At 38.8% G+C, this 121,896-nt stretch overlaps 2 long non-coding RNA genes and 1 pseudogene across 2 annotated transcripts; 2 read left to right on the top strand and 1 right to left on the bottom strand.

The window, feature by feature from the left end:
* Window positions 1-1,742: 1,742 nt before the first annotated feature.
* LOC129152150 (uncharacterized) lies at window positions 1,743-38,549 on the bottom strand. The gene is made up of 4 exons (XR_008558874.1): window positions 38,484-38,549; window positions 31,604-31,668; window positions 17,714-17,790; window positions 1,743-1,813 (listed from the first exon to the last, which is right to left on the bottom strand). It is a non-coding gene; the product is annotated as an uncharacterized LOC129152150 (long non-coding RNA).
* LOC114235153 (uncharacterized) lies at window positions 36,368-62,155 on the top strand. Its single transcript, XR_003621335.2, has 3 exons — window positions 36,368-36,500; window positions 45,189-45,335; window positions 61,532-62,155. It is a non-coding gene; the product is annotated as an uncharacterized LOC114235153 (long non-coding RNA).
* A 27,761-nt stretch (window positions 62,156-89,916) lies between these two features.
* On the top strand, window positions 89,917-90,431 carry LOC114235155 (ferritin light chain-like; annotated as a pseudogene).
* The last annotated feature ends 31,465 nt before the right edge of the window (window positions 90,432-121,896 follow it).

Here is a 121,896-nt window from a genome sequence, read left to right as displayed (position 1 = left end):
CTCAAGAATAGGAAATTTCTGGGGAAAAAAGACTAGTGTTAAGCATTGAAAATAAAGACAAAGTAATACATGAGTAAAGTGTAATGAAAACTGAAGTGAGTTAAGAATTGATGCTGACAGCTAGATATATTTTTACTAATGGAGCAATGTTTTCAATAAAGTTATCTTGAAAAGGAGGGTTTTAAATTTTTAAACGAAGAGTCTATAACTCATGTTCACAATGTCAAAAGAATATGTGGAGAAAACAAAAACATTACAAGTTGCTTTATTTTTAAATCATTAGATAAGAACACAGTTAAAGATAGTTGTGAACAATTTAATGTAGGTACTGGTTGAATTGGAAACAAAATATATATTTTATAAGTAATTGTAGAAGATAAAAGTAAACAAAACACAGTTCATGCAAAAGACCAAATAGAAAGGAAACATAAGGAACTATTGAAAAGAACAAAGTGTAAAATATTTCCAATTAAGCCTAAAAATTATGAAAACTATAAATGTCTTAAATTTCCCTATTCAAATGAAATATCTTCACATTAAATTAAGATAAAAACCTTATGATTTGGAGGTGCTTACAAGAGTCATACTTAAAGAAAAATAACATAGAAGTATGTTTTTAAATGCCAAAGATCTTTTTCTAACCTAATCTGCTCACATATCTAGATCAAATAAAGCAATATGAATATTAAACAAGGAGGAATTTTTGTCAAAAATAGTAAATAAGACACAAGGAATACTTTATAATCATTAATAGAATAATGTTAGTGAAGGAATAATGGTATTGAAAGATTATGCATGATATATTTTATACATGATATACTTTAAATGCATTAAAACTCATTACAGCAAAATAATTAAAATTATGTATGTTAAGCAAAGCAAAAGTTTATAAAATTAGGAATTATACTAATAAAATATGTGGTATTAGTAAGTTAAATAAGAAACAGTTGTTATTTTAATGGATTATTTTTAAAAGCATTGGATAAAATTTAATACCTGTTCTTGATAAAATGGTAAACAAGAAAAGGAGAAATAAAATATTTCCTCAACACGATAATAAATATTTTTAACCAATAGTCAACAATAAAATTAATGCAAAAATACTAGAAATGTACTTGTTTAAAACCAGGGGTAGGGAAAGAAGTTGGTATAATAGTTTGCAATAATAATGTCATTAAATGATTATTAATCATATATTAAAAGACCCGATGAATCTAATAAAACATATTAAAGAAAGAAGAGCTATAAAGAGTAAAAAAGATACAACATTATCATTATATACTGAAAAATGTGTTTATACCTTGAAAATCCAAAAAGGTCAATGAAAATTTGAACAGACTTAATAAATTATTAAAATGTTAGAAGTCAGATGAAAATTTATGTAAATTAGTAGTATTTCTATATATTAGAAACCACTAATTCAACATACATTTTTAAAAGAGATTCATTTTATAGGAGCAACAATATATATTAAGCTCTATGATTGATTTTAAACAAAAATATGTAACCTATCTAAACAAAAGTTATTGGGAGCCAAAAATTACTCAATTAAATAATCAAAAGACTGTGTGCTTTTTTACTTGGTTACTTTGATTATTTTAATGTAGCTGAAGTTCTCCTAAAACACTTTTTGGGAGCTACAAAAATATTAAGTTAAATAGTTAAAAGACTGACTTCTGCTTTAAAACGTAACATGTAATTTTAATTATTATTTCTTTCCAGTATACAGATTTAATGGAAGGCTAATATCAATTGCTTTTTTGTTTTCCACATTTTGAGGTTATGGTAAGGGGAACTTGATTTTGACATCAATCTGTAAAATAAAATAAATATGAGTAGTAAGCAAAAATCAGTTTTGAGAAAAAAAGAGTAATGAGGAGAGACTAGTCTTATCAAATATTAAAATACATTATAAAGTTATAATAATTAAAACCATGTGATACTGGCACCACATAGATTAACGAGGCAAATATGTGATCAAAATAAATTATATTTTATATAAGAATGAAATATTTGGTAATAGCAGAACATAAATCAATGGAAATGGAAAATCCTTGCAATACATAGACTGATTAAGTTTGGAAAAAATCAGTATGTAGTCATTGTACACATGTAATAAATAAGCAAAATTCAAACCATAGAGAGTGTAAAGGGACTTGTTTTTGTAGGCTTAGAATACTATAATTGCATGGTGAAAGATAAAATAGGCTTGATTATATTAAAACAATAATAAAATAAGCAAACAGTAGCCTAAGTATAATTATTTGGATATAGTAGCAGAAAGGGTTAATAGGATTATTACGTAAAGCTCATACAAGCTCATAACACTGCAACTGAAAACTAATACAGGAGATAAGAATAGAATAACATTTATCTGATATATGAGATAAGACTAAAATCACATTTTACAAAAGATGAAGCATAACACATTTGCAAACATATAAAAACATTTAGCCTTACTAATAATCAAGTGAATATACATTAACACAAAAATAAGTTATATTTAGGTTGAATTCATTATTTTTAAATTAGTGTCAATGACTTATACTCCAGCTGTTACAGATTATTTTCATTTAGATCAATTCATCCTCCAAGAGTGGGTAGAAAAGCTGGATAAAATACCTAACAAATACTGGTTCAAAGGAATTAGAGGGCTTCAAGGTGGAGAGGGCATGAGAAGCCAAGAACCCAGAGAGCAGAAAATTCAGGAGAGTTCTCACTTCCCAAACTCCTCACATGCCTGTCAGGAGTTAAAGTAAAACATCACTCGACAGGGATATGATCATCCAAAGACTCAAATTAGGTCTATGATTTTTTGTACGCACGTCTGGCATTCAGTAATTGCCCGGCATACCAGCAGACAAGATAAAATGACCAAACACAGACCCACAGGAGATCCAGGTATAGGAGTAAAAGACTTTAGATGAGAAGATAATTTCAGCAGATAACTGGAAACTATGATAAAAATCAAATGGAAATTCCAGAACTGGGAAATGAACTGATAGAAATTTTAAAAAAATAAACAAATGCAAAAACTCAATAGGTGGGTTTAAGAACAGATTAAAAAAAGTTGAAGAACAAATTAATGAAATGGAAGACAAAGCAAAAGAACATTTAATATTAATACCCAAGTCATCAAGGGTAGATAAAAAATGGTTTCTTCTTACATAAGTGGTGGCATATAAATCTATATAACACTTTTTGGAAATACTTTGGTAACATCAATAGAATATTAGACAAAAACTGGTTTATATCTTTTGACCCAATAATATTATCTCTGGGAATATATGATAAGAAAACACTTTTTAAAAAAATGTGAATTTCTTTATGTATAAAGATATTCACTACAGACTTATTTAAGATAGTAATAATTATTTGTAGACAATTTTAAGTGTTTTACTTCAATTATTGAAGTTAATCCTCTCAAAAACCCAAAAACATACGAGAAAACTAAAATATTGAGAGGTCAAATAAGTTACTCAAGATTCTATAGCTAGTGAGTAGAGGAGCATGAACCTGCTCTAGGCTGTTGGAGGTAATCTAACCAGCTAACAACTGGAGACTTGCTAAGTACTGTATACCGAGTCCATTTAATATTATGCAGGTATTAAAAGTGAGCATCATGAACACTTTTTGCAACATGGGAAATACTTCAGATACAAAGTGAAGAGAAAAAAAATCAAAATCATAGAACTATAGTAAATTTAAAAATATGCAAGTAAATATGATTGAAAGCAAATATCCTCAAAGGCTAACAACAATTATTTGAGGTTATAAGCAATATGGTATCATTTCTTCTCTTTTTCATTTTTGCAAACTTAATAAGATGTGTTTCTTATATTGAAAAAATATGTCATCCTAATAAAAGGGTAATATGCAAATTAACTGTCACTCCATCACAAATATGGCAGCACCCATTATGGTGTCACTCCGGTCACGAGCCCCAGAGTCCCGTGCACCCCTGCCCACAAAGGGAGGGCGGGCGGGGCGGGCGTTCCTCTGGCCAGAGGCCAACCGTGGCATGCAGGATGCTGGCGTCATTGCAGGCTGGGCTTAGGGACACCTCATCCCCGTGCACAAATTTTGTGCACCGAGCCTCTAGTTATCTATATATGAAAAAAACAGTAGAGTATATTGGGTAAGAGCATGGACTCCAGAACCAGAATGCTTGTATTTCCACTTATTAATGTGTGGCTTTGACCAAGGTGTTGAATGTCTATTCCTAAGTTTATTCTGTAAAATGAGGATAACATAAGACCTACTTCATAGGGTCATTGTGAGGATTAAATATGTTTAAAGTGTATTAGAACAGTGTCTGTAACTTAGAAAATATGTAAGCATGATTTAGTATTGTTATTGTTATTTTACAAACAAACCTCATTATTTTAGAGCCCCTTAGTGACTAGAGGAAAAAAAAAAAAAAAGACAATGTGCTCCAGCAGGTCCATCCATTACTAACATGTTTTGTTGCTATATATAGATCTTCCTTTGTTCTAACTATGAATTCCTCAATGCAGAGATTTCTAGGAGCCTACTTACCATTGGTTGTGGGCACTTCTGAACTCTTTCCAAGTAGCAATGACAAAAATCTTATTTTTAAGAAACTCAGTCTCTGTTTGTGTCACATCTCTGAGGACATGTCCATGAGTGATTGAAAATGCCCATAGAAGCCTTTGTCACGTTAACATCATCAGCACTAAATTAGAAAAAATACCTATCTACTTTCCCAATTTTCACGATTTTTTACTAGCTCCCTGATCTGGCAGGCTAGGAACAATAGAAAGCTGTTCAAGAAATAGGACCTTTGTTGTGACTCGATTTTTCTGAACTAAACACCTCAGGAGGCCTGAAAACGAACTTTCAGATATTTTTTTCCCCCACCTGGCCTATCCAAAGAGTTTGGAAGATTTTGGTAAAATTTTCTCATTACTTGAAACAGTTTCATTGAAATTGTAAACAACAACCACCACCACCACCACCACCACAAAAAATCTCTTAATATGCCAAGATTTATTGTTAGCTGTCTTAATTGCTAATGAAATGATAACGACCTTGTAAAAAACGCCTGCCAATTAAACTGACAGATGTTTACCAGGTAGAATATTGCAGTACCTGAAAGAGGAAAGGATGCAAATTGATATTTTATAAATGGGTGAGAACAGTCACCTTTGATGAATCTATCTGGTTTTCAGGATGCTGCAGGACCCTGCTCTGGTAAGACTTCAGGTGCAGAACCAATACATGAACCCTCCTACATGAGTTTGCCATTTCTTTAATGCTGTCTATCTTATATCTGTCTCTATGAAGATTGAGGGGGGAGTGGGTAAGAGATCAACCAAAGGACTTGTATGCATACATATAAGCATAATCAATGGACACACAGAGTAAGGGGGTGAGGGCATGTGCTGGGGGTGGGAGTGGCTGGGAAGAGGTCAATGGCGGGGGTGGTGGGGGAAGGAGACATATGTAATATGTTAAACAATAAAGAATTAAAATAAAAAATAATTCTACGACATTCATTTCCAATGTCCTTTGGTTAAACTCCCTAATAATTCTCAGCTCTGTAATAGGGTAGATGTCTAACTAATTGCTTTCATGCCTGAGTTTCCCATTTTTTCTAAAGTTTTTATTCCTTTTGAGGTTATTCATGAAAACATCTCTGGGTTTACCCACTCTCAACCCTCCTTCGTTCCAGGATTTAGCTCCAACCTTTCACACTTTCTTTTCTAATAGCCTTGTTCTAACACAATACCACTTGTTAAGACAAGACATAGTATCTATGTTACAGGCTAGCATTTCACAATTAGTGATGACTAGTCACACGAAGAACAAGGAAAGAGTATGGTAATAGTGAAATTCCTTTCTCCTTTTGGAAAAATGAGTCAAACAATTCAACCAGGAAATGGTGAATCAATGACAAATCAATAATAAAGTGAGAAACTATGTTACTAAAAGATAATTTCAATATTATTACTGTACAATGATGATCTCAAGATTATTACTATACAATTGACTAATTTTTATGTAGATAAATGCTGGACAATTACTTATTATAATAGTATAATTGGAGATGATTTTATGTGTTCGTGTTGCCACATGAAATTAAATGGAATTGGGTTTAGTCGCCTCTCTAACATGCCATCAATTTCTGAAGTTGGGCAAGTGTCTAAACAATTCTGGGCTTTAGTATCTCCACTTAAAAATGGGAGGAACAGTATTTTTCTATAACCTATGAAGGCAAAATGTCATAACATAAAATATCTGGTACCCAGCAATCACTTTAATTAATGTTAGTTCTCCCCACCCCTTTTTATGGATATCAAAAGCAAAGAGATAAAACACAACTCTGCTTTCATCTTCATTATATCCTTCATTGATTATCTTATGAATATTATCCTTGACTCAGATTATGTGAAATGTTCATTCCTCCATCTTTATTCAATTCTTGGTGCTTCGATGAGCATCTACTATGAGCTAAGTACTGAGTAGTATTGGGAGAAAAAAAGAGAGTGAAATATTGATCCTATTCTCAAAGAGATTGGAGTCTAAAAAGGGAAGTTATATATTTTTAAATGCCAGTAGACAGGCAAAATAAAGTACTACATTAGTTTATAAAGAAGGACAAATTATTTTAATTAGGATTATCAGGGAAGGCTTTATGGAGGAGGTATTATTAGATTGGGTTTTAAAGAAGGGATACAATTTGGACAGCAGAAAGAGAAGGGATATAATGAGCCAAGACTGAAGTAGTATGACTGGATGGACAAAACCATTGACCTGGAACTGAAAAGACCTGGGTCAGCATTTCCTTGGATGAACCACTTCCCTCTGGCCTTCAATCTCTTCTTTCAGGGCTCTGGAGAAGATCAAATAGGAGCTTGAATATGGAAGCCCTTTAAAAACCATGAAGGCAACCTGTAAATGAAAGTATATTTTTTACCTCCTCCCTCATATCATAAACTTCATGAGAACACTTGATAAGGCCAGTCCTGTTGGTCTTTAAAAAATGTTTGATGAAGTATATAAAAAATTACATTGTAAACCTTAAATATTTATCATTTTTATTTGTCATTTGTACCTCAATAAAGCTGAAAAAAAATGTTTGATGAAATAGTGAACCATTGAATGAATGAATCCTTGAGTGTTATGGATTGAATGTCTGTATCCTTCATATGTTGAAGACCCAGTCCTCAATGTGGTGGTATTAGGAGGTAATTAGGCCTTTGGGAGGTAGTTAGGTTTAGATAAAGTCATGAGGGTGGGGTCCCATGATGGAATTAGTGCCCGTACAAGGACAGGAAGAGATACCAGTACTTCCTCTCTCCACCATGTGAAGAAACAGTGAGAAGGTGGCCAAGAAGAGGACACTCACCGAGAACAGAAACTACTGGGACCTTGATCTTGAATTTCCCAGCCTCCAGAACTCTGAGAAATAAATGTCTGTTGTTTAAGCCACCCAGTCTATGGTGTTTTGTTAGAGAATTCTGAGCACAATAAGGCAATGAGTGAATAACTGAATGAAACAAAGCAAAGGCACAGAATAGGAAAGCAAACATTATGAACAAGGAATAAAGGGTTGTCTTTGAAAACAAGTTAACTTGTTAGTAATGCAAGACTTTGGGCCCTCAACCAGGCCCCCTCAGGGATGGGGCCAGCAATCTGTGTTTTAGCAGTCCTTCCCTAGGTCACTCTGATGCATGATAAAGTTTTGAGGTCCATGACTTTGTACTGACATGAGGTGTTTTGAAATTATTATCTGATACATTCAATGTTATTAAAGATTTTATCTATGGATGGACATAATCAAAACTATATTTCTAGGATGGTGAGGCATGAAATTATGCCCCCAAATTTTTATGACTTCAACATAGAAAGAACAATGGAAAGTATTGGAAAACACATTGTATTTGCCAAGCCCCCGAGTGGAATAGTTTGGTTTTTCCTAATCCCAGGTAATATCCTCATCAGTACCTAAGAGGCAAAGCAGAGCAGGCATTGCTCCCCGGTACTGGGGAGACTTGCTTTGTCTATAGTAATCAGATAGTGCAAAGATCGCATTGGCAGTGGTGATAGTGCAAGAAAAATGCTATTACTGCACAGGACTATGTCCACCAGGATGCAGGGGTCACACAGGATTTCATTTTGCTATTTGCCATGTTATTTATATTTTTTGCAAATTGGTTAATATATATCAGCAAGACAAGCAACATTGCTATTGAAATAAAGAAATAGTGAGTAAAGAGCTGATAAGTGATTAGCAAAGTTAGGACTACTCCGGTCAACTGTGTCACAATGTTTATAAATCACATACAAGATCATGAAAGACAAAGAAAGACCAATAACCGTCATAGTTTGGAGGAGATTAATGCACTAGATTCAATGTGGTATCATGGGATTGGACCCTGAAAAAGAAAGAAAATAATAGAGAAACTGGGGAAATCTAAATAAAGTCTGAGTATTATAGCAATGTTAATTCCTTAATTTTGATCATTATACCATGGCCACATAAAATATTAAGCTAGGTGAGGGGTATATAAAAGCTCTCTGAAATATAGTCACAGATTTCCTATAACTATACCATTATTTCAAAATAAAACTAATAAAGGAAAATAATTTGTGCGCTAGGAAATATATATATATATATATATATATATATAAATATATATATATATTTTATTCCATGGAGAAAACATGATCTGCATCCATCTGCTTCATGATATAATAGGAAGAATGATAAGAATGGTAGGAAATCATTTTCTTTTAACAGAACTTGACTTCCAAGTCTTTTATCTTTTGCAGAATAAAAACTTTTATTTTGGATATTTTAGCCTGAACATTAACTCTTTCTTTACCATCTTGTTTAACAAAATGAATTCCCTACCATGAGAGTGAATGTCTTCACTCATAAAAGAGGTTTACATAGAAAGTAGATTAACATAAATTTAAAATGTTACCTTTACTTCATGTCTATCTGAAAATGGGCTGTTCTGAGAGCTTCACCTTTTTCTAAATGGAAAAATAGCCAGGAAGTAGAATCCCTGAATGAGAAAGAGCAAATCTGCTCTAAGGCAATACTTCCTAACCTGCCATTTGTCTTGGCATCTCCTGGGGGAAGTTGTTCAAGTGCAGATTCCATGGTTGAACTTGGAGAGTATTATGCTAAGTGAAATAAGCCAGTCAGAGAAAGGCAAGTACCATACCATCTCACTTATAAATGGAATCTAATGAACAAAATAAACTGATGAACAAAATAGAAACAGAGGCATGGGTGCATGAAACAGACTGACAGATGTCAGAGGGAGGGGTTTGGGGGACTAAATGATAGCCAGAGGGAAAGAGGGGTAGGGGGAATAGAGGTGGGGGTAAGGGAGGGGGAGGGAATGGGGATGGAAAGAGACTTTGCTTGGGACTATGGGTGCAGGATGTGGTGTGTAAATTATGTTTTGTTGAGTGGTACACTTGAAACCTGCCTGGTTTCTACGAACCAATGTCAATATTTTCAATAATAAAATAAAAAAATAAAATAATAAAATAAAATAAGATGCAGATTCTGATTCAGTAGGTTTGGGGCGAGGACCCATATTCTGATTTTTCTAACAGGTTCCCCAATGTCGTCTTGCTGCTGTTCTTAGAGCGGAGGGCACTTTCTCTTCCCTGGACCAGGGGCTTAAAGACACATGGGAAATGCACAGTAGAAATCAAATAAACAAGTTAAACAAAGAAACACATTAATCAACATATGACATTATTCTACACATTGAGATGGAGTGAAAGATGGACTATCCAAGCATTCACTGGATATAAGTGAAGCTGCTTTTGGAATTTAATTTAAAGCCCCAAATAAGAGCCATTGTAACTAGTCACACCCTTTCACTTGAGAGGAGAACTTCAGCATTTTCTATTGAGGAGGAACTAAAGCTCTCGGAATTTCGGAGCTATACATGGCTCGTTTACACGAATCTCTCCCCTTCTTCTAAAGTTTCTAATGATTACGGTTTCTGAAAAACAATATATCATGTTTTCAATGCATACTCTTGGCCTAAAAATAAACACTTCCAAAATTTTAAACTAAGAAAACAGCTAATTTGCTTGTACCATAGAGACAATTCATGCCAGTGGGGAAAAAAACATAGATTTTTAGAATTTGGAACATTACAATGTGAATAAAGTGTCATGCATGGATATGTGCAATGTTCTCACACCCACATTTTTAGGAGCTTCCAAAATGTAACATGCAGAAGCACCTTCTTAGAATTTAAACCGTGAGGCCTTTTTCTAGCCTTGGCTCAGTAATCCCATAGGCACTCTGGCAATCTTATATGTGATTTATAAACACTGTGATATAATTGACCAAAGTAGACCCGACTTTGCTAATCTCTTAATTAGTTCTTTTACCCATGATTTCTTTGTTTCAGTAGCAAGGTTGCTTATCTTGCTGATATATATTATCCAATTTGCAAGAAATATATAAATAGTATGGCAACTAGCAAAATGAAATCCTCTGTGATCCCTGCATCCTGGCGGGCACAGTCCTGTGCAGTAATAGCATTTTTCTTGCACTATCACCACTGCCAACCAAACTGCTTATGCGATCTCTGGCTTTTTAAATATCTCTTTGGGGATCAATAGAGTGTTTCTTCTTTCCTAGATGCCAACTTCACCTCTTCATACTTTAAGAATACAGTATTAGTTTAAGAATATTTCAGTAATACAGTCTTAGCTTAAAGGACTATTTCGTTTAAAGCAACCTTGTAGAGATTTAGTCACCCCTGATTGATGTTAGGTGAGTAGAAAATAAAAAGTATGTTGATTTTATCCTCTGCCTTTCAGATCTTTGAAGGGGAAAGAAAAATGTATTTTAAAACTGTTTGAAAGTAATCTTAGCCTACATTGCTCCCCTGATGTTTATCTACAGAAATGGGAAAGTGTACATATCAGCTACTTTTTTAAGTACTTGTGTTCATTTTTGTCTCGAAATGAATATAATCATTAGAAATTATTGGATTGTCATTTTAATGTTTCACATGAAATAAATCTGATATGTGTATTGACAACAAAGATTTCTGAATCAAACAGGAAAGAACAAGTCATGAAACCAAGTTTGAAGTTTAAACAAGGCTGTTTCGTTCATGTATTTTCTTGGCCCTACTGGTCTGTTTTTAATTTTATTATTTGTTATTGTTGTCATTTAAAATATATGGTAAATACACTTGTCTCAAATTTTTGTGTGCAGAGGTGAATGTACAGGTAAGTCCATTTAAATAACTAATGATCATATTTCTACAGGGAAATTTCTTATTTTACATGTGGCAACTATTTCTCAATTGTTTATGCACATACAAATTTTGGCTCAATCTGAGTCTTTTTTATAAGAAAAACTGGTGAATCTGAATAAAGTGCAAAAATTATCGTTCATGCAGATATATTAATACTACTAAAGAAAGCAAGTAAATGTACTTAAAATATTTGTTTTTGATAAGAGATTTTTAAATAGGATCCTAATTAATAAACTTTGTTATTTATTACTATTATTTTTTTAGCTGCAGCTATGTTCTCTTGGACTTTTTCATTTTCAAATGTGCTTTTTGTTACAACTCACACTAAATAATGTGTGTTGTAGCCTAAATGCCCATCAGCAGATGAGTGGATTAGAAAACTATGGTACATCTACACAATGGAATACTACGCTGCTATAAAAAAGAAGGAATTCTTACCATTTGCAGCAGCATGGATAGACCTGGAGAGCATTATGTTAAGTGAAATAAGCAAGGCAATGAAAGAAAAATACCACATGATCTCACTCACTTATGGAAAATAAAGAACATAAAAAGGTAGATACAGAGGCAGTAAAGCAACGAACAGACTGTCAAATTACAGCAGGAAGGCTGGGGAGTGTTGGGGAGGGAGGGAAATAGCTCAACCAAAGGACTTGTATGCATGCATATAAGCACACCAATGGACACAGACACTGGTGGGGGTGGGATGAGGGCATGCGACAGGGGTTAGGGGAGGCTGGGGGAAGGTCAATGGGGGAAACAAAAAGGAGATATATGTACTAATATATGTAATACTTTAAACAAACAAAAAATATTAAAAAATAAAAAATAAATAAAATTAAAAAAAAGAAATTAAAAAAATGTGTGTTGTTTTGCATTTTTTATATCAGGAAGCACAATATTTAAAAATTGATCAATGTTGCAAAAAAAAAAGAGTACTAACAAAGAGAAAATGTAGCTTTATTTCATCATCTCTAAAGGTGAGCATGGTACTTTTAAAAACATAAAATGATTGTTTGAAAGTTGTTTTGATTACTATTAACTGAGATACTAAATTGACACAACAGTTGGGCAACGGATTTTGAGTTTTGAAACACAGAAACAAAACCCTTAAAATGTACATAGTGATTCATATAGAGATATTGACTTTTAGAAACTTATGCTGAGAAATTTTATGTTCACAATTAAATATAAGAATATTCATGGTGGCATGGCATTTATTGAGGGAAAATTAGAAATACCCTGATGTCCAAACACAGGCACTAATTTAATAAATTATAATACATTTGTCACAAAGAAATTAATTTACTGTCACAAAGAAATAATGCAGAAAATATCTAATGGTATGAGAAATAAGATACATTAAATGAAAAAAGTAAGTCCACATACCCCTGTGTGTGTGTGTGTGTGTGTGTGTGTGTGTATAATACATTATACAATAAAATGTTATATCTCAATAAAGCTGAAAACATGTTAACAACATCTATTTCTGTGTGTTGGGCTTATGGGATTATTTTCTTTTTTGTTTATCTATATTTTCTTTATTTAAAAAAATCAACAAATTCTATTAATACTCTCCCATTTAACTTTTGAAAATCTGATAACTTTATATAGTGATAATTCTGTAAAAGGTAGTTAATTTTTAAAATGGAAATAGATCAGATAGTTGCTCTAAAATAAAGCCCAAAAGGGTGGTATAAAATATTATAGTGACTTACTTTATTAATAGTTAAACCACAAATATTCTGATGAATTATTTCTGGGTGAGATATAAGATTACCCTGGCTCAGGGTTACATTTTCTTGGAATACCATCAAAGTCATAAGCAATTTGCACAGCTATCCTAACTTTGTATCTTAAGAAGTAGTTTTTTAACATTCCTGCTTAGATAAGATAGCTCCTGGAATCTTCCCAGTGCTCAACTATTTCTTTGATGACTCACTATAGTGGTTGATTTGTTGATATGACTGTTAAACTGGCATACATTTATTAAATGTCTATTAGGTATTTAGATATTACTAACTATTGAGCATACCAGAGTATGAGATATGGCCTCTGACCTAAAGGAGCTGCAGTATTGCTAGGGAATAAATAATATGAAAGAAACAGAAAAAAAATTTAAAGAATATAATCCAAACACTAAATTAACTGAAGGGATAAAAACCATGCATGGTATTGATAAAGACCAATACCATGAGAAATGTAGGCTGAGAGTTTGGGAAAAGGTGTAAGGAAAAGATGCGACTTGCCCTGTCTTGAGAAAGTTGAGTGGGATTTGGGCCTGAGAGGGGAGGGGGGGAATTTTTTCTTAAACTTATCTTTCTTATTGAGAGTATTACAGATGTCCCCATTTCCCCCCTTTGCTCCCCTCCACAGGGCTCCTGCTCACCCTAGGCCTTCACCGTACTATTGTCTGTGTGCATGGCTTATGCATGTATGCATATAAGTTCTTTGGTTAATCTCTTCCCGCCCCTGTTCCCCCTTCCCTCTGAGATCTGTCAGTTTCCCCCATGCTTCCATGTATCTAGACCTATTTTTTTAAAGCATATTTTTATTGATTTCAGAGAGGGAAAGGGAAAGAGAGATAGAAACATCAATAATGAGAGAGAACCATTGATTGGCTGCCCCCTGCATGCCCCACACTGGGGGGTCGAGCCTGCAACCCAGGCTTGTGTCCCAACTGGAATTGAACCATGACCTCCTGGTTCGTAGGTCGATGCTCAACCACTGAGCCATGCTGGCTGGGCTCTGGACCTATTTTGTTCATCAGTTTATTTTGTTCAGAGTGGGGGAACATTGCAGTCAGAGGAATGAAGGTCTCACATCCCTGGGGCTGACCTTGTTAGTTGTAGCTCTGTTCAGTGCAGTGTGGTCAGTCAGGGATTTGGGTGGACTAGGGCAGTGGTTGGCAAACTCATTAGTCAACAGAGCCAAATATCAACAGTACAACGATTGACATTTCTTTTGAGAGCCAAATTTTTTAAACGTAAACTTCTTCTAACGCCACTTCTTCAAAATAGACTCGCCCAGGCCGTGGTATTTTGTGGAAGAGCCACACTCAAGGGGCCAAAGAGCCGCATGTGGCTCGTGAGCTGCAGTTTGCCGACCACGGGACTAGGGCAATAAGGCTATCCGGCTGAAAGATTCCTGTGTTTCTGAAGAAGGACTATTGAGGTAAGGTGGCAGGGAACAGGTAGGATGCTTTATGGGGACCCTTCATTTAGAGCTGAGCGTTGTCTTTCCTTAGCTTCTCTGACACCATGCTGTAGTTTCCTCCCACTGCTCGATGGTTCCTTCCCTGTCTCTTTGGCTGGCTCCTGACCCCGCTCTACTTGAGCCTGGAGGATCTTAGTTTCAAGAAATAAGGAAATACATAGTAGACATCACCTTAACTAAGTGATCAAGGTTAATGTCACCGGTAATAAGACATGTACCTTTGATAACATGCACTGAGAAGGCACCTCCCCTTTGTGATATCATTCCCACTAATGCACAGCCTCAATCTGATCATGAGAAACCGCCAAACAAATGAACATTGAGGAACATTTTGCAGATTATCTGACCAGTACTCATTAAGAGTGTCAAGGTCAGGAGAGGCAATGATAAACTAAAGAACGGTTGGTTGCAGATTGGAGGAGACTAAAAAGACACAATCACTAAATACCATTTGGAATCCTGGTTCCAACCTTGGAACAGAAAAAAGGACATTAGAGGAAAAATTTAAAATCTGAATTCAGTTTGTAATTTAGTCCCACACCCAACTTACTGGTATCTCTCTTAAATTATGCATTGCTGAGTGAAAACATCTTCTTCCTTTTCTTCATCATCCAAATTATTTTACTACCTCCTAGGTTCAATTTGTTTTTGATTTTTCTATAAAGAAATCTCAATGATTCTCTCTCTTCCTTAAACTTCTACATCATTGGATTTGAACGACCCAACTAAGTAATCATTTATGCTCTACACCATGGGTTGGGAATCTATGACAGCTAAGTACATTTTGCCCACTGCCTGCTTTTGATAGTCTGAAAGCTAAGAATGGTTGGGGGGGAAATCAAAAGATGAATATTTCACAGAATATAGACAATGCACGTTTTAGTGCTCCCTTTAGTGTCCCAATAAATTTGTATTGGGACCCAGCCATGCCCTTTCATTTATGAATTGTCTGTAGCTGTTCCCATGATACAAAGACAGAGTAGTTGCCACAAAGAACACAGAGCCCACAATGAATGAACTGAATTGTTAACTTTCTGACCTTTAAAACAGATGAAGTTTGCCAATATCTGTTCTACAGGATTTCCTAATTCTATCATACATATAAATCTTGCCTCTCAAGTTTACCTGAAAACTACTTAAGTCAGGAACATTGTCATATATTCTTTTGTCTCCCCAACATCTGATTCCATCTAGGATAGTTATGGATTTTCTTTAGCAAATTTTGGCATGTCATGTGCAGGATTTTAAGCGATGAACGTGACTTCGTAGTGCAGAATAGATTAGAAAGAAAGAGGAATAATAATAGCGAATGTTTAGACTTGAAGGCAGATGTTGTCCTAGTTGGGGGTTGTGGTATTATGTGCCCTGGGTAAGTGCAGTGTTATGGAATAATTCGGTAGAGGCAGGGACCTGGAATAAGATCCTGCCAATTAGGTGGCACAGGCCAGGAGGGAGAAAATGAGAGGAGATTCAATTTGGCAGACAGAATATAGTTTCCAGAGGTTTTGACCTGAGAGCATTGGATAACAGAGGCCAAAGAGTACTGAAGATTAAAGGGGAAGGAGACAAAGCCACGAGGCATGTAGAAGCCCACAGGGCAAGCAGGGAGGGCACAGTTACCAGGGAAGTCAGCTGGCTGGACTGCATACCTGGGGTTAAGAAATAGAGACATTAGCCAAGCTGGGGCTTGGGGGAAGAAACCAGAAAATCATTTAAACTATCAAGTTTGAATGGGTCATATGGGTATAAGGGTCTTAGGATCAAGTTTTTTTTAGCAGAAGTAGGTATAGCAATATTTAAATGGCAAGTTCTAGAGTGTTACGTTAGATCTTAAGTTTTTTCTACCCCAAATCAGATTTACTTCTAGAAAGTAGAATAGGGACGGCCACATAAGCTCCCCAAACATGCAGCATCCACCTTCATGCCTGAATTACTGCACATAGGCTACAAATAAATTGCTGAAAACATGGCGAACTCTGCTAGGTAATGTAGGGCCTGTGACACACAGAACACCATCAATGGCAATGGAAGGAAAGAGTTGCCTGTGGGAGATATTTGAAACAAATAATTGATTTGTCACATTGGTCTAAGAAATCAAGAAGAAACTTGATACAAATGACAATCTATGACAACATGGGGGTTTGCTAGTGCAGCAGGCACCGTCAGGGCTCTGCCCACATCCCCTTGGCGTTCACCTCCACGTCCAGAAGGCATCCTACTGTGAACACCTGCACTTGGGCAAGAAGCTCTGCTCTGGTGGTAAGCGAGCTCAGTCATGAGCACAGCTGTCAACGGCCCAGAAGCAGCCATTAACCAATGATGGCCCACGAGGTGGGTAAAGGCCCCGCTTGTTTGCCCGTCAGGTAGACTAACTGTGAGGCTTGTTCAACATCTGTGCTGTCCAATACCGTAGCCACGAGCTATGTAGCTATTGAGCATATAGAATGTAGCATCGTGACCGAGGAACTAAATTTTCAGCTTGATTTTATTTTAATAATTAAAAATGATACTCTTCAGCCTCAGATCAATTGGTTGGAGCATTGTCCTGTACACCAAAAGGTTGGGGGTTCAATTCCCAGTCAGGGTGTATATGAGAGGCAACCAATCAATGTTTATCTCACATAGAAGTTTCTCTCTCTCTCTTGACTTCCTCTCTCTCTAAAAAAAAAAAAATCAATAGAAACATATCCTCTGGTGAGGATTTAAAAAATTATTTTTTAAAATGATACTCTTCAGTTATTGGAAAATCTTTAATCATATGTGGGAACGCTTGACTGTGCAAATCTACTTTTCCAACTGTAAATTTTACAAAATCTAAATACACATCTAAAGGTGACAGTTTAGTTCCCAAATTGAATTGTCCTGTAAGTGTGAAAAACCCACCTGATTTTGAAGACTCAGTAAAAATAATTTTTTAAGTATCTCATGAATAATTTTTACATATTGACATGTAATATTTTGGGTTTATTGGGTTGAATAAATTATTAAAGTTATAGCACCTGTTTCTTTTTACCTTTTTAAATGTGTATACTAGAAGATGTAAAGCCACGGGTTTGGCTTACATGGTACTTCTGGTGGACAGTGCTGGGCTGCGCGGCCCCCCTGGGTTCCGCAGAGGGATTGAACTCCTGTTGCCCACAGAGCTAACTGGCTTGATAACACACACTTTATCAGCTCCTGTCTCTGTCTCATTTTCCTGCTTCTAAGTTTCCTGGGATTACCTCCTAGGTTGCATTAGAATCCTTGTCTCGTGGTTTGTTTCCAGAGAACCCAAACCAAGACAAATAGCATTAAGAACCTAAAAAAAAAAAAAAAAAGTTGTTTAGAGATGAACTATTCTAACCACTTAAATTTAGAGATTAAACAATGAGATTCAGAGAGGTTACATGAACTTAGCCAAAGCCACTCAACTCTTAAGCTGTGAATTCAGAATTCAATTTCAGTTCTCTTGACTACAAATCCATTCATTTTTTTTTTTTTTTACTATATTACGTTACCTTTTAAATATCATTGGCAATTTTTTTTTAAGAAAATAGTCTCACAGAGCAATGGAGCATTTAGGATTCAGTGGATAAAAATGACAATAAACAATCTGTTTCTCAGGTGCCCTTTACACCTGCTCAGGTGTCAGCTTCCCTCGCTCCTGGTTGAAACCCTGGAGGGGCTCATTGACTCTTCTGGTTCTTCTATACCTGAGAGTCCCCTGGTCACTTTTAGTCCCAATCTCTTATCAGAAATCAGCGTGTGCAGTTCTGATATGGATCCAACCTGATTAAAATGCTTCCTTTCCCCTCTTCTTCCTCCCACTTGCTAATTGCAGCACAGGACCCACCAGGGGCCGGAGAACAGAGGCAGAGGAGGAAGAGAAGCAGAAACCCACTGGAAGGCACCAAAGTCTGTGTGCCTGGCAGACATGTATTTACAACGGACTCTCTCACAGACACTATGTTGGGTGCCTTAGAGTTTCCTCTGCTGGGCCTCTCTCACTGAAACTCCCTTGATGTGGCCAGGTTTCTTTTGGCAGCCACACCCCCTGCAGCCCTTGGTTCTCTGACAATCCGCTTCCCAGGCTCCCCACAGACTCTCTCTGGGGTCCTCTTGATTAGAATTTTACTCCAGTCTGGTTCTCCTCCTCTGGGATGTAGGCACCTTTTACCTGTTGTCAGAAGGAAGTGCCATTCCCTCCCTGAAGAGCAAGGCCCCCTCCCACTGTGCTGCCCGAGCTCCGTTAGCTTTCTCATATAGGAGTTAAGCAAGAGTCCTCCGCAAAGAACACATGTCAAGTAGCAGCTAAGGGTCTCATGGAAGCTCCTTCCTTTCATCAGGTTTGGGGACAGGGGTAGCAGTGGTGTCTCCCCTACTCCTTTGTGACCTCTTTAAAGTTATCCCCTGCCTGGCTGGTGTGGCTCAGTGGTTGAGCATTGACCTATGAACCAAGAGGACACAGTTTGATTCCTGGTCCAGCATGCGGAATCAATCCCCAGTGATTCTTTCTCTCCCTCTCCCTTCCTCTCTGAAATCAATAAAAACATATTTTTAAAAAATAAAGTTGTTCCCTTCGTGAATTCCTCCTTCATCTTCCAAACCTGACCCCCTTATAACCTTAGGATGGGTGAGGGGGTTCCAGGAAATGTGTAACCACGTTTCAGCACATCTTTTGTAAATTCTCATATGGTCTAGCACCTGCTTTGTCAAGGGGCCTTGCTCTACTGTGGTAACTCAACTGAAACTACTAACTTAATACTTTGATAGAGCTGATATATTACAAAAAGTTGGGCTGGCAATAAATGAAATAGACACAGTTCATGTGGATATTTATCATTGGAGCTTGGCAATGAAAGAAAGGTATAGGTCAGTGGCTAGGGAAGCAGTAGATAACTCCAAAGGTTAGTTTTAGGATTTGTAATTATTTTGTAAATAAGATATGCACGTCTTCACATGTTTGAAACGATCCTGGGTGAAACTACAGAGAACAATATTTTACTGTGGTATCTTTATTTTCTCTCTTTTGACTTCATCTGTATGCTTTTTAATGAAATAAATAAGTATTGGATGTCTTGAGGGCTGTGTGATTTCCTTTGATAACTGTTAAGACACCAGAGGTTTCAATTGTTTTTGATCTTCTTTGATCTCCCCCAACTACTCTTTTTTTTTTTTTTTAGCATGTAGCATTTTGGCAATTTTTATATGAGAATGAACAATAAAAGTTACTGTCATTACAATTAATTTGAAGAATATAGCTGTGTCTACACAATAAAACCATCTGCAACCATCATCTTGATCTTTTCCTCGGTAGATTACCATTTATTTGCATGTATACAGCAACTGGAGCAATAGCAAGCATCTTCTTTCCTTTCCCACATAAATCATTTTTTAAATTTGGGACCATTTCAGAGTGTTGAAGTTTAGTATTGAAGCATTGCAAGCAGCATTTCTGTGTGGGAACTTACCACTGTCTTTGATAAGAATAACAAATTGTTTAGTAACCAAACTCGGAATTTCTTGTTTGAAAATAAAAACACAAAATGCCTAAGTTGGCAATAGGTGATAGGACTTTGCCAGTACAGTTTCAAAAACAAAATAGCTAGGCTTTGTTAGATGGGTAATTCATCCAGATTTTCCAGTAGCAGTTGTGTCCAGTGATTTCAGTGGGAGCATACTCGATTTTGATGCCGCATCAATAGAGTAGAAGTCATGACTGTTTTCCACAATTTTAGCTTTCAGTCAGTATTAGCTTTGTTTTAAAATGAACAATGAGGAAAAGAAAAGAGAAAGATGTAATGTTAATAGGCTTCCTCTTGTGATCTCTCAGGGAGAGGTCTTTTCAAATAAGGGGCTTGAACTTGACCTTCTTCAAAGGCACAAAGGTCCAGGGCACCGTTTTTAAAGTTATATTTAAATTTTAATTTGACTCCTAGGAGGCGGTTAGAGCCAGACTCTCAAAACCTAATCCTTGATATTTCCGTGTAACTGATTGGTAAAGAAGCGAAGCTTAAGGAAAAAGCCAGTAAGAGGTGCATAAATATTGTCCTGATTTCTGTACCCCACAGAATCAAACCGCTTTCAGGTCATTAGCACTATGCGATTTGATTTTTAAAATGACAATTTAATAATATAGAGTTAGAATGAAAACATGTTTCATGATAAATCTAGTTTTAGAGACCTAATATTAAAAACTAGATTTAAGAAATCATAATCTCAGTGTTGGAAAAAAATGGCAGGAAAGGAGGCACTGTCATTGCTGTGGGTGAGAGTGTAAATTTTTGGAAGGTAGTATGGCCGTTTCTATTGAATGCCTCATAATTCTGCACGAAGTCTTTAAACCAGCATCTTTATTTTGGGGGATTCACGCTAAGAAAAGTCGTAGATGTTTGCAAAATTATAGCTACTAGGTTTTTATGGAAGTGTTTTTGGTAGAAAGAGAAGTGAATAAAACATAAATATTTAACAACAAGGCTTTATTTAGCCACTAAAAGTGATACTAGAGAAATATTTAATGCAGTAGAAAAGGTGGAAAAAGCTGATTAAAAACAGTATGCACGATGTGATTCCCCTTTGTAAAAAAAAAAGTTATTTCCATTAAAAAATTGGATGAAAACAAATAGAAATGTTAACAGCAGTGTCTCTACATGAAGAAGTTATGCACACCATTTTTTTTTTCCAGCATGGAAATTGCTTTATTTTAAAAATATTTTAAAAATTAAAATGTATATTAGGTGTAGATAACTTGAACCATAGGAAAGTGAAATAAAAATAAATAACTGTTTATAAGCCTTACTGTACTCTGTAATTGCATCATTTGGTAGAAAACACACACATACACACATGCATGCACACACACGCATACACACACACATTATTCAACATATCAACAGTATTTATAGAGGAGCTTTACATTTAATTTCCCATAGCTCTATTTCATTCTTTTTAATTGTTGCATAATATTCCATAATATCATATGTAATAATCTTCCTTATCAATTACTCTAAAACTCACCATTCTGTTCTAGCAGCAAGATCTCTAGATTATTGATTGATTTCCTCTGCTCTTCACTTTTCATTTTTTAAAACTTAAATAGGTATTATTTAAATTAGACTCTCTTTTTTGCCCATCTGTAAAACCACAGCTCTCAATGTCCTGTAACCAAGCAGAAACACTCTGCTAAAGAAACTTTTGCCAGAGGGCAACAATATCCCATCTTGAATAGAAGCTCAACATTACCTAGCAATCCTAATAACTTCTCTGGTTCAGCCACCCTCCCACTGTCTGTGACTAGACTGCCTCCATTCTCTTCAAATGTCAGATTCTCCCCATCCCCAGCTTTCTTCTCAGAGGTTGATGGGCCTCCTAACTTGAAACTTCAACTCCCATTTACCAATTTACAAACCTTCTCGACTGGGTATCTTTACTCTCCTTCCTTTTTGTACTCTAGAGAAAAGTTGTTTTGTCATTATTTCATTTAGTAATTTTGTACATATTTATAAGTAACACAGCTTTGATGGTTCTCTTGTGTACAAACACGTTTCTTAGTCTTGATATCAGTGTTATTTTACTTGACTTGTAAAATGAATCAGGGCACTTTCTTTTGTTTTTCCTTTTTCTAAGTGTTTAAGGATTTAAATTTTAAATTGATCCGCTCCTTGAAAGTTTGGGAGCAGCATTTTGGGCACAGGTCTTTAATAGTGGTAAGGGTGATGGGTTATGTGTGTGTAAATCTTTGATTACTCTTCAATTTTCTTATAATGATTGGTCTATTCCATTTTCCCCACTTCCTGGATTAGTTTCGGTAACTGTTATCTTAGAAACCATCTATTTGATCTAGATCAGGGATTCTCTACTTATTTAAAAAAAATTCTTGGACCATTTGGCAGCTGATAAAGTCTATGAACCACTTTTTAGAATCATTTTTTTTTAAATAAATGTTCTTCCTGGAATTTGACTCATTGTGAGTCAAAGCCACATGACTTTCCATGCCTTCCTACAAATAACATGTGTGTGTGTGTTTTGTTTTGCTGATTGTGTTTATGGTGTTCTCACAACGATACATTCAGTATGTTCAGTAGAATAAAAAGGCAAAAAACCTGCTTATGCAACATACTATGTGTTTGCCTTTACCTTATAACACAGTGTGCAAAACAAGAATTGAGGAGGAAACTAAGTAATGAACCTCTGCTACTCAGAACGTGTAACATGCATGGCCTGTATCACTGCACAATCTCTGAATACTAATAAGTTACTTTAAATAATACTTCAATAGTTATCTCAATCATGTGATTTGTTTGAACTTGCAAGGCTTATACTTGCAGCTCATTCAGTTATCTGTATTGCAAAACACCAGACTGACTTATGGAGAGTTAAGCATTCTCATTTCAATTGTCTAGTTTCACAATACTTGAATAAATAATGGGGGAAAGCTCAGCTCTTTTCAAGTATCGATGAGCAGAAGTAAATAAGAATATTAGAGACTAAAATGGGTGGTGGAGTTACACCACTGTGCAAATGAGATAAAAATAACCCTCTTGGAGGAACTTATATTTTTGTTTGCGGGGGTGGTGGTGGGGGAGAGGCAAACTAAGCAACAATAAGTTAAATAGAAAGAAGATCTCTGAAAAGAGTGGGGGCGGGGGGGCGTGGAAAGCCAAGGAAAGGGGATCAGGAATGTGGAATGTGGATGGAATATTCCCATTCTAAATATGTCTTCAGGGTTGGCCTCATTGATCAGGAAACATTTGAGTGAAGACATGCAGGAGGCGAAACAGTAGAATAGGATTATGAACTATTGTCCTACGTACCCTAATAAGGAAGTGTTATTTTCATAAGGATTTATCCTCGACTTGAATTGGCAAACCATTTTGATTTGTCAAAATCCCCAATTCATATCACCCCAGTATGTTCCCTAAAATATACTGAAGTTCTTTCCACATCAGTGGCTAACTTCCTTTTGGAATAACTAATATCAACATATTACTTCATGCCTATCTCAGAATCTTGTATGTAGGCATCCCTCTTTTAAAAAATTCTTACATATATCAACAAACCAGACATTATGCCTCTGAAAAGATTAAATGCATCTTCACTCATATCTCAAGGTAGAGTATATTTGAAATCATAAAGCTTGATGACTTCTAAGAATGATATAATGTGAGATAGGGATTTTCTTTTTTTTTTTTCTATTTTAAAGTATTGCATGTCTCCTTTTTCCCCGATTGACGACCCCCCCTCTGCTACTCCCACCCCCGAGGGCAAGCCTCCACCGCTCCAGTGTCTGTGTCCACTGGTTATGCTAATATGCATGCATACAAGTCCTTTGGTGAATCTCTAACCCCCTCTCCCCTGCCTTCTCTCTGAGCTTGGATGGTCTGTTCAGTACTACCTTGTCTCTGGTTCTATTTTTGTTCATTGGTTAATGTTGATCATTATATCCCATATATGAGTGAGATCATGTGATATTTATCCTTCTCTGACTGGCTTATTTTACTTAGCATAATGCTCTCCGGTTCCATCCATGCTGTTGCAAATGGTAAAAGTTCCTTCTTTTTTATAGCAGCATAGTATTCCATTGTGTCGATGTACCATAGTTTTTTAATCCACTCATCTGCTGATGGGCACTTAGGCTGCTTCCAAATCTTAGCTATTGTAAATTGTGCTGCTATGAACATAGGGGTGCATATATCCTTTCTGATTGGCGTTTCTGGTTTCTTGGGATATAGTCCTAGAAGTGGGGTTACTGGGTCAAATGGGAGTTCCATTTTTAACTTTTTGAGGAAACTCCATACTGTTTTTAACAGTGGCTGCACCAGTCTGCATTCCCACCAGCAGTGCACGAGGATTCCTTTTTCTCTGCATCCTTGCAAGCACTTGTCGTTTGCTGATTTGTTGATGATAGTCATTCTGACAGGTGTGAGATGGTACGTCATTGTTGTTTTGATTTGCATCTCTCAGATGATTAGTGACTTTGAGCATGTTTTCATATGTCTCTTGGCCTTCTGTACGTCTTCTTTTGAAAAGTGTCTATTTAGGTCCTCTGCCCATTTTTTGATTGGATTGTTTATCTTCCTTTTGTTTTAAGTTGTATGAGTTCCTTGTAAATTTTGAAGGTTAAACCCTTATCTGAAATAGCATTGGCAAATATATTCTCCCATGCAGTGGGCTTTCTTGTTGTTTTGTTGATGGTTTCTTTTGCTGTGCAGAAGCTTTTTATTTTGATGTAGTCCCGTTTGTTTATTTTCTCCTTAGTTTCCATTGCCGTAGAAGCTGTGTTGGTAAAGATATTGCTATGACATATGTCTGATATTTTTTTGCTTATGGAACCTTCTAAGATTTTTATGGTTTCCTGTCTTACATTTAAGGCATTTAACAATTTTGAGTTTGTTTTTGTGTATGGTGTAAGTTGGTGATCTAGTTTTATTTTTTTTGCATGTATCTGACCAAATTTCCCAGCACCATTTATTGAAGAGACTGTCTTGACTCCATTGTATGCTCTTGCCTCTTTTGTCAAATATTAATTGAGCATAATGGCTTGGGTCTATTTCTGGGTTCTCTGTTCTGTTCCATTGGTCTATATATCTGTTCTTATGCCAGTACCAGGCAGTTTTGAGAACCGTGGCTTTGTGATATAACTTGATATCAGGTATTGTGATCCCTCCAACTTGGGTCTTCTTTCTCAGGATTGCTGTGGCTATTCAGGGTCTTTTTAAATTCCAGATGAATTTTTGGAGAGTTTGTTCTAGGTCTGTGAAATATGCCATTGGTATTTTGATGGGGATTGCATTTAATCTATAAATTGCTTTGGGTAGTATGGATATTTAATGATGTTGATTCTACCAACCCATAAACACGGTATGTTCTTCCATCTGTTTATGTCTTCCTCTATCTCTTTTTTCAGTGTCCTGTAGTTTTCCAAGTATAGGTCTTTTACCTCCTTAGTTAAGTTTATTCCTAGGTATCTTAATTGTTTTGGTGCAATGGTAAACAGGATTGTTTTTTTTTTTTTTTTAGTTTCTATTTCTGTGAGTTCATTGTTGGTATACAAAAAAAGCCATAGATTTCTGGGTGTTAATTTTGTATCCTGCTACATTGCCGAATTCATTTATTAAGTCTAGTAGTTTTTTGATGGAGTCTTTGGGATTTTCTATGTACAGTATCATGTCATCTGTGAATAATGACAGTTTTACTTCTTCTTTTCAAATTTAGATGCCTTTTATTTCTTCTTCTTGTCTGATCACTATGGCTAGCACTTCCAGTACTATATCAAACAGGAGTGGTGAGAGTGGACATCCCTGTCTTGTTCCTGTTCTTAGGGGAAATGAATTTAGTTTTTGCCCATTGAGTATGATGTTGGCTGTAGGTTTGTCATATAAGGCTTTTATTATATTGAGGTATGATCCCTCTATTCCCACTTTTCTGAGAGTTTTTATCAAGAAAGGGTGTTGGATTTTGTCAAATGCTTTTTCTGCATCGATTGATATGATTATGTGATTTTTGTCTCTCAATTTGTTTATGTAATGTATCACATTTATTGATTTGCAGATATTGTACCATCCTTGTATCTCTGGAATAAATCCCACTTGGTCATGGTGTATGATCTTTTCTAATGTAATGCTAGATCTGATTTGCTAGACTTTTGTTGAGGATTTTAGCATCTATGTTCATCAAGGATATTGGCCTGTAAGGGACTGAATCCAAGAATACTATACCCAGCAAGGCTATCATTCAAAATTGAAGGTGAAATCAGCAGCTTCACAGACAAAAAAGGGCTAAGGGAGTTTATTACCACCAAACCAGCTATGCAAGAAATGCTAAAGGGACTGCTGTAAAAAGAAGAAATAGGAAGGGAAGAAGGAACACAGGCATAAATAATAAAAATGGTACAAACAAGTAACTATCAATAATAACCTTAAATGTAAATGAATTAAATGTGCCTATCAAAAGATATACGGTAGCTGAATGGATAAGAAAACATGACCCATATATCTGCTATCTATAAGAGACCCACCTCAGAACAAAGGACTCTCACAGACTGATAGTGAAGAGATTGAAAAAAAAAATCCTAAATGACTCACTAGATCATATGGACTTAATTTACATCTTCAGAACATTTCACCCCAAAGCTACAGAATATACATTCTTTTCAAGTGCCATGGGACATTTGCAAAGACAGCCCATATAGATACAGGAAAAGTCTCTTCAAATTCAAGAAGATAGAAATCATATCAAGCATCTTCTCAGATCACAATGGCATAAAATTATAAATCAACTACAATAAAAACAATGAAAAAAATCAAACGCTTGGAGGTTAAATAGCATGCTATTAAACAATGATTGGGTTATCAAAGAGATCAAAGAAGAAATAAAAAGCATCCTGGTAACAAACAACAATGAAAACACAACAATCCAAAATCTATGGGACACAGTGAAAGCAGTCTTGAGAGGGAAATTCATAGCTCTACAGGCCTAACTAAAAAAAAAAACAAGAAAAAATGGTAATAAATTATCTAACCCTACAGCTCAAAGAATTAGAAAGAGAGCAACAAGAAAAGCCCAGAGTAAGCAGAAGAAAGGAAATAATAAAGATCAGAGCTGAAATAAATGACATAGAGACAAAAAAAATACAAAAGATCAATAAAATCAAGAGCTGGTTCTTTGAGGGGATAAACAAGATTGATGAACCTCTTGCCAGGCTCACCAAGAAGCAAAGAGAGACGAACCAAATAAACAAATTTAGAAATGAAAGAGGTGAAGTAACAACCAACCCCACAGAAATACAAAGAATAATGAAAAAATACTATGAACAACTCTATTCCAACAAATTGGACAACCTAGATGAAATGAACATATTCTTAGGAAAATACAAGTTTCCAAACTCAATCAGGAAGAATCAGAAAACCTGAATAGGCCGATAAATACCGAAGAAATTGAAGCAGTAATGAAAAATCTTCCAGCAAAAAAAAGCCCTGGTCTGGACAGCTTTACAGGGGAGTTATACCAAGCATTCAGAGAAGAACTAAAGCCTATCCTTCTCAGAGTATTCCAAAAAATTCAAGAGCAAGGCACACTTCCAGGCTCTTTCTATGAAGCCAGCATTACCCTAATTCCAAAACCAGATAAAGACACCACAAAGAAAGAGATAGGGATTTTCAACAGACTCTAGGGCTCAACATATTTGAACTTTTTATTTTTTTGATTCAGTAAATAGTTTTTTCATTTGAAATATGGACATGTTTTCTCTTTCCATGTGTGTTCATCTTCATACCCAAATATTATTTGTTTGCTGAAGATATAAATACCTCTGCAATGAGAGCTTTCTAGTCACACGGAAGGTTCAATGTGGACACCGAGTAAGGCACAGGGATATGCACTCACACTTTCATGAGAGATTAACTTTGGAGGGTATTGGAATAAACCCTATTTATTATATAGGTTTGTCACTTTTATCTGTTTAAAGATGTCTGTTTTTATTACTTTCTGATTATTATCTCACTGTGCCAAATATTAAACTTCCTCTTCTTTATTTAGTCATTATTTTAAGGAGCTACAAGCTTGATTTGCCAACTTTTTAATGTAATTGATTACAAGCAAAACTCATTTTCTTAATCACAGTTTGCTTGGCGTTGCACAGCTCAACTTATGGTGGGGAAAAAAAGAATAGAAAACAAATAAGCAATCTGTACTTTTTTAGAAAAAAAGTTATGAACAATAAAACCACGTGTAAAATTGTACCCAAATAAGCATAATTAAGCGATGGACTTGCATTTTAAATCAATCAATTAATTAAAGGAAATAATTTTATGCCCTTTTCTTTGAAAATAAAGTACTTATTTGTGTTCTTATTGGTTAGGAGAATTTGTACACTCACCTCAAAGAATAGTACTAGATTGTTCCTATTAAATAAGACCAAAGGAAATAAAAGTTGAATGTTTGCTCAGTTCTCACTAGGTGCTGTGCCAGGTAAACAAATTGTCAGAAATCTTCATTGCCTTTGAGTGTGTGTGCATTTTGCAGTGTAAATGATAATCACATATAACTTTGTAGCATTCAAACATAGCATGTCATAGTATTCTTTAATTATATGTACCTGTTTGCTGCTGAGGGTGTCCAATATATTATGTTTGCTTTTGTTAATGTAGTTATACATCTTGAAACTAATGACCTTGGATTTTTTTTGTATATATGCAACTAACACTTAAGAGTTACCAATTCTATGTTTCACTAGGATTTACCATATCCTATATAATAAAAGCCTAATATGCTAAGTGTCCAACCGCTCGTTCAACCATTCGACCAGTCACTCTGATGTGCACTGACCACCAGGGGGTAGACGCTTGACTGGTAGGTTAGCTTGCTGCTGGGGTCCGGCCGATTGGGACTGGGCGAGATGGGCTGGACATGCCCTGGAGCCCTCCTGCAGTCCCTCCCCAGCCCTGATCATGCACTGGTGGGGTCCCTCGGCCTGGCCTGCGCCCACTTGCAATCCTGGATCCCTGGGGAGATATCAGAGAGCCAGTTTTGGCCCAATCCATGCAGGCCAGGCAGAGGGACCCCACCAGTGCACGAATTCATGTGCCAGACCTCTAGTAGTAAATAATTTTCAATTTTTAAAATCCACTTATTACACTGATAAATTTTAACTCTGACTGTCTGCTCAGCCTCAGAAATAGAAACAAGTAGGATGAGGCTTTTGATCTCACTGAACTCACAGGTTATTGGTGGAGGCAAAGGGGCTGCAGACATCAGAGTCACATGCCTTGATTGAGGGAAGGACTAGCTACTATGAGACCGTGTGGGAAGAAATGTCTCATTCAGCAGGGAAAGGTGATGGGGTGGGGGCATTTCAGGGGAAGCCATCTGGAGAGGTGGAGTCTAAGCTGAGTCTCAGGCAAAAGCAGGATTTAGTTAAGTGAAGAAGGTACAGGAAAGGCATTTCTGACAGAGGCAACAGTCCACCAAGCGAGGATGCATGAGAGAACATTGGAAACACTCGTCTTTGCTAAATGCAGTGACATTTACACTCACAGAAAAATTAGCAAAATAAAGATGCTGTTTGGATGATTGATATCCCATTTCACATCTGAATTATTGTGAAATCCTTACACACAGAATGTGTACTCTGCCATTCTTGAAAGCTGGACGTTTGCACATGTCCCCTTTTGCCCAAAATTAACTCTTCATGGTGAACTATAGTTTTCTTTCATTTTCTAAGTATACTCTGTTAGGAAGAAAATATAGATTTTTCCTTGCATCTATAAATTCACAGGAGTAAGTTTATGCATTTCTTTGGAATTAGCAATACACAATGGGAGAGAAAGTCTGCTTTGGTCCGGAGTCATCTTCCTGGGCCCGTTAGCAAGATTGGGACCCTCATGCTTCTACATCCGAGATAGAGATGCCAACAGCATCAGGAACATCAGGACAGGATGGTCACACACACACACACACACACACACACACACACACACACACACACACACACACCACACCACACCACACCACATCAATAATGAGTTTCCTGCATTTTCCTTGGAAACCCAGCAAATGGTATGTTTCCCTCAGCAAAGTGACATGCTGTGTTGGACATGCTATGGTTTAAAAATAACACAAACGTTTCACTTGGTATGCTAAGAACAGAGCCTGTGAACTCATTCTGTTGAGTCCAGATAGCCGTTTGCCAGGGTATGACCCTGGACTGCCTAGGTCAGAATCACCTGGAATATTTCAATAAAGTAGAAATTCCCTGATTTCCCGCAGGATCTGCAGAATCAGAATCTCTAGGTGTGGATCCAGGGGGGATATATTTAGCAAGCCCCAACACTCTCTATGGGAGCTTTGATGGCCCCTAGAGTTTGTGAACTCCTCATGTAGATCTCGCACCCACTTTGGCCCAGGGTCAACCATGTAGGGCCAAAAATAAGTGAGACCCAGTAGTATGAGTTTGACTTAATCCACTGAGCTTTAAAAAAATTATCTACAGTTCAGAATTGTAGTCTGGCAGTCTCATTTTTATAATTTCAAAACTCCTTCTAAACATTATGGAATACACTTTTTGCACATACGCCCGCTACTTTCAGAAATCTAAAGCTCAGTTTTATCAGGAGCTCGCTGCATTTATTTCTCCCTGACACATTTCAATTTGTCTTACAGAAAATTTTTATTCTTTACTGATTTATACCTCTCAAGGTTACATTTGCCTACAGATTTTCTTTTGGCATTTTGGTGTTTACGATAGGCACTATTTAAATTATTTCTGCGATACATTTCCTTTCAAATGCCATAAACATTGTATTGTGCCACCAAAATGTCTAGAGTTACTTATTTCTGATTTTAAAAAAAACACCATGATTACTGTTCCTCAATACAGTGTTTGCCCATGAGATCTTTACCTCTATAGACAGTATATTAATCCCTTTGCTATTATTAAAAATACATCCTGAGAACTCCTGGACTCATAACTGAACGACTAAGGGGCAGGAGTGATTTTTAATGTTTCTCCCAGCCAAAATGTCAATAGTGCTGAGTTTGATTCAATCTGCCCTGTATGGAATATGATTCTAGCAAGCTGCCAGAGTAGAACTGAGGTCAAGAATAATACCTAAGGTATTCTTTTTTACACAGTCTAAAATGATTTAAAATTTTGAAGCGATCATAAATTTCCTCTTCAAATGTAAAGGGATTTTAGGCATTCTGCCTTTCTAACATTCATTATTTATGAACAAACCATTTTAGATAGAATATGAACCACTCAACTCTTCTTTAAGATTCAAACTGAGAACAATACCTAGACTTTTGAGATTTTTGCCTATTAGTTTTAATTTTCAACTCTCATTCTGGCTTCTAACTCAAGCCTAAGGGATGTGTATATATTTGTGTATGTGTGGGTGTATACACACACACACACACACACACACACACACACACACACACACACACACACTATGTTTTAGCTATTTCTGTCAGAAATCCTTAAAGAACTTTCTCACCTTATTTTAAAGGCTAAGAAGTGTATATTAATTGGTCCAATACCTTTTCTCATTAACCCAGGAATAACAATGTACATAGAATGCTGAGATTTTTCAAACTGTAACTAGATATAGTCTGGTAGAAGTAACAAAACTTACCATGGATTCTCTATCCCATGGTCCTTGGCGGCGGGGGCGGGGTAGGTAAATTTTCAAGGTCTCCCCTTCAGAACAAAGCAGAGCACAATTTAAAACAAAATGAGAAAAATTGGTAATAACACAAAACAAGGTAGAACTGTATGCCACAATAAATTAAACTTCCTTAGAGCTGAGAGAAGTAACAACGCTATAAGGGAATGCCATGGACAGTTTCTCCATTAAGCTTTCAACTAAAAATTTAAAAATAAAAATGAGTGGAAGTCAGTTATGTACCTTAGCTCTGTCTGATTTTCCAAATCCAGCTCTTGAGCTCCCCTTGGCTTGGCCGGCCACCAAGTTTGCTTATTCACCTTTCTCACCCAAACACACCCCTTCCGCTCCCTTCTGAAGGTGTGTGATCCCAGGTATCTTACCTACCAAGAAGGATGTATTGACAGCCCCGCTCCACTGGCAGAGGGCGTTTGCTGTGCCTGCTCCCAAGCTTACTGAGGATGGCACAGCAGGTAGATATTTGAATGCCTTAAAAGACACTTACTATATCAGCTCTGGGCTGAGGATTTTTGTAAAATTGGGGTAGGAGGGTGAAAAGAGAGAGAGAGAGAAGGGAGAGGGGGAGGGAGAGAGAGAGGAAATTCTTGCAAATTCAAGAATCCATTCAGATCAACAAAATAAATTCCCCTAATCGATGTCTGAGACCAAATTCACAGCGATAATGTAAATCGTCTTAGTTGCCTCAACAACAGATTAATTCCATTTTCAGCTAAAAGATTGATGTCACAAAAGCGATATTTTACTGGAGAGAAATTGCTGAAATCTGTTTGCTTAACAAAGCAACTATTGATAACTTGCGACTGCTTATTTCTGCCTAAATTATCAACTTGTTAGCAAAAGCAAAAATAAGTGAAGTGTACTTCTTTTGCAGGGAAGTCTGAGAAATCATATTTTTTTTCATAGAGATATATCAGAAAATAATAACCCTTAAACTCTGAGATGTCATATCTGCATAGGATTGAGGAGTGTTACTGAAGGGCAGTCATGTGCTACTTAAGGATGGGACACACTCTGAGAATTGTGTCAATAGCTGATTTCATGGTTGTGTAAATACCAGATAGTGTACTTACCCAAACCTATTACTGTACTAGTAATTGTATATGCTATACTTTTACACAACTGGCTATGCAGGGTTACCACAAACACGTAAGGACTTGTGCTATGACATTAGAACATTACAACATCAGTAGGTGATAGGAATTTTTCAGCTCCATTATAATCTTACTAGAGGTACGATGCACAAAATTCGTGCAAGAGTAGGCCTTCCTTCCCCCGGCTGCTGGCACCGGCTTCCCTCTGGCCAACAGTAGGCACCCGGGACCCGGGCTTCCCTCCGGCCCTGGCTTTGTCTGGAAGATGTCCATCTAATTAGCATATTATGTTTTTACTATTATAGATGGGAGCACCGTGGTCTATGTGGTCCATCATTGACTGAGCCATCGTTATGCAGCGTATGACTGTTTTAAACACATTTATTTGAGGGGTTTTTTTTTTTGCTAAAGGAGTCCTGGCTTTTGACTTTCCACGGTTATCTCACTTTGAAATAACAAAATGGATAATGCAAAACGAAGTCTTTAACTGGTGGTGGCACAGAAACAAGCTCTCTTCCTTTAGACCTTCACACAAGTGTCTTCCAAACGGGAGGATAAATAAACTGAAGTGCTTTCTGGATGCAAAAGATTTCTCTGCAACCGCAGCAGAAAAATGTAAGCGTCCCAGGCAGGCTTTCATCAGCCTTGAAACACTTGTTTGGTTTGCTATTTTGTGTCAAGGCTTTTCCTTCTCCGTACTCAGTAGATAGCAGCAGCTTGGGAAGACACTGGCCCCTATCTTGAGTTCTTGAACTCGTAAAACATTGGATTTGAAGTAGTACCGCCCCTCGTCCCCAAGGTATAACTGCGCGTGCTTCAATGACTCCCAGGGAGAGCTGTGCCATTCAAACCACTTTCAGGCATTTCTTCCTTTAGAGCGTAGCAGGGAGAATAGTGCAGGATTAAGACGCCTTTGGAGCAGCCCCAGGAACACGGCCTGACATGGGTGGAGTGTCACAGCTTTTCAGAGTACACTTCAGTGCATTGCAGAGAGGCAGGACGGTGTAACGGTCAAGCGCTGAGGCTTTGGAGTCAAGAGGACATACATTTCTTTTTGGCTGTGTAAAGGCTCAGTCTCTTTATCTGGAACATAGAAATGAGAGCACCCATTTATAGCATTATGCTATAGATTAGATGTATGTAAATAGCTGCGCCCTGGTTAACACTGCATAACCGGTAAGCTGTTATCGGTGCTACCAGAATGCAGGTGTCCTGACCATTTATGTGTCATCTATTTAGATCTTTAAAAAAAACAGTCATTATCGATTTATTGCTAAAGCACAACATTAAAAAAAAAAAAACCACAACCCTACATAACAACAGGCCCCTAGAAACTGGGTCCACATTCGTGCAGGAGAGCACCAAAGAACAAGACGGGCGTTAGGATCATTGCTGGCCAAATAAACCGCCTTCTCATTAAAAGCTCCTCCCAGACCCCGGATTCCAGCTGACAGCCTCCACATCGCATCTTCCTCCAAACATTGCAAACCGAGGCTACAGACACCGACGTTATTCGTTTTAAACAGAGTCTAAAAGCCGGGGAGTGCTGACGGAGCACCCAATAGTGCTGAAGCAGGTGGACGGCATCCTATGTGCTCCCCAGCCCACCAGGAGCACCATTTTTACCGTCCTTTTCTGAGGTGCTAATTCACTGAGCAAACAGCGCACATCACCTCGGGCACCACATCCTTCAGGACGCTCCCAAGGGGCCCATAGTCCTTGGGAGAGTTTGGGGGCCACCGAAAGCCCAGGCACTGTTTCAGAGCCTGCTGCCCGGGGTGCCAAAGAATTATGCACAAAGAAAACCCTGGCGGGAAAGCGTAAAGATGCTAAACTAAGCATCTTAAAGAATAGATGCGAAAGAACTGAAAAGCTTTAAACCACCCAGCAAAATCCAAATTAGAAATGGATAGTTACGTAAAGGAACTGAATTAAAACACAAAAATAGCACGCTGAAGCCTGACATTCCGGTGGAGCGAACCCATTCACTGATTCTGAAACGGAATGCTAGTCTGATAGGCCGCGTTTGGTACAAGTCCCAAGTGCCAAATGGAAACTTAGACATACAGGAACTCGGGGAAATGCTTTAAATAATAGGCTCTCCTTGAACATGACAAAAATCTGACAGATCTAAATATATATATATATATATATATATATCTTTTATCAAAATGCATCAAATTTGTTGAAAAATCTAAGCCCGCGTTGCCCTGAGAGAGGTCCGTCCAGGAGAGCAGAGAGCATTGAGCAGGTACTGTCAGTCAGTTTATGTGCATGATATGAATGTAATAACTGGAATGAATCTGCCTTTACCTTGATATCATCCTAGAATTTTGAACTATTTATTTTTGATATTCTCCTAAATCTGTCCACAGCACTTTTTTAAAAAAGCTTTCCATTGAGAAAATGTAAGATATGAGTCTTCAAGAATGTGGTTTGAAGGCTATATGTCCACCCAACGTGTTTAAGAGTCCTCTGCAATTTGTCTGTTCTCACCTTCCCCTTCCTTTATGTCTATTACTGTGGCTTCAGGTCTGGTGTTCAAATGTGTTGTGTGTGTGTGTGTGTGTGTGTGTGTGTGTGTGTGGTAGATGTCTCGACTCACTTGGAGAATAATGCTTCTGAGGTGGCATCTCAGGAGAGCTCATATTATTTAAGGAGTTCTGCTAATTATCTGGATATGTTTTGCTTGAATAGAGATAAATATGTTTATTCTCCAGGCTTTCCTGACAAAACTGTAATTTTCACTTAAGGTTTTCTTTTCTCTCTCATACACTTCCCTCCACCTGCATGCATCTCTCTCTCTCTCTCTCTCTCTCTCTCTCTCTCTCTCTCTCTCTCTCTCTTTCTCTTCACACACACACACACACACACACACACACACACAGTTCTGAAATGTCATTTTTTAGGGTCTTCCAAATCCTTAACTCTGCTTTCTCTTTTTAAAAATTTCTGTTCCTTCTTCTTTTTCTAGGACCTATCTGAGCCCCACCCAGAGTGTCCCTCTAATTTTCTTATTCACTGCTCTAGTCATGAAATGTAATTTAATTTACTCATTGAGGTGCTTTTTTCCCCCCTCCTGAAATCTCCAAAAGGAAAAGTAACAATAATTGCTTCTTTGGGTCAATTTTTCCCCCTCATGTGTCAAAGCTCTGATCAGGAAAGAAATCTTTCTTTTTCTTGGAAATGGAATGACTTATGCAAATCAGTTTGAAATTTGGGACAGTGATACGTTCATTGGAATATATACAGAAATTCTTTCCCCTTGAAAACATCTGATTCTTGAGGTCATCATCTCGAACAGAGAGTACATTATTTGAAAATAATTACAAACATCGCTCAACTAAGTTCTAGAAAATTCCTTTCAGAGTTACTGTAAATATTGAAGTTGTTCATGAATCATAGAAGTGAGCCAGTGCCACACAAGTCATTCAACAAGGGCCTCCGTAAACAAGTTTTTTTGCAGAAAGGACATGCCCTCTAGGAGATAAATTGATGGGAATTCCAAGGTGCCCCCTGCTTCTGAAAACACTATTGTGATGCAGTAATGATGCCATCTGCATTTTCTGGGTCTATTGTTGACAAGGAACTTGAGTTTTCTGGCAAGCAGGATGCACATAAGAGTACACAAGAGGCACGTCTTGGTGACTTCCGGCTCAGAGCACATGCACAGCTTCCTGTTTTGGTCCGATAGCTTCCCCTGGGCTTTCACATGCAAAGCTACCCACACAGAGATGGGTTGCCCATGCAAAAGAGTAGGTGTCTTATTTTTGGAAAGCTTTGCTTCACATTATCTTCATCGTTTTATTCTGCTAACCCTATTTCCTCTTATATTTTACACTGACACTTAAAATGCCATTTCACCCGTCTGTGGGGAATACTTTATTTTCCCTCTGAAGCTTACTCCTCTTGTTACTGTTTCGGGTTTCTCTCTCTCTCTCTCTCTCTCTCTCTCTCTCTCCTCTCCTCCCTCCCTCCCTCTCGGCACTGCTCTGATATTACTGCTTCATTTGCTTACAATATTAATGGCTAACATGTCTTGAGATATACATTGTTAACTCATTTGGTCAACCATTTTGAAATAGTTGTGAGCTTATCCTGTCTCCACATCTATGCATACCCTGAGGGTACAAAGATGGCTCAGATGTTTATTCTGCTCTCTGGTTTACAACTTGGGCTACGAGTTATACATACACAAACTGTAGTACAAAATAGTAAAAGGTAGACTCCTAAAAAAAGGTGGAGGTGAAGTACTGTAATTTTCTTATGTACATTTGTTGCCATTGTGTTTCCTTCTTTGTGAAGTTCCTGTTCAAATCTTTTGCCCATAATTTTTCATTGGATTTTTAAAAATTGTTTTCATCTGAAACCGTTGTTTATATAGTTAAGCATAAGTACTTTGTATGTATATTTATTCCAGTATATGGCTTATTTATTTATTTTCTTAAGGTTTTAATTTTGGTATAGTACACTATATATGCATATTTTTTTTTCTTTTAAAGTTAGTGCTTCCTGGGTCTTGTCAAAGAAATTTTTGCCCACTCCAAGATCATAAAGATATACTCTTGATACTTCTATGCTTCTTTCACATCTAGGTCTACCTTATAATTCATCAGGGAAATGCAAACTAAAGCCAATGGTTATCACTAAATACTAGAATGGCTAAAATTAAAAAAAAACACCTGGCAATACTAAGTGTTGACAGGAATGTGGAGCAACTAGAATAATCATATACTGCTAGTTGGAATATAAAATAACAAAATCATTTTGGAAATCAGTCAGATGGTTTCTCATATAGGTAAACATACACCTAACCTATGGATGAGCACTTATACTTTTAGCTTTTACCCCAAAGAAATTAAGACATATGTCAACAAAAATACTTCTACAAGAATGATCAGAGCCTCCTTATTTATAATAGCCAATCATCCATATGTTCACCAATCAAAGGGTGGATAAACAAACATGGATTTATACATACAATAGAATATTACTCATACATAAAGTCACAAAATACTGGTACACACAAATAATAGAGATTATGCTCAAAATGCCAAGGTAAAGAAGCCTTCCACAAAAGAGTACATGTAAATATGAAGTTCTAGAACAGATAAAACCCATTTGTGATGAAATAAGTTAAAGCAGTGGTTACTCTCCAGGGGGTATTGACTGGAACAAAGAAGGAGGAAACTTTCTGTGGTGATGAAAATGGCCTATATTTTGCTAGGAGTGTGAGTTAACACAACTGTATATATTTGTCAACACAGTGAATATATATTTAAGATTTTTGCATTTCATTGTATGTAAACAATATTTTCATACAAGCAATGAAAAGCAGTCCTAACGGGCTGAATAGGCATATGGTTTTAAGAGTGGCTTTTGTACTTAGAGGGCCTGAATTCAAATCATAGTTCTGAAACTTATTCACTGTGGAAGTTTAGGTAAGCAATATAACTTCTCTGAACTTCAACTTTGCTTTGATGAACTGAAACAATACCCTCTTTTAAGAGATGTTGTGAGGATATTTAGAAAGAACTTCTCACAAGGGCTGACATAAGAAAACAAAGTGTTAAGAAAACAATACCACTCAAATAATTCTCCTCCTCCTTTATTTCCATTTTCCCCTTTCATGTTATATTATTGAGCAAAGTGTTAAATACAATCGTGAGGTTTTGAGTTTTGGTGTTTGTGAAGCTAGTAAGTTAACAGAAGTACAGATCACACTAGTAAGATCATACCTGGGAAACAATAGGATGAGGTCTCTTTGGAAGCGAATGGATTTGACGAGAGATGTTCTGATGTCGTTGGCAATAATGGGTCTGGAATTTGGGAAAGAAACAAGAAAAGTTGCTTTGAATTTGAGCTGTGATGAGTTGGTAAACCAGATCTCCAGGAAAAGAAAAACGAAAAGATTGATATGTAGCATTTGCTGATTTCCCTGCTGCAAATACTCTCATTGTGGCCAATTTCAAGTTACCAAACTGGTTTGCAAAATCCCTGTACATTTACCAATTGGCTCTCTCCAGCTGGTGTCTGCTGGCTCTAGTACACTACTAGATATGAGTCACTTAATGAGGCAGAGAATGAGAGAGATACAAATCTTTTCTCACCTTGCAACAGGTCCTCTTGCCTATAGAACATATTGAATTTAAATTTTTTTGATATGAATCCCCATTTCTGAGTGTCTATCCATAGCTCACACTTTTTCTTCCTGTGGAATAGACATGCCTTATCATCTCATGCCAACTGCTGTAACATTTTTAAATTTTATTTATTAATTTTAGACACAGAGGAAGGGAGAAAGAGAGAAACATTGATTTGTTGTTGCACTCATTTATGCATTCATTAGTTGCTTCTTTTTTTAAATTGATTTCAGAGAGGAAGGGAGAGGGAGAGGGAGATAGAAACATCAGCGATGAGAGAGAATCTCTGATTGGCTGCCTCCTGTGCACCCCATGCTGGGGACCGAGCCCATAACCCAGGCATGAGCCCTGATCAGGAATCGAACTGAGACTTCCTGGTTCCTAGGTCGATGCTCAACCACTGAACCACACTGGCCAGGCCTTTTAGTTGCTTCTTGTATGTGCCCTGCCCAGGGACTGAACCTACAACATGGGGATAACCTGCAACGAACTGAACTACCCAGCCAGGGCTCATGTCCACTGCTTTTTTTTTTTTAAAAAAATTATCTTTATTGTTGAAAGTATTACAGATGTCCATTTGTTTTTTTTTTCCCCCATTGACTCCCTCCTCCCCGCACCCACCCCTCCCAAGCATTTGCCACACTATTGTCTGTGTCCATGGGCTATGCATATGTGCATATAAGTTCCCCGGTTAATCTCACACTCCCCTAACCCCCCTACTCCCACATCCACCTTCCCTTTGAAATTCACCAGTATGTTCATGGTTCTATGTCTCTGGATCTATGTTGTTCATCAGTTTATTTTGTTCATTAGATTCCACATATGAGGGAGATCATGTGATGCTTGTCTTTCTCTGACTGGCTTATTCTACAGCTTTTAAAGAGGGTCTTTGCCAGTGGTTTATCAATTCCCCCGTTGACATGACAGTTTCTTTATCCTTTTATGATAAGAAGCTGCTCTTTCCAGGATCACCCACCGGGTGCCTCAGCCTGGGAGAGGTTTGAGCACAACCTCCTACTTGTGAGAAGAGCAACTCTGCACAGCTTCGCTCACCGGCTCCTGCATCTTCCAGAGCTAGGCTCCTGCCTCACTTCAGAGTATTTTCATTCCTCCCTTTTTGGGGAAGAAAGGAATGCTTTCAAACTTAGTTCATCACCCCCTATCTCCCAGCCCACCCCTGTCAGGTGCTTACGTCTGTGTTTGCATGAACTGCTGGTATACACAGGGTTCAGGTCTCTTCCCATGGGCTGCTGGAATGCTGACAAACCATGGGATGAGGTTAAACTTGTATTGAATATCATCTCATTGAGCTGTCTGTAGCAATAAAGACACTTTGTTGAGAGCCCGTGGGGACTATTTTAACCCATAGGCTAGCTACAATGCTCTCATAAATACACATTTCCAGAAATTATTTGTCCTCAAAATAATACTATGTAATGTATTTTTGCCTAGATGTTCCTTTTCAACATTATTATTATAGCAAAACAAAATTAAAACAACATATATGCCCACATTTCCATAGTAAAATATGACATATCCATTTAAAATAACATCATGTTGATCTTAACATTATTTATAAACATTTTTTTTCACATGAAACATATTTATACTATATGGAAATATTATATTTACCATTTTAACTCTGTTAAAAATGTGGACCAAAGAAATGATTAGAAATAAGTTTCTCAAACTATTAACAGTGATTTTCTTTTGGTGGTAGAATTATTATATAGTTTCTTCCCTCTTCACTGTGCACTTATAAGCTTTTCCAAATTTTTTGCACAACTAGCAAAAAATGGCTTTAACAAGTTCTCAGGGCTCCAGAGACCATACTTATATTCCAATATCCTTAGTTTATCCACTACAGTTTTGTTTTTTAAAATTAAAACTCCATCTGAAGTCTACAGTCGAATTATCTAAAACACATAAGACATATGTCTTGTGCCATAAAACTGGGGTCCTTTATTCATGCTGTGTAGTGGTGTTACATTCCTAGTTGTTTCCTTTTATTCTTCAAGAAAAGAGGGTAGTTTAAAAAATAAAAAACTAAGCTTTCCTCACTGCAAAGTACCTTTAATTTGTAGGGAATTCAAATCTTCAAACATTTAAAAAAATATGTATTAATGTATTCTTGAGTTGTACTTTTCCAACGTTTTATCATGAAAATTTTCAAACATACAGAAAAGTTAAAATAATATTACAGTGAACCCTCATAGATCTATCAGCTTGATTCTGTAATTAACATTTAATGTATTTGCTTGATCACATATCTATTTATGCAGCCATCAGTCCATCTCACTTTTGATGCATTTCAAGTAAATAGCAGACATGAAGACATTTTACTTCTAAATACTACATCATGCATAGCTTTAACTAGAATTCAATACCCTTTACACTTCTTTTAGAACTCTCAGGATAAAATTTATATGCAATGGAATATATACATCTTAAGTGATCATTGAATGAATTTTGACAATTGCATGTACCTGTGTCACCCAAACACCAATCAAGATATAGAACATCACCATCATCCAGGAAGTTCCCTCGAGTTCCTTCCCAGTAAACCCTGCACTGACCCTCCCAGAGCCAACCATGGTTTTGATTTGATTCCACTAAGTCATTGTTTCTCCAAGTCTAGAACTTCATATGAAAGGAGTCATACAGCATGTAGTTTTTTGTATTTGGTCATGTTCACTCAGCATGATGTTTTTGCGATTCATCTATGTTGTGTTTCTTGTACAAGCCTTTTTGTGGACATCTGTTTTAATTACTTTCAGGTAAACACCTAAGGATAGAATTGCTGAGTTATAGAGTAGTATATATTTAGTTTTATAAGAAACTGGTTGACCTTTTCCCAAAGAAGTCGTACCACTTTACATTCCCACCTACAATTTATAAGGGTTTCATTTGCTCCTTATTCTTGGCAACAATTGGCATTATTAGTATTGTCAGTCTTTCGTTTTTAATTTTAGTCATTCTCATGGTTGTATAGTAGTTAAATTGTATTTTTAAAATATGTAAATACTTGGTCAGTTTCTTTGCTCACTGAGTGGGAGGAAATGGCAAAAGTTAAGTTTTGCTCCAAGAGACAGACCTGGTCTTATTGAGTCTACATGGATTCAAGTGGAAAAATGCCAGCATTTCATAAGAATTGATTTTTCTCCCATGAGAAACTCTCTCTCTCTCTCTCTCTCTCTCTCTCTCTCTTTTTTTTTGACATTTGAATGGTATTTACTATAGACTTACTCTGTAATTATCCTCTTCATAATTGTTGGTCTCTTCCTCCTAAAGCCTTCTCTTTTCCTATGCCCCATTTTCTTTGAACCACCTGTAGGGATGATAAGGTTGCTTTATATATTCCAGGTGTCTGTTAGATAGCTTGTCACATGTTACCTTAGGATATAGGCATTTGTGTCCACATCTCATCTCTCTTCTTCATCTGTAGACACTTTGGGAAAAAGACAATTTTAATTTACTTTAGCATAGCTTCATATACCTGGTACTCACTGAACATTTATTGAATGTGTGATTGAATGAGAGATGGAGTAGTTATGAACACAGACTCTGGTGCCAGACTCTACCACCTATCAGCTGTGTGATGTCACGAAGGTTACTTATCCAGTCTGAGCCTCAGTTTCCATCTGAAAAATGAAGATATTAAGAATACTTACCTTGCCTGGCTAGTGTTGCTCAATGGTTGAACGGCGACCTATGAACCAGGAGGTCATGGTTCGATTCCCAGTCAGGGCATATGCCCAAGTTGTGGGCTTGATCCCAGTGTGGGGTGTGCAGGAGGCAACCAATCAATGATTCTCTCTCATCATTGATGCTTCTATCTCTATCTCTCTCTCCCTTCCTCTCTGAGGTATATATATATATATATATAAATATATATATATATCACTAAACTTTTGTGGGGATTAATGAGTTAACTTTTTTTTAAGTGCTTAGGACAGTGCCTTGAACAAAGTAAATAAATACAAACAAAATCTACCCACATTTTTTGGATCATATATATGACTTCATTTTTAAAAACTGGATTTCTAAATGAATATGGACTCTGTGAGGTGCAAAATGTACTGGAAAAAAAAATCCAACAACAAACAATGCAATAATGTAACTCTAAACTACTTTCAAATACTGTTATTCCATAATTTGGTAAACCAGTTTATATTTGCACATGGTGATTTTGTAACCTTTGAACATATGCCTTCTACCCTTTAGATTTTTAGACTAAACTGATCCTAGCATCTTTTCTTCTTATCTTGGGTCTTTTACTGTTTTTTTTTTTTAAGTGCCCTGATCAGACTTACAATACTTGAGGTGTAAATGCTACTCCTTTGCTTTTAAAGAAGACAATTAAATCCTTAATGGTTGTAAATATCAAACTTATCTGACATTCACTTACTTTTATATAACAAAGGAATGTATCTTTAATAATGAAGTAATCAGGAAACACTGACATTACCTTTCTTATATAATAAAAGGCTAATATGCAAATCGACCAAACACCAGAATAACTGGTCGCTATGATGCGCACTGACCACCAGGGGGCAGATGCTTAATGTAGGAGCTGTCCCCTGGTGATCAGTGCGCTCCCACAGGGGGAGCGCCACTCAGCCAGAAGTTGGGCTCACTGCTGGCGAGCGCAGCGGCGGTGGCGGGAGCCTCTCCTGCCTCAGCACTAAGGACCCCTCGGGGGATGTCCGACTGTGAGAGGGCACAGGCCGGGCTGAGGGACCCCCCACCCCAGTGCACAAATGTCATGCACTGAGCCTCTAGTTAATAACATTTATGGTCAATGGGACCCACATGTTCTGAAAGGTCATACTGTACATTCTTTAAAGAAAATTTAGGGATTTTCTACTGAAAGGATTTAAAGAGTAAGACTTGGGAAGGGCCTTGAGAGCAAATTTCTGAAGAGCAAAAGGCCAAATGCTCTCCCAGGATCTTCAGTATCTAGGATACTCCACTGGACTTGATTCCATAATGAAGCTTCTTTATTTCCTGGAGTCAGAATGCTTCTGTGTGTGTCCATACAACGAGGAGAAAACATGCTCATAAAAGCAAAGGAGAACATTGACCACTGTCACCTGTTTAACATGTTTTCTTGTTTGATTCAGATGGAAGATTTTTAAATCTCATCTTCATGTGGTGAAAAATATTGAATTGTAAAACACTAATATTGTCTTTCCATATCCACTCATTGCTTCATTTGTAAAGTCAGAACAAGAGGGAAGATATTCATGGTCACCTTGGCTATTTCCTTGTGACCTCCGATATGGCTCAGGTTTTGAATTGAATCTGCACTGGGGTGTCTGGGAGTGAGGAGTGGAAAGCTACAGGATGCAAAGTAAAGTAAAGGCCAGATGTGTCCACTTGGTATTAAAGGAATGCTTTTGCAAGCAAAAAAAGATGGTGTTTGGTAAAAATGAGTGTCGTTTTCTCCTGCTCCGGCATCTGCTTGCTTTCGCAATGGCCGCAGTGTTTTTCTTTACCTGGTAGGTGGCCTCTCCATGTATCGATGAGGCACTGCGTGAAAATGTGCCTCCTTATGTCGGAGGAAAATTTGCTTTTACTTCTTTCCTCGGCTCTTCTGTGCCTCCCTTTGTTCTAATCATACACGTGAGGGGAAAAGCCAGTGATACTAGCAACCATTTTCTTCTCTAGCCACTTTTTGGAGTTAATAATTCAAATGGATCTTTTACAAACTCTCATTTTATTCTTAGAAATGGCCTTATTGCTAACAGTCTGCTCTCCAGTTGTACTTTATCAAGCAGCAGATCTGTTGTAAAATGTGATGACTGGATTTCATCTGTTTTGCCACCCCCTAAGAATTCATTGCCCACAGTGCTTCAACTGCTGTTATAAGAGCCGGTTTAATTTTTGTGGTACATTGATTGATAACTGGGCTCCCTGGTAGCATGGCCTTCCTCGAGTAGGACTGCTGTTTTCGAGGTCTCAGATCCCCCGAAGATGCTACATAACTCCCTGTATGAAACCAATCTTCCACACCCTAATAGTAATATCCCAAATCCCCAAATGAACAAATAACACACACGCAAATGCCTATAGGTATTTTCATGCCTGCAGGTGATACAATATGGGAAGGGAAGGTGCCCCTGGCCTTAGGTATAATAGAATCAGAGACACAGAAAGATAAACAGACAGACAAACCAACAAACAAACAAAATTGAAAGTCTTGCCACAGTTCTGAAAAAGTTATCTCAATTGGTCTCATTGGTGTAATAAAATGGCAGGTATTTCTTTACTCCTTCACTAATTTTCTGTTGCTTTCAGGTGTAGAATCCATGCTATGTATCTTCAAATTTTAAAAAATAATAACAACAAAAAAGAAGGCAACAAAAGAGTTGGCAAAGAGGAGAACTGTAAAAATCAGTAAAACAAAGGACAGCAGCTCTTACTCTATCTTCTTTTTTATTTGGGGTAAGTGAGATGAGTTAGATAAAACTATCTCTGTATTTACTGACCATAATTCATTCATTCAACAGGTATCTATTGAGCACCTACTATGTTTCCAGCACTAGGAGCTGGGAATTTAGTAATGAACAAAATAGAAAAAATGTCTGCCTTCATAGATCAAAAAAGATAATACATTAAAAATATAAAGTAAATGACATTTTTGATAGTGATAAGGGTTAATAATGAACAAAGGAGGGGAGATTTTAGACAGAGTAGGGAAGATCAGCCTCACTGAGAAGATGATTTTAAGTAAAGACCTGAAGAAAATGGGAAAACTAGCCATGCAGATATCTGGGGGTGAATAATCGAGGCAGAGGGAACATCAAGTACAAAGGCCATGGGGCTGGGGATGCCTGACAATATTTTTCTTGATGAGAGAGAGAGAGAGAGAGAGAGAGAGAGAGAGAGAGAGAGAGAGAGATTTGTTGTTCCACTTGTTTATGCATTCATTGGTTGCTTCTTTTACGTGCCCTGACCAGAGATCAAACCCACAACCTTGGTGTATCGTGATGATGTCCTAACCAACTGAGCTACCTGGCCAGGTCCATGCTTCACATTTTTGTGGGGAAAAACAAAGCGGTTGTGATTACTAATAGGGAGTAAATGAAGAAGTTAGTTATAGGAGATGATACCACAGAGATAAGGAGGACCAGACCATGTAGATCCTTGTAAATCATAGAAAGGATATTGGCTTTTGCTTTTAAACCCATTAGAAGCCATTGGAGGGTTTTATGCTAAAGACAAAGATGGTCATATTTGCCTTTTGAAAGGATCACTCTGGATGTTATGTTGACTGAGAATAGATGGAAGAGGGGACAGGGAAGATGGAGATCAGTTAGGGAGTTACTGAAATTTAGACAGGACTGGATCAGGGTGGTGTTGTTCTGAATATATTTCAAAGGTAGAGACAACAGAATTCGATGATGGCTCTTAGGGTAAGAATAGAGTTATGGATTCCACCTGGATATTGACATGAATAACTGGTAGAATAGAGATTCAATTATTTAAGATGGGAAAATTTGGAGAAGGAAGGTGGTGTGTGTGTGTGTGTGTGTGTATGTGTGTATAAAGATCTTGATTTGGGACATGTTAAGAATGATATGTCTACTAGATATCTAAGTGAAGTTATCAAGTAAGCCCTTGGATATATGAATCTGGAGTTGTGAGAGAGAGGCCCAAGTTGGAGACATAAATTTGCAGATCATCAGCATGTAGATGATATTTAAAGCCATGAGACTGGATGAGATCATTAAGGTCACTTCTTAGAAAAGATGTCTGTGGGTTAATTCTTAGGGTTCAGAGAGATAAGGAGAAATAATCCAATGAAGCTGAGAAGGAATGGTCAAAAAGAGTACAATGTCCTGGAAGCCAAGTGAAAAACATGTTTCAAGACAGAGGTAGTGATTGATTGTGTCAAATGTTGCTGACACATAAGATGAGAATCTTTGGATGGGATTTAGCATTGCATTTAACTATATAGATTTCATCTTTGACTCTGGAAGAACTTAATTCTGATAGGCCAGTGATCGGCAAACTCATTAGTCAACAGAGCCAAATATCAACAGTAGAACGATTGAAATTTCTTTTGAGAGCTGAAAACTGACTTCTGCGCATGGGCCATGAAGTTTCAATCACACTGTACGTGCGCGCCAACACGTGGTATTTTGTGGAAGAGCCACACTCCAGGGGCCAAAGAACCGCATGTGGCTCGCGAGCCTCGGTTTGCCGACCATGGTGTTAGGCTCAAGGTCTAATAATCCAAGGCATCTCATCAATCTCTATGGATTAAGTAAGAAAATGGGTTCAGAAGTAAACAACTTTCTCAAAAGCAAACTGGAATGAGAGAACAGGAGATTAAGGAAGAGAGTTCTAAATTTCTTTTTTTAAAAATTTTTATCTATGTATTTTATATATAGGGAGGAAGGGAGAAAAACATCAATTTGCTTTTCCATCCATCCATGCATTCATTGGTTGACTCCTGCACATGCCCTGACCAAGGATCCAATTATATCCTAGTGCACCAGGTCAACTCTCTAACCAACTGAGCCATGGGGGCTCTATATTTCTTTAGAGCCCTACCCTATAAATTGAGGCAGGGAAATGCTGTTATTTTTAAAATAAATAAATAGGCAAAAAAACACAACAACACCCAAAAACACAACAAAACAAATAGAACATCATCCAAATAGGATTACCATAGGCATCAATAGAAACCATGACAACCTGGAAAAGAGGCCTTGTAGAAAACCTGTGTATGTGTGTGCACACTCTGCTTTTTCAATGTATTTATCATGCCATGGCCTTGGCAGGAGCAAGAGCTCCTCATCTTTTGGAAACAAACAAAACTGGTCTAATGTAAGTGGTTAGAAATCCTTTCTATAGTTATAGATTTAAATGTAAAAATCCAATTAAAAAATGGATGGGGTTGCAGTTGGGTGAGTCGACTTGGTAGGAAGTCTAATTATGCTACAGAGTGGAGGGTAATCTTGGCTGAAACAATAGCATATCATTTTGATTTTTAGAAAGCCTCAAAATCAGTCTGATTGGAGTGACAATTGGTAAAACAGAAGAGAGCTCGAAGGGAATGATCAGATTAGTGTTAAAATGGAAAACATGTACACTTCTGCCCCTTGCAACCCAGGAAGGGCAAATGCATATGAAAAATAGTGATGGTATTGCTTCACATACTTGGGTTTGCATTTTTGGCAGCTACAACTTACTGAAAGACAGCCTCTGAAAGCTCATGCAGTAGAGTGCAGGCATGGCACTGCCTGCCCTTCTTCCCTCCCCGGGCAGAGAGAAACATGAAACATGCTGATTCTTGTTGGTCATTTGATTTCCCCTTAAACTTGGGACAGCAGATTTACTAATTGTTGACTAATCCAGAAGTTGGGCACAATGAGGGGAGGAGAAACAAATGAGAGAGGGCCCATCTTTCATTACTTATGTCCTTTAAATTCCCCCTGAGGAGTGGTGGCTGGATAGTGAGATGAAGTGAACTCCCATCCTTGGTGGTCTTCAGCTCTAAAATCCGTGCATGTGGACTTCTAAGCCATCTTGACATATACCTACATTCCCTATGCAATGCCTCAAGGACCTGGCTGGCAATTACTCTGGATGCTTTTTGAGTGTTCTTCATTGTTTTTGCCCTGAATCTGTCTCTGTAAGAACTCAAACTCATGGCTTTCCTCTCCAATTCCAGTGTTTGTGTTTTTCCCTTAGGTGCTTAATTCTCATGTCTCCTTCTCCAGGGTGACTCAAGTTAAGAGGCCTTGTTCGGACTTTCCAAGACCCTGCCTCTAGACGTGGTCTCTTACAAGGGAAGAGGGGAGATTAGACAGAGCAGAATTTCGTCCATGGCTGGGAAGTGTTTTGTTCCTTGTGGGCTCCAGTAGGACAGAAACAAGTGAGGAATGGCAAAGCAACAATACTGAATTATTTCGGAAATGCCCATGCCATCTATTTAAAACTTCCTTTACTTCTGGTAATTACCTAAATTATTCACTGTGCGCTGTTACAGTTTATCTGTAGTGTGATGCGTTACAGAAGTTGCCCCGTTTGGAAATGTTTTTCCCCGAACATGTATCTACCTGAGCAAAATTCAGTATTATCTTCTTGAACTGAGGTATTCAAAAAACTTGAACTATGAGGAAGTGAGCATGATAATTATATTGGTAAATGTCTTAGGTCAGGTCCCCAGAGGCAGATCCTAAGATGAGCATTTGTGTACAAATGATTTATGAAGGAAGTGCTCCCAGGAGAACCGGGTGAGAAAGTGGAGGAATCAGGACAGGAAAAGCGAAGAATTCAAGCAACATGTGCTGTTTCAGGCCAAGACCCATAACAGGAGCTTTAGCCCCTTCTTACAAGGGAACTCTGGAGGTGAGGTTGAGTTGTCCACCACCACGCAGCAGGGAGGAGGCGAGGCTTCTTACTCTTGCACCATCGGTCACTGCTGAGGCCCAGCCCCGGGCGATGTAAACTCCCAGTTATTTCTGCTCCAACAGCCCTAAGGCAAACCTCTAAAGGACAGTCATTTGTGAGGGTCATTGGAAGCAGAAGCCAAGGAGCAAGAAAGAATGCACGGAAATGGTCAAAGGAATTCAAGAAGATTTGGGTGGGCTCCGCAGTGTCTGCCACATCCTTGTAAACATTTATTGAGCTGTTGCTAGTGCCAGGAAAGATTTTCTTCCACGCAGTATATATTATTTAGTTTTCACAATACCCCATGAATGATCTTCATTTTACATATGAAGGAACTGAAGTGTCAAGTAATTTTTAAGAGTGTTCAGAAAAGGTCAGTCACAGAGCCAGTGCTCAAATCCTGCTCCATCTGAATGCCATGCCTACAGTCACATTCGCTCCTCTTACTATATCCCTCCTGGTCACTTATTCTAGTCCTTGTTCTTTTCCTCTCATTACATTCTTAGCTTTTCTCTGCTCTGATTATATTCCAATGTTTCTTTTGGTTATATGCCATCATCAAAGTGAGGGTTCCATTCAGGAAAGCATTGGAATATTGGGATAGAGTAAATTAGAAAGACAAAGATGATAGTTTTTAAACCAAGAAATATTACAGCAAATGAGAGAGGATAATTCCATGGCCAGGAGAGAAGAGAAAACCTATTAATGATGTTCAGGTACCTGGAAGGTTTTATCATAGACTAGATTGGCCAGATGTGCTCAAATATCTACAGAGTAGGTTAGAAACCTTGCTACTATGGCAGAAGGATTTTAGGTTGAACGAAAGAAAGTGCTCCCTGGCTTTAAGGGCTATTGAGCACTGAAGTGAAATCCTGTAAACTCAGAAAGAAAAGAAAAGAAATGCTAGAAAGGTGCAAACCCAGCCTGCCACGCTATGCACATGTAGGAGGTTATCTTGAATACAGCTGCTTCACACCCACAACCTTGGACAGAGGGGGAGCTGTGAAAGGAAGGAAGGAAAGAAGAAAGGAAGGAAGAAAAGAAGGAAGGAAGAAAAGGAAGGAAGGAAGGAAGGAAGGAAGGAAGGAAGGAAGGAAGAAAGAAAAGAAGGAAGGAAGGAGAAAGGAAAGGGAAGGAATGGAAAGAAAAGAAAAAAGAAAAGAGGAAATTTAGGTTCATACTGACAACCATTGAACTCCTGGATCAAACCTCACCTGAAGTTTCTGGACTTAACTGCAAACTTATTTGCTCGAGTTACTATTTGTAACTTGAGCAACTTTATAGGTTTTGTGCCACTTTCACCATAAAGAGTTCCAAGTGACACAGGTACTCCCCATGGAATGTGCTTTCATTAAGAACCCTTCATCTTCCACACCCACTTCCAGAGTCACATCCCTGAAACAATTCAGCAACCTAGTTCATCTAATTCAATTACATTTAGGCTATTTCACTAAGTGAGAAAAGTTGTCCACTTACAATTTACAAAGATTCTGAACAATACAGAATGAAAAAAAAAAGTTTTGTTTTATTTTCAATTAGGCAAAAACAAAAACAAAAACATTAAATGATGCTATTCTCTGATAAGTCTAGTTAATTGAAATTTTTATTCCATAGAAATAATAAAGCCTGGGGTATGGATTTATGTTTGAGGAGCAAAATTATCAAATTATGTACATATACTTAATTAAACAAAAAGGTATGTACATGTTAGTTTCTCCTCTGAGGTAATATGTTAATTTATCTTAAGCAAAGTGTATTTCCCCTTATCATGATAATTCCTCATTTTGCAGAAATTACTTCAGTCCTTTTCCCTATATGTGATAAGAATATACAACTATAGTTCTCAAGGTGTTATATGGATCACATATAAAGCCAAATGCCTATCATCAACCCTAAATTAAGAAACTAAAAGAAGGTGCGAATGGCTGTGAAAGGAGAAAGAAATCAGTACAGAGAAAATGAGAAGGTGTAGGAAGAAGTAATCATGGCTCATTTCAAAGGTCATTTCACTGGAAAACTAATGAAGTTTAAGCATAATGATCCCTCACCTCTCTTTCTAAGGCTGTGAGAGAAACTCTAGCAATGGGTTCATACTGTTTTAAGATTTTCCAAAATTTTCAAAAGCTAGATATTTTTATTGTAATTGGTTCAGATGCCTGTCTATTCTCCCCTTTCATACTCATTGCCTCATTATATTCTACTTGGGTTGGGTAGCATTGCAGTGACTATAGAAATGTTAAAGATCGGGCTAAGGGGGCCTGGCCAGTGTGGCTTGTTTGGTTGGGCATCATCCTATGCACAGAGAGGTTGCTGGTTTGATTCCTGGTCAGGACATATGTCCTGGTTACGGGCTTGATTCCAGGTAGGGGGTGTGCAGGAGGCAGCTGATCGATGTTGCTCTCACATCAATGTTTCTCTCTCTTCTCTCTCCTCTCTTTCTCTCTCTCTTCTCTCTTATCTCTCTCTCCCTCTCTCTCTCAAAATAAAATCAATAAAAAGTATATAAAGAGAGATGGCTAAGGTGATACAGATCAACAGGGATGTAGTTATGTGGGTCATAGACACTTCAATATTTAGTTAAGGTATTGCTAGCCACCCCAGTGTAGTTTTGCCTTTCAGGAATATTCATTCTGTCAACTGTACCAACTCACCTGGGTTTGAGACAAGAACCTGGAGGATTAGAGGTTTTATTACAATACGAATGGTGCTAAGGTGTCCAGCATCAGAAATCTGTAAGTAGTGAGGAGATACCTGAGTTGAAATGTATAGATATATAAGCTAGTCTATGGAAATTCTTCCAATTATCAGAAATATAAAATAAGTAGTCTGGATAGATGAAATTAGCCATAACATTCCCAAGTCTCTTCAATTCTTTGGAGGCTGAGAGAGGTGAAAAGTTTGAAGCTAGCAAAAGTTGTTTCATGAGTTTTAAGGAAAGAAGCCATCTCCATAACATAAAAGTGCAAAGTGAAGCAAGTGCTGATGAAGACACTTCAGCAAGTTACCCAGAAAATCTAGCCAATATAATTAATGAAGGTGACTACACTAAACAACAGATTTTCAATGCAGATGAAACAGCCTTATATTGGAAAAAGATGCCATTTACGACTTTCATAGCTAAAGAGAAGTCAATGCTGGCCTCAAAGCTTCAAAGGACAGGCTGACTCTCTTGTTAGGGGCTAATATAGCTGGTGACTTTAAGGGTAAGCCAATATTTATTTGCCATTCAGAAAATCCTAGTGCCCTTAAGAATTATGCTAAATCCACTCTGCCTGTACTCTATAAATAGAAAAACAAAACCTGATGACAGCTCATCTGTTTACAATATTGTTTATTGGATATTTAAGCCCACTGCTGAGAATACTGCTCAGAAAAAAAGATTTCTTTCAAAATATTCCTGCTCATTGACAATGGGCCTGGTCACTACAAAGGATCTGATGGAGATGCACAGTGAGATTAATGTGTTGTTTTTTTTCATACCTATTAACACAGCATCCTTTTTGCAGCCTATGGATCAAAAATAATTTTGACTTCAAGTGTTATTATTGAAGAAATACATTTTTAAGGCTATATATGCCATAGCGATTCCTCTGATATATTTACTGGTCAAAGTAACTTGAAGATCTTCTGGAAAGAATTCACCATCTAGGTGCCACTAAGAACATTTATGATTCATGGGAAGAGGCCAAAATATCAACAGTAACAGGATTTTTAAAGTTGATTCCAACTCTCATGGATGAGTGTTCAAGACTTCAGTGGAGAAAATAATTGCAGATGTGGTGGAAATAGCAAAGGCAATAAAATTAGAAGTGAAGCCTGAAGATGTAACTTCATTGCTGAAATCTAATGAGAAAATTTAAATGGACGAAAGGTTGCTTCTTATGATGAGCAAAGAAATTGTTTTCTTGAGATGGAATCTACTCCCAGTGAAGATTCTATGAAAATTGTTGAAATCATAACAAGGATTTTTTTTGTTTATTTAAAAAAATTTTTTCCCCATTGCCATTTATCCCCCTTTTACCCTCTCCCACCGCGTTCCCCTCTCCCCTGCAATCATCACATTGTTGTCTGTGTCTATGAACTTAGTTGCTAAAACCATAGCAAAGTATGAGAAGATTGATTCCAATTTTGAAAGAAGTTCTATTATGGATAAAATGTTATCAAACAGCATCACATGCTACAGATAAATCATTAATGAAAGGAAGAGTCCATTGATTTGGCAAACTTCATTTTTGGCTTATTTTAAGAAATTGCATCAGCCACCCTCAACAGCTGCTGACTGATTGGGGTAATGGTTGCTGAAGGTTGGGGTAGTCTGTAGTAATGTCATCTCTCATTTCTGATGTTAACAGTTTGTATTTTCTCTTTTCCTTTATTAGCATAGAGATTTATCAATTTTTATGACCTTCTCAAAGAAGGTGATAAATTGTTTCAGCTTCCGTATGTTGCAATGTCTATTTTGTTTTCATGTTTGAAAGACTTCACTCAGGTATAGAATTCTAGAATGGCAGATTATTCTTTTCCTTTCAATACTTTAAAGATGTTGCTTTATTGTTTTTTTCTTTCTTGCATTGTTTGTAACAAAAAAAATGTTACTTTTTCTTTGTACATATCATTTTATCTGATTCCTTTTAAGGTTTTTCATTTAACACTGGTATTGATCAATTTGATTATACTGTGACTTGGTATCATTTTCTTTATGTTTCCTTAGCTTCTCATATATGTGTTTATAGTTTTTCAAATTTGAAAAATTTTTATCCATAATTTCTTCAAATACTTTTTCTTATCCCCCCATTGTGACTCCAATTACTCATATGTTAGACTGCTTGATCTTGTCCACACCTCTTTGATACTGTGTCAATTTTAAAGTTCTCTTTGTTTCAGTTGCTTCTATTGCTATGCCTTCAAGTTCACTAATATTTTCTTCCATAATGTCTAATTTACTGTTAACCTTAAAAAGTGTATTTCTTATCTCACACATTGTAGTTTTCATCACAAGAAGTTTACTTGAATTTTTTTATATCTTCCATGTTTTTGCTTAACTTTTTGAACATATGGAATACAATTATAATAACCATTTTAATGTCCTTCTCTGCTAACTAACATCTGTGGTTAGTTCTTAATCAGATTCAATTGATTGATTTATCTTCTCATTATGGATCATATTTTCCTGCTTCTTTGTGGGTCTGGAACTTTTTGATTGGATGCCAGGCATTGTAAATTATACCTTGTGGGATGCTGAATATTTTTGTGTTCCTATAAATACTCTTGAGCTTTATCCTGGGACAGAGTTCAGTTACTTGGAAATAGTTTGGTCCTATCTGATCTTGCTTTTAATTGCTAGGCAGAACCCATGTAGTGAATAGTCATGGGTTCATTATTTCCCACTACTGAGGAAGAGCCTTCTGAGTCCTGCACTCAATGCCCTGTCAATTTTAAAGTTTCCAGTCTGCCTGATGATGGGTACAGGTACTCTTCTTACCCATGATTGTTCGCTGGGCACTGGTATTCCCTCATCCTTTTGGGTGATTTTTTTTTTCCTCTGGCCTCAGGTAGTTACAGATCAGTGTACATGCATGCACTGGTCCGTACTCAGTTGAATACTCAAGAGGGACACTCAGTAGATATATGCAGTGATCTCTGGGCCACTCTTTCCTCTCTGGGACTTTGTACTATGAACTATAGCTGCCTGGGTCTCTTCAGATTCTCAGCTGTAGCTCCTCAACGTTAGGAGTTGGATACACCCCATCTGGGTGCTCTCTCTCTGGATGTGATCTGGACCCACCTTTAAAATAGTAAAGTGGGACAACATAGGGTTTACTTCATTTGTTTCTCATCTTTCAGGGATCAGTATCCTTCGTCATCCCACGATCCTATGTCTAGAAAACCATTGCTTCATATATTTTTGTCTAATTTCCCCTTGTTTCAAGGAGAGTACATTGTTTCCTTTTCTCCATTCTGGCCAGAAGCAGGAGTTCTCATTATTTGATTTTTATTTTTGGCTTACACTGGATTCCTTAAGATCAGAATAAAATAAAATAAAAAATAGAAGAGTCACAAAGAGGCTTCAGGTATGTAACGTAGGTGTTTGATAATTAAATAGAGCAGTGGGGCCAGTCTCGATTTCAGTTTCATTAATCTGCTAAGGAAAAAGAGGGATTTACATGAAATTCTCAACTCAGAGGGCCATGTTAGTCACTGTGTCAGGAGGCTTGAGAGCTGAGCTCTGGAGAAACAAAATCCCTGACAGTTGTTGATGTTTTTTTAATAGGAGACTTCTGTTATTTTAGCAAACAGAAAGACTGCATAAAAATGTCAAAAAGAAACTACTTTTGAGGAAAAAAATAGAAACTGACTCACTAAAGGGACCTTTTGGGGATAATTACCCAGAGCCTGTGGTAGATCGGGAGGGCTGATTTAAAGTTATTGTTTTTGCAAATTCTGCAAAAAAACAAGAAACAAAACAAAGGTTTTTCCCTGGCTTTGCCAGTAGTGGAAAAATTCCTCCCACATCCATAATCGCATGTAAAGTACAAAAGTGGATTTTTCTTCTTGAATTCTTCAAACCTCTTTTTCTCTAATATACAGCAATGTTGGCTTTTGGTAAAACCTTAAAACTATAATTTAAAATAGCATTTTGATTTTTGTTTTACAGTCTGGTAATAGATTATAGGGTCTGTAGTGTGTTGGTTTCCTGCTGCCTGAGGTCAGTAAAGCCTGAACTTTCTCATCTGACACCTGTTCAACTCCGAGGATGCTGATTAATTCATGGGGGAAAGGCATCAATTTCACAACCCAGTCCTCTACATTCTTGAAATGCCCGTCTCATGGGAGACATTAGATGACTTTTGAATTAATTGGTGTAAATAACTATTCAGTCTTTTGGATACTAGTACATTCTCTTTTATTTAAAAAAAAATTATTCTCACTTGAAATTTATCACCAATAAAATTATACTTAAAAGGTGAATTCAATTAATAGCACCACAAGCGCCACTATATTTCTTCTCAATTATATCCATGCCTTTCTGTTACCAATATGCTAGTTGTTCTTAATTGATATAAATACTAGAGGCCCAATGCATGAAGATTCATGCAAGAATGGGCCTTCCTTCCCCTGACTGTTGGCACCACCTTAGCTCTGGTTGGAGGCGCCTTTCTGCCTTTCCACCTTCCCATGCTGCCCAGGGGCCTGGAGAGGCTGGGATGGTGCGGAACACCTGTGTCGTCGCCATGGTGATGACGCAAGTGTCCTGCCCTGCTCCTGGCCGCTCTGTGCCTGTGTATGCAAATTAACCCACCATCTTTGTTGGATTAATTTGCATACTCACTCCTGATTGGCTGGTGGGTATCACAAAGGTATGGTCAATTATCATGTTACTCTTTTATTAGGTAGATACCTTTATTAAAGCCAACCATTCAGTTTAAAATTGTGAGAGCCTTGTTAGAAAAAAATTTTGATAGGATTTCAAATAGATTTAACAACAAAAATCATTAAATATAAACAAAAATGTGAATAAGCATGGGATCATTGACTGGCTTCTTACATATTTGGAAATAATTTCTATCTTCTGAGACTTAAAGGCTTCCTGGTATCAATTTACATTTAGCTCTAATGGCTGATGTCCCCTTTCCTCCTCCATTATCTCCTTTGGAATGCGGACATCCTGGGTTGTTGTGAGAATGGGGTTACCATGGAATTAGATAAATACTGAGCAAAATATTATGGCAACGTGCATGTCGTCAAGTGTCCTTCCTACCAGATAGTCAATACTTGAAATGAGAGAGGTTGACTAATTTGTTGACAGGAAGAACCAATGGTATAGTCCCTGGATAGTGGCAATGGTGACCTAAGTGGCCCCACCCTTCTCTTCTAGGAGACTCCTGGGCACCCACATAATGGAGAATTGCTAGAACTTGTTACACAGCTCCTCTTGGGCAAAGGGGCACTGGGCATTCTTGGCAACTTCTACATTCTAGAAGCTTCATCTGCTAATCCTCTGAATCATCCAGCCATTGCTTTTTAGAGGGTATTTAGAGGTGTTCTCCCTCTTCTCTAAGCTATTATCCTCTTGTTCTTCTCCAATAGACTGCGAGGGCTTATTAAACCCTAAGACCCAATCATTAACAACCCCAAAATTAGCTTCCATTTTCTTGAGAAATGAGACAGGTTAATCTTTACACCCTTCCCAGAGGTCAGGGAAAATATTTTCATATCATTTTTCTAGGAGTGCAAAGGAAAGGAAGGTGAACAGAGAGGAGGAAGGTGATTTCAGAGAGTAGAGGCAATAAGTATACACATAGCTGCTGAAGAATTTGGAATTGCAGAACTAGCTGAAGGTGTAGGAATGTTCTGCTTACCAATAAATCTTATACAAAATACAAATATTTGGAAGCCTAGAATTTTTGAGAGAGAAAAATTTCTAGGTATTCTTTTAGTCTTATCCTATCATTTTAGAGATGTAAAAACGGAGTCCCAAAGAGAAGTGACTTGGTTAAGACCACACCTAAGGCAGAGTCCAGTGTCTCTTGAGTTGTAGACAATGCTCTTACCATTATGTGCTGCCTTTTTAAGGTCAGTAATTTCCAGAGAGATGATTTCAGCTCCTTTATATATCACACTAAGGCATATTTATTTTCTTGAGTTTGTGCTTACTTATCATAATGAATAGATAATAGCCAGGTGCCTTTCAAGTTTTAAGTCATATTGTTTTTGAGTACGTGGTAAAGTTTTATTAATGATTCTATTCAGGAATAATGCTATCTATACTTTTCTAGTTGAAAGGTGAGATGACACTGGTTGCATGTCAGAAATGCAGAGCTACTATAGTCCAAGACTTGTCTAGTTTGATATTATCATTAAAGTGATTGAGTGACCAAAAAAAGTGTTTATCTCTTTTCTTTACTTTGCTGTATTTAATCGGAATACAACCTTCTCTTTCTGGTTTGTATAACAGAGATTTAAAAATTGTGAGAGATAAGATCAGAGAGTGAAGGAAAGGCTCAACATTATAACAGGCTAGGAATCCACAAACTTAAAAGCTTAAACACTTTATTATTCAAGATCTTTTATGATCTGGCCAATATATTTTCCCAGCTATGTCCCATGTTATTTTTCTTTGCATTTGGTTTAATCCAAACAAACCAGATGACTTACTATTCTTCAAATGGTTTGTTTTCCTACCTTTAAACCTATTCTCATGCCTTTTATCCACCTGACATTCTCTGTTTGAAAATTTGGGTTGTTTAAATTTGACTTAGTTTAGGTTCCCTGACAATCAGACACTGAGATACACTTTTAAGCTCAAGTAGTTTGTTAGGAGGTAAAGGCAGGAGGATGGGTAAGTGAAACTAGGCAGGAAGAGCATGTTATAAAGCCAGTTTTCAGTTCCAGGAAGCAACTGAAGCATCATTGTGCTAGGGAAACTCTGGCAGCCCGTACAAGTTATTCCACTTTAGAGTTATCCTACCCAAGGAGTAAGGGAGCTGCAATACTTCAACATTCCTGAGCTATTCCTTTAGAGTTGCTCCTGAAGACATGAAATGTAGAAACTTTCCACCTGTTGAACAGGTGGCAGAGTAAGTACTGTCAGTGAGAGGACATCCTCAACAAAGAACTGCTGGTGCTAGGAGTTGGACTTTGGGCCAAGTGCAAACAAGTGTAACAGGGAGGTAATATTGGAGAGGCACTGACACCATCTGCTACAAAATTGTGCCCAAGAGAAAAGATGACATTCAGGACAAATGAGTGTCTATTTAAAAAATTCAAAAATAATACTTGGTCTCTTGTGTCAGTTGGGATGGGGTTGGGGAAGTTATTCTGAATATAAGAACATTTTGTTTTGTTACTGAAGACTATTTTTTTCCACAGGGATGGTTAACCGATTAAATTAGGGTTTTGGGATAGTAACAACTTCAAAATTCCAGTGGCTTAAAACAGTAAAAATTTACTTCTTGTGCATGATAGATTTCCAAAGCAAATTATCAGTGGGGCTCTGTTCATTATAGTCACTCAGAAAGCTGGTAGATGAAGGCTGTATGTCAAAATATGAATCCACATCACAGTGGAAAGAATGGGTCATGGCAAATTGTGCAAGTAGTTCTTTAAGTTGCCACCTGCATGTGATGGCACATCCTTGTGTTTCATTGGCCCATGCAAGTCACATGAGCACCTCTCACTTCAAGGAGACAGGGAAGTGTAAGCTTACTACATGCATATTCTGACCGAATGGTGAATGGTGGATGGGATTCTTTAGTATATGTAAAATAACCAACATTTCCATACTTTTCAACATCCCAGTTTGTTCTCCCTTCTCTTCAGGACTATTTCTTATGCCTACGTCAAAACCCCTTGCCCATAAATGGCTTCCCAGAACACATTCTTTCTCTCATTCCATACCCACAATTGGGGGGGGGAGGGGGGAGTTACCCATAGTTAAGATTACTGTAGCAATTTTCTTACCCCTGTTGTTACCATATAAGCAAATTACTTTGGTACAAGTGAATTCTACTACTCTTAAGTGATCGTAGTTGAGGTTCTATTGATTTCTTCACCTTAGGGATAATAAGAGAGCACCTTTGACCAACTAGCAGTTAACAATTTCCTTTAAAATAACATTTCCCTTGATTTTTAAATTGTCATTTTCAACAAATACAAAGCAAATTGCTATATTACCATATTTCCTGAGGTGGGGGTGGGGAGGGCTAAATAAATATTAAGTGGTGAGAATAGTTACCATGATTAAAATTATAAAGTAAATGCTTTTTAAAATTATAAAGATTTACATTTGAAAAAAGTGAATCTTTTAATAAGCTCTATTAAGTGCTTTATTATTTTTTAGTTATCATGCTTGATGTAAAAGATGAAATTTAGCCTGGCTGGTTTGACTTAGTAGTTAGAGCTTCGGCCTGTGGACCCAAGGGTCGTGGGTTCGATTCCAAGTCAAGGGCACATACTTCGGTTCCAGGTTCCCCAGTCCTGGTAGGGGTCCATGCAGAGGCAACCAATTGATGTGTCTCTCTCTAACATTGATGATTTTCTCTCTTTCCCCTTCTTTCCTCCCTTCCATCTCTCTCTCCCCCTCCCCTCTTTCTTTGGAAATCAATGGACAAAATACGCTCAGGTGAAGATTAATACATATATAATATATCTACACTAATAAAAGAGCAACATGCTAATTGACCGTACCTTTGTGGCACCCACCAGCCAATCAATTTGAGTATGCAAATTAACCCAACAAAGATGGTGGGTTAATTTGCATACACAGGCACTGAGTGGCCGGAGGCGGTGCGGGACGCAGGCGTTCCGCACCACCCCAGCCACTCCAGGCCTCTGGGCAGTGTGGGAAGGCAGAAAGGCGGCTCTGGCCAGAGCGAAGGCAGTGCCGGCAGCCAGGGGAAGGAAGGCCCATTCTTGCATGAATCTTCATGCATCAGGCCTCTAGTATATATATATAATTTATTGTGAAATGGACTGCCTTAAGACTATGTTGTTATGTTACTGCCCATTTAAACCCTAGCATATATAAACTCCATGCTCATTTCTGGCATTATTTTTACATTCTTTATTTTAAAAATAATATTTTGTTTGTTTTGTTTATATAATATATATCCTTTTATATATTTTCTCTTCAAGTGTCACTTATTTATAATAAAGCCACTTAAAGTTCCATTGCTGAATTCACACCTTTAGTAGAAACATATTTCAAGTGACCTTGGTAAACACAAATGCAAGTCAAAAAACACAAAGGATTATGTTCTTCAACAGTAAATTTAACATTAGTATACAAATTAGAAATAACAGACCATTTTCAACCATGGCAAAAATGACAAAGACTTCACTTGGATAGCAAGCTAATTCTTGGCAATGTTATTTAGTAATTGCAAGGAATATATTTGACTAACAGCATAGGAATGATTAAATAAATTATGATGTTATTATAAAAGAGAATATTATATTTATAAATAATTTAAATTATGGCACAGTAGAGAATGCATAAATTGTCTTTTTGAACTACTTAAAACAATATGCACAGGCAAGAAATATGACAAATTATAAAGAAGTGCTGGGATTAGAGGTGATTTCTATTATTTTATATTATTCTCCTTCTTGTAACTTTACTATTTCAAATGTTTTGGGCCAAAACAGTCCTTTAGTTTTATAATTAGAAAATTTTTAACTTTCTATGTTTCAAATCCTAAGATTTTTGTTATTGTTGTTGGTTTTACCTGTACTAGGTCAGATATTTATTGGATTCAGTTCTGGGCTTTTGACCAAAAGAAGATTTTCAGAAAAATAAAGAAGATAATAGAAGAGACACATGAAAATGACTGAAAGCTTGGGAAATATGAATCAAGATTGTTAGACCTAGCAGAGAGCTGGCTAGATGACATTTCAGTAGATGATGGATTCCTTCACAGAGCATGATGCTAATCTAAGACATAATAGTCACTCACTCATCATTTTAAATAATGTTTTAGAACTAAGTGAATGAATGGCTGATTATTATACATCTGCCCTGAACTCATAAGAAAAAAATTAAAACTATAGAGAAAGTCATCTACATTTGGTATGAGGTGACATAATTTATTTAAAATATAGAAGATGCTGCATTGACTCCTTCTAGAAAAGGTTGGGAGGGGTTAAAAAGTGAGGAAAATTTGGGGTGCTGAGAAATATAATTACACAAACTCCTAAATTCTGAGGTTCCTTAAGAAATGGACACAAAGACCCAAACCAAAACAAATTTCTAAGCCTGGCATTGCAAAGAAAAGCAGAGACTACCAGAGAAGACAGATAGAACTGGTCTAGTTGATATTATTGAATCCCCTGGATACAGATGTGCATCAAATAAGCAAGATCCTGGACTTGTCAGTTATGTGACTGAATAAATTTGATTTTATTAAATTCATTCATTCATTCATTCATTTTGTGAAAGTCAATTTGAATAAAGTTTCTGTTACCAATAGCCAAGTAAGCCTGATGAATACAAGATTCTTATTAGTAAAATTGTCAGAACTATTAAGAAAATTAGAGGTACTTTATGATTTAATAGAGTTTTTGCTTATTTGTTTGTTTGTTTGTTTTCTTAAGCAAACTAAAGCTTGAATTTCCCAGAATCAGAACCCCAAGGAAATTTCTGGCCAATCACTCAATCCATCAACAAGTAGTAAATGAGCTTCCCATTTGGGTCCATTACTCTTCTAAGCATAATAGGAAAGTAAACTAAGTAGAAAGCTTTGTCCCTTTCTTCAGTAAACTTACAATCCACGCAGAGAGACAAAGCAAATACATTAGAAGTAACTTGGGAGAAAAAAAAGTACATAAGCTTTAGTGGAAAGAGGTGTTAACTAGCATGCCTTAAGGCTTTCTGTGAGCCTCATATCATAGGAAGCATTATAGAAGGACCCCAAGAAACCAATATACAACCACTGACCTCAAGGAGCACATAGTCAAGAACATAATACACAAATTCCAGAAATTAATTAAGTGCATTACAAAGCAGCATACCATAATTTAATAACAAAAATGATACCTTAGTATGAAGGCCTTCTGGAGTAGCTTTAGGAAGAGTAAATGGAGAACAATGTTAAATACTGGAGAAAGGTCTAATAATTAAGAGGTGTCCATTGGATTTGACACTGTCCCTGTCCACAGCTTTTGTTGATGGCATAAAGCATAGACCTTGGAAATGCACAAGGCATTTAAAAGCAGCATATCACAAACTGATATAAATGGTACCTGAGTTTGGAGGCATCAAGTGAGTGAGATTATGTTTTAACTTATTCCCAGCATAAAAGCTCAGAGGTTTACTCTGCTCTGGTCCTAAGCCTCCCACTCTTGGAACCAGGAAAATGGTGCTAATATTGAGCATCGTTTGAAATTATGTCTTCGGGACCTGTTGGCTTGCAAATACGTTAGCTATGTCTCTTATTTTCAAGAAGGTGAAGTGTGTCTGTTTCAGCTTTTGTTACTCTAAGGTTATGTGGTGACTATTGATCATAGTTGTCAGTTGTAAAGTTTTGATCAACTTCATTTTAGTAAGAGATCACTCACATAATTTTGTGATCATCAATATGAAAAGGCAGTTTTTGCATAAGAAAGTTATGTGAACATTATTATTCAGCTGGATAATGGGTTTTGATTGCTTAAATGTATCAGCTTTTTATAGAGCTTGATAAGTGTTCTATTAATTAATGTTAAAAACCTTGCATTATGGGTGGACAGGGATGGAGACAGGCAAAGTTTGGTCCTCAATGCCATTTACCCATATAGGCACTTTTGAAGACATTCATTGCCGTACCTGATTCTCAATGACCTCTGTCCACAATGGCGGTCACATTGTTTGTTTCATCTCATCCCCAGCTGTTAGTCCATGCAAGTCACCTTTGGAGACAGGCCTTCTTCCAGTAAGCATGGCCCCTGACCACTCCAGGCCCAGTAGTTCTCCTGCTCTCTCTGAGCCACACTTGACCCAAGTCAATCATCTTTCCTATTCTCTGCCACACTGCAGGATGGGAAATTCTGATATTATGTAAGGCTCTGCCTGCCTAAATGAATTCAGCAGTCACTTTTTCTCTTAGGTGTTGCCTTCTTTGGGTCAGTCTAGATTCCATAAACTTTGTAGGGGGTTTTGTCTCCTGGCTTGGGCTTAGCCTAGGAGCATAGGCAGTGACCGTCCCTTGGGAGGGCACTGAAGCCTATGCTTGCATTGCATTTCCTTTACTCCTACTTCTGTCAACATTCAGGGAGCATTGTTTTCTAAATTGGCTGTGGGGATCTAGAGAAACGCATGTACTTTGTCATGGTATTTTATCCTACACCTTTTGCTAGATTATGACTCCTTTCTACACTTCTATGGCCTTTAGCTTTTTGCATCCAAAAGCCCAGAAGCAACTACTTTCTTCTTCTTCTTCTTCTTCTTTTTTTGCTGTCAAATTCCTTCTCTGAAACAATTAGATGGGAACAGCCTAGCTGCCTGAACAGTGGGTAAGTCAATGACATGGTAAAAGACCACTTGGGGTGTGTGGGTGGGATCATGCTGGCTAATATTCTCACATTGTTATTCCATCACTCAATTAAATGTCAACTTTTATTTAAAAATAAGAGTTCTAAGTCGGCAAGTTGCGCAATTTCCATTTCAATGCTTCATGCTCTCCATGCATTAACAGAGAGGTTTGTAAGCATTCAAAGGGAAAATTAAGGCAGTAAGGTAGCAGAATAGTTACTAGAGAACCTTTAATACTTGGATTTTTCTCTGTTCTGCTACTGAAATGTTCTTTGTGTTCTTGGTATGTGAATATTTACAGTACTAATCTAATCTATCCCCCGCAGCCCCTGAAGAAATGATAAAGGAGTACATAAAATAAATAAGGATTCTTATTTGGTAAACTAGGGGCCTGGTACACGAAGATTCATGCAGGGGGGTGGGTCCCTCAGCCCAACCTGCACCCTCTCCAATCTGGGAGCCCTCAGGGGAGCCCTCTCCAATCTGGGAGTTTCTGTCTGTCTTTGTAATCATATGAGCGAAATATCTGAGATGCCAACCCAGTTTGGTTTGTTGCTCACAGAATAATAGAGGCATTTTTTTCTTTGCTTCATTGGTGGAGATTTCCTGGAAGTTTTAGGATATCTTCCTTTTAATTTTTCCTAGACACTCTGATTTTACTTATATCTCTCACCTTTGCTTTCCCTCCATCCCCCACCGCAGCAGTAACTTGCTCCAGACTCACTTTGCTCTAGTGTCTAGGTCTCTAGGAGATACGTCTGCCACCAAAACTCTGATTCCCAGCATTCCTGGTGCTCCCCACACTCTGGGCTTCCATTTCTGGTCCTGGGGCTGCCACCTGAACTACTATTCCCATAATTCCTGGTGCTCCCCGTGCTCCCTTCCTGCTCTGTCTCTGTCCCACGGCCTCCCGCTCTGCCAAGTCCTCCAAGCCGCAGCTCTCCTTCTCTGCTCTCCGTCTGGTGGCTTGGGGAGCCAAGTTCCCCAAGCTGCTCCACTCTCCACCAGCTCTCCCACTCTGCTCTCTGCCCTGCGCCTGTGTATGCATATTAATCCACCATCTTTGTAGGGTTAATTTGCACACTCACTCCTGATTGGCTGGTGAGTGTAGCAGAGGTATGGTCAATTTACATGTTTCTCTTTTATTATATAGAATTTCATTCTCAACATTCCCTTGACTCACCCTCTTCCAAAGCTCTTAAACATTCAACACACACACATACACACACACTGGAGAGTCATTTCAATGAACTAACTCTTCTTTTTGGAGTACAAAAGTGACTCTCTACTCAATAGTAGTTTGTTTCCAAAGGAGTCAGGATTTGGTTGAAGGGAAGAAGAAAACCAGAGGAAAAGAAGAAAAAAGGATATTTTTACCAACATGGACCCAAGTTTTGCTCTCCTGTGTCCATCCTTCCATCATCCCTTCTCTATCTTCAGTATGAAAACTAGATTAAGCTACATTTGGATAACTCTGTAAACAATTTGGAGAATTGAAGAGGTGGTGGAGAGGTATAGAATGATTTAGCGTTAAAGGGGAACGAGGAGTTGGAGAATAATGAAAAGTTGGAGAACGATGGAGAGTTAGGAAACTGAAAGTTTGTCTCATTTTTTAGAGAATGGCATGTCTCAACAGAGAAGTCATGGGATCTGTGGTAGCATTTAGAGAAGACCCCTAACCCTAGTGATCCAAAGGTTAGTGACATCCTTCTCTGAGGTGGAAGCTGGTGACTTCTGGGAGCCATAGGAGAAGAAGTCTCTGAGCTTTTAAGTAAAGTAATCACCATGCTACTTAATAAGGCCTTAGTACTAAGGTACCATTTTTGTTATTAAATGCTGCTTTGTCATACACTTAATTAAATTTCTGGAATTTGTGTTTTATGTTCTTGACTATGTGCTCCTTGAGGTCAGTGGTTGTACTATTTGCTTCTTAGGGTCCTTATGCAACACTTCCTATGATGTGTGTCTCACAGAAAGCCTTAAGGCATGCTGATTAACATCTCTTTCCACTGAAGCTTATGTGCTTTTTTTCTCCCAAGTTACTTCTAATGTAGTTGCTTTGTCTCTCTGCGTGGATTGTAAGTTTATTGAAGGAAGGGACAAGGCTTCTATTTAGTTTTACTTTCCTATTATGACTAGAAGAGTAATAGGCCCAGATAGGAAGCTCATTTACTACTTGTTGATGGATTAAGTGATTGACCAGAAATTTCCTTGAGGTTCTGATTCTGGGAAATTCAAGCTTTAGTTTGCCTAATAAAACAGAAAAACAAAAACTGTCTATAAAATAGTAAAGCATCTATAACTTTCTAAATAGTTCTGACAATATCACTAATAAGAATCTTGCATTCATCAGACTTACTTGGCTATCGGTAACAGAAACTTTATTCAAATTGGCTTTCACAAAATGAATGAATGGATTTGATAAAATTATATTTATTCAGTCACATAACTGATAAGTCCAGGATCTTGCTTATTTGATGCACATCTGTATCCAGGGGATCCAATAATGTCAACTGGACCAGTTCTATCTGTCTTCTCTGCTAGTTTCTGCTTTCCTTCGCAATGCCTTCACATGAACACAGGTTTCCTTCTTATCCCTCTAGAAAAGGCCCAGGGCTAGACTGACACTTGATCGCTCTAATAGCCTGACGAAGGCCATCTTCAAGGATCTGAGCCAATCCTTCTGGCTGAGGGATGTGAGATTGGAATTATCCAGGTCAGTGTCACATGCTCATTCCAGAACCAGTGGTGGGCGCAACTAAATTCAAACTGAGGCAAGGAGAGGGATCTTTTACCAATACAAAATTACAGCATTGTTTCCAAAAGAAAGAGAATGAATGCTGTATAGGCAAAAGCCATAGCTGTCTACCAGAGTTCCTATTTTTAGTTTTTTTCCAAATGGAGACCATAGTTGAAGATATTTATTAACTAAAAAATGCTTTCTCATGTAATAATTCATTTTTCATTTCCTATTCCTCAAACAAATCAATCTTTCTTTCATGACACACTATTGAGACAATATAATCTATCTATATAAAACCCTAATATGCAAATAGACCAAATGGCAGAACAACTGAACAACCAGAACAACCGGTCGCTATGAGGTGCGCTGACCACCAGGGGGCACATGTGGAACATGACAGGCCTCAGCAGCAGGTGGCAGAGCGCAGAACATGGTGAGTGTCGGCCGCAGTGGGATAGTGAAACAGGTGAGTGGGGGTGCCAGACTAAGGTGGGGCACCGGTCACTGTCATTGGGGCAAGCCTCCAGTGGTTACTGAAAATTCTTTGCTCCCGTATGCCACGGTCCTGCCCGGCGCTCGCACCTGCTGCTGGCGCTGGCCCCCGTTTGCAACTGCTGCTGGTGCTGGAGCTGCCTCTAGCACCTGCTGTCGGCACCCGGTACAAGCCCCATCACTCGGCACCGTCAGCGGGTGCGAGCAGCAGCTGCCGGCCCTTAGCACCCCCGAGGGCTTCTTCATCTCCCCCTGCTCCTGAGGGGTGATCAGGACAGCAGCTGCCGCTCGCAACCAATGATGGCTCCAGCCCTGCTCGTACCCACTGCCAGTGCTGGCCCCAATCACTCTGTGCCATCAGCAGGTAGGAGCAGGGCCTGCACCATCAGTGCGTGGGAGCAGTGGCAGCAGGAGTAGGGCTTCCGGCACACAGGGGAGCAGGGGCTGCGGTGGGAGGGGTCGGGCGGGGGCACGGAGGATGGGCCGAGACCCACCCCTGTGCCCACCACAGCCTCGCAGCCCACAGTTCCTTTTAAGGTGCACAAAATCGTGCCCTGAGCCCCTAGTTATAGATAAAAGAAAATAAAACATAAAATCCAATAAACCCAAAACCCATGATATAGGTTGCATGTATAGTTTTTCTTGGGCTTTTTGATCAATTAGAACTAGTTGTACAACCTTCAATCCTATCCCTAGCTCTCCTACCATCTTAGAAGACTTGGTTGGACATTGCTGCTAATGTTTGTTTTAATACAGAATTTTTAAGACCCAACTTTGCATCAGAATCATTGGGAGTTAATAAGGAATACTGATGTCCAGGTCCCATGGCTAGAGGTTCTTATTTAGTAAACCTGAAGACGAAATAAGGTGTTGGAGGGAATTTTTGCAAACACGTACAGTGAGTATAAAGTGCAGCCTGAATTGGGGACCTCTGCAAAATTTGCTCTTTTGAAGTGACTTTAAGGGACTCTGTACACCAGGAATCACAAACAGTGAACAAAATTGTACCTGAGATGGTCTCGGCCTGCAGCTGCAAACAGGGGCACCATTCATGCCAGCTGTACCTTTCCCTCTGTCCATCACACCGCTGCAAAAAACCAGCAAACGGAACTGTAATCACCACTGTTCACAGAAAGGTTGACACCAAAGATGTGTTTTTCCTTTTGTTCATATACAAATTTTCTTTTTACATTTACAAAGAGCGACTGGTTTACATTTTTGGCAGGGCCCTGCTTCTGAGTTAATATGTATTGTGTGTGCCAGTTAAACAAAGTTTTCCCAAGAACTTCAGCGTTGTTTGTGGTTTAGAGGTCACGCATAATAGCCAAAGGGTTTAGCTAGAGTTTTGATCTTGCATTTTTGCTTTTCCTGCTGAATGCTATTATTTTTTGTAATTAATTAAATATGGTTCTCCCAGAAGGTACAGGTTGTACCATGAACAATTCTGCCATGTGATTTAATCTGGATGTGTCTACATTTTAAAGAAATTTAGGAAGAAGTGAACAATGAAGCAGAACCCATCAAGACTTGTACTGAAAGGGGGAAATAAGTTGACATAGGGACTGCATCCACAGAAAATTTAGAAAACTATCAAATATCCATGACATTTAAACTTGGCGGACTCCATGGTGCATCATCAAGACATATTTCTGTTATGGTGTGATGAGAACATTTGGTATGGCTATATAGATCCAGTAAATGTATGATCTGAGGATCTAGGGGAAATTGGGTTTAAAATATCTGTTCCATTGTTTCCATAAATGATCAAAATATTGTGGAAATGTCATTATTCAGGCAAAGAAACAACATATCTCTGATTGTTTTCTTCTCAGCTGCCCCTAACGTATCTGATTTGGGGTTTGGAAAATCAGAATAACACAAATAAGGCTTGTAGGGAAGTGCAATTAGTAAAATTCAGGAGTGATCCTGTCTTCATGTCAGAGGGACCACAAATTGTTTTATCATAGATTGTGAAAGGAAATTAAAATCTAAAATAAATGAAACTATTTTTAATTTTCCCAATCTCACAGTTCAAATTCCACAACAGTTAACGTTTGAATCAATTCCATAAAGCTTGACTTGTGTTAAAGAGAAAATTTAGCTTTTGAAATGGACATATAAACTCAAAGATATCCAAGAAGTTGCTAATTGTTCCTGGTCTCAATTTTATTACTCTTGGCCAAAGACATTACAAGATTTAAATGGCATCAAGGATATATAGTGTGGTCTCCAAAATAATTCATGAATATTGAAATTGAACAAAGTTGGAATATCATATTAAATGTAAGAAGTGAGAGAACATTAGAGGTTATATCCTAAAATAACTTATCAGGTAAATAATAATTATTTCTTTCCTGATATGCAGAGTATTTTATATTTAGCTATTATATATATTATGACTCATCCATGGAAACTATCAAAGTCTGAAGTCATAATGAGACAGAGAACAAGTATGAACATTAATTAAATCTCTAACTCCTTTACTTATTTAAGATACCAATATGAGATGAATCATCCCACAAAAAAACTCAGTGTTTGAGAGTTCCAGTTGCTCCACATTCTTGCCAACATTTGGGATTGTCAATCTTTGTAATTTTAGACACTCTGGTAGAAGAGTAATGGCATCTCATTATGGTTTTCATTTGCATTTTTTGATGACTAATGATACTGAACATTTATTCATGTACATTTTTTTGCCATCTGTTTATCTTCTTTGTAGAAATGTCTGTTCAAATCTTTTGCCCATGTTTTTATTGAGTGTTTGTATTCTTATCTTTGAGTTGTAAAAGTTATATATTCAGATGCAAGTCCTTTTTTCACATATATGTATTGTAAATATTTTCTCTCAGTCTGTTGCTTGCCTTTTCATTTCCTTGGTGCTGCCTTCAGAAGGACAGAAAATTTTAACTTTGATGAAGTCCTATATATAAAAATTGTTTCTTTTGTTTGTGCTTTTTGTGTCCTAAGAATTTTTTGCCTACTCGAAGACGGAAAATATTTTCTCCTAGCAACTTTATGGTTAAAGCCACTTTAAAAAAACATGTAGAAGGTGGTCTAGCTTAAATATACACTTTCCATACCCAGAAATCCCACTAGTAGGTATTTGCCCAAGAGAAATGAAAATATATGTTCATAGAAATCTTTGAATACAAATGTGTATAACATCTTTATTCATAATATCCCCAAATGGGAACAACTCAAGTGACTACCATCAGGTGAATGGATAAAAATGTGTGGTATGCATACATGTGATCTACATAGGCACAGCAATAAAAACCGAATAGACAACTAATTCATGCAACAATATATTTAACCTTAAGACATTATGCTGAGCCCTAGCTGGTTTGGCTCAGTGGATAGACCATTGGCTTGCGGACCAAAGGGTCCTGGATTCGATTCCGGTCAAGGGCATGTACCTTGGTTGCAGGCTTCTCCCCAGCCCAGGCTCTGGCAACCAATCGATATGTTTCTTTCACATTGATGTTTCTGTCTTCCCCTCTCTCTTCCACTCTCCCTAAAAATCAATGGGAAAATATCCTCCAGTGAGGATTAAAAAACCAAAAAACAACAACATTATGCTGAGCGAAAGGAGACTGACACAAAAGAGAGCAAATTGTATTATTCCACTTCTGTGAAATCCTGGAACAGGAATAGTAATCGATAGTGATAGAAAACAGATCAGTGTTTTCCTGCTTTTGGAAACATGAGAAGATTTGACTGGGACAGAGCATCAGAACACTTTTTTGAAATAATGGACCTATTCTATATCTTGATCATGGTGTGGTCAATATGGGTGTATATGCTTGTCAAAATGTATGAACAAGCCACATTTTAATATACTTTAAAGCATGTAAAATGGGAGGAAAGTTTGATTAAAATTTGATTTAAAAATGATGTAAAAATACTACAAGGTAGCCCATAATGATGTACTTTTTGGGGACCCATATGGACTGATTTTTAAAATGTGATTATTGGTAGAACTTCCAGCTCTTAAACATCCAGATCATGAGACCATCATTTATATTTCAAAGCAGACATTTTTAAAAAATAATATATTTCTTTTTTTTTATTTATAGGGTATCCCAAAAAATATATACACACTATGTTTATAGATTCTTTTACATTTTGAAAATTATTCAAAGTGTGTATACATTTTTTGGACACCCTGTATATATTTATTGTTGATAGTATTACAGATGTTTTTGAATTCTTTCCCTATTTAATGCTATGATGATTGGCATACAACATTTTACCCACTTAGGATTATTTACTTAGTATAGATTCTCAAACACCTTGATTAAAGGATAATACAGACATTACTACTTATAACCAAAGATTAAACTTGCCCCTCCTGATGGCTTCTCTTTTAGGTTTTCATTCTAGAAAAATCTTTTATTCTTCTCACTTTCCAGTGAATTATTGTTTTCCAAGGCAGGGAGCTAAGGAGAAAGCGGATTTTCACCTACTCTTCAGAATGTACTGCGTTGCCTGAATTAGCCTCATCTATCTGTCAAAGTGCCCAGAAACCATGATGATAGGAGCTGTGGAAATAGATATCTAGCATATGGGAACCTGCTTGTAATTTCTTGCTCACAGCATTTATCCCACATACAGCATTTATCTTTAAAAGAGCAAGACTAATGAACCCGTATGTATTGTTTTCTACTTATAGCATAGCCTCATTTGAAATACATCCCATGGAAAATAAAGCTCTGCTAATGAGTAAGGAATTGCAATGTTTCATAGTGAGCAGTGTCATAATGCCTTGGTGTCATAATTCTTGCTTTTGCCACTGACCTTATTGGGTCCTTTTTTGTTTTAATCAGCGAGACAACTTATTGTCTCTAAAATGCTTTGTCTATTCTATTCTAGAGCACTCTGTAACTAGACCTTTCAATAAAAATTAACCTTGCTTCAACAAAGTTGGATTGACCAAACATTACTGAGGAGGTGTCCATTTGGGAAGTTCCTTTTTGCATTGACAAAGGATTCACAAGTATCTCCAGAAATGTTAAACTCCTTTAATGAGTTAGAACTATGGCTTGCTTTACAAAAATTCAGGTGATGATCAACTACTTTAGTAATACATCTGTGACTACATGATAGGCAACGTAGACTCACAGTTAAGCTCTGTCATTTAAAGGCTGGGTGTTGTTAGGCAAGTAACATGGCCTTTCTCAGTCCCAATTTCATCCTTTGAAAAATGGGCAATGAGGTAACTTGCTCCTTAATTGTCATGAAGTTTAATTACATGAGATAATGCATGTAAAATGTATATCCTACATTGTGGATACTCAATAATGCTCATGATTGTGGCTCTGTTGATAGAAAAAGCAGTACCCTGGAATAATTTCATCATGCCTCACAATTCTGCTTGTCCTTTTCTCATTTCCTATTCTTTGAACTCCCCTCATTTTCGAATTCTGCCACTCTTCCCTTTGGAGACTCAAACTCTTTTGGCAGAAATATGACTACCTTTTGGAAACCACACCAGTCAGATTTAAAAGGTGGGAGAGCAACACAGAATGACTAGCTTTCTATTTTACCAAATTCGGACACCAAAAAAGCAAGCACAATCTATTATTACAAGAGGGGACTATTTATGATAATAAGCAGAGGGAGAAAATAATCCCAGAATCAATAAAATAAGTATAATTCACTATATGATTACATGTAACATGAAAATTTCACTGGTTTTTGTTCTATTGCATTTTGCTATGCTGTACACCAATGAAAACTCCATCAGAAATTTTATCTGGCATATGGAAATCAATGTTCCATCAGACAGCTTTATAAAGATGTAATGTGTGAATCAGGTTACTAAATTGTATATTTCTTTTACTGACTTCTTTTTTATTTATTTTTTTCATCCCCGACTCCTTGGTAAAGTCTGATTTACATATTCACACCTCACCTCAGTTAAAAAAAAAAAAGAGAAAGAGAGAGAGAGAAATTTGAGTCCACATTTGGGGCCAACAGGCCCTTTGAAACCAGGATAATGGTAACTGTGATAATGTTTTGGCGGTCTCCAGGAAAATGTAAATTTCAGGAAGGAGAATTCAGGATACAGGTACAGATGCTTGTTGCAAGTAGAGGTGTTTTCTGTACTATCTATTGGAGGTTTGTGGTTCAGTTTCCTTAGGTGAGCTGGAAGTTTCTCTAGTAGAGCTTCCTCACATTTCTGGAGTTGCCTTTTTGGAATCCCGAAAAAGCAGAAAGGAATTCCTGACATATCTCAGCGTCATCCATCATCTTTTGGTGGAGAGACATTGAAAGATACGAGCTTCGGCAGGTAGAACGAAAAGCAGGCTTCACTGGTGGTAGTGAGGAGGGGGTGGGGCAGAGGGGTTCTCCTTGGCATTGACCTCACTGCACTGCTTGTCCCCTTTCCCCCACGTCCCCTGGGGACTCTCTTCCGGGGACTCTCTTCCATGGGGAGTCAACAGTTGGCACCCAATGAAGCAGTTGGCAAGCTGTCAGAAATGGCCCCGGGGGGAAGCACTGGCCTTGTTGGAGGGCAGTTGGCTAAAGAAGAAGGTCACAGGCAAGTGTGACTGAGTGAAGGACAGAGCTGAGAAGATCAGCTTCAGCCCCTCAGTGAGTATTCATCAGGCAGCCACCAAGTTCATGGGTCAAGGTGTATGTGTGTTCTTAGAGTCCGAAAGCTCAACTGCTTTCTAGACCTTTGACAATGTAGCTAAAAGGTGGAGTGTGGCTGTCAGCCAGGGTCTTTACTCTGTCGTGTTCATCAGATTCCCTAAATCAGGTTAGGTGGGACTGTGTTGAGGCTGCCCACAAGACCAATTGTCACTGGGTTTTTTTCCCCCCAGACAAGCTCAATGGGATATATTGGAAAAACCCTAAATACAGGTCTCTGTTCAGAGGCAGCACTTAAAAGTCTATGGGGATGAACGCTGTGAAATTAGCCAAACAAACAAAGACAGATAAAAATAAAAAGGAAGAAGGCGAGCGAGGCCCTGGGAATGACAGCTCATTCGTGGACCCGGAATCCTGTCCCTGCCTGCGCACGTTGCAGAGTGCTTTGACAAGGCTGAGTTAAACCTGGCTGTGGCTTTGTCTGCCGAGGCGTCTAACTGCATCACGCTGGGGTGGACTGAAACTCCAAGGGCATCCAGTGACATGTGTGTGTCGTCACCAATCTGCCCACTCCCGCATTTCTCCGCGAGCCAGTGCAATTCTTACATTTTTTAACTTCACACCATGGTGTCTGATTTATAATTTCCCGAGGGCAATATTTTTTTACAGCGACTGGCAGGATTTTTTGTTCTTCATTAGGCCCTTTATTAACCCACTGCCAGAGCTCTGTATCTAACCACTCCCAGTGTTTCAGTGATCATATTATCAGTAATAGCATATTTCCTCTGGGAGGTATGAATACAGGCTATTGCAGGTGGAAGCCGGAGGAGGCGGGGACAGAGTGCTGGAGCCTTTGCATCTCTGTTCCTGCTCTGCCTTCAGACTCTCCCCACTAAACGCGCAGATGTTGCTGACGAGAGACTTTGATGGTTCCTTAACTTCATTTTCATGCGGAGGAGCAGCAACTCTATTTGCTCAGAAAGTTTTATATACCTAGGACACCCTACTCCACAAAAAGCAGATTTCGCCATATGTTTGGGAGTAGAAACGGTCTTTGTATTGACCAGAAAAAAACAAAGTCTGGGTAGTTAATGGATGCAGACCAGCTTGAAAAGAGAACCATACCATGCAGGGGGTGTGGTTCCTTCCTGTCTGGCTAAGAAACTCAGATGAAAGGGTGCACGGAAGCCTATAGCTTAATGATTATCATCACCGCTCTTCCATTTGGAGAGAAAGCAACTGTCCCAATTACAGGGCTGGCAGGATCCTTATGAGAGGTCTTCTGGTGCCCTTCCTTACCATCAGTGGGGACCACATATCAAAACACTGTTATCAGATGAGAATATACTTCGTTGCTAAAAGATAGGCAGGGGAGGGAGGTCCATAAGTTCCCTCGGCACCCCTTTAAGTTCCCAACAATACCACCTTCTCATTTCAACACAAATATTTGCAAAGCAGAGGGCGCTTGAGCGAGTCACCTAATCTCTTAGAGCCTCATTTGTCCAATTTGAATTCTAGTAATGATCTGTGGAACTCATCTTGTTGTTGTGAAGATCAAACCAAACAACCCACTTTAAAGGGATTTTCAAAATGTGAAGTGTGGCACAATGAGAAGCTCCCATGATGTTAAACATAATTCCCATGTCTGTGGCACCTCTCAAAATAAAATGATAATCAACAAGATACATTGCACACCTTAGTAGAAATGGAAAACCAACTAGCCCCCACCCCCGCCCAATTGCTATACTTTATACTGAATAACATGATAGAAGACAGCCAAAGAAAATACGTTCTGTCACTAAGACATAAAAATTGATATTATATTTGGATATTTGTTTGATTCTTTGACTCCAGTTTTCATGCCACATGAATTATATTCCAAATGGATAAGGAAAATAATAGCCTTAATCCATTCCCTGGTACTGGATTTTTCAGTGCCTAAAATCCATTTCCCTAAGATCTCTCAGTGAGTTAGCCTGAGAAATGGAGTGAGAGATACCTCTCTGAGTATCTGATGCTTTCCACTAAGAATGTGAGATTTCATCCTCTACATAATTCTATTTTAATTAGGTTTTTCTTATTGAGATACTGCCCAGAAAAGAAATTACTCAAAAGTAAAGTCTATTGGGTTTGGATAGTATTTTTCTATAACCGCCCCTACCCCCACAACAGACTGTCTATTGTATTTTGGCAGAGGCAAAGGTTCTGTTGTCTGGGCAAAGCTCACAGATGTATCCCAGAAGATCAGTTCTTAAAAAGAAGTCACTTGCTGTTAAAATAAAAAAAAAAAGGAAGGAAGGAGGGAGATAGGGAGGAATAGGAAAGAAATTTCTCACTGGTTGGGGGTTATCTGATCTTTAGATGCACTCACTCTTCATAATGGGAATGGTCTGGTGAACATCACCAACAACCGTCAACCGACATCTGAATGAACATTGCATTAAGCTCCTAAAACTGGTCAATTGGTGTTTTCTCTGACTAACGTCTCCTAAGGCTTCAAAGCATCTAGTTTGGTCAAATACTGCACAATTAAGACAAAGAGAAAAGGGAGTTTTCAAAGTCCACGTTGGTGCTCAGTGGACATCCTCTTCATAAATGGGGAGAGGCTAAGAGTAGCTTCTGAGTGACGAACTGAATTTAACAATCAGAAAATCAGCACACTGACTTAACAGCACTTCTTAAAAGATTTCTACCCAACCCCTCCTGCCCCCCATTTCTCAAAAGGCAACTCTGCCATCAGATCTTTGACCATGCCAAAACAAAAAAGCAAGGACAAATAGTGAGAATTCCCCAAACAAGTTTTAGAACAATGTGTTTACTTGTTATCCACTTAGAAATATTTGAGCCCATTCGTTGTGTCAGACACTATGCCAATCCCTTCTCATACATTACCGTATTTAATTCTCACAATAAACATATGAGGTAAGGACCATTTTCATTGTCTTTTCTCAGAGGCTGGATAACTTGTTCAAGGATATGTGTCCAGTAACTGGTGCAGCCAGGATTTGACTCATTTCTGTGTCTCTCAAAGCTTTCTCTCCTAATCACTAAAACAATACCATCTCCCTGGAGAGTTAAGCTACAGAAGACAAGTTCTGCTGTCCAATTGCTCCATTCCCTTAAGGAATCTCACAGAATTAGTGCCACACCCTCCCCAAAGACTGTCCCCAAAATATTGTGTCATCCAGGACTTTTGCTTCTGGATGTCATTCTTCATACCTGCCACACGGTGGCTCAGAGTAGAGTGACCTCTCCTCTGAGTGTGAATTCCCAGAAGGTAGAAAAAGTGTGGGAACAAATTGCTGCTTCCTGTCCTACCTGATTTCATTGGCACCAGCTCACCCTAGTCTTAAAGAAGGAAGAGCCACACCTCAGCTGAACGAAAGCTTAAAGCTGTGCTCACTGGGCTCAAAGGGAGGCTCATTGGAAGCTACTCACATTTCTGATGGGAGTCTTTGTAAGCACCTTTAACCTGGACAGGCTAGACGCTTACTGGTAATTCTTTCTTAAAATACCCAAGTTGAATCCAGACAGCACTTACAACATTTCAAGCGAAGAAGTTTGTCGCTTGATTAAAAACAGCACACACACAAGCACAAGCAAACATACTGACAACTAGCTGCCAATAGAGAACACCTGGGAAGGTGAAAAGCCCCTCAAGCAATAGATGATGAAGCCTTTTAAAGAATGTCAAGATTTACTAGGTTGTGATTAATCACCCCCACTCCTTCCCCCTTTCCCCCCCCCCGCCCCCCCCACACACAGCCCTCCACCTTCAACCTTTGGAGGATAAAGTTTTTCAGAAAGAAAATTCTGTTCAGGCTTTGGAAGGCTACCATGGGGTTTGCGCGTCGCTGAGGCTGAAATGAACTCTTTCACCCTGTTTAAATATTTAAAAACAGAAAAATCTCCTGATACAGGCAAATAGGTCACGAAGTGCCAAAAAAAATATGTCTGAAACGACATTTGCCTTTGAGATCAGCACTCCTGATGATACTCTGTCCATTTTGATTTGCTTTACTGCATAGATGTGAGAGTCACCAATATCCTAGCACAAGGGATAACTGGCATGCCCAATGCCTCAGGAAAGGGAGATCCCATCAGGGTAAATGAAATTAAGGGAGTTAAGTTACAGAAGACAAGTAATTTAGAAACAAGTTCTGTTATTCAAATGATTAGCTTTAGGCTTATTGTGGTCATCTTTTTTCCCGTGGAGTAAGGGACAGATGGACTTAACCCACTCATTGGGGATGCCAATAATTAATTTAATAAAACTCTCCTATTAGAAGAGGATGGGTGAGCAGGTAGACATAGGTAGAGTGTAAAGGCCTGGAAAGAAAAGATAGGGGAATCAGATATTTTTCATCTATTTGACAATTAAGCCTTGAGCTGACCTTGTGCTGAGATCAAATCTTGTCCATTTATTTTATTCTCCTCTAAGAAAGAAAAATCTATGACCTATTGGTTCCTCATTATAAGGTTACATTTTGCATGATTTGTTGTGAGATATCCTGAGTTAGGGGATAGAAGAAAAGCTTACAAACAGTAGGATTGAAACTTTAAATTCATTAGCACTTGTTAATCAAAAGTACCCTCCATCCTTTTGTGGACCCCTGACTTCTAGATGACCCGGATTCATATTGATTGATAACAATAGTTTGGACTGGAATTCAGTTTCTGTGTAGAATTCTTCATTGAGGAGCTTGGATTACATTTTGGTTGCAGCCATTTGTTACATTGTAAACTGACGAGAGAGGAGAGAGAGAGAGAGAGAGAGAGAGAGAGAGAGAGAGAGAGAGAGAGAGAGAGAGAGAGAAACACTAGCAGAAATGAGAGAGGCATTGTTATGACTATCTAATTCCCAGCTCAGGTCATCAGACTTCATGGGACACCATTGTCACCTCATAATAAGATCACATTGAGTTGCTATTTGCAATCAAAGTTTTCTAATTAATACCAATCATTGTTTATATCTCTGTTACTCAAGGGTTGGCAAGAGGCTCTCTAGATTGCTGGGTTTAGGAGAAGGGATGGACAAAAATAAAGGGATAATTATCAATCATTCAAATATTTCACAACATCCATTTTCCTCCTCTGCAGTTCATCTACAGCAGTCACCAGATAAAGCCTTTCTGTAAAACCATTTGTAGTGTTTCTCCAAAGACCCCCTTCACCCAAGAATCTGCTTGTTGCAATGCAGGCTTCCAGGCCCTACTCCCCACAGAATCAGACTTGCTGAAGGTGAACCCTGGAATCTGTTTTTTTAACTAGACCCAGATTATTCTTAAACACAGTAGAGTTTGGACACTAATGGGTTAAGAAATTGATGGTGCCAGACCTTTTGTGATTAGTCCTAGGAAAGTGGATATCCTCTATTCATACCACTGGTGCTAAGAGTTTTCCAATTTTTATTAGCAGGAGGACCTGCTCATAACAGTACAAAACTGTTTCTGCAGCCTGGCCAGTGTGGCTCAGTGGTTGAGCGACAACCTATGAACCAGGAGGTCATGGTTCGATTCCTAGTCAGGGCACATGCCCGGTTGTGTGCTCATTCCCCAGTGTGGGGTGTGCAGGAAGGCAGCAGATCAATGATTCTCTCCCATCATTGATGTTTCTATGTCTCTCTCCCTCTCACTTCCTTTCTAAAATCATTAAAAATATATTTTAAAAAATAACAAACGAAACCCAAAAAACAAATCACTGTTTCTTCATAGATACTTGTTCCAACAATCCTGGCTCTCACCATTTAGGCTTTTTCTTACCTCTCTTACCTAAGTTCTTATTTAGCTGGATATACAGCTTTCTGGATCCAGAATTCTACAATTTCATCTGGAGGGGATTCACCTGTACAGCTGTGCTTGTGGCGACAGAGACAGGTACTGTAGTTTGTAGGTTCCCTGGGACCATTGGCAAGATTTGGTGTAAGTTTTGTTTAAGCTCTTTAAAGCATCTCTGGCACAGGCCCAAGAAATGGGCGCTTAAAACAAACAAACAAACAAAAAAAACACGGGGGAGGGGGAAATCAATGGACCAATCAATATGATGAATATATGGCTCCATTAGCTACTTCCCGGTCTCTAGTATCTGGCTTTCTACATTTTCTCACTTGCAAGTTTTTGATGGAATTAGGGGAAGTTGCCGCTGACTATTCTGAAGCTGCCTCATCTTATCTCAATGGCTAGTTTTGGACATTTCCACACTTGAGACATGAGTGACTTAAAGAGCCTCTTGGATCAAGAAGTCTGTTTTCCTTCCCTAGTCCTCCTGAGAGTGTAAGACTTCTCCAGAGAGAAAATTCAATTGCCTGCAACCTACTCATTACCTGGTGGCTTCACTGCATGGATACGTTCCTTTGCTGAGCTGACTTGAACAGTGACCCTGAATTTTTTTTCTCAAGTGCCTTGCTTAGCAACATATTGTGACTCTACTCTTGACTGAGGCATACAGTTCAAAACTAGGACTTTACAAAGGGAGGTTCAGAAAGTGAATACTTCTCAAGTGATTCTGGAAACTTGAGAGGGAATGATGAAGGGGCATGAGCTAGTTATAGTTTGTTGAGTTTCCATGTTGAAAAATAATGGCTTTACATGGAACACAAGCACTCTCCAAATATACTTCTACAAAAACATACTTATCCTAGTCAAAGCAGTGCTGCAGAGAGAGGTTCCCTGGTGCAGGGTTACAGAAAGAAATTTCTAAACCCCAACCAAACTGAAGAGGGGGTTTTCAGAAATGTCCTCTTCTCTCAGAGAGAGTTTAGGTACATACAATAAGTACTGAGTCAACATTTGTTTTTTTTTTGTGTTTTTTTTTTTTTTTTGCTAACCACTCAGTAAATTCTAACTGAGATCTTATACCGAGCTGTAGTCCTAACAGTGAATGTGGGACCTGTTTAGCAGTTTATGTTTCTATTGTACAGCGAATGACTTCCTACCTTAAGTGACTATGCCTTTATTAGAGGTTATTATGATGTAAAGGGATTTCGAGTCCTTAAGGGTTTTAAGGGGGGCAATAATGGAATCTTCTGGCCTCCAGGTATTTCCCTGGGCAATATGCAATAGAGCCCATACAGATCACTACATAAACCTAAGATATGAGACTCTCTTCTCTTAAGAATTCCTACGGGATGTAGACATGAGAGAGGACCTCTGGGGGCTTATGGCCTAGTCACCAAGTTGAACATAAAAAGGCAAGTGAAGAAAGTAGAGTAGCATGCAAGATTCAAATAGGTGTTTAGATAAGAGCACTGTGCATGTAATGAGAATGAGAAAGACAATGAAGAGTCATCAGAAAGTGGGACAAGATTATCTGGGACAGGGAGTTTGCTCACAGCAATAATAGGAGGTGCGATTGGATTGCTAGATTGGGGTAAAATGATGGGCAACATGTTTTGCCAATGAGAAGTTTGTATTTTATTTTGTAGGCTACTGTACAGTATTCACTTAAGTTTTAGGTTTCCCAACTGTCCAGACAAAAATGTAGTTACATATTTTAATGGAAAAAGATGGATGTGTGCCAATTAATCAGACAGGACAAAGTTTGTTTACTCTTATTTAAGGGCTAAGGGCTAACACTGTAGAAAACCTTTTCAATAGTGATTTTGCTCACATGGACTTGGTCTTAATTGTCCTCGATGAAAGCCAAGGCCAAAGTCTTGAACGTTTTGACATGTGACTTTGGGAAGGCCTTTCTGAGAAGCCCACATTAATGAGCTTCAAACATGGAGCTTTCTGATGACTTAATTTGATAACAGGCTGGCACATCCCTTAACTTAACCTTTCCAAACAACAATTGCCTCACTACATGTTTCAGGTTTCTAGCAAGAATTGCGTAGTAGTAGATTCTAGGAAGCAATTTTGCAATTGCTGCCATAAAGAGCCTCGTAAAGGGTCAACCAGAAATTCCATGTCTAGAAATCTACCTTATCCATGTCAGAAATAATCTGAAACACACAAAGATGTTCATTTCAGTGCTATCTATAATAGTAAAAAAATGGAAAGCACAAATGTTCATTTGTAAACGCATCGGGTATGACACTTGATAAAATATCATAAAGCCATTGACCTGGTAACAAATAACATAACTGCCATGAGGCTTTTGCTATTAAGTGAATAAGCAAGATGCACATGAAACTTAAAATAGTCCTTGGCAATGAGTGGTTGTGCACTGGTTTTAAATATTGCTAGTAGTTGCTATATACAATGTTATCTAAATTATGGAAAATGTGCATAGAAAACATAATGCTAATTATGATGGCATTTCTCCAGGAGTGATAATTGCCATGGCCTAACTGTTAAGAGTGATTGTTTTGGTGTTGTATAATGTTTCTGTCATAAGAGATTATATTTTAAGAATATGAAAAAAGCCTATATAGTTATAAAGAGAAATGTTTACCATTAAATATTAAGTTTGATCTTCTCTCACTGACTTAAGGGCAATGATATATTTGGATGTCAGACATGGAGGAGGCGAAGTTGTCTAAAGTGAGAGGAATTGCTCTGGAGCAGATAGGAAGACCTATGGAATCCTCAGATGGAGGATGGTAATGGGGGTGCCTCAAGAAGGCCCAAACTCTATGCCTAAAAACCCTGAATCTCCTTAAGAGGTCTGATAAAATTAAGTCAAGAAAAGCAATCTCGAGTGTGGTCAGGAGCCAGGCTACCTGGGTTCAAACCCTGGCTCCATTGCCTTCTGGCTGTATGAACTTGAGCAGGGCACTTAGCCCCATGTTGCACCATTATCTCTTCCTTACGGAGGTACTGAGACGATTAAAGCATGGACTGTAAAGTACCTCCAATAGCACTTTGCTCTCAGTAATATCTCAATAAATGTGAGCCAGCGTTCTCCGTATCTGAGGGTTGATTATAATTCATGTGTTGGATCCCACAGCTCCTGGTGCCCTTAGCTGCCTCTGGCCCCAGAGTCATTCTTTGTTTCAGTAAGGACACAAAGAAACTCCATGTAAAATGTCTTTCTAAATTCTTTCTAGAAGGAAAAAAGACAGTTTCACAATGATTCACTCATAGGCACAAGTGTCTTTCATAAACTAAGGACATCTTGCTTATCCAGATGATTGGTTCAATAATAGGAGGATAACTCTAATGAATTAAATTGCTAATTATCCATCCCAGCGCCATAAAACAACTGGTCTTTAGTAAAGATGTGGGCGCATTATTCATAGTTGCCAAAGGAATGACAAAAGCCCTAGGGAAGACACCTAAAGGACATGAAGGCCCAGAAAACAGTAAAGAATCTCAGCTCAGGGTTTGGCCTGAATATTAACGGTTACAAAATACAAAGAGAGTGCGGGGGTCGGGGGGAGGGGCTGTACCCCTGTACCCCATGGGGAACGTGGAAGAGTCTGTTGAGATCAAGTCCAGCTTGCTCATAAGCACCTGAGCACTTTGAGTTTTTGAAGAAAACAATATTAGCGCCGCTCATTATTAACAGAAATAAAAGAGCTGTAGGACCACAGACTTCCCAAATTTTCATCAGTTGCCATTATACTGAGATGCTTTCTTACAAATATGTCTGAGGGAGTTTGGAAATCAGCCCCCTCCCCATCCCCCGGCAATGGAGCCTTTTTGAGGAGCCAGCCATACATTAATTCTATTGAAATATATGCTTCACTTGTTAGTGAAACAAAACAGTTTGAATTCACGAAGGTCACACTAAACCAGGCCTTTGCTCTGAAGTTAAAGGCTCTAAATAGATCAAAACATCCTTTGTAATGCCCTTGAGTGATCCATTTATTGCACTTAACTTTCTCATTACTTAAATGCAAAAGACTAAAGTTGAAGAGGCCAGAACATACATTTGGAAATTTCAGAAAACATAATAGGCTGAGAGAGATAATGTAATACTTATCCATGAAGAGGAGAGCTTGAATATCTTGATTACAGCTTCCCTGCCCATCCCTCACACATTCAAATCCAATATATGTGCTTTTATTAATGCGTGAGTGCAGAGATATGCATAAATGAATATTGATAAGGCACGATACTGTATATTTATGAGGTTTTATATGTTTTCTCTTTATGTTTTATTTGTATTTATACCCACTGCTGCATACTGTATGTATGTGTTTATAAGTATAGCAGCTACGAAAAGAAATAAGATTTTAATCGATTTCATAATATTTTGCAACCACATATACACTACCATCTATTTTGCTGATGTGTATTGGTATGGGGGAGGTGGGGTGGCACTTTCTATTGGTCTCAGTGAGGACTTGCAATAAATATCTTAGTGTTCGAGGGAGATTTTATAAACAACCTTGTGCTATAATGCAACTGTATCCTTGAAATTTTACATGCATAAAAGTCAGAAATTTGGAGTTGTCATAGTAACATTAATTCCAGCCCTTTCCAAGAGTACAGTATTTTGTCATATAGCATAAAATGTTAATGCTCGCGCCGCTGTGGCTCAGCAATGAGACGGAGCCACATTTGCCACGGAAATCATGAGTTTTGGAGGGCTTTGCTGTCGACATTTAAAATCAGAGACATAACATGTTGCACTAAAATTTCCTAATTAAAAAAAAAATACAAGACAGAGTAACAAACTGGACAAAAGGGCAAAGAACAATGATTATTATTTTTGAAATGAAATGAACAAATGGGAGAGAGAAATGGGAAGATGTTAAAACATTTGTTGGGAGTTGGGAGGAATGTAGTGACTCAGGCGTGTTGACGCAAATACAGTGCACTTTTCAACAAAGGCCCCAGCATGGAGGTTGGTGCATTTTGCCTTGACTAGATGGGTCTCCGTTTAGATAGGCAAGCAACCTCTGGATAAAGTGCAGCAGCAAACAAACAAGGCCGAAGGTCGCATCTTTGTCCCTAGGGATATGCAAGAAGGATATAAATGATAGTCTTTCGGGGGCAGGCAAAACAAACACCTGGCCGAAGACAGGATCTGGCTGGGATGGTTTGGGGAGGTCTTTTCTGGTTCTATGATTCTATGCTCTTTAATGAAAGTAAATATTCCTCAATGTGCACGTGAAGCCTGAGGATGTGAGCTGGACGCACAGATGAAGATAAAGGAAAAGGTTTCTTTTTGGCCTCTAAGTGAGAAGCCCAGAAATAGCAGGAGTGGGGATGGGTTAGGGCCATGGTGGGCAAACTGAGGCTCGCGAGCCACATGCGGCTCTTTGGCCCCTTGAGTGTGGCTCTTCCACAAAATACCACGGCCTTGAGCGAGTCTATTTTGAAGAAGTGGCATTAGAAGAAGCTTAAGTTTAAAAAATTTGGCTCTCAAAAGAAATTTCAATCGTTGTACTGTTGATATTTGGCTCTGTTGACTAATGAGTTTGCTGACCACTGGTTAGGGTTAGGGTGGGAGAGAAGGAAGTGAGTTTCTCTTCTATCTCACGATGGTGGCAGCACTTCTGATGAAGACCCTTTGGCACTAGAACTCAAAGGAGGTGTTACCTGAAACCAGAGTTACCCTAAGCACACGTGGTCTTTCACAAGCTCATAGTGGTTCTTTCCTAGTTTTACTGAGAAAAAATTGGCATATATCACTATGTAAGTTTAAGGGATACAGATTGACGGTTTGATTTACATTTATTGTTAAATGGTTACCACAATGGGTTAAGCTACCATCTATCGTCTCACATAGATATAATGAAAAGAAGAGAATACAAAAAGGCAAAATGTTTTTTCATTGTGAAGAGAACGCTTAGGACTTACTCTCTTAACAACTTTCCTATAAACCAAATAGCAGTGTTAACTGTGGTCATCATGTCCTACATTCCCTCTCTAGTGTTTGCTTATCTTATAACTGGTAATTTGTACCTTTTGACCGCCTTCCTTTAATTCTTTCTCTCCCCACCCTCCACCTCTGGAAACCAAAAGTCTAATCTCGTTTTCAATGAGCTTGTTCCTTTCTTTCTTTCTTTTTTTCTTTCATTTTTTACTCTACATATTAGTGAGATCATACTGTATTTGTCTTTCTCTACCTGACTTATTTCACTTATAATAAGGCCTTCAAGGTCCATCCATGTTGTTGCCAATGATAGGACTTCCTTGTTTTTTTAAGGCTAAATAATTTTACATTTTCTCTCTCTCTGGACACACACACACACACACACACACACACACACACACACACACACAATCTTCTTTATCTGTTCATCCACGCTCACAGAGGTTTTGATTCCTACACTGGTCCCATCTCTTTCACTGGGGTCAGTGATGACAGTACAATACTATGTTTCCATTCATCCTGAAACCCAAGTCATCCTATCCCTCTTCTCATCTGCTCTCTACCTTCTAATATTATTACCCTATATGTTGTTGTTTTTTTATTCTAGTTCCTGTTTGCACGAAAATGTTTAACCAGAATTTTCTGAGAATCTGATAATACTGCTTAGAATCTATCCACATAACGGTTTTCTCCTTCAATAGAAAACAAGACTTGTGTTTTTAAAGAAACCCTTCACCCTCATATATACTCCATTCCCTTGCATCTGGAAAGCCTGGCTATTAGAATTGGTAAGTGTGTGCCAACGAGTGGTTGTCCCTCATCCCCCTCAGAAGAAAGCTGTTATGGTATTGATGGTGCACCTCATAGTGAAGGTATCCTAAAAATACAGTCATGTCCAAGCCCTTTTCAGACTAGTCTTTCCAGTAACTTTGAGTTAGGCCACACATGATTTTGAAAAGAATGTCCTTTTAAATTTATTTTCTTTCTCAAGCAGCCCGGTACATGACTATGTCTGTTGTCCTTATTTTAATTTTAGTTACCAGTGCATTCCTAAAGCATTGCAATTTGATTCTGCCCGCATCATACTTTGGTAGGTATCAAAGGTCATCTGTAGTCACTTAGTACCTACAGTCCATGGAAAAGTCTTCGTCATGCATTGCCTCATGCTTGTTGTATCTTTACTGAAACTATTTACCACTCTTCCCTCCTAAAACATTTTTTTCTCCTTATCTTTCCTGAAGGCTATCATTTGGGAGTTGTTCTATCCACCTTCTTTCACGCTTCCCTTTATGGATCTTCTGCCTCTTCCCACCCTTAAACGCTACCTCTTTCTGGGGTTCTATGACCTACTGGGTTATTTCAGCCATTCCTTCAGCTACGGTTACTATCTATATCTGCACTGTCCAATATTCAACCACTAAACATATATTAAATTTTAATTAAATTAATTTAAAATTCAGTACTTATGCTAGCCACATTTCAAATATTCACTGGCCACATGGGCTAGTGGTTACTATAGGAGAATGCACAGATATAGAACAATGCCTTCACTGCAGAATGTTCTGTTGAACTGCATTGCTCTACATGCTACTGATTCCAATTGCACCTGAAATCCAAACTTCCTGCACAAAGAGAAGTATAAGGTGGGAATGAAGTTCAGTATTCAGTTATTTAGATGATTTGGCTAACAAGAGACATTGACCTTTTGAGTTTGGAAGTACTTGATAGCAGGGGCCCTTAAATTGTTCTCTGCCTAGACATGTACGGTGAACGACAACCATTTGAGCCCCGATTTTTGATAGCATCTAGAATATCTTGCTGGGAGATAACCCTCTACATCGATTTGAAATCATTGCAACTCTTAGCGGTCTGACAACAATGGCCTGCAGCTCAGAGAAGAGAGGCCGTCCATGGGAAACAGATTTCAGAATCAGTGGAACATCTTTGTGTGTTTGCACCTGCTGCCTCGACATGCCCTGAAATCTCCCTAAAACTCAACCTGCCATCCCCCTCGTCTCTGTTCATGATTCACCTCTTCTACGTCCCCCAGATTGTACCTGCAGAGTCAGCCTTAGTGTCTTCCCTCTCCTCCTGTACCACATTTGTTCTCCCTCCAGGTCTTACTGGCTTCATCTTTGTCCCTCGAGTCCCCTCTCCCATTCACAGTCCCTTGGCCTTTTTGCAAGGTCAAGCCTTTATGTTAACTCAGCTGGACGACTGTAATAGCTCCATCCTTTTCCTCACCATGCCTCCCACTTCCACTACCTGGACAACAGCTGCAATTATTTTCTCCTTATTTAAAATATTTCCCCGAGTTCCCAGGAGCTACGCAAACTCCTTAGCCTGGCATTTCTCAATGCCAACACCAAACTCCTTACTCTGGCATTCTAGTGACCTCAAATTACTTTTCCTCTCCCATTCATTGCCTTTCCCATCCCACTTCCATCTCTTTCAAACATTGTCCTTCTTCATGGTGCATTATTAATAGTCATTTTTCCCATGAAGCTTTTTCCTGAGTTTTTACTTTTCATACTCCAATGGGTTGTGATCTCTGTCCCTTAAGCTATGTCTATGTCAGGAGTCAGTAAACTATGGCTCTCAGGCCAAACCCAGCTCTCCTCTTGTTTTTGAACTGCTTGTGAGCCAAGGATATTTTATACATTTTTAAATTTTAAAAGAAGCAATAAAAAAGAAGACGATTTTGCAATATGTGAAAATTATATGAAATTCAAATTCCAATGTCCATAAATAAAGTCTTATTGAAAAGCAGCCATGCCCATTGATTTACATATTGATTATGGGTACTTTTAGCTTCAATGACAGCGTTTAGTGGTGGCAACAATGACTGTATGGCTTATAAAACCTAATTTATTTACTACTGGCCCTTTCAGGAAAAAAGTTAACAACCCTTGATCTATACCCATCTTTACATCTGTCTCTCTCTATAGTTTTTGACATACCCATATATCTTTAAATTTTTGTTATTGTCGTTTGGCTATGTTTACCTAATAGTTGTTTGTTTACTTGTCTTTCCAACCCCCTGACACAATGTAAGCGCCTTGAGAGCATCTGTATTGAACTTTTGTTCACTTTTGTATCCCTTGCTAGCACTGAGCACAAGACCTTCTTGTGCATACAAATTGCTCACTAAATATTTTTTATTGAAGGGATACAATTTGGTTTGGTATGCAAAAATCACTTCAGGCTTAATTTTGGTGTGAATTACAGCACATTATGATAGAAACCCTTATACTCAAATGTACATAATACACAAATATATGTATATTTATACCCAAACAAATGTAAATATCTGCATGATATTTAAAACCAGAAGCTTGGCCCTAGCCAGTTTGGCTCAGTGGATAGACTATTGCCCTGCAGACTGAAGGGTCCTGGGTTTGATTCTGGTCAAGGGCACATACCTCGGTTGCAGGCTTGATCCCTGGCTCTGGTCAGGGGGTCTGTGTGGAAGGCAACCAATCGATGCGTCTCTCTCACGTGGATGTTTTCTCTCTTTGTCTCTCCCTCTCCCTTCCACTCTCTCTAAAAAATCTATGGAAAAATAACCTCCAGTTAAAAAACAAACAAAAACCCCACAGAAGCTTGAAATTTCTATAGAGTTAAAATGGACATAGCAGCATGGAAATAGATTGAGATGTTTGTCACATATGGACACATATTCCACATATTTTATATTTGAACTGTTTACTCATGCTCCCAATTGAATTGTACTATTTTCCTTATCTGACTAATGCTCAATCCTACTGTAAGTGGTGGAATTAATTACTCATTTGGGCTCTCATATTTTCAGCATATTCAATACTATCAAAGACTATGCTTTTGACTATCAGTTAACACATTTGTTAGAAGAAGCAATAAACAGGCAGTGCCCTCGGCGGTCCCGGATCTGTCTCCTGCTTCAACAGTGTTTGGATGGAACAGACCCAGGGACGCCCCTTCTTCCAGCCTAACCACTGTCCTGCGTCTCATCCAGTCTCCACCTTCAGAACCACCTCCGGGACCAGCCAACACACTGGTTTTTTTCTACCTTAACTCCTTATTGCCAAACAACCATGAGCTCCCAAATTCGTCAGAATTATTCCACCGAGGTGGAGGCTGCGGTCAATCGCATGGCCAGCCTGCATCTGCGGGCTCCCAAACCTACCTCTCCCTGGGCTTCCATTTCGACAGGGACGATGTGGCTCTGGAGCGTGTGAGCTGCTTCTTCCGCGAGTTGGCGGAGAAGAAGCGCGAGGGCGCTGAGCGTCTCTTAAAGATGCAAAACCAGCGCGGTGGCCGCATTCTCTTCCAGGACATGCTGAAGCCTCCCAGGAGGAGTGGGCAGCACTCAGGACGCCATAGAAGCCGCCCTGGCCTGGAGAGGAACCTGAGCCAGGCCCTTGTGGAGCTGCAGGCCCTGGGTTCTGCCCGCGCAGACCCTCAGCTCTGTGACCTCCTGGAGAACCACTTCCGGGGTGAGCAGGTGAAACTGATGAAGAAGATGGGTGACCACCTGACTAACATCCGCAGGCTGGCCAGCCCCCAGGCTGGGCTGGGCGAGTGTCTCTTCCAAAGGCTCACCCTCAAGCACGACCAGGAGCCTTTGGAGCCCAGAGGCCTTTGAGAGCTCCCCCTGTATCCCCTTGGTGTTTCTGGCTTTTACCTGAGCCTCTTCCCGAAACTACTAGCCATTCTTTTAACCACCCTGGAGCTCTCTCCCATGCATTGGACCAAATGAAACAATAAAGATTTTAGAAGAAGAAGGAGGAGGAGGAGGAAGAAGAAGGAGGAGGAGGAGGAGGAGGAGAAGGAGAAATAAACAAACAGCAGCAGCAGAAGCAATAAACAAATAGCAAAAAGTGCGCTGGTTGAAGGATGGCTTCCCACAGGACACTTTTTTACAGTCCAGAGAAGTGTCAACTTTCTACCTCTTCTAGAACATGTGCTTTGATTTCTGCCACACTGGCAAAAATTTAGCTAAGTAATTTCTTTGGGGCTCTTTTGGCCAAACTGTAAGTATTTTTTTGAGAAGCCTGGCAGGAGTTAGAGCATCAGTACATGGAACAAAGCCATCCTGGTTGACACCCTGAAAACTTGGACCTGCATCCTTGACCCCAGGAGAATTCTGGAAAGCCTTATAAAAGTGGAGAAAGAAAGAGGCAAAAGGAGAGAAGGAGTTATAGTCAGAATTCTCTAATTTGTGGGTACCTTGTTAAGGACTGGAGAAGTTTGTCTTGTTAAAAAATAGAGTCTTTTGGACAGTGTTGGACTTGAAACATTTTAGTTGGGAAATAGCCTAAGTTGCCTGTGGCTTTTGCTCTCAGCTTTTATCCTGCAGAGGTCACATGGTGAACCGCCAGTCACGTGCAGACATTAGCCAGATTTTGACCCCCACTTGTACCAAGGCCAGACTTTGTTGTTGGGTATCACCCTCCACTTCTATCAGTCTGTAGGGTGCAGATAGCATCAGCTATGGATGGCACGCACTTCCACAGGTTGGTGGGAATTCCACCCTCTTTCATCTACCTCTACTCCCGAGAATGTGTTGAAACCCAAGGAAGTAGAAGAGACATTATTAAAAGGATAAGTTTGAATTCACAAAGCTTTTTCTAATTTTAATTTAGTATTACTTGCAATAAAAATGTTGACATTTCATAACTGATCTCACATCTATATCTGCCTATACAATGTAGTTGAGATTTGCTGATCTATAAAATCAAGTTAATCTTATTATCTAAATTATCAATAGCTTTTAAAAATATTTTGATTATACAAATAATACTTTAGTACCCCCATAGAAAATGAAAAATAAATTAAAAGCACTTGCACATAATTCTAGTAGCCAAAGAAAATCAGGGTTAAAATAATGAGAATAAAAAATGATTTTTTAAAAAAAAATCAAAGCTCCAAGTGTGTGTATAAATTTGAGCAAAAAGTAGATTATATTATACATATGGCTTTGTATCTTTTTATTTAATACTATACCTTAAACACATTTCCATGGAATGTGTTTTGGAATTTAATTTAATACACACTTAAATCCCAATTTTGCCTAACTGCAAGTGTTCCGATATATGGATATACCACAGGTTGTTTAGCTAATTTCTTCTTATTGCACATTACAGCTATTGCCCATTCTGCTACCAACAATGCTATGATGAATCATTGCACATCTTTTTCACACTTATCCAGACTATTCCCTTAGGATAAATTCCTGGGAATGAATCTACTGATTGAAATAGTAGGTGAAATCCCCAGGCATTTGATATTATTGCCATATTGTCTTCCAGAAAATTTGTATCTATTTATACACCCAACAGCACGGAGAGCCCTAACTCCTTCCTCCATCCCTGCCCAGATATTATCATTATAATTTTTTTCTAGTTTGAAAAAGGAAGGGAAACCATTTCACTGTTATTGTCTTTTACATTTCTAATATTATTCATGACGTTAATTTGTGTGTGTGTGTGTGTGTGTGTGTGTGTGTGTGTGTGTGTGTAGTTACGATTTTGGGGGGTATAGTTGTTAAAAGTAAATGTATGTAGGCTACAGAATTAGAATGTACATTTCTGGTTGTAGTACCTACTAATTCTGTGACCTTTGGTAAGTTACTCAGACACTCTATATTTCACCTTTTTCCTTTATAAAGTGGGGAAACCCATAGTGCCTCCTGCACCAGCATGCAGTGAGAAATAAATGAGGTGTTTTATATAAAATACCTCAGCATAGTTCATGGAAAATCTTAAGCACTGGTGAAATGTTAGAGGTTGCTAGAGAGGAGATTTTTCTAAGCAATCATAGCATCTACTTGCATCTTCCTAGTTGGTATGACAAGGAGTCCAGGGCTGCATTTAAGGACTGGCTTGGCTTAGTTTGATCATGAATCCAGAGATGTTTAAGAAGTTCAAGCGTGAGTCCAACTACAAACTGGCCTCAGAACCACGCCAGAGTCCCAGCAGAACCCTGGAATGAGGGAGTCCCAGGGCCCTTTCCTATTGCATGTCAGAGATTAGACAGGAATTTCCTTAGGACCTGCGTATGGCTTGTTTCCATGGGTTCCTGCTACACTTGCCCATACCTGAGTTGTACCCTACTGTTTAGAAAAGGATCCCTGGCCAAGGAAGAAATTGCATCGGAAGGAGACAATAACACTGCGAAAGCTAGAAGTCCGTTAGAACGGTAGAAATCTGTGGGCTCGGGGGCAAAGAGACTGCATGAAGCCTTAGCCTTGCCCACCGTAGGGCCCATGTGGCCATGGATATTTTAAAGACATTTCTTAATCCTGTGAGAACTTTTCATCCATCTGTGTGATTTTTAACTTAAGTGACCAGCTGCTTTCAAATAGACGAAGCATATGACACGGGCATTTAGTACATCTTGAGGAGCAGAAATGAACTTATTCACTTAAACCTGCATGGCTGTCATTCCTGCATTGTTTACCCCTGGATTATCTCTCCCCGAAGCATCTGATGTTAGTAGGAAACATTCCTTCCACTCCACTCTTAATCCGAATAAACAGCACCTTTTCATCCCTGAGCTAGTTTCTTCCGGCTGCTTGTGGTGGCCTTTATTCTGCCATTTACATCTGGCTTGGTGGCCACTAGGCCGGCAGGAGAATAAAAGAGCAAGAAGTTTCAAAGCAAATGCACCATGTCTCCCAATGCAGGTGAGAGAGGACATCAAGAGATTTGAATGTAGCTTTTGCTCCATTTTCTGTCTCCACCCTCCACCCTCCCCCCCCCCCCCCCCCCCCACTCCCACCCCCCCCCCCGTCCCCAAATGCAATCAATAAGCCAGCCAGCCTACTTAAGTAATGAGTCATTTTGGAGATTCAGGAACACTTCATACTGGATCAGGTTATTTAGCACAGGTGCTTTAATAATTGTAATATATTGAAAACCTCACACTGCTGGGCGGCCCTCTGACTCACAGTGGCTGCCTCCTGCTTGGGCCCACTTCTGCCCTTGAAGACAAGGGGAGCTGGGAGCCTGCAGTGATCTCAAAGCGGTGCCTCAGACTGAAATCGGAGAGTGTCTGAGTGCTGGCAGCCGCTACACCTTTGTCTGGGTTGAGCTTGAAGCCTGTGCTTTCTGGAGGCAGTTCTTTGTTTCTGCATTTTCTGCATTTACAATTAGCATGCTGAAAAGAGGGATGGAAGGGAGGACTATGCATGGGGTGGGAATCTGAGAGACCCCCCGCATGCTACTCATTGCATTTTTTCCCAAGGAATCTCAGGAACACATAAAGCACAGGTGGCAATGTGACGGAGGGGAGGGTGAGTGTAAGGGGGGTGATAATTGATGGGGGCCCGGAGTCCAGACCGCAGCTGTCCCCAGGTGCGCCCAACTGCATCTGTTCTTCTGCGAGGTACCACGCAGTCGCAGGTTTTGGATTATTTAAGCAGAGGAAAACGCATCAGGGAAGTTAACGAGGCTCTTGGAGGAAGAAGGTGAGGAGGTGCGATTGCCACGTCGGGGGAAAGAAGCTATCAGGAAGGGAATAAATTGGATCAGGGGGGTTGGCACCCGGTATCAGAGACGCCTCCCTTCTTATCACCTGTGAACTCCGTGGTTCTGAGAAAGGTGTACAGGTGGAGGTGGAGAATGTTGGCTCCACACTGCTCCGCCCTTGCGAGCAAGTGTTGTGTTGTATTGTGCACGGATTTGTGTGAAACTGAAGGGGAATGATAAAACTAAGATGAGGTTGTCCTCCTTCTGTCTCTTTTCTCTTTCATCTTTCTTGGAAGGAAAGAGAACTATCAGCAGCTACCAGGAATGTTATTCCAAGCCAGGGTTCCCCCCAACTCTCCCTGATGCAATGACGTTGGTAAAGGAAATAAATTCATTTACTGGATGTGATGCTTAATGCAGGCCTCAGTCTGGAGTCCCACTGTCTGTCCTCAGTCAGTGGGGGGGAAGGCCAAATTGACAACATTGGGATGATGGGAAACCCAGGCTATTTGTCATCCACAATTCAGATCAGATGATGTGTTTGGAGATCTCGCCTGACACCGTTTACATTGAAAAAGTCTTGAAACATCTTCACAAAGTACCACTAAAATCTGACAGTGAGAGAAACAGGTTCTTTCTATACTTTCTTTTCCTTTTTTTAAAAATAACTTTTTATATGTGGTGTTCAGGGTTTAGCTTGTTTTGATTTATGGGAATATAAGAGTAATCAGGTCAGATCACCGTATAATTGGAAGGTTTCTTACTGTCTCATGATGATACTTCCTACATTAATTTCCTCCGTGGAGTGAGTGGCTAGCAGGTAGCCATTCAGAGGAGGTGGTACTGAGCAGAGGCATGGCAGATGCCTGTAAAGGGTCTTCCCCATGCCTTGAAGGTGTATGATGAAGGATGAAGTGTTATGGGTGCTAAACAAATGACTACAAGGGCAAGTTCCCCATAAGGAATTCTGATATCTGCTTGCTACAATATTTGGGCTTGAATGACTTTTATTCTTCTGCATTATCAAACATATATCAATTGGAATATTTAGTATATCCAATATATATGTTTTTGACTGTATAGAGAAACATATAAGGTTTCTGTTTCAAGAGGAATGAGCACAGAGCATGTAAAATCAGTCTATGCAGTGCTTTGAAATAAACAGATTTACTTTCGGTAAAGAAACAACTTTTTTTTTTTCAGTGATATAACCCGTATAATTTTTAACATTTGGTATCAATGTTTAAAATTTTTTTAAACATTGAATTTTAGGGAGAGAGGAAAGCAGAGGGAGAGAGAAACATCAATTAGCTGCCTCCCACACATCCCCAACGGGGACCGAACCCACAACTCAGGCATGTACCCTGAAAGGGAATCCAACCAGCAACGTTTTGATGCATGGGATGATGCCCAACCAACTGAGCAACATTGCCTAGGGCAAAAGGTGCTCTTGATTGACTCGTTGTTAAAGTCATTGAGTCCATTGATAGCATGGTTTTGGCTGCAAGTAACAGAATATGCTATAAAAGTACATTAAACAATAAGAATTTCGCTCCCAATAAAGGAGCACTGGAAGTAGAAAATTCCAGGATTTGTTACTTCAGTAGGCCAGAGATGATACTAATGTGTCCATTGCCCCATCCTCAGTTTGCTGGCATGTTCCCTCAGTTTATCTCCTCATGGAAACAGGATGGTGTCTGTGGTCCTACATGTCATGTCCTCACACAACCATAGGGAGAGATAGAAAAAAAACATCTCCTTAAGTGCCTCCTTATTACAAGAAGGAATTTTTTTTCCAGAAGCTCTTTAGCAAACTTCCCTTTCCGTCTTATTGGCCAGGCCTATATCACATATCATTGCCTTAGCCAATCAATTATAAGAGAAATGAAATTACTAAGCACAGCTAAGATTAATCGAGATGTTGTACATATTAAATTTTGGCACAATTGGTTTCATGCTGGTGACATTTCTACATGCAAAACACACTTTTCCTGATCCTATGAGAATAGGGTCACAGTGCGAAGTGAAGAGTTAACATCCCTACAAGCAGCTCTCAAAGGGCACAGGAGAAGTGGGCACAAACATGTGCCCTTCAGTGGGAGGACTGTGGTGTGCCTTACACCATCTCCCACAATTCTTCAGGGGCATTGAGTCTCAGTTGTCCACAGTGATTAACTGCTTAATTAATGCACACTTGCCCAACCGATTTGGCTCAGTGGATAGAGCGTAGGCCTGCGGACTCAAGGGTCCCAGGTTCGATTCCGGTCAAGGGCATGTACCTTGGTTGTGGACACATACCCAGTAGGGAATGTGGAGGAGGTGGCTGATCGATGTTTCTCTCTCATCTAAGTTTCTAACTCTCTATCCCTCTCCATTCCTCTCTGTAAAAAATCAATAAAATATATTTTAAAAAAATAAACCCACATTTTACTGGCTTTTTCTCCTCTTCGCCTTACTTCCCCATTCCCTTTCCAAAGTTTCCTGGGATCATGTTCCATATATTTCTCGCACACTCAAATCCTTATGTTAGCACCTGCTTCTGGGACAGACACTAAAGGGTATTAAGTCTATCAGGGTTACTTTTTAAAAACCTCACTCTCAAATGCACTTGGGTTGATGTTGTATCCCTCTTGAGGACCATGTTCAAGGAGTATAACTCAGAGGAGTATACTTTCTCTATGTTAGTTCAGTAAAGGGCATGAGATATTTTGGAGAAAACACACACACACACACACACACACACACACACACAAAATAAACAAACAAAAAAACCCACAAAAAAACCCCAAAAGATGACAATGTGAATATTTCCAAAAATACTACCTTGAGTTTTTAGTGACATTTTCTCCCTTGTTTATAAGACATATTCCTACAGTATAAATGTACAGGAGGTTTTCTTTAAAAATTTTTGACTTTCTTCTGTACTGCTTCTGTTGTTGACAGTAACTCCAACTGCCTCTTGTTTGGTACTGAAGTTCATACAACAGACTATGAGCCAAAGTTAGTGATTTACTGTTTTGAAAGAATCTCCCAAAATACACTTGTTTGTAATATGTCTTGCTTTTGTGTCTCAGGTGTAAAATAATTGGCATTTTATGCCCAATTTGCCTCTTGCATGCGGTATGTGATGTGCAGTGGGACCTCAGTGTCTTGGTGGGAGTCACATTCAGAGAAGTGGCCCAAGGCTGTGCCAGGACCTCGTCGGCCCAGAGCACAGGCTTTTCACTCCCCATCTGTGTCCATCCAGGTCGCCATGAAAATGCCAAATTTCCTTCTGGGGCAGACTGATTCCATTTTAAAGCTAACAGTTCGTAAAGGATATATGATCTTCTCTGACAGTAACCTCAACTGCATTTCCCCTTTGCAGGTGACATTCTTAAATAATCCCAAGTGGTGTGAATAAAGTCAACCTAACTCTGTAGCTCTCTTTTATGGTGTAAGTCGGAGCCCAAAGCAGTTTATTTTGACACTCACAGTTTTACAGGTGTCCCTGTTATGGACTCCATCCCTGAGCATCCCCTTATTCCTGGCCATGGGAATGAACTACCAACGGAAGGGTTCACTGAAACCACCCCGTCTCAAATACCCCAGCCTCTGACTTGTGAAAAGTCCAGCCCCTCCTTTGGGAGCTTCAATGGCCATCCTTGTGTCAGGTGTGGAATTCTTAATTTCTCTGAATCTGTTCATTTCCGTGGCCTCTCTGGAGGCCCTCCTTCTGCTGTTGTGCACTTAATCCATGCAAATATTGGCCTCGGCCTCTATCCCTGTGTCCAGTCCAAATCCAATTCCTTAAAACACTCCTTTGTTGCACGTGGCTGACTTTATTGACGGTTCAGGGCAATCCAGGGCATTTACAGCACAGAAAACACAGTGCTTTATATTAGCATTTTAGACGTCCTTCTCCAAAAGTGTAATTCAGGCAATCCTTCCCCAGGGTAGGTCACCCATCACACCTCCCTATGAGGTGCTTTGTAATCACTGTTGGTTGTTCCTGCCCCTCTTTTCCTTTCTTATCAGTCTCAGCAAGCAAGCTCACTTTTATCCATTGAGAATCTCAGCTGCATTTTTTTGTCCTCTCTTTTTCCTTGGAGTCTATCTTTTTACACCTAAATAGCCCATTAAGAGATTTGCTAAGCAAAGACAGTTCTCTCCCCAAGAGGATTGTTGTTGCCGATTCTTAAGATAATTGGTTTTTCTTCCCCCCTGCTATGTGTATTCTCTCAAGAGCTTTGAAACTGTTCTTCTTGCCCGGCTGGTGTGGCTCAGTGGTTGACTGTCGACCTATGAACCAGGAGGTCACTGTTCAATTCTCAGTCAGGGCACAAGCCTGGGTTGTGGGCTCCATCCCCTATAGGGGGCATGCAGGAGGCAGCCAATCAATGATTCTCTGTCATCATTGATGTTTCTATCTCTCCCTCTCCCTTCATCTCAAAAATAAAAAATACATATGTATTAAAAAATAAATAAAAGAAGAAGAAACTGGTCTTCTCATGTGCTGTCCTGCTGCAACCCAGGCTCTGTATGTTTCTAAAATGTAAACTTGATCTTGTCACTGATCCAGTGTTTCTTGTTACTCTAACGCTCAAAGCTGCCTTCATGGTGCCTTCTGTGAGAGAGGAACAGCAACCGAGGCAGCAACTTCTCCCAGAACCACCTCCCTAATGAGTAAAAGCCTTGATCTGTGGTAAGATTACAACAATTGGTGACTTAGTGGGTGGAACAAGTGGTGGAAACTCATTGCAACTGAGGGCAGAGAATATGAAAAAAAAAACACACAAAAAAAACACCTTCTTCCTCTGGCCAGGGGCATGCGTGCCAGGAATGCACGCTGGGGCCAGCATACACAGCCACCAGACCCAGAGACACTGGCCTGCCTAGAATTGAGGATTAATCGGAGCATCAGAAAATGCTCCGCCCTTTCCACTCCCACCATCAGGCTAACAAATGTCAAGTAATCATAACAGCGAAATAAACCAGAGAGAGCTGCAAGACAGATTCGCTTTGGAGAGCATCACAAAGGGAAAACCCCAATCCAAGAGGGAAGTGGACCTTGAGGAAATTCCTGGCAAGCCAGCCCCAGAGGGAAGAGGAGGTATTACTAGCAGCATTTGAAGCCTGAGGTACAATGAGAGTCACCACAGCAACAACAAACGCTGCACCCAGCCTGCTCCTGAGTAGGTCCCACACACCTCCAACAGCAAAGGCCTAGCAGAAGCAATAATGTGCTCATCTCCAAGCATCAAAAACGCTTACCCTGGTATTTACTGTTTTATAAAAATGAGTAACTTTTGACAAAAATTATGAGACATATGCAAAGACAAGTAAAACACACTCCGAGGAGACAAGGCAATCATCAGAACCAAACTCAGATATGCCACAGATACTGAGCTATTGGCAAAAAGACAAACACGTAGACCAGGGAACTAAATATGAAACTCAGAGATAAACTCACATGAACATGGTCAACATATTTTTGGGTAAAAATCCAAAGGCAATTTAATGAAAAGAAGATGGCCTTTTCCTCAAATGGCAAGGAAAAACTTGATATCCACAAAAATAGCTTGGCACATACCTCAAACATTATACAAAAATAACTAAAAATGGATCATTGACTTCAATGTAAAACATAAAATTATAAAACTTCTAGAAGAACATTAAAGTGACTTTGGGTTTGGCGAACAGTTTTTAGATATGAAATCAAAAGTATAATCTAAAAAAAAAAGAAAAAACGGATAAACTGAGGTTTATCTAAATTATAAACTTTTACTCTGTGCAAGATAATGTTAAGAGAATGAAAAGAAAGGCCTAAAAATGCAGTGAAATATTTGAAAAATACATATCTTATAAGACACTTGTATCCTGAATATACAAAGAGATCTTAAAACTCAACAATATAAAACAAACAACCCATTTAAAAAAATGGGCAAGGTTCTAAACTATCATTTTACCAAGGAGGATACACAGAGAACAAATGAGCGCGTGCTACGTTTCAACATCATCAGTTGTTAGGGAAATGCAAGTTAGGATCACAGTGGGATACCATTACATTAGAAAAGCTGAACCAAAACAGAACCGACTATTGCAAATGCTGATGATGATAGATGCAGAGCAACCGGACACTAGCTCTAATGGGATGCAAAGTGGTACAGCCACTTTGGGAAAGAGTTTGGTAGTTTCTTATAAAGTTAAACATTCATAGCTTACCAAGCCCACTTTAGGTATGTAACCAAGTGAACTGACTGAAGGCTTACTATCACATGAAAACATTTATGTGAATGTTTAGAAAAGCTCTCTACACAACCACTGAAAGCTGGAAACAGTCTAGGTGTCTGTCCTTCAACAGGAGAATGAATGAACAAGTGGTAGCGTGTCTATAAGATAAAATACTACCTAGCAACAAAAAGAAATAAACTATCAATTCATGCAACAACATACATGGATTTTAAACACAGTTTCTTAAATGAAAGAATCCAGCTATAGACATTTATATGTTGTGTAATTCCATTTATATGACATTCCAGAAAATGGAAATGGAAAGCGTATCCGTTGCAGAGGAGTGAGGGAGGGACTGACTGCAAAGGAGTAGCATAGCCAAATTTTGAGGGTCATTTCTGAATAGTATTGTGATGGTAGATGTATGATTCCCTATACATTTGCCAAAATCCACAGGACTACATAACACAAAGATTACATTTGATTTATGCAAATTTAAAAAATAACCAGGATGTTAGTGGGAGCCAAGAAGCAACACAGACTGGGACAAACAAATGTCTGATATGATTATGAAAAGTGGTGAGCAAGAAAGGATTTGATCTATGTAACTTTGGAAGACAGTATTTTAACTATCCTATATAATAAAAGCCTAATATGCAGATTGACTGAACAGCAGAACAACCAGTCATTATGATGCACACTGATCACCAGGGGACAGACGCTCAACGCAGCAGCTGCTGCCTGGTGGTCAGTGTGCTCCCACACGGGGAGCGTGCACTCAGCCAGAAGCTGGGCTCACAGCTGGCGAGTGCAGTGGTGGTGGTGGGAGCCTCTCCCGCCTCTGCAGCAGGGCTAAGGATGTCCAACTGCTGACTTAGGCCCATTCCCAAGGGCTCCTGGACTTGCAAGAGGGTGCAGGCTGGGCTGAGGGACCCCTGAGTGCATGAATGTCATGTACTGGGCCTCTAGTATGTTATAAGCCTAAAGACCAAATCTGGAGAGATTTGAAGATGGCAGCATAGGTAAATGCCTGTACTTGCTGCCTCCCACAACCACATAAAAATTACAAACAAAATACCGAACAACCATCATCCAGAACTGCTGGAAAGCTAGCTGAATGGAAGTCCTACAACTAGAGAAGCAAAGAAGAAAACACATTGAGACAGGTAGGAGGTGCAAAAGCATGGAGCCAGCTGGTCCTGCACCCACATGTACAGCTTTTTTAATTGGGAGGGAGATCACCTCTGCAGAGCCCTCCGGAGGAACAAAGGGTCCCAGAGCTGGGAAAAGAAGTCTCTGGGGTCAGTAAGAACCATGGGCTGTAAAACCAGTGCAGATTGGGGCTCAGTGACACAGAGGCTGCTGAAGACCCAGCTGTTCCTCTTTAAAGGCCGGCACCATGAACTGAACTTACAAGGTCTCGCTTCCTCTGAGCTCCAGCACCAGGGTGAGGCTCTGGGGGACACAGACACATACCAGGAGGAACTGGACTGTCTGTCATCAGGGCAGGAACTCGGGGGCGGCTTTCTCCCAGACGGAGGTGCTTGCAGGGATCATTGTTCCTGTGCTGGGACCTCCATGGTTGCAGGACTGACTGGCAGCCATTTGTTTCTGTTTGCTCAGCCCTGGTGATTCCCTAAGACTCCGCCTCATCCAATTTACAACCCCATCCAAGCTGTGTGCAGCAGCTTTTGAATATAAATGGCCTGTCCTTGAAAACCTCAGACAAGCTGCAGTTGGGTCAGGGAGCCCCCAACCCATTAATAAAAGGCCCAAAACCTGGCACCAGCACTAGCCTGCCTTACTTCATAGCTGGACCTCATCTGGGCACTTCCAAACCCAATACAAAGAGGAGGAATCTGCAGACTTCTCTGTAGCTCCTGCTGAGTGGCCCCTAGTTGCAGCTGGCCCTCACAGCTTTATATTATATATATATAAAGACCAAAGCTGTAACGAAACTATTTACTCCAGTTGATATCTTTGTTCTTCACAGTGGTAGGAGCTAGCAATTCTGAAACTACTTTACATGTATACTAGGATTGAACAAATAAATACACATATTACAAAAAACAAATGACAAAGTTTTCATTGCCAGAGAAAGGAGTTTACAAATGAGCAGGGAGAAGTCTAGAAAGAACTAGATGAGATTCAGAGACATCAGTATGAACTCGTGTTTATTTTAATATATATAAAGTTTGGTACAAAAATAACTATAGATACATATGTATGTGTGTGTATTCACTGGTTAGTATACATACATACATTCGAGCCTCCTGGCCATGACACTCTAGTAGCAAGAAACACTTAGCACCCAAAACTTGGTTTCTAAATACCACTCTCCAATAAAAGGAGAAAGATCTCTTAGAAGAATGGGCTGAGTGAGGAAAAGACATGATGAGAGCACAGCATCCTGTGGTTTCAGAAAGTAAGAAAGTGAGGGGAAGAAAAGTCAAAAGGATATAGGAATTCGCGAATTAGCAAAGATCTCCCAATGGCCAAAGCTATATCAACTTGAGAAAAAAATATATATATAGAATTGAATTATAGCCCCAAAAGATAAAATATACATTGATGAGTCCATGCTTATATAAATAAGTCAAATAAGAAACTTCTTCCTTACAGAGAAATTCTAATTAATAAATATAGACAGAATGAGGGAAATAGAAAATTGCCACTAGAACATTATAGCAAAAATTGCTGCAGGCACGATATGCTGATGAGTGCTAAAATTAGTGGGCAAAGTTTAAGAAGAAACGTTTGCATCACCACAAATTATCTCTCCCCAAAATATTTCTTAATTACTGTGCTAATTGTAATCAGATATCCATGAATTCTTTGATACATCTCTCTCCAGGACATGGAGCTTATTTCTTCTCCCCTTGGGTGAGGGCTGGACTTAGTGACTCACTTACTAGTATAATCAATGGGGTAGGGAAAGGGAAGGAGAGGAACAATACTGTGGAGAAACCAGGCAGAAAACTATCTTAGCCATTAATTTCAATACCCCAAGACTTTCTGAAGCAAAAATACCAAAAAAAAAACACACAAAAAACAAACAAACAAAAAAAAAACACCCCAAAACTAAAAGGATAAAAAATGCAGCAAGAATATAAATCAGTTACTAGAAATACACTCTAATATATCAGGACAACAAAATAAAGGTTCTAGTAGAACTAGCTAAGATAGCATAACCCAGTGGTCGGCAAACTCATTAGTCAACAGAGACAAATATCAACAGTACAACGATTGAAATTTCTTTTGAGAGTCAAATTTTTTAAACTTAAACTTCTTCTAACGCCACTTCTTCAAAATATATTCGCCCAGGCTGTGGTATTTTTGTGGAAGAGCCACACTCAAGGGGCCAAAGAGCCGCATGTGGCTCGCGAGCCGCAGTTTGCCGACCACGGGCATAACCAATAACAAATCATATTGCTATCATGTACCTCATGAGCTGATGGGATCAAAAGGCATCTCACCTCCTATTCTTCCCCAAATTTCATCATCTCAGTGTAATCATAAAAGCAAACAGACATCAGACAAATCCCAATTTGATGACCATCTAAAAATGATCTGACCAGTAGTTTTTGAAAGGCCAATGTCATGAAAGACCATGATAAACTGTGGGACTGTCATAGATTCCCAGAGATCAAGGAGACACAACAACTAAATAAAATGTGGAATCCTGAATTGAACCTTAGAACAACAACGAAAAAGGACATTAGTGAAAAACGGGTGCAATCTGAATAAAGCCTGTAATTTAGCTCATTTGTACCAATGTTAATTGTATCCTGATATGTAAGATGCTAACATTAGCGAAGCTGGGTAACGGGTATATATGGCAACTCTGTACTATCTTTGCCAATCTTCTGTAAATATAAAATTATTTAAAAATAAATGGTCGCTTTTTGAAAAAGGAATATAACATTTTTGTTATCTAATTGTGAGCTCTCTGCTTGCTGGGCCTCAGAAAGATCTTCCAACTGGCCACCATGCGCTGTTTTATTTTTCCCAGAGAACATGGATCCTGCCCTTTAAATCATCTTAGCAGTGATGGTAATAACAACAACTGTAGTGTACATTTATCGAGTGCTTATTACATACCAGACACTTTATTACATAGGTATCCACTCATTTTATACTTACATCCATCCTATAAGGACATGCTATCCAATGTTATAGATGTGGAAACTGAGGCTAAGAGAGGTCACGCTCAAGGTTATATGATTAGAAGGTGTTGAACAAAATAGACTCCAAACCACTTAAGATACCTGGCTCCACAACCAGTGCTAATTATGATAATAGTTGAGTAATTAATCTGAGCTATAGCATCAACTAATTTAGTAAGAGTGCTGTTCTATTGAACTGCCCGTGAGGTCATCATTTTTATGGTCTTGTTTTACTGATGTGGAAACTGGAAAGTAACACCTTGCCAGGACGCAGATCCAGCAAGCCTGAGATTTCCCTCTGCTCCCACTCAGCCACCTCACTAATTTTACAAAGATGTGTCTCTTCCTCCCACTGCTGCCAAACTCAGGGCCTCCATCATATACATTTTTTAAAATGATAAAACTGTGTTCTGATGTTCACCCTGATTTCAAATGACTTTAAAATCAAGGTGATTTAAAACCGTTCCTCCTAAGTGCCCTAAGTCCCAGGATGTGGCTGTGGGAACACCACTGGGCCCCCTGATGTCTGGTAAGTGTCTCACCCTATTTCCCATCATGACACCATCTGAAAACTCCCCACCTACCGGTCCGTGTTGCAGGCCATTTGTATCAGTATAAACAGTTAGTAGTCTTTATGTCACAGGGTTTTCCTTTCTAAAACCAAACAACAAAGCATCTAGCAGAGGAGTCTGCTTCCAACTCTACACTCTGAAGTGAATTTTGAGGTAAAGATGCCATCAAATGCTCTCAGAAAACACGCGCGCGCGCGCACACACGCACACACACACACACACACACACACACACACAAGACAGAGTGGCAGGAGGACACTTTAAAAGTACTTTTTAGAGTTAACATGCAGAGGAACTCTTGAGGTGGTAGGATAAGGGTCAAAAGGCCTCTGATGCATGTCACCTCTCAGGCTTACTGCTTTCCAATGTTGAGTCCTGGAACTGAATGTCAGGGTGCCATTTTGCACAGGAAAGTGATGCTATACTCACACTGTGGCTATTGTTATTGATCTAGCTCAACGTACTTGGAGTCCCTCATCTTCATCTCAGTAGGGGCGACTTGCCAGGAACGAATTAGCCCAATGCCACGTGTATGAAAATAATGGCGCCAGGTAACTCAGCCACTAGGTACTATAAGGCCAAGGACACTGGAGGGATGATGAAACTAGACTGGAAGGCTAGGCATCATGGATATGGGGGAAATGTGCTTGAAAGTAGAACTATTAGCTGTTGTTCACAACTAGGGCTGGATGAGAGCTTTTTTATTCCAATTTTTAAATTGAATGCCCTTCATTTCTGAGTAAATACAAGAAGAATGTTTAGATGAAAGCAACCACATATAGCAGCAATATCTGTTTAGTCATTTAACAAATATTTACTAAACACTCACCATGTACTAGGCATTATGCCATATGCAGGAGTAGAGAGAATGATAAGACACAGTCTTTGAATTTGAGGAACTCATAGTCCAGAGGGAAGATGGACTTGGAAACAAATAATTGCAGGGCGATATGTCCTGATGTAAAGGTGGGTACCAGCTTATCAGAAGGACCCAAAGAGGGTGGGATTTTCTCTGCTTGGGTAGGCAGGCTTAAGATTTCCTATGCAGATTTTTTCCCATGGGTATAAAAATAGTTGTTAGTGTTTGAGAATATTTGATAAAATAGATTTCCATACATTTGCAAGGATGGTATGTATAATCGATTATCAGCCATAAAAATAATTTGAAGTTCAATTAAAGTTAACCTCAGATTTACTGCTTATTTCTGACTATTCAACATAATTAAGCCCTCTCTCTTGTACCATTGGCCTCCATAAGATGGGAAAAGGCTGATTTACTCTGATCCCTTTTTTTCTGGGCTTACCCCCAAATGGCTCCATATGTGCCCATGTTCCTCAAATGTATTTTCTTGTGTCCCATCTCTGTGCTTTTGCATATACTAGATCTTATATGTGGATTGTCTTCATAAATGCCAAACAAAATTCAATCTATTTTTAAGGGCCCACCCAATATTGCCTCTTCCAACAGCAACCTATCTGGAAAGTCTTGCTCTTTAAATGTCTAAAGTGCAATGCTTATGTCTCCTCTGTCTCACTTATCACATGCTTCCTTAGGTTAGAGCTATTTCTGCCTCTAAATTACACAATATTTCATGCTAGGTTACTTTTTCAGGAGCCAACACGATAGAAGATGGGACGTTCAACAGATTTAGCACATTTGGCAAATAAATGCACATGTGGAAAGAGATGAGAAATTGTTAGAAAACTTGGACTTAACCAAATCTAAGCAGGTAAAAAATGCTCCACACAGAGATAAGATACATTCCAGAATTACCTAGAAAAAAAAAGTGAAGTCATTAGTGACCTTCTCAAACATCCAGTAGGTTCCAGTAAGAGCTGGCTTCGTGAGAATGTAACCTGTGTAGTCACACAGAGCTCCATATGTGGTTTAATGCTTTGCTATTGCCATATTGAAATTCTTAATACTTTGCTAACAAGAGGTCCTGCACTTTTATTTTCCTCTGGATCTTGCAGATTACGTAGCTGGTCTGGGACCCAGTTTAGGAAGGAGTTTCAAGATTCAGAAGAGCAAGAACTAGTACATAACTGTTATTGTTTATAACCTGGAGGAACCACAAGAGTCTGCATTATGTCTCTGCAGAAGTCACAAGGATACTATTTCCTTTCTTCTCTGGGGTGTCCCCTACCTCCTGGAACAATGCTATGCTGCTACTTAGCTGGGGGCAAGTGGATATAAGGTGGTATATTAGTTTGCTAGGGCTGCTATACTAAAGTACCACAAACTGGGTAGCTTGTACAACAGAAATGTATTATTTCACAGTTCTGGAGGCTGGAAGTCCAAGATCAAGGAAGAGTTGGTTCCTTCTGAGGGCTGTGAGAGAGAATTTGTTTCATGCCTCTCTCCTAGTTTTTAGTAGCCTTAAACATTCCTTGGCTTGTACATGGTGTTCTTCCTGTCTCTTTAAATCTGTATGTGTCTGTCTCCATGTTCAAATTTCCCCTTTCTCTAAGGACACCAGACATAGTGGATTAAGGTCCACTCAGATGACTTCATTTAACTTGATTACCTCTGCAAAGACCCAATTTCCAAATAAAGTCACATTCTGAGATACTGGGGGTTGGGCTTACTATATCTTCTTTGGGGAGGTGGAGAAACCCAATTCAACCTATACAGAATTATTATTATTATTTTATATTAAATCCTCTTTTAATTAAGATAGAATAAGATTGAATTAAATCTCTCATTTTTTTCTTTGGTATTATAAAAAAACTATGATCTCCTTACTCCTTTCCTTTAGAAGTCTACTATTCAGAGGAAATTAAAATCACTTTTTCTCAGCATGTACAAGGTGTCATTGGGCTGTTTCCCCCTCCCCCACCCTCGTCCTCATACTAAAAGCTAACATACATCAGGTTGACTTTCTGGCTCATATGGTTTAGCCACTTAAGAAGGCACAGCCTTCTAGACCTGCAAAGAACTCTAAAGGTAACTTAATACAACACCTTTGTTTCACTAATGAAGAAACCCGAGTTAAAGAGGTTAAAATGATTTGCTGCAGAGCACTCAGTTAATTAAGGGTAGAAATGGAATCAAAGCCATGTTATTTAACTCTAAATATAGGAACTTTTCAGTATATCATTGTTGTTGCCTTTGTTTTTGGTGTTAAATGCAAACAAGTCATTGCCAAGACCCGTGTCCAGGAACTTACCCCCTGTTTTCTTCTGGGAGATTTAAAGTTTAAGGTCTTACGTTTTCATCTATACAAATAAATATTCTAAAATATTTAAGTAGAAAAGTTCAGATACATATCACTTGTATTCCCTTACCAATACTTACAAAATAGGTTGTAATTGCTTAAATGCTCACAGGAGCCAGACAGATCATGGAAATAAATCAACGGGGTTGGGTGTCAGGAATAGGGAGCTATTGCAATCTGAAGAACGCAGGCTCTTCTATGAGAAAGGGAACCACCATTTCTTAGCCCAGCTACTCACCGCCCGGGGGAATTATGTGCTCCATTTTCTAGATCTGCTGTTATTTAAAGAAAATCTAAGAATCTAAAATGTATTTTAAAATTTCCAACTTGTAAGTGTGGGGGGAAAAAATCAAATTTTAAGAAGCACTGCATAAGCCAAATAAAATCTGTCAGGGGGCCTGGCCAGTTGGAAGCCTCCACTGTATATCTTCTCCTCTCTTCTTCATGCAATCATTCTCTCACCCCTTGGATGTTGCTCAATTTGAGAGCACAAAAGCATTCTCTGAAACAAATGGAATCACCATTGGCAATACATATTCAAAGCTTTCTGTTGCATTCCCCCAAGCTTTAAGGTTTTTCCTCCCCTGAGGAGATATGCCGCTGTTAACTTTCAGGTTTGTGTGTAACAGTAGCAAAGCGTGCATATTAGTAATCATTGGGGTTAAATGACTTGTCGCCTTCATGTTTGAATTTCACAAAATGTCAGAAAGGTCCTGGGAGAAGGACATAGCTCCCTCAGTTTGGGGGGTGGTTCAAGAAGTCAACTTCTTGGAGGTGAACTTTCAGTTCAGATGCTTTATGGGCGTAGAGGCAGTCTAATACTTGGTGTGATATTGTTTGTACAGGTGGTTTACCCTAAAATGTGCCGAACTCAGACCTGCTAATTCTCCAGGTCCAGGTGAGATTTTTGTGTTCTACTGATGGAGATAAGTGAATAAATCTGTGTATTCCTTTAAAAAGCAGGTCAGTTCTAACCGGTTTGGCTCAGTGGATTGAGCGTCGGCCTGCAGACTGAAGGGTCCCAGGTTCTATTCTGGTCAAGGGCATGCACCTTGGTTGCGGGCACATCCCCAGTAGGAGGTGTGCAGGAGGCAGCTGATCGATGGTTCTCTCTCATCGATGTTTCTAACTCTCTATCCCTCTCCCTTCCTCTCTGTCAAAAAATCAATAAAATATATTAAAAAATAAAAAGCAAGTCAGCCACTCATTTCAACACCAATGCCTGTCAGTTTTGCATTCATTCAATGACCCCGTGCACTGGATTTTCTGCTGTAGAAAGCAAGGCCTCCGTGGTTGGTCTGTTAGTGTGATTAAGTGGTGTGGGGGTGTTTTCCCCACGGAAGGAATGACTCTCCACCTCCGAAGCACTCGATGTAAAGGTGGCATTCCTTAGACAACTTGCAGTTGATTTCCCCCTCTCTTTCCTTCTTCCCTGTTAGTCACGCAGGCGCTCTGGTGGTGTTTTTCATTCTTCACAGTGCAGAAATTGTGTGGAAGACAATAGGCTTGTTTCTAATTTGGTGTTTCCGAAAGCTTGGCAAAATAGAAATAAGACTGCATTCAAAAGTTGAAAAAGAGCATGTAAATAGCAATAACTGGGATTTGTGATTAAACAATTAACAAAAAAGAGCCCTATGAAGTCATTAAAAGTATAAAGAGGGAGGCGCTTCCTGCTTTGTCATTACTGGGTTTGAACGGTTATTATTTAACATTGATTGAGCACCAGCCATGTGGGAGCCATTCTGTGAACAGTGGAGCTGCAAATAGTCACTTCGCAGCGGCATTCTCATTAGAGGCAGCGAGCAAACCTGAAAAAGTTTTAGGTAGCATTCTACAGAGATATAGAAATCAGCAAAGGGAATTTATATAATGTGATTATTGGAAACTATAGGAAAGAGATCACGGGCGTTGGAGCAAAACAAACAAACAAACTTGTGTTTGAATTTTGTCTTCCTTCTAGTTATCTCTGGGATCTTGGGCAAGTCATTTTATTTTCTGGGCCTTAGTGTCTTCATCTATACAATGGGAGTAATATATCTCTTACAGAGTTTTGTGGGAATTGATGATGGTTCAGGTAAAGTCAAAGAACATTCTAAATACTTAGGAAAAGATAGCCATCTTATTATGATTGTTGCTACTGGCGGTCTCAATTTATAACCATCTCATTGTTTTATAAAATTGATTAATTCTAGAGATATTTAAATGTCATAAAGAATTTGAGAAAGAGGAATTTAAAGGGATCAGGAAGAAGTGTACCAGTCAGTTAGGATTATGTTATTTCATTTGGCTTTAAGCCAAGCAAATGTTCAGCTGCCAGTTAAAAATGCACCACCTGCCTTCACCCTCTCTTTAGTATATTCTTTAAAGTAGCATGGTGGAAGATATCCAGCTAAAATCAGAGCATGCCTTTTAATTTTCCGTTTTAAGCATCCAAATTCTAGAAGGAATTTGGACCTATGAACAAGGAAGGACTTACACCCAACATGTTTAAAGGGAACACTACCATAGACAAAGGCGCTTACAATATATTTTGCTGCAGATTTATCTCTGTTCATATAGAGTGATATTATTTTCCCCTGTGAATAATAACAGATGCAAGGAGAAGATTATGTAAGAGTGGCTTAGGAGAGATAAGGATATTTTCACTTGTGAGAGATAAAACAAAGCAGAGGGGAGCAGAGAACAAAAGCACTCTTTGACAGTAGGGAATATATTTGATGACCTAATGCAAATATTACAGACTTTTTGAAAGTGCTTGATATTACAAGTATCACTTTGTAGTGTGCGCTTCTCTCAGCACATTTGCTATTTTATTTTAATACACGCGATTAGCACTAGAAGTGGAGAGTGTTACGGTAAGAAATTATATAAACATGGAAAGTGTAGCCCCAGTGATCAGGACAAAGCTGAGAGAGCAGGCCTGCCAGGTACCCGCAGAAGGGCTTAATCACCCCGTTCTTGTCAAAGGCACGCAGCAGGCAGGCAGTACAGTAGAGGCAAGCAAATTGAAGGTGGCCACTGCTTACAAATAAATATAATTTTAAAAAAGAATGAAAAATGTTTAGTATGGCCTGGCTGGTGTGGCTTAGTGGTTAAGCATTGACCCATGAACCAGGAGGTCACGGTTTGATACCCAGCCTGGGAACGTTGCTTGGGTTGTGAGCCTGGTCCCCAGAAGAGGGCATGCAGGAGCCAGCTGATGGATGTTTCTCTTATCGATGTTTCTATCTATCCCTCACCCTTCCTCTTTCTAAAATCAATAAAAAATACATTTTAAAAAATGTCTCATACAATATTTGACACATAATAGACACTCAATAGATGGAAACATTTTTACTAGTCTCTTTTCTTTCAGGAAATATGGCATTATTGCCAGCTAGCGGAATATTAGAGACTGTTTATTGAGCACCTATTATGCACCATGAATATTCTGATGAATCTTTTTTACTTTCGTCATAGCACTTTAAAAAACAATTTCTTCCTTTGGACTCATCTTCCTTGGGTTTCACCCTAAGGGAGGTTTTCAGATATCTCCTATGGCCTTTAGCATTCACCTTCCAGAGTCAAAAGTCTAGCTGGGGCATTTCAGGCTGTTTAAATAAAAATAAACAACCAAACCAGAACCAGAACCACCCCCCAAAAAAAACAAAACAAAAAATACCCAACAGGACCCTACCTCAAGGCCAAGCCTTAGTAGGGAGAGACCTTGAAGGACTTCAGCCTAGAAAAATTTCCACCATGGTTTTTGCATGTCCTTTCTCCTGACAGCTGTTCCTTTCCACTCCCTCTTGTATACAACTTTAATCTCTGATATTCTCTAGATTGCCCAATCTCTTGATAAAATTGCCCAACAATGAGGCATGGCCTGAAAAATCTGCATTTTTAACAAGCTTCTAGGTGGTACAGAGGTTGCTGTTTCGGAGGCCACACTTTGAATAGAAGGAACCAGGAGAGTCTCTCACTAGGCTACCTATTCAAATCATAGCTTCTTAAGATTGTATGGCTCAGGGGAATAATCAGTGGTTCTGATAGATATTGAACCTCTGTTATTTGTTGTTGTTTTTTTCCTTTTTTAATTAAATTTATTGGGGTGACATTGGTCAATGTGAACATATAGGTTTCAGGTGTGGGTTTATATGTTACAAGATCTGTATATTGCCCCATGTGCCCACTACCCAAAGTCAAATCTCCTGTCACCATGTATTAGGACCCCATTCTCCCTTTCTATCATGATCCATAACATAGGCATCCTATATAATAAAAGGCTAATATGCAAATAGACCAAACAGCGGAACAACCGGTCACTATGACATGCAATGACCACCAGAGAGCAGACACTCAATGCAGAAGCTTCCCCCTGGTGGTCAGTGCACTCCCACAGGGGGAGCACTGCTAAGCCAGAAGCCGGGCTTACAGCTGGCGAGCTCAGCGGCGGTGGGGGGAGCCTCTCTGCTTCCGCATCAGTGCTAGGGACTCCTTGGGGGATGTCTGCCTGCCAGCTTAGGCTCGAGGGGTCCCAGACTATGAGAGGGCGCAGGACAGGCTGAGGGACACCCCCCCCCCATCCAGTGCACCAATGTCGTGCACCGGGCCTCTAGTTTTAAATAAATAGGAGAAAACTGAAAAGTCCTTTTGAGTAGATGAAAGTTTTAAATTACCTTTTGTTTTGTTGACTTTCCTCAATCATTGTCCAAATTTAAATTTAAGATGTCAAATACAAAGTTATATAACTCAGTTATTGGCTGTTACAAATAGATTTTCTATCCTAGGCTTATGAACCATATTGTTAATTGACAATTAAGAGTGATGTACATCTATTGGACTAGTTTTAATTAATTCTTTCCCTTGGCTGATTCATAAGTTTTAGGATTGAGCACAGATGTTTATTGGGAGGGCTGAAGAATGTGTTTCTAGGTCTGATAATGAACTAGAAGGTCATCATGTCCAAAGGATATTTGTGCCCACTTTGGGGAGAATTGTAGAGTGTATTATTGTGGGATGATAATGGTGGGTTCCTTCTACACTTAGCAATTTCATAGCAATGCTACAGCTGTGTACTATGGGAAACCACCCAAACACTTGGCAGAAGTAGAATACCAATGGTTCATTTCTAATTAAACTTGTTTATTTTATTATTTTCTTGTTGTGAGTATGGCCTTATTTCAGATTTGAGTTCGTTCTATGATGCAAGGACTAAATGCAGGCAAAATACAGTTAGTAAAGAAAGGCTATTTTTAGTGTCCTAGACTCATTTTTTTCTGAAGCTTCTTATTCCTTCTCTCTATCCATCATTTCATATCAGGTGTCTATTGCCTCATCTTCTCTCCCTCCTATCTTTTACGTATGATTCCTATGAAATAATCTAATATCAGCTTATTTATATAAATACAAACCAATGTTTCTTTTTCAAAGCATGTTTATATTTAAATTCTTATTTTGATTTTAAGCTGTAAAATAATGTCCCAATTTTTAGAAAATTAGACATTAATTAGCTGAGAGGGCCAGAGAGACATATAAGCTTCTGGTTCGAGCATAAGTTGATTGGGGGATGGATTTGTTTGAAGACAAAAACAGCCCTTCCAGTTGGCTTGGGAGTTCTTTGGGCCTTGACTAACTTTATAATTAGTAGATAACTGACCAATACTATGTGTTCCAATTTGCCAAGGAGTCTTCTTCCCATCTACCCAGTAAATAACTTAAACTTGAGCAGAATAATTCAGATTTCAAAAAATGGTTGCAGGAGTAGGAAAAAGACTAAAGAGAGAAAAATCAAATATATGGTAGTTTTTTGCACATTCATTTATTCTTTCAACAAAAATTTATAAAGATTTATAAAGTATTTAGAACTAGGTAGCATGGAAAAGAATAAATTTTTTCTTCTTTGGGGAGAGAAAACTAATTTTTGACTCATCTTAAAAGAATAAACTCATTAAAAGAAAAAAATTAAACAAAACAAAAGAAAACACAACAATCTTCCCATTGGGCAAATATCTGGGCAGCATGTTGCATAATTTCACAAAGTGACTTTTGCATGTAAAACTCTTAAATGGTTTCTACTGGAGTTGTGTGCCCAACCTGCTCAGCCCACTGAGGCAGGCTATAATGCTTTGGGAGCAATGAAAAAGACTGACTTTGTCTCTAGAATATTTCTCAAGATATTTTTCTACTTTGTTAATATGATAACCACCACATTCCATCTCATTCTTAAATCAACAGGGGATTACATATTGACCTGAATGCTCTAAAATGTTTTCTCTTTAAAGTTAATTTGTTTGTGGATTTTGCACAATCAAAAGGGGGTTTTGGAATAATTTCTTAGAGCTATTAAACACCAAGTCTTATCCTCCTGTTTGGATGGAACCTGGTCAGCTCTCCCCTTTAGACAAAAAACACTCTCTAGAGTGAAATAGTTGAGTTCTTTTTATGAAAACATGATTTTTTAAAGAAGCACAAATAGAGCAAGTGAGGCAAAGGACTGAGTAGATTCTGTTCAGTCACAGAAAACCAAAATAGTTACTGCTTTCTTCCCTCCCTCCCTTCCTCCCTCCCTTCCTCCCTCCCTCCCTCCCTCCCTTCCTTCCTTCCTTCCTTCCTTCCTTCCTTCCTTTTTCTTTTTTTAAAGAAAGCAACTCACAAGTACAGGTGGGCTGTTTCACTTGGGCCAGTGCAGACACACAGCCATCAAAGGATTTTGTGAGTAATTAGTAATGTGAACACAGCCATCACTTTCTGAGATCTGTACATATCTATCCAAGCAGAGGGGAAATCATGTAATTAATTTTGAAGCTGTTATGATGTTTCAATTGATTTGGATCAGGAAAAGGAGAACAATTAAGAAGAATCAGAAAACAATATCCCTTTTAGTATTCTAAAGGGAAGAGAAAAATTAAATAGGAGTTTAATTGAAAATTTCTGATCTGTATGAGGGAAATGGAATGTTGTGTAAAAAGGAATCCTGACTTATTATGGGAGCACTAATATTGGGCCAGCATCTTGGGCAATAAAAGTCTAAATTCTAATGACCACAGAACCTTCAGTAGAGTGGGAAAGTCAGAAGCCAAAATATTAAAATTGTTTTAGGTGACTCACTGAACCCAAAACTTTTGCTTGAATAAAATCCTTCCAGAATTAGTCATACTTTGAACTTTTAGGGACTATTTACCTTCTTGATATGCCCCTTTAACTATAAGGACTAGAATAAGCATGCAAGTATTAACAGCCCAGATCCTTCTGAATGCTATTAGTAACTTATTTGATTAACAGAAATAGCATATTGACATGTTTCCTGGCTAATGATATAAGATAAAATCTTTTTAAATATTAATATATTTTAAAGTTTCAAAGCAACCTTGCATATAATAGCTAAGAATCACTTGTTAAAAATAATTGCATTGTCTCTATATACATTTATTAGTTACTCAATACTTAATGAATATATATGTATTTTAAATTAAATGTTTACTATGTTTATAATCTTGGTGCCTACTACTGCTTCATTCATTCTTGTAGAAAAAATTGCAAAATCTTCCTGTGTCCACTGTACTCATACTTTTCATTTGAACATAGATTTTTCAGGAAAACTAACTGTATTGTTTTGGAACCATCCCCAAAACAAACAAACAAACAAACAAACAAATAAACAAATATGTCTCTTGAAACTTCACTTAAATAAAGAATGGTGACATCAATACCAACAAGAAACTATATGTCAACCACTGGTTCTACTACTTAAGAGTTTAATTTAAAAATAATGACAAACATATGAATTGTGGCAAAGTTTTTGTCTTGAAAAGAGACTAAAATTAGGATTGAGTAAATTTTGTTCAAATTGAACAATTCATTGTCTTCTGAGAAGTGTAGTCACATGAACTTAAATCTCCTCATGAGCCAGTTTATCAGAATGATTCTTTGCTAGTCATCTAAGAAAACTGGCGTCAAAAGAAAAGAAATGGACAAAAGGTTATATGTTATGGAGATAAGCATGTTTGGCTTCTGGCTATGTGAATTTATAGCCAGTAGGTAGAATTTTCCTGTCTTGTGAGTTTGGTATTTTGGTTTTCTTGAATTCCAAGTACTCACTATCTTGGGAGAGAACATTCCAGGCAGGCCAGGCAAGATCAAGAGTTGCTTCTACCCTCAAAATTCAATGTGATAAGATCAGTGCATAGGGGAAGCCATAGGACCTGGTTAATGGTTGGTATAGGAAACATGAAAACTATATTTTTCCATGACCACATGTTAGAATGTATTAGAGAAAAGGTCCAGTCTTAATCATCCCCAATTGAAATATGCATATACTTTAAGCTAATTGAGAACCTTGCCTGATAGTGCAACTTTTCTCAGCTCTTTCCCATTCCTTTTTCTTCTCCCACTAATGTCAAAAAGTTAGCTAAGTACAGCTTGTGGTGCATTCTGGGGATATTTCATATTCTTATATACGTTAACCAGATCTCACTGAAGGATAAAAAGAATGTGGGCAAGCAATGCCGCTCAGTATGGACAAGCAAGATTTGATTGATATACTTAGAAAACTTGAACTGTCCTTGTTTGTTTTTTTTGTTACATCCATCATCAACCTCTTTTCTTTTCTATCTAAGGATCATTCACTCTTCACCTCTTTCCAAGCTACACTACAGAGAGTTGATTTTTATGGCTTTCCTTCAAAATAGAGTGTAGTGTTGGGTGGCTTGCATTTAATGTGTAGCCTACAAAACTTGCTCTTTAGACCCTTTCTTCTCTACCAAGTAGCTGATCTGAAAACGATGTTTGCATTTCAATGTAGTGCTGTATGGTGCCTAAATTGCAATCTTTAAAAAAAACAGTACTAAAAAAACCCCAAACCAAAAAACAACAAAACAACAACAACACAGTACCTTGTTGAGAAGAGCAAGTTGTGCTTTCCTCCAATTACATAATAAAAGAGACTCTAGGTATAAGATGCTGGGAAACCAGTGTTTCTTTCCTCCAATCATGTCTTGATTCCCTGCCCCTTCATTAAATAACCGTATGAACATACTGCAGAGGCCTTCTTACCTGGTCGCTAAGGCCTCTGTCTCCTTGGCAACTAAACTTTTCAAAGATTATAAGGAAAATGTTTCCTTCAGCCCTGGAGCTGTTTTAATGCTTTCAAATGTCAGAAGAAGAGATTCAGCAGTCTCAAGGGTACTGGTGTGAATGGGGCAAGAGACAATATTTAAAAGCATGTTTAGTCAATTCTTCACCAGGCAGCAACCTTCAAAACGTGTGTGCAAATTTAAAAAATAAAAAATAATGTACAGAATTTGTGGAAGAGGTTTTGAACTTATACAGAGGGGGACTTCCCTATTTGGCTATCCCAAAATCTTTGGGCAGGAGACATCCAGCTTTTCTCTACTCATTTTCCAGGCAATGGAGAGTTGCTTTTATAATTGCTGGGGACGAAAAAGGCAAAGGAAGTTGGGTCACTTCCTAAAGCACTCACTGATTTTCATCTTGAGTACCAAGGACACACAGTTGTTAACATTTCTCTATTACTTGGTAGATATTCTCTATGAACTGCCACCTACCAGATATGTTTGTTTTTTTCCTTTTTAAATAAACCCTAATCTGGACATTGTCTTTAAGTACTAGGTCTAATGGAGATAATATTTTTTCAAACTTTTCTCCAATCCCCAAACCCCAAATGATTTCCTCCTCTTCATAACAGCTGGTGTAAGAGAGGGGCTTACTATCTTTTCATGGTGGAAATAGATTATCAGGTCTTGATTTCTTCATCTTATGCTTGTTCTGGAACCATGACCTTGGAGGTGTGATTGGTTCCATCCCTGCTGACATGTACTACTGAAGGATGCACCTGCTAGGTTTTGAATTCTCCACTCTTTCTTGGTATAGTCAGAGCACCATGGTCCCTCTCAGCTGATCTGGCACCATTCAGACACTCCTTGCTGTTGTAGATACCCGAGAAGGATAGCAACAGGTTGATACTTGAGGTTCAAACCTGCTTTGCAGCCCCCAATTGTATGTCCCAGGCCTCTTTTCTCCTGTTGTGGTGACTCAACCAGATTGTAAAATGATAACCCATGTTCCCCTGGGACCCATGTAGAGATATCTGGGTCCCATTCATGCCTGTAAAAATCAAGTTTGACTCTGGAGAACTAAATTCTGAACCTCCCTCTGCTTAAACTATCTGATCCCACCCAGACCACTTTCACAGGCTGATTCCAGATTGGTGAGCCAGAAACCTCATCGAAGGTCTCAAATGTGAATTAGGATGAAGCCCCCTGGTGTCCGTGTTTACCTCAACTTTATCATACTAGATCCCCCTCAACTCCCATTCACCCCCTCTTTGGATGGAAAACCAGGAAGCAATCATTTAATCTCATACTTCTTCCTTCTTGCTTCTCTATATAATTCCTTCATGTCTTTGAGAAATAGGACTCTCATTTCCCCTTTTTATCTGTATAGACCTTTTCCTGTCTGATACTTTTCTCCAACTATACTCTTACGCTTAATTTTTAATGGCAAACAAATTGTGGGAGAGTGGGGAGGGGTGGTATAAGATGAAAATTTCAAGGGCATAAATCAAGAGGTTTTTCAAATATCGTACCTACTGACCATTGTGTACAACCAAGATTATTACCTGAGAGCATCCTGGGGAAGGAAGTAGTGCAAGAGAGCAAGAGGGGGATGGATGCCTTAAGCAGTGGTAAAGAGAAACAGCAACATTAGATGGAGAAAGAGGTGAAGACGAGCAGGGATCAAGAGGTTTGGGGGAGTTTCATAGAAGAGCAAATGGGAAAAAGAGACTTTAGGGTTTCCTTAGGGACATCTTGGAATATGTCAAGCAGAGAAGAAAGAATATGGGAAGGAAGATAAGTTCAGAGATAAGAGAGGATGGATCATATATCAAATTGGAAAAAAGAGAGTAGGCCAGGTCAGGAAGGGGCAGGAAAGTCAGAAGGAAGGAGGGTGTCTAGGAATAGAGTAAGTTGTCAGGTGGGGGTCAATAAGGTCAAGACATAAGGAGTGACATTCTGTAAAATTAGGTGTATGGAAGGCATTCCCTTCATGTAAAACTTATTTAAGGAGGGTGAGTGACTCTTTAACAAATTTCGATAGGATATACAAATCCAAAAAATATCTCAGAGTCAGCACTGTTTAGGGGGGTCTACTAAAAATGAGTTTTTACTACTACTATTATTATTGTTGTTATTATTATTATCTCAGTCTGGGTCCCATGCAAGCTGGCTCATATTTGTTATCCCAACTTCACAGTTCAACATCAGCAAACAAACCATTTTACTCACCATCAACAACATCAGAGTATCATGATTAATACTTATTAGGCTCTTACTATATACTTGCCAAATGAATGAATTGATGAATGAACACATTATTCCACTGAGTTCTTAAGAAATAAGTGGCTCTAGCCCAACTAAATTTATCCTTAAATATTATTCAAGTGTATACTCCAATTCATTCTCCGTTAAGAAAGGGGTTGATAAGTACCAAGTCATTTAGGTAAATTAGTCACAGGAAAAAAAATAAAAAGGCAGAAAGTATTCTAGAAGTGACTTGTTAAGACACCCCTGTGAGATTCTCTATTACCTTGCCAGGAAAATAACGGCCCATCATCAATACAGGTAATTGCTGAGGCACATTGATAGGAAAGGCATCTTAATTAAAGATTCTATTGGAAACATATGTGAACCAATCCAATTTCTAGGCCACAGGGCAATCATAACCTTCCTTTCTAATATGTTTCTTATTTTTATGAGCATTTATTGTTTGGAGCAATACTGTCTAATTGGGCCAAGCACGGGGGAAAAGAGCATAAATGCTATTTGCTCTGTTTGATGCAGCCATGGAATGGGAGTGTGACTGCAGAGCACAGGGGTGAGTGAAGCCTCCAGCAGCCTGACTTCTAGGACTTCTTAAAGACGAGGAGAAGTCCAGGCTCAGTCCACTGGGTGTAGACATGGGTGCTGTTAATCTAGTTGCACTCAGGTATTGGCTCGGACTCAGATTTCCCTTGTTATCCAAACTGCTTCTCAGATTGAGGAGATTTTTTCTCAGTGTCACTGAATCCCACAAGAGTGACAAGTACTAAGTGTCTATCAACCTGTCAATGGACGAATGGATAAGGAAATATGGTATGCATACACACACACACACACACACACACACACACACACACACACACACACACGTGGAGAGCGGCTATAGTATTTGGACAGGTTCAACCCTCGGACTAATGAGAGGTCACAGTCCTCTCTTGGCCACGTGCAAGTCCCAGCTTGGAGGGCAGAGCCCTCCCAGCACAATTATAGCCAACAGCTGGAGTTGTAAGCTTGAACCTATGGTCCGAACACGTGGCCCCACGTGCCTAAGTGATATAGGTTGCAAGTAAACAAAGCTTGATCAAGTGCATGTAATTGAGTAGGTTTGAAACCCGCAAGAAAGTTATAAACATCTTGACCACGCCCTTACTTTGCCTTGTGGCATCTGGCTATAAAATAAAGACATGGCTTGTAGTCCGTGGCGTTTTCTCAATCCTTCACCACCCCCACTCAGGTTCACCCTTGGCCGTGCTGGGGCAGCGCGCGCGCGTGCTCACACACTCACACACACACACACACACACACACACTCACTGAAATATTCTGCTATAAGAAAGAAGGAAATCCTGCCATTTGCAACAACATGGATGTAAGAGACCATTATGCTAAGTGAAATAAGCCATACAGAAAAAGACAAATATTATATGTGGAATCAAAAAAGCTGAATTTCTGTCACGGAGTGATGTGATCATAAATTCCTAACTGGGCAGTGCATGCCTGGTGGGTAGTCCCCTGGTGGGTAGTCCCCAGGCATTAACTTTTTAGCAAAAGGTTTTTCTTTGCCTTACGTGAGCCCTGTCAATTGTTTCTGTGCCTCTAAATTAACACACCTTTGAAATAAACCAAAACCACCCTCAAGAGAGCACATGATCTTGTCAACTATCCTGTGATCCAATCTCCCCCTTGCTTTTTTTGCACCTCCATGTAATCTTCCTTACTGTTTCCTCCTTAATTTCAATGCATAAACGAAGCTGCAAAATTGTTATTCCTTGGAGAATTTGAGATCTTGCTCCTTGGCATATGTCATCATTTTGGCTCAAATAAGCTCTTACAAAAATTCAAAAATATTTTAAAAAAATAAAAAGCTGAATTCACAGAAATGGAGAATAGAACAGTGATTGCTGGTGGCTGGAGGGTGGGAGAAATGAGGAGATGTTGGTCAAAGGGTATAAACCAGCTATAAGATGACAGCTTTGGCGATCTAATGTATAAAATGGTAACTATGTTGACTATAATTAACAATACTGTATTATACACTTGAAAGTTAAGAGTAGATTTTAAATGTCACCATCATTCACACAAAAAAGTAATTTTGTGAGAGGATGGAAGTGTTAAAC

This window comes from Eptesicus fuscus, chromosome 18 (genome assembly GCF_027574615.1).
Source record: "Eptesicus fuscus isolate TK198812 chromosome 18, DD_ASM_mEF_20220401, whole genome shotgun sequence".
NCBI classification, from domain to species: domain Eukaryota; kingdom Metazoa; phylum Chordata; class Mammalia; order Chiroptera; family Vespertilionidae; genus Eptesicus; species Eptesicus fuscus.
The sequence above is the reverse complement of the archived record's forward strand: the minus strand, read 5'-3'. Positions and strand labels throughout refer to the sequence as shown.